The 144,179-nt window shown below is 38.0% G+C and overlaps 1 protein-coding gene across 1 annotated transcript; it reads left to right on the plus strand.

The window, feature by feature from the left end:
- Positions 1-9,281: 9,281 nt before the first annotated feature.
- LOC113437223 (heparan sulfate glucosamine 3-O-sulfotransferase 3A1) lies at positions 9,282-101,896 on the plus strand. Its single transcript, XM_026702135.2, has 2 exons — positions 9,282-10,682; positions 98,073-101,896. Exons 1-2 carry the CDS (start codon positions 10,285-10,287, stop codon positions 98,689-98,691), a joined length of 1,017 nt encoding a protein of 338 aa, XP_026557920.2. The 5' UTR covers positions 9,282-10,284; the 3' UTR covers positions 98,692-101,896.
- Positions 101,897-144,179: the final 42,283 nt, after the last annotated feature.

Genomic DNA, 144,179 nt, shown 5'->3' on the forward strand with positions numbered 1-144,179 from the left:
GTTTATCCTCTTTTGTCTTTGTCAGCAGCATTCCCACCTGCCTATCCATTTTAATCCTACCCTTAGATGTGTTTGTGTATTATGTAATGTGATGAGAGCAGTTAAGGATGTGGAGGCTGAAGATCAGTCAGAGGAAACGGGCTTGCAGAACCTAGGGAATCTAGATGATGTGATTGCAAGGGATAAGCAAACTGTAAGTGAAGCTGAAAAATCACAACTCTTTTTATCTTGCTATTCTTTGTCATCATTCATTACTTTCATAAAATCATAGAACTTTAGTTATAAGCAATGACAACCATCATCTAGTCTAGTCTAATCAGCCAGTCTATCTAGAGTCACTTTTTGGAGTGAGATGGACAGCATATAAATGTATCTGGTTTAAATTAAAACAATTTTCATCAACATTTCTAGTATATATAAATCAGTCCCTTTATCTTTTCCTTGTTATAACACAGTAAACTTATTTTGGATTCCTAAATTTGGACTCTGCAATAGTAGAAGTTAAGTAGCTGTGAAACAGGATTCTGATAATATTTCTCCATGTAACAACTGATCAGTCCTTTTAAATGCTTCCCTCCCTTCCATTGTTTTATTTTTCTACAGATAGTACAATCTGCCAATCGTACCAAATATTTTTTTCAAAAAGGAAACTCTAACATTGCTTGTCCAGCCTAGAACAAAACTCTCTTACCTGAGATTGGAGGAAGCATTATAAGAGCGATTTAATCTTTTCACAGAAGGAGAAATTTTAGCAAGGTCACCCTCACCATTTATTAATTAACAAATTGGCTACATTGTACAGTCAGTTTCCAAAGGTGTCTCTTCAAGTTTTGTTTCACCTCTAGAACCTTCTCACCTGTGCTAAAAATATCACCAGAGAACCTCTTGGGTATATTTGGTGATGAGCAGAGGTGGTATTCAGCAGGTTCTGACCAGTTCTGAAGAACCAGTAGCAGAAATTTTGAGTAGTTTGGAGAACTGGCAAATACCACTCCTGACTGGAGATTTTACAGTATCCTTACCCTGCCACGCCTACCAAGCCACATCCACAGAACCGGTAGTAAAAAAATTTAAAACCCAGCACTGGTGATGAGGTTTTGAACCTGATTGGTTTTTTTTAAAGAAAACTATCCATTGTAAACAGTGGGCATGAATCTTCACTGACTCCTTTGCTGTAGACTTTTGTGTACTTGTATGGTCACTGGATCTTCTCATTTGCTGCTGTTGTTCCCATTTAATTTGAACAGCAAAGGAGCTTTTGTTGCATAAACATTAATGGGTCAGACAGCCTCTTGCTGATCAATCTCCCTTCCCCCCCCCCCTCTGTAATTTCAGTCTCTTCCCCTTTTTACTGTCACATGAAAACAATACCATATTTTCTTCTGTTTTTGTTTTTTTTTTTCAAATTGAGGTGACTGCCTTTGGCTTTCGACCTTGTAATTGGTTGTAAGGAAGTGTTAGCCTAAATGCCCTCTCACCAAATTTCACTTTTAACCTTTCTAAGCAGTGTTTCTAAACCTTGGCAGCTAGAATCTATGGGGATTTCAGCCTTCAGAATTCCCAAGCTGGAAAATTCTGAGAGGTGAGAATTGAATTCCACCCAGATGTTAGGTACCCAGGTTGAAAAACACTGCTCTAGTTTCCTCTAAAGATCACTAACTCCAAGAATGCAGTCAGCAAGCCTTGCAGTTTCCAGAGGAATAGGTAAGCATCTAGAATAGGTAAGTATCTGTGCAAAAAGTATTTGCACAGTTTTTTGCCTAAAGGTCCTGATACTGTAGGGAAGAAATAAGGACCACGGTGCTTTACCGTTTCTGTAGCAAGGCTATCTTCTGAGCAAAATAATCAGTGCAATGAGTGCCATAAATTGAACATCTCATTTTTGCCTCTGTTTTGTGGCATCCAGGGATTTGGCTCTTCTAAATATTCCAAACTCATATGCAGAGCCTAAACTGGTGTCCTCTATTCGGGGGAAAAGCTGCCAAAATGATAAACTGCGTTTGGGTTAAACAGATTCAGTACATTGATTTTTAATAAAAGGGTCCCCAAGTACAAATAGTTTGGTTTAATAGAACTGCATACAGAGTTTAAAACAACTTGTAGCTGTGCAATCAATTGGGTTAATAGTAGGTCAGGCAGCGAAGTGTGCAAGAGCAAGCAATACAGAATTTTTGCATGGGAATGTCCCAAATTCTCAAAATAATTAGTGAATTCCATAACTAGAAGAATATGTTATACAAATATGGAAATATGAGTTTAAATTCACATGCAGCATTGCCTGTGTTAATCAGTGCTTGCCTTTCAATTAAAATTCATATTAATAAAAGGATGATCTTGCAGAGGTGAGTGACTACAGCCACAGGTGAATTTGCCCCATGATCTTTCTACTTGATAAAAAGTGCCAGAAATGATTTAAGAAGTCAAGAATAGTGGCAAATGTCTTCTTTGGAGAATACACTATAGCACTTTGGAGAATAACAATAGCACTTAGAGTTACATACCGCTTCACAGTGCTTTCCAGCCCTCTCTAAGAGGTTTACAAAATCAGCATACTGCCACCAACAATCTGGGTCTTCATTTTACCAACCTAAGAAGGAGAGAAGGCTGAGTCAGCTTTGAGCCTGGTGAGATTGAACTGCCAAATTGCAGGCAGCCGGCAATCAGCAGAAGTAGCCTGAGTTCTGCATTTTAACCACTGCTTGAATATTTTGAAGTTGAAGATTTTGACTCTTGGGGGCATTTTGACTCTTGGGGGCATTTTGTCTCCAAATTTTCCATGAAGCGTATGAATTATCTAGATTAGAAAACTGAGGACACAACCCAGCAGATTTTGCCCTCTGAGCAAGTCTTCAGGATCATCTTTAAACCAGGGATGGGATCTGACCGGTATAACTACCAGTTCTGTTGCTCTGTGTCATGCACGCATGCGTGGGCCATGTGAGTCGTGTGGGTACAATTTACATTCTGCTGAGCAGCGCTGCATGCGGGTGCTTAGCAGATGGAAAAGCCCTTTTTTTCCTGCTTTTTCAACAGCAGCTGTGCTGTGCAAAGCAGCTACGATTGAAAAAACAGAAAATAAAGATCAGGTAAGAGCCTGGGCAGGTGGGTGGGCCAAAACAGCAGCAGACACAGAACCGGTTCTGTGTCTACTGCTCTTCAGAGTTACCAGTTCTGTAGAGCTGGACAGAACCGGTAGAATCCCACCCCTGCCTTAAACTATAATTTTAAAACTACTAAATCCATATGAAGTTTTCATACTATTTATATTTATTTCATTTTCACTAAAAGTTGTCCTGACCATTCTCACTTTAGGAAATTTGGTAGTCTGTACAAATTACTAAAAAACCCACAAGTATAGTATTCACCATGAAATAAATTGTGTATTCTTAAACTAGATTAACTTCAATCTCAGTTTGATTTAAATTACGTTCTCGGATTGTTCTGCTACCGTTCAGCAATTCTCGATGCTACCAACTTTTGCATCTTTCTGGTCTCCTTTAGGTGAAATAGGAGTTCCAATCCATTACAGCAGGAAGAGGAATTCAGGAGTAAACCATTGAAAAAGTGAGAGAGTGAACATATTTTCACTCTACAAGCAGAAGCTGGACATCCATCTGCAGGGGATGCTTTCAAGACAATCCTGCACTGACTCAGGGGCCTAAATGGCAGATCTCTGTGAATCAGGCAAATCAGATTAAAATTGTTTCATTTTGGAACAGCAATTTTATTACATAAGTTAATAATTTCATCTGGGAAAGTGATTTGATTTAATTAAAACTTAATTCAAAACACTAATTTCTACATGTGTGCAGAATTAATTCAGACAAATCTGATTCAACTTGACAATTCAAATCAAGTTTCTAACCAACTGGAGATTTGGTCAGGTAACATTCAAAACTGCAACAAGTATTTGGCCTGATTCTTTTAAACTTATTAATTCAATGGTTGTATGACCATAATCAAAATCAGAAAAGAAAATGGAGAGAGATTTCTATTCCTTCTCTTAAATGTTGGCCTACAAACCGAAGTGGAGGTGCTATTTTGGTTCAGAAACAAGAAACAACTCTGGGCAAGCAATGCCAAGAGTACATATGTATATGTATGATGATTTTATTTGCTATATATATATGTTTTAATTTGTTTTAATTTGTCTTTTGTTTTTAATTGCTATGACCCACCCAGAGTCATTTACAGGAGATGGGTAGCCATTCAAATTGAATACAAACAGAAAGACATGGATGCTGTAGTTTTTAAGAGCACACCCTGTTTGCTAAATTGTCCTGATCTGGTCAACATAGTCATGTTTCTAGATTGGCCATCCCTCTACAAAATGTGTTCTAAATAATTCCAGATTCTGGAGGATGGCATAAGACCATTTCCTGACCTTGCAGCTTGTTTTCATCCAGATTGTCACCATGGTAGCTGCATAATTGAGTGACACCATCGACTCAGTACTGCCACTATGAAACCACTATTCCCACATGCAAGAACCTTGTCATGTCCTCCTGTGGCTTAGCCTGTACATGTGACAAAGAATGTGGATAAAACTCTTAAGGGAAGAAAGAAAGAAACAGATAGCATAGCTATAGGTCTGTGTAGGATATTTATAGATATTTATAGTTTATCGAAATAGTAGTTTGGGATTTATAGTTTGTAGTAGAAGTAGAGGTTTGGGATTTGGCTGATGTATTGTAAAGGATTGAAATCAAGAGTTATTACCTGTAACATATTATTTCCATTGACAAATTCTCATTTAAGTATCCTTGTGAGTGGTTTTCTTATCTTGGAAGTATTTTATTTTCCAAAAAGTATTTAAGTGGTTTATCCCTGAATCTTGCTAATTTTACACAATATTTTAATCCCCATATACTTCCTGCACAGATCAAATTAAGCTCTTTACTTTTCCAAAACGGTATTTTAATTCAAAAAGCATATAAGTGCTGCAGGCAAGAGTCTTGATCATCCAGACTATTATTTAGTTGGAAGGCTTGCTTCAGAGCTGAAATATCTCTTTTGTATTTGAAACATAATTTTATTGTTAAATTTGTATTGTTCCTTTGCGTCCAAGCAGAAATCCAATACAAAAGCAAATCATAAAACTGTATTTACTTTCTTACATTCTGAAGAGGGAAGGTCAGATTTTATAAAGCCATGGGGTGGTGGTGGAATGCTTTTCATGAAACATGGATCTTTGATTTCTCAATACCTGTGAAAGATTGCATGAACGGAAGAGTTTAAGTAGGGTGAGGCATAGCGCAAATGAAGAAAATCAAAACAATGTAAAATACTCTGAGATGCTGATAAGCATGTGATCCAAGCCACGAAACTCACTTTGGTTTCTTTTTTCACTGAAGCACAATTGGCTATTTGCTACAAATGGCAAGTTCAATAAATTGGTAGGCAGAATATTTCTAGACATGAAACAACAAAGAAAAATGCATGCAGATGCACAAAAGCCAATCATTCCATCCATTCCAATGGGAGAAGAACATAGATGCAACCCCAAATTTACTGAGTTTGGGTGATCTAAGTTTCCAACAAGAATTTCTTAGCTGCAGCATAGGAAAAAATAAGTCCCATAGAACATTAACAGAATAGCAAAACAACAGAGCTGGAAGGGACCTTTGAGGTCTTCTAGTCCAACTAGAGTTCTCAAGCAGGAAACCCTATATCATTTCAGACAAATGGGTGTCCAATCCCTTCTTAAAAAACCCCAGTGCTAGAGCACCCACAACTTCTGGAGCCAAGTTGTTCCATTGATTAATTGTTCTAACTGTCTGGAAATTTTTAGGTTAGTTCTCTCCTTGATTAGTTTCCACCCATTGCTTCTTGTCCTGCCTTCAGATGCTTTGGAAAATGCCCAAACACAATTTCAGCCACAGCTTGAGCAAAAGCTAAAAACTTGTTTGCATCTGTTTCTTTAGAACCTGAAAAACAAAATATGTTCTGGGGGAAAGAATTAATACATTAATTGTTTCATTACATACAGCAAGGTTTGCCCCTACTTCTGCCCCTTCTGATCCTGATATATTGCAGAGCTGAGAGTCACTTTGACAGAGAAAGGATGTTTAGCCTTTCCCTTCTGAGCAGTTAAAAGAAAGAAAGAAAGAAACCTCTCAAAAATTGCTCCCTGTGCAGCAATGAAGCATTCAAATAGCCTCTTTTGACAACAACTGAGGCTATTTTAAAGACTTGCAGGTCAGAAGAAAATTCTACTTTAATATCAGATGCTGCATAGAAATATGAATGTCCCTTCCTCTTTTGGGAGACAACAAGTTTGGCTAAGAAGTAAGAGTTGGGGCGTTCTCTTGGCTTTATAGGCTTGTGGGCAAAAGGTTCTTCAGGCTGACATGAGGATGTGTTCTGACCCAAACCTTGTTCCAAGGAAACAAACATGAAACAGAGGTAACAGAAAAACCTTTTAATGATTCTTTACGAATTCTGTTCCTTCACAGTTAAAAGGCTGTTTCAACTAATTGTCTCTGATAAGAATGAGCCTTGCCAAGGTTGCACAAGGCTACCAAGAACAATAGATAAAGTTACTAAGAAATATTTCAAACACAAAGAGTCTCCAAACATCAACCAGGAGAATCTGAACAATCCACAAGGCTTGAGTACAAAAACTTCTTTGCTTCCTGCAAAGAACTCCGATTTCTCAGCTGGCTTTTATCTCTTGAGGGAGGGGCCATTACCTTGCAGCCTTATTCCCAAGTCGCCCGTGCTGCTGCAGCTGCTCTTTCCTTCAAGCAGCTCTGCGTGCATGCGCACTGGGCACTGGCTCCTCAGGAACCGCTTCATCATTGCTGCCAGCCTCCACAATCTCCGAAGGCAGCATTCCACTCCCTGATGGTCCTAGCCCCATTCCTGCATCACACACAGGCCCCTCATCTGAGTCCTCACTCTCCGAGACCTCAGCCATCTGCACCTGCTGCCAGTGAACCACAACAGGATGTTCCGGAGAATTCTATCTTGTCCTACATGCTATTTAACAATTGTGTGAACCATACCGGCATTGGAGTAGAATGGAGAAGATTGTCAAAAGGTTTAGAGTATTGTATCACTTCCTTTTCTGGCCTGTTTCAAGGACACCATTTGGAAGCTGAGGTGGTATTTGAGGTGTGCAGTGGAGAAACATAAACCAAGATTGAGAAACTGAACTTGAAAGCAGAATTTTGGAGGGAGTAGTGCACTTCATTGGAGAAAAATATAATCAGGGGTTCCCTCTGGATCTTTGTATCTGGAACTGATAACAATGAAATGTTCTTCTAAGGAGATAGACCTCTGCAATCTTGACTGTAGGCACATGCTTAAGTCTCCCATTGACATCTGCTGGACTTTGACAAGGCCTCCTTTGGACTTGTTTATTAAGGAGTAGAAGATATGTCATCTGTTGATATTTTTTAAGCTGATAAAAAGCCTGCTTCATGGCTAAATTTAAATTGCAAGGAAACATGAGAGAAACTGAGTAAAAAGTTTCATAAACATAATTTGTCTAATATTCCAGAAATTATTAGAACCATTTCAAGTGACCTTCCTGTAGGCTTTGATACACTTAATACCAGAAGTCTGAATGTAAAATTCAGTTAAACATAATAGATCATTCAATCTCCAAGAAGAATAGTGGAATAATGAGAAAAATTAAAGATTGAGTGTATGAGTGTGCCTGTACCGGTATAGGAACTGCCTCATAGGTGCAATGATTTCTCTGTATTTTTTACACGTTTTTATAAATATAATCTTATAATTATTTTGGATGTGACCAATTTATGCAAAAGATTGTTGGAGAAAAGATTAAGAAAATGGAGTCAGCTCTAATAAATGCTACTCTGTTGCAGAGATTAAGAATGAAATCCTGATATGTGCAGGGAATCTTCAATGAACTGCTTGTAAAAATATCATGAATACATACATACAGACAGACAGACAGACAGGCAGACAGAGATAGAAATAGATATAGATATAGATATACAAACACACACATATATGTATGTATGTATACATATATACATGAAAAATGCTGAGGGAGCCAAGCGTGAAGTGTACACACACACACACACACAAACACACACACACACACACACACACACACACACACACACACACACGTATGTCATACATACATTTGCAGATTTTTATTTTCAGCCTGAAATACAACACCGCTTTGGGGGAAAATGTGTGAAATGTTTTGTGTCACTGTTTACACATAAGCATCTGCTTCCATCTGCAGTGCAAACTGTGTCGAAGTGCCCATTGCTATTTTGTCTTTCTGGATGGGCTGTTCTACGATAGGCCTTTAGCCAAGATGCAAAAAGCTTTCCCTGTTGACTTACCACCATCTGGTACCACACAAAATGTTAAAGAGACAGGACCCCTTGCCTGGAAGTTCTGTATAATCCTAACCTGGAAAAACAATTAAAAAAATCTTGTGGGCCCGGTTTTGATTCTAAATACTTGTGGTTACTTTGCTGTGGAACTGTGTTGTATACTTCCTTTAAATATTCCTGCTGGCTGTGATCATTTCTCACTGGTTTTATTTTTCTTTCTTTCAAGACAGTAGACTTTAATTTTTCTTGACTCTCCATATGTCCCCTCAAGTGGCCAACATTAAAGGAGGACCTTTATTAGATGTGTGTAGATCAGGGTAATTTTTAACAAGATTGCATTCCTGTCTGGCAAGCGGGGAGCAAAGAATGCTCTTCTCAGCAGCCACCAGAAGTAAAAACTTTTTTTCTCATCGCTGCATTTAGTCAACCTCAAAGAAGGTTCCAGCACACGAGTCTACTAGGCAGCAAAGCCACTCAGAGGCTTTGCTTGCCCCTCCGCCTCTTCTAAACAGTTTGACGGACCATCAGACTCAGAGCCAGCTTTATCCTAAGCCGGCACCCACACCGCTTCCCATCTCTGAAATGGGATTCACCCTCAAAGATGCGGGGCGCCCAGTGTTTCTATCCCAGCAAACATCTGTGCAAATTTTGTGTGTGTGTGTGTGTGTGTGTGTGTGTGTGTGTGAAAGAGAGAGAGAGAGAGAGAGAGAGAGACAGAGAGAGGCTGCACAAGAAGATCCAGAGAGCTTCACCGAAGCGACATTCAACCGTAACGAAACCTCCCTAATTCTGAACCGCAGACGCAGAAACTCCGGAACCTGGCGAAGGGGCTTGTCCTGATTAGTTCTGTCCCCGCCTCCATTCAGAATCCCCTCAGAAAGGCAGATCCGCCCCATTCTCTTTTCACAAACTCTTATTGGTTCCTGGGCACGTCGTTTTAACAGCCCGGAGGTGGCGGGGGGGGGGGAATGTTTGCCATTCGGAGAAGTTTGAGCTACAATCGAGAGCTCCACGTGTGGCAGCCGCCAGAGCAGGCGAGAAGAGAGAATCCCACCAGGAAGGTGACAGGCGAACGCTTGCGATAGACTTTCCGCCAGTCTGCCCAGCCGTTCGCGCCAGGTGAGGACTTCTTTCCACCGTACCACTCCACCTTTGCGGAGGAACCGCTTTGGGACAGCAGGGCAGCTTCTGCTGGCTTCCTTGGAACCGACCGCTGTTGAGTCTTTCCGTCGGGTTCTTCCTTCCGCCGAAATCCAGAAAGTTCCGCCAGCACTGGTCCTGGAGACAAGAGGACCAAACCTGTGCTCAATCCCATCCCACCCTGGACTGCCGTTCAAGAATGCAGAGATCACCCCGGCAGCCCAGATCTCCGCCTAGCTAGCTAGTCCGGAGGCGGGAGGAGATGTATCAGCTGGAGATCCTCGCCCGGGTAGCGAAGTGCGTTCCGCCGGCTTCTCCGGATCCAGCAGCTTCTTAACTTCCCGGGATCTCCTCCGCCTGGCTGCATTTTCAGGCAAGGCAGAAGGGCAGTTTGGAAGGCGGCCGCCCATTTTACCAGCGCTTAGATGCGTTGCTTTCTTGGCTAGCTTGGCTTAGTTTCCCGACGGCCAACTCGACCCTACCGAGACCCTCCCCAGTAGGCTGGGGCGGGATGCTGCCGTCGCTGCCGGGCCCTTGCTTCATCCCCGAACGGCAGCCTTTCTCCTTCCCTTCCCTCCCGTCCCTTACGCCTTTGGAGCAGAAGCCCCCGGCTTCCCGCTAGCGCGCTGGAATGAGGCGCCTGTGAACCCCACTCCCCGTTGGAGGAGGAGGAGGGGGAGCGCCTATAGCTCTCCTCGCCATCCTTTACGGTGACGGGTCCGGGTCCAGATCGCCCGTCCATGGGGCTGTCCGCTCCCCGCCGAGTGCAAAGCGGCTGAGAGGAGGGGGGCGATGGCCCCTGCGCGGGGGCCCGCCTAGCATGGCCCGGGGAGGGACGCCCCCCGCCTCCTCGTCTGGCCCCGAGCCCCTGCCCCGCCGCGCCTTGCGGAAGCTGCTGCTGGTTCTGGGCTCCGTGCTCATGTCTCTCTACGCCAGCTATTGCTTAGCGGGGGCAGCGCGCGTCCTCACCCGGGATCCGGCCCCGATTCCCCTGGCTCAGGGCGAAGAGACGGCCGGCACGCCCCGGGATCCCTTACTGCAAGCCCAGCCGGGGGGAGAAGGCAACAAGCGGCTGCCGCAAGCGGTGATCATCGGCGTGAAGAAGGGCGGCACCCGAGCGCTGCTCGAGTTTCTGCGGGTGCATCCGGATGTGAGGGCGGCGGGCGCCGAACCGCACTTCTTCGATCGCAACTACGGACGGGGACTCGCCTGGTACCGGTATGTACGTGGCTCCTCTGCTCTTGAATGGCGCCAGCAGGGCAGGGCAGCCTCCTTAGATGTGTCGGGCGCGGCCCTTCCTCTCCCTTCCCGAGTGGGTCGGAGAGCTTGGGAAAGTCACCGGGAAACCAGCGGGCTCCCTTTGACTTGCCTGAGTTTCCTAGCTCTAAATTTAGAGCTTCGTTGACAGCCTGCCTTGCGCATCCAGTTGAGAGAAGAAGAAGCCGGGATACCCGTCTGGGAGGAATTCTCTTCAACTCTCTCAAATTAATACCCAGACTAAACTTGTACACCCTGGTATTGTTGCCTTCTTGGTATGCCAAACCAAGCATGCCGAGGGAGCCAAGGGTGAAGTGTTGGGAGTGTGGTTGTTTCTGAGCATGTGCGAAGTATCCTTGGGCTCATTCAGAAATGTAGGTATGTGTTCCTGGATTGAAATATTCAGGGAGAAAAAGCCATCTGGATCTCTAGGTTTGTCTATGTGTCTTTGGGACTCTTATGGGATGTATTCTCAAGTAATCCAAACTGCCTCTTAAACCTGCCTCTTAAACCTGGCTCCCTCCTATTTTGCATATCCATCACCTCCTTTTTCCTTGTAGGGCTATTAAATCTGTAAGCCTTCTTTCCTGTAGTTCCAGGGCAGCCTCTGGATTGGGATGATCTCTTATCCATGTAGGATATCAAGGGAAGAAAAAAAAATCATCCCAATTATCAAGGTCCAGTTGAGGACCTTGATTTCTACCCCCCCCCCAAAAAAAAGTCCACATATAACACCATTCATAACATTCATTCCTTGAGTTCAACTCCCTCAAATTCTCTTTGTCCTCTTGTCTTCTGCCCCCTAAGCAGTAACTGCCCCCTACCACTGGTACTCGTTCTTAAACTCACCTTTGCCTTCCTAACTAGCCAGCACCTTTATAAAATATTAGAAGAGGAAATTCTTTGCAACATTTACCCCAAACCTCTCATTTCAAGCCTGCTATTCAGTTCATGATATTCTACAGGAAGAGAAAGGAAGACAATGTTTATTTTACTCTATTGAATGAATTAGATTCATTTATGTAGAATATATTTAGATCTTTCTTTCTCTAACCCTGAATACCAACCATATTCTTGTCTGTGAACTCTTCAACCAATGGCTCTTAGTTCATTGATGTGCCCATACTGGAGATTTGGGTTTTTGAGCCCCAGAACTAATAAAAATTCCTTGTGTGAAGTCATTGATTTGCTCTAAGTCCTGCACCAGCACTTTTTTCATTTTATTGTAACAGCTGCTTCTTTTTACGCATTTACACCTTTTGCATGTATTTGGAAATGAAACAAACTGTATAGATTCCAATATAAGTTTTACCAGTTGAAGTGGTCCAACTGGTTTCAGGTTGCCAACTTGGCTCTTTCACCTACTCTGATCCTTTTGTATAAATATTGCAGACAAATTAAATTGACCTGCAGACTTGTCCATTCCAGTAAATAAATCCTTAAGTAAACTACATTCCTTCCATGAATCTACTTTCCCTGCCATCAACCCTGTTCATATCTGACCTTTTTCAGCCTCAGCATTGGAAGTAAGCTTGCATGGCATGTGTCCTAAAGTGCCTTCAGCCTTATCTTCCTTCAGAAGTATAAAGAAAGAGGTGTATGAGCATGAACAACAAAAAGAATCAATCAAGGTCTCCACTGGGATGAAGAGGGAACAGACAGAAAAAGAGATAGGTACTAAACAAAATTTCAGTGCAGGAAGTTTTCACCAACAATACAATGAGTGCCTGTATGAAATGGCTTAGCACTCAGGGAGGAGATAGAAGAAAGATGCTTTAAATCTGTATGTGTATTCTAATCATATATGTTTACATTTTGAGAAGCAGGCAATATAGAAATCTGACTTTACAGCAACAGCGGCTATATACACATCCCACAAATTACCCACAGTTTGCTCAATTAGACCAATTTTCTGAATCATGCACTCAGCTAAAATGTGGATTTCATTTCATGAGATGTTTTGTGGAAATACAACCAGTGTCCTCTACAAGAAAAATATTGTTAGTGACTGACCCGTCTTTCCTTCTTTCTTTCCTTCTTTCCTTCCTTCCTTCCTTCCTTCCTTCCTTCCTTCCTTCCTTCCTTCCTTCCTTCCTTCCTTCCTTCCTTCCTTCCTTCCTTCCTTCCTTCCTATTAACAGAATAGCAAAGTTTTATATGGTATGACTTTTACTCCTAGACTTAAAAATTCAAGCTTAGGCTCACTGTTTTTTAAGGATTTTAAGTGTTTTTCCAAGTATATGTGCCTGATCTCCCCACCCCCCCCCAAGCTTTGGACAACATTTGGACAGATGGTAAGAAATTAGTGCAATTAAATGCCTTTCTTCTCCTGTAAATATTTCAGCTATTTTCTGTTTGCTGTCTTAAAGTAATTAGAGTGACAGGAAAACAGAGCTTTGCAGAAAATTTCTGCTACTTCCCAAGCTATCTTTCTAAAAATTAAAAGTAAAGCCCAGTTTAGAAAATTTCATTCAAATCAGTAAAATTTAAATTAATCATTTGTCTCAGTAAAAACAGAACACTGTTAACGTTCCTTGGTTTGGGACATATGGTTTTCAATCAATAATTGATAGTTGAGTCAGATGTTTGTTTTACGAAGAGCCAGATGTCTTAAGAGCCAAGGAAACTGTTTTATAAAAAGCCTTGTTGTTGGTTTAGTTAGTTCAGTTCTGGCTTCTTTACATTAAGTAAAAAGAGTTAAAATATCAGTTTTTCCCAGCCTTCTATAGAAATGACTGTCCCTCTCTCATACACTGGGTGTGCCTGAGATTGTGTGTGTGTGAGAGAGAGAGAGAGAGAGGAAGGGATGGAGGGAGACCTAGAACTTCATGTGTGTAAAGGAGTTGCTTTATCACTCTCCAATAGTTCTTCCTTATTTCAATTTATACTCACTCATGTCAATATTTCGTGTCTGAATTAAAGTATTATAATTGGGAATAGGCATTTGTAGGCTACAATTGCAGAAGTGATGCAATCCCACTGAAAGACAAAAAGATGGATAGCCTTGTCTCCATCTCTTATTTCTCATTAAGATTGTTCAGACAGAACTTCTCTCTGCACTCTGAGTCAGCAACTTACAAACACTCCATTCCACTTTACTCCACAGGTTGTCCTCCTAGACATCCACATTGTGCTCTGTGTTCCTGTGTCCCCACAGTGGTGTTAGTTTTCAGGAGCTTCCCTGCAGCTGAGCCGATCAATGTCTGACTCCAACTCCTGAGCTGCAAAGACAGTTTGTAGTGTCAATTCCTAGAGTGGCAGCAGGTGCTTTCTCATTGGTACATCCTCGCTCTGTAACTCTTCCTGCTCTGCAAAGGCAAGGCACTGTGCTGTTTGCTGTCATTCTAGCAGGGCTGGCTTTGTCTTCAAGAAAATATGATACAGGATAAGGCTGCATCCACTTTTTACACCGCCCTGTTAGTCACTGGCAAAAGCCGTGGTTGGATCATGGGAAGTATGATCATGGGATTATGGGGCTGGAAGGGACAACAAAGCCAGTCCAATCCTCTGCAATTTGCAGAAAAAGACCATCTTAATCCCATCTATGAAGGATGGCCTGCGTAGACAGTCCTAGGGTTGTATTACTGTTACAATGTCTTTTATTAAAATAAATCTGGATAACTATAACTTATGGCCATTATTTCTGTGCATTGTGTAGCGTAGACAATGACAAGGTAAAGTTTCATAGGGATGATCTGGTGGTTTAGGTATCCTAAACTTGTTATTGTGTTGTGTGTGTGTGTTGAAAAGATTCTTGTCCTAAATGTCAATCTGCCTTGTACTTTCTAGAAACTGCATGTTGGGAAATCTGGCATGTGCCAGGATGGTGAGACATAATGTGGTACAGAACAAGAAAGTTGTAGCCTTAACTTCTGGGAATTCTAGTTTCAATACACCTGGATGGTTCTAGGCTAGAGCAGACTGGTATAGTGTCTAGGTTACTGGACTTGCCCGGGAATGGACATACATATTTTCCATCCATATCTTGAAGACAAAGGATAATGTAAACTAGGCACCTGTTAATGCTGAGCCAAACGAGAATGCTTTGAATCAATATTTTGATAGCATTAGAAAATTTTTCTCCTCCCCCCCAGGGTTTTTTTTAAACAGGCACAAGTGATTTGAATACTACTTTAAAAAATTACTAACTGCATGAAAGCTTGATTAATTTGCCTTGTCCTCAGGAACATCACCATGCAACTTAAACATATTACCTGCAAATTATTAGACTGCTTTCCTGATCCCTGATAATTGAATCAAAGCACTGTGATTAAATGAAATCTTAGAGACACCAAGAACCCGTCAGAACTCTGACTTACTGTGACTAAGCAACTGGTTGGAGTTTGTCACTTGGGCTCCTCCTATAAGAAGGAGTGGCTAAACAAACTGTGGAAGTAAGGTACTTTCCATGATTTGTTTAACATCTTCTGGCTTGTTCTTTTCCTAACAAGCTTGTTAGGAAGTAACACTGCAGTCTTTCTGCTTTTGATGGCATGCTAAACAAACCACAGAATGAGCTTCTTTGGGGAAGCCAAGTGGAAACAATGGAGTTGTTCATAGCAGGTGGAAATGTTGGCTTGGTATCATATGTGAATGCAGCCAATACTGAATAATGCCAAGTAGCCTGGATGTATATTCACTCATTCTCCCATCACCTGCACAGAATTATCTTTTATAGTGTTTTATAGAATTGTATGAAAATCATAGCTCAAAATGTTTTCTTGATTTTGTTTTCATACATTTTGGGGAAAGATTTGGACAACTGCCTTCTTCTCCGACAGCTGATACTTTTGTTGTGCTATGACTGGGCTCACATACCATGATAAGTCATAAGATAGGTGATCTGATATTGGCTTAGCGTAGTGCATGAATGCAGCTAATAAAAATGTGTTCAGTTAACCATGGTTAAGCAATTCACAATTTATTTTGAAACAGCCACAGTGAGTAAACCCTAGTTTATCATTTAGCATGTAACATAAACTCAGACAATTATGTTTATTAATGCAGTAATTCTTTAAAGAAATCACTGTGTCATGGTGTAAGGCAGGGGTGTCAAACTCAAGGCCCGGGGGCCGGATCCAGCCCACAGGGTGCTTAGATCTGGCCCTGAGGGCCATCCTGGAAGCAGTGAAGGACCAGCCCGTGGTGCCTCTGCCAGTGAAAATGGAGCTCGGGAGAGAAAATTGAGTTCTAGAGCACATGTAGCCCTCTGTAGCTCCATTTTCGGTGGCAGAGGGTTGCAGGAGGTCGTCACAGCCAAAAATGGAGCTCGAGAGCTGTTTTCACTGGCAGAGCTCTCAGGCCATCACCGGCACCCCCAAACAAGTGACACTGAGTTAGCCATGCCCAGGCCCACCCCACCCCCCAAGCTTAAACACAACCCTGATGCAGCCCTCAATAAAATCAAGTTTGATACCCCTGGTGTAAATTCAGTGTAAACTCAGCAAATATGTTCATATATAGCCTATTTTGACAAAATACTTAAAACCAGTTTGATCCACAGGTTCACAATAGTGGGTTTAGCAGAGCAGATCAAGGATAACTTTAGAACTGAAGTCATAACGCTGGCTGCAGATTTCAATCCATGCTCTGCTTGAGATGGGAAGTGACGAATTCTAGGAAAAACGTATCATGTTTTTAGTGTTTCTGGAGATATTATTGACCATATTTCTACCTATCACTGTCGATATTGGAACTGCCAGAAAACTAATTACAGAATGTGCAATTGTGTATGTCCCAGTTTACTGCTTTGATTCCACTCTATACCAGGTACATGACCAACAACAACCTTAGTAGTCCCATTCCCAGAGTACAGAAGCATCTTTTCAAGCTATTCATACCTCTTGTTTTGTTTTTAGCAAAACATTAATACTGGATAGGCCAGCCCATATGTTTTGAGATCCATGTAGTTCAGGAGAAAGGATACCTATAGCCCATTGAGGAAAATGCTGTTTTGACAAGAAATCATGGTGGGATGGTGGGATGCAAAACTGTCATAAATGCCCCTGATAAAGACAATCCCTGGTGGTTCTCTGGACTCAGAATGGAAGTGTAGAAGTTTGAATCTACCCAGGAAGAATATCCCCATTTTCTATTTACAAATCACACTGGAGAGAAAAGAGAGACTGTTCCCAAATCTTCAGCACACCTTGCAAAATCCAAATAGCAGGACCCTAATTACTTCACCACATTAGCAGATGGGAAGCAGAAACATCCTAGGACTTTCATCTTTCCTCTTACAGCCATAGAAGCCAGGAACATAGCAAAAGAGCCTTAACTGGAAGAGAGAGCTTTATGTTTCATATGCATAAACCTGATTCTTTGACCTATGCTAGAAAAGCAGACAATACTCAACTTTCTGGGCATACAAAAGTATAAACATTCTCTCACTGATACTGAGCAATATCCAAGTAGAACAATGGGAACAATGCAGAAGCAGTAGCCATTGCTGTTTCAATTGCCTAATTTATTCTACGGTCCTGGGATTATCTGATGGTTTTGTTTGTTTTTTGAAATAAGCCGTGATCATCTAAATGCTTCCACCTTCTGCAATTTGTAGTAAGTAAGTAAACCCCCACTTAGGTCTACTTACATGGACCAAATGTACCCTGCCTAGCAGTGGATATGCCCATTCCAAGATCCATTTGGTGACACTGAAAACTGAAATATATGTATCTTGAATTTGTAGTAGGTCAACTGCATTCTTCCCGTGAACACTGGAAAAGAAAGCAACACAGTATGTTATTCTATTTCAGCCCTTTCTCCCCATCAGATTATCCCACCATAGTCATGAGATAGGCCTCCCTTCTGGCCTACATAGAAAATAGATGACATGGGGCCTAAGTCAGTGGAAGAACAGTCTGTGAATGGAACTGAAAACTAGGATAAAAGATCAGTAGGTAACAGCTAGTGCACACGTGGAATTGGTTATCATGGAGTGGAAGACCAAAAGAAATGGGCTAATGTTCAGGCCTCAATCCCCCATTACAAGACACTGAGAAAAAGCATGGCTGTTATGATATGTACAGAATAACCCTTGAGTAAACAAGGATATGCATATTGAAATGTTTAGGAGAGTAGTTATGAATAATTATTCAGCCAGACACAGATACACTAAATTGAGTTAAAGTTTACTTTAAGAAATAGCACAGTCCAATAAACGGTCCAGGTCATATACATTTAACAGTCCAAAAAATATCCAATTACAAAGTCTTCTTACCTGTTGCCTTTGTCACTTACAGTAAACAAAGATATCAAAGTATAAGCACAGCATAAATACAACAGAGAACCTTAGATAGCAACAGAATGTCAGAGAGAGACAGAATGTCAGAGAGAACAAGCTATGATCTCTAGCTCCCTTTTATGGTAATTTGTAATATAATCAACAAATCGGAATATAGCATAAATCAATACAGTGATTTTGTCTTAAAGCTACAAACATACATTGTTGGTTTATATATTGCCAACCCAACTAATTGGTGGACAGATTCCTAACATTGGCTACAGGACTAAAAAAGTTGGAAAATACTTCTTTTGGACAGGCCTTCCTCTAGTTGTACCTCAGAGATTTTCCAGCTTTTTTTTTTTTTAAATGAGTCCTTTCTCTATCATTCCACTGTCACAGTGAGCCTCTACTGACTCCTTAGTGCTTTTTCTGAATAGGACTGTTCCTTCCATTTTCTGCAGCTGGGATTCTAGCAAGTCTGTAGTTGTGACCAATTGAGTCATTGATTTATACAAACCACTTTCAGAATGGGAGAGTTTTTAAAAAATTAATAAGGCTTGGATATAGAAATTACCTGAAAAGATAGCTTTAATCAAGTCCAATCAAATATTGTTAATGGGCTCCATTTTTCATTCCCCAGGAAAGAAAAAAAGAAGCCACAATGAGGAAATAAACATGAAAGCCATAGGGCAATTGCCTTATTTGCAATTTGCAGATGCTTCTCTCACGTACTTCTGTCATTTGAAGTTAATAAAGTTGTGTCCTCTGGCAAGTTAATATGAAAATAGCTTGTTGACTCAGCAAGCAATTTGTCTTTGTTGCATGGTAAAAATTGTTTTGTTTCCCCATCAAACACACAGGAGTAAAACAAAAGGGCTCCTGAGCTGGGATCAGTGTACATTTAGTAATGAAAGGTCCATGTTATTATCAGAAATCTTTCACATTAGAAGGTCAGGACAGGAACGTTAAGGTTGTAGCTGTAGGGTTACTAGCTGTGGGAATCAAACTTGGTGGAATGTATGTCCAATGAAAACGAGCAACAATTTTTTCCCATAGAAATATATATAATTTGCATCTACTAAATAATAGGTCAGCCAAAAACATGTGCATGTGAAACTCAGAATTCTTCATGTTTCCTAAATATATAAAATAATGTGAATATTGAAAAAGGGTCCTTACTGAACTAGAGTAGTTATATTAAGATATGCACACAAACACATTTCATTAGATGGAAAACTCAGTGAAGTTAGGAAAAATGTGTGCAAAGATATATATGAATGTCCTTCTCTGATATCAATGTGAAAATGGACCCCAAACAGGCTTTTACAAATGGGGCAACATTTGGGGAAGAACAAGAGAATGATAGTGAGCATATTGGCAAATAATGAGTATTAGTTTTGCTTTTTTCACATTCAGTTTTCCCTAAACCTCTGTTATAGAATGTACAATGATGAAGGCAAGAATAAAGTAAATTATGGGGAGCACTATATCTTCTTTCTCTGAAGATAGCATTTTTGAGTCCAGTGGGACTTCACAATTGGACTATTAAATTCAATGTGATTGCAGATATTATCACCTAGCTAAAAGAAGGTTCTTTAAATGAAAAATAGGAGAATGTTGTCAATTTAAGTCCCTTTAATCTTACAGAGGTAAGATTAATGTGATAAATAGATGATTTTTAGAGAATAAAAACTTTTTATTCCTGAAACCTGAGCTTGTCTGTGGAATGGTTTTTCTTAACTGTGCAGTTATCCAATTTTACATGCTTTGAAAGAGGATCAAAAAGGAAACATTTAAAGTTCTGTGGCTTTTCACGTATATTTTAAGTACTTTTTTTCTAGACTTGGAAAATAAACACCTGATTCTGGAGACACTGCATGGACATAATTTCTGGCAGCTATTCAGTGAAATTGCTTATCTTGTGATCCTAAAGAAACATGGCATATATTTCATTACCTTCAATGCAATATCTTAGAGAAGAAATAACTTTTGCATTCAGCTGCAGAAATGTGCCAGCTGAAGAATGCAGAAGCAAATACACATTTAGTAAAAATATTTTTTGAAGTTTTTATGATTTTTTTAGACAGATGTATTGATCTTGAAAAGCATTTCAGTGTGTGGGCAGTTTCACTATATCCATTGTATAATAAAGGGAAACTCAGACAATAATCCTTCGTTAAGAGTACACCTCCATTCTTCTTTAGCATTGGCTATCAAACTTATTTTGAGAGAAGATGTGTAACAAAGTGGTATAATTTGTTACCAACAGTGCTACACATCAGGAATGTACATATTTCATATGGTTCCTTTTCAGGTTGTAGTATGAGAGGAACAAAATGTGAAGGCTGGCTTTTGGCTGCATCTGAAAGTGCATTGGGAAATGTATTTTTCAAGAGCATTGGTTTATTGGTTAAACATTCATTTATTCATCATTCAGGTTTCTTTTGGTCATGATCTTGTTGGTTGGTTGTTGGTACAAATACAGTAAGAACCAGTTAGGTCAAGGCACAGTCTATGAGTTCAAAGTTCCATGAAAGCCAGCTGGGTGACTATGGGTCAATCACTCTCTCTCAGCCCTAGGAAGAAGGCAGGGAAATCTCTTCTGTAAATCTTCCATGAAAACTGTAAGGACTCATTCATGAAGTCAGTAGAATCAAGAATGGCTCACAGAGAAAACAGCCTAAGGTAGGTTCTCTGATATTTGCAAAATTTGACTTGATTATTTTAATGTTGTAACCTGTCCTAGCTTAGCTTGTCTACACATTGGATATGGATCTCAGTGGCACAATATTTGTTATATGAATTTCTCAGAAACGTGTGCCTCTGTGGAATAACCACATATTGTGTTCGATGTGGTATGGATCACTTTGATGCCACTACCCTTCTAAAATGCTGTTCCTGAAACCTCAGTATGGGAACATCGATATGCTAATGCTTTAGCGATTAGATTCCTGGGAATTGGAGACTCAGCTATTTTTTTAAACAATTACTTTTTCAGGGACCTGGTGTTACAGAATAAGTATCTAGGTACCTCTCTTCAGGAACATGATAACTGGAATGAAAGAAATGTCTGAAAAAAAATTATGAAGAGATTCATTATTTGTCCTGTGTAGGAGCTTCTTACGGGGTTCATTCTGGCCACCTGGAGAACATAATCATTGATCTTTTATTTTATTTTATTTTGCTTATTAGCTAAAATATCAGCTTCAAACATGGATCACATCATCATCTATTATACTTATCAACCTACTTTTTAAGGACTTTTTTTCCTCCCAAAATACTTAAAAAAAAATGTGGACAATTGAGTTTCGGCATATTCTTGAGTTGTATTACAGTATATATGCATTCTATCCATTTAGAACCTTTTTTCCTTATAGATAGGCCTTTAATATACCATGACCTTATTTTTGACTTGGTCTGATGTTAAAAGAAGGTACCTGCAAGTAGATCATCCACATTTCCTCTCAGTTGTTGGCAGAAGACACCCCCACTATCGCCATAAATTTTTTTGGGGGGGCGGGGAATCTGGTTTAAAATGTATACCTATACAGCTGTAAGCAAATATGCAAGGTTTTTTAAAAACAGTTTTAAAGCAAGTATAGCTACAGATGTGTGTATTCATACTGAGCTTGCTTTTTTAATATAAAAATTTACCTGAAATGCAGCTTGATACTTAATTGCAAATGGAACTCTACACTTATGATTTGGGACAGTGGTGGGATTCAATTTTTTTTTTTACTACCGGTTCTGTGAGCATGGCAGGGGAAGGATCAGAGGTGATATTCAGCAGGTTCTGACCAGTTCTGGAGAACTGGTAGCGGAAATGTTGAGTAGTTCAGAGAACCAGCAAATACCCCCTCTGACTGGAGTTTTTACATTATCCTTCCCCTACCACACCCACCAAGCCATGTCCACAGAACCAACAGTAAAAAAATGTGAATCCCACCACTGGGAAGGATACTATAAAATCTCCAGTCAGAGGTGGTATTTGCCGATTCTCCGAACTACTCAACATTTCTGCTACCGGTTCTCCAGAACTGGTCAGAACCTGCTGAATACCACCTCTGATTTGGGACGTGTGTTCATTCAGGAATAGACATGACAGATTCTATTCCCCTACTGGGAAAAATATATGTACTGATATACTAACTTAACATATTAAAAAGCGGATACAGTGCAGTATTCATAAACATGCGGCCACTGCATAGCTCTTGTGAATGGAGAGAGGGAGGAAGCACAGAGGCTCTTCTAAACAAAGGGGTCCCTGAATAAATTCTCTCTCAGATTAGAAAGGCTTCTCCACTGAACCATCTGGATGTTTTTACTGCTTAACTGAAGATTGTTCCACTCCATTATCAACTCTGGGGTTATTTGAATTAATAATGATGTCAGGTTATGGCAACTATATTCCTTGGTTCAAACAAACCATTAATAGGTAGTTCTCAACATACTACCACAAATGAGCCCAAAATTTATGCTGCTGAGTGAGACATTTGTTAAGTGAATTTTGCCCCATTTTACATCCTTTCTTGCCACAGTTGTTAAGTGAATCAGTGCAGTTGTTAAGTTAGTGACATGGTTGTTAAGGGAATCTTGCTTCCCCATTGACTTTGCTTGTCATATGGTCGCAAAAGGTGATCACATGAACCAGGGATACTGCAACCGTCATAAATACAAGTCAATTGCCAAGTGTCTGAATTTTGATCACATGTCCATGGGGATGCTGGTAGTTTGTAAGTGTGAAAAATGGTCATAAGTTACTTTTTTCAGTGCCATTGTAACTTTGAACAGTCATTAAATGAACTGTTAACAACTGCCTGTATTTGCTTTCATCTGTTCCTGGACCTTGTATCTTTTGGTAGATAATTAGACTGTGTCTTCTAATTCCCCAATGTAGCCACTATAGTAACATCCAACTACAGTAGCAGCTACTGGGAAGAATATCTTCTTACAAGATTGCCTTCCACAACTCAGATAGGCTTTTAAATTCAAAGAAGAATAACAGCTTAGTGACTAGGAAGTGACTGGAAAGTTCAGTTTTATTGTTACATTCTTTAAACAGTACTCAATCTTATTGTTTATTTACTTATTGAATTTATATTGTCGCCTTTTCGCCCATGGCAACAAGACTTCCTTTGTATAACAGTCAAAGTTTTATCTTTGGTTTTTGCAAATCAGCATGCTCACAAATAAATGTATTGGAAATAAATGTATTTCTGTTGATCAGATGAAAGAAAAGAAAGTGAATACGGGGAGAACTTGGTTTTTTCTGAGTGTTGACTACATTTTGAGATTTACAAAATGACTGTAGATTAATTTCAAACTTCTTTGTCAGAGTTTTAGGGAGTGGAAACTCAGGTTGTCTAGAGGTAACCTAACATCAATATTTTTCAAGTCTCTTCTACAATACTTTTTGAAGACTGGAATTACAAATGTGTTTTTCTCCCTTCTTCAAAGTCTAAAGGCCATCATGTTTGAAGTAGTTAGATCTTTTTAACTGTACGAAGGAAAGGAAATTTCCAAATTATGACTTTCATAATAAAAGTTAGAGATGCTTCTTAAACAAAATGTTAAAAGTGGAGGAAATCAGCCCCATTTTCTTTGTTATATTGTCTAGAATGATGATGATTTAAATGTATTATGGCTGCTTCCTTCAATAGACCCTTGGCAGCAAATCCAATTTCATAGTTAAACAGTTAAAAACATAACAGAAAATGTGATAGTCCATCCTAAAAACAAGTCCAACAATAAAACATGATGGAAGCCTCACAAACATACTAATTGTGAACAGAGCCATCTTTTAAGGACCTTCTGGAACTCCAAGAAAGTAGGTATTTATGTAACTCAAGGTACAGAATGCTGTTCCAGAGGTTGGGGGGGGGGAGCAGCAATAGAGAACATCCATTTCCTCTGTCCTTCAAGATGACAATGTTTAATTGAGTGAACCTGAAGCACACCCACTCTGTCCAAATAGAATGACCTAAACCAGCCTAAACGTTTTGCTTATTGTGCTCGTATCTTTCCAAATGTTCTGATAGTCAGCACAAAAAGACCCGTTTGCAATGAGGCTCAACACAATTAAACTAGACTAATGCGGTCTATGCATATTTATGCTAAAATATATTAACAGAACTCAATGTTGGGAATGTGCAATTTAGAAGACAGCAGAGTCTTTTAACATCAGCCTCTAGTTCGCTTTTCCTTTTAATTAACAGAAGACAACAGTGACCCCTACAGTTTTAAGCAGATTATGAGCGATAGCTAAGTACAGTAAGGAAAGATAATGGTTTTTTTTTTAAGAAAAGGAAAAAGAAAAAGCCCAGAAAGATCTCCATGTTGCTTTTTCAGTGGAAGATTATAGTAACACTGGGGCAAAGACTGAGTAAATATGATTAAACTCTTTTCAGCAACAGCAACAACAGTAGTAAAATGTACTGTCATTCCAGAAAATCTGCCTGTTAGCCAATTAAAGCCTCTCTATTAAAAAGTGCAGCACATGTTGATTCGAGGGAAACAAAATCTCTGATCCCCCTTGAAATAAGGCAGACAGCTTACAAACTGTGAATCCCCAACTTGTGATTTAGAAGCTGCAACACCTATAAGGACAGTTCCATGTGGATTGAATATTAGAGGGAAATGTGAAGGCCTGCAGCAGTTTTTTTGGTTTTGTGGCTGCAAGTTCCCAGGTTCACAAGGGAGTTGATGAGAGGGAGAGGGGGAGGGCAGCAACTCACAATGGTCTCATTGATTTAAAAATTGAGGAAACCCTGAACAAGTCTATTGAGCAGACAGAGTTCAGTAGCAGGTGAAGTCTTCCCCAACCCTTTCTGAGCACGTAATGTGACTTTGTATAAAACCTGGAGGGAGGAGAGAATGAGAAAATCTTATTCAGGTTGTGTTAAAGTGCATGAGAACAACACAGTGCTCTGGTGGTGGCGGAGGGTAGAGAAATTGTCTCAATAAAGCATATTAGAGCAAAGGGCTCTTTCAAAAGGAACTGCTTTGTTCCTGTTCCTTTGTTGAACCAGCCATGGACTGGCTTGCTTACTAGAATTCCATGATCCTGTCAGTCAAACCATAATATCTATTTTGTATACAGGTATTTACATTTTGCCGTTGTTTTTTAAGGCTGCCACTATTTACTAAAGGAACAAATGCCTTCAGCTTAGAGGCAGTATAAACAGTTGAAAGATGGTTTCTGTGCACTGCTTTCATCTGAAACTCTGTGGGGGATGAATAATTGCATTTCTTGAAATGTTGGACCTGGGAATTTGCATTATAAGTACTAATTTGTCCATGAATAAAACTGGGATGGAATGAATATGAAGAACATATGAACAACGGTTGCAGGAATTGGGTATGTCTAGTCTAGTGAAAAGAATCACTATGGAAGACATGATAGCAGGGCTCCTACAAAGAAGAGAGGTCAACCTATTTTCCAAAGCACCAAAAGGCAAGGCAAGAAGCAATGGTAGGAAACTAACCAAGGAGAGAAGCAACCTAGAACTAAGGAGAAATTTCCTGACAGTGAGAACAATAAACCAGTGGAATAGCTTGCCCCTCAGAAGTTGTTGCTGCTCTATCACTGGAAGCTTTTAAAAAGAGACCAGACAGCCATTTGAAATGGTATAGGGTCTCTGTTTGAGCAGGGGATTGGAGGTCTCCAAACTTGGCAACTTTAAGACTTGTGGACTTCAACTTCCAGAATTCCTCAGCCACCTATGTTTGAGGACCCCTGGATTGGAAGATCTCCAAGGTCTCTTCCAACTCTGCTATTGTGTAATTTTGTTGTTCTGAATCTAAACCAAAGGGAAGTTCTTGGTTTCTTAAAAGGACTGGGAGGGAAGCCTATTCCAGCAGCTGGAGGCAGCTGTGGAATATTGCTTCCTGTGTGTGGCTCCCCATCCATGATAGTTCAAGCTCTTACTTAATGTGGAAAATTGAGATGGGACTTAAAATTTTGGACCTTGTTGTAGCTCACACATACTGCAGCTAACAGGACTTGGCAGTAGTCATATCCTGATGACCCCAATTATAGGCATTACTGCTTTGGATGAAACAATAAGCATGTAGATAGTACTTGACATACCACGGAAGGAAATGATAATATGCATTGCATTATTAAGAAAGGGATGTGGGTTGGTTCATTGGCCTATGGATTGCACTGAATGGAAAGGGGACTATGTTGTCCACATTTAATCTTAACACACAGGAGAAAGTCTGATGTTCTCACGGTGCTTTGCATCAATTCCCATTAATGTGGGATAGTAAGCTTTATGGCATAGGATTGTGGGAATTATCATTCAATCTGGTGAGAGCAGACTGGTGTGACTGCTTTTAAGGAATCTTTGAATGTTTACTGTCATTTAATTACTCTCCTCATCCCCTTAATAGAAATCCTACTTTCATGCTCCAGATTCAGTTGAAATTCTGCATTTAGTCAACTGTTGGATTTTCCACTCAGACTTTTTTTTTCAATCCACTTACTTGGATAGGTGAATTTTTTAGCCACTTGTTTTTTCCTCCTGGGAATATAATTGGCTTTCTTTAAATGCATCTGCTTAATATTTTAAATAGTTGGTTTAATCCAAGAAGTGATCTTATATTTTTCCTATTTGTATGATTTTTTTCTTTTTTCCCAGTTCTCTCTCTTTCTCTCTCTGTAAAATACAAATAAGAAAATCTCTGTACAAAGCTTCTTGTGCTTGATCTAAATATCTTTACATCCAGATATCCCTGCATAGAATTGGTTGGAAGCAGTTTCTGAATTCTCACAAATGGTATTAGAAATGCTGCTTTCTCACCACTGAGTTTATGCCAGTATCTTCCAGAAGAGGATCAGCCTATGCATGTAAGATATCTTCCTTCAGCCAGATGGTGAACTCTTCACCAATAGCCCTGATTTCAAACTACAGCATCCTATAAAAGCAGCTGTCAGCTCCTTGATGAGCTTTTGAACTGTGACCTGTGTTTGCAGGGGTCGGGCTTTTCACAGGCCCGCGGTTGAGATGGTAGCATCCTTCAAATCGGACTGTAACCAGGACTTGCTGCAGCTGCAAGGTAACTGTGAGGGAATGATTCTGAGACTGCTACATAATACATCTTTAGAAGTCACTTAATTAGTTTATGGCAGGAATGAAAGAGGGTCCCAGCCCAGATGAATGTGACATCTGGGAATAAAATGGAGAAGGTAACAGGAGGTCAGATTTCAGTACAAGACATTTATCTTCAGTATTTGGGGGTCTTTGAATATTTGAGTGTCTTATCATGTATTTACACATATGTTTTATTTATAATATAATAGTGGTTTTTGTTATAGTACAGAACAGGGTGAATCATTTTCTCTTATGATGTCAGAAATCTGGGTAATTGCTCCAAAATTCAGATGAAAGCAAAAATCAGCTTTTTGTAATAGGAAACCTCAAGATATTTTAAATTGACTCTCACATCACTGTTGGCTCTCAGTATATCAACTCTAATTTTAGACAAGAGTAGTGTAAAAGAAGATTGGGTTGAAATTTAAGGTGGTCCTCACTTAACAATCACTCATTGGCCATTCAAAGTTACGATGGTGCCAAACAAGGATACTTATGATCGGTTTTCAGATTTATGACCATTACAATATCCCTGCAGTCAGGTTCACCTTTTGTGACCTTGAATGCTAACATCCAACAAGCAAAGGGAAGCTGACAGGAAATTGTAAATGATGACCACATGATGTCCTTGCTTAATGACCATGGTGATTTGCTTACAAACATAACCAGGAGTGCCAGAACTGCTGTCATTAAGCAGCATGGTCATGTGTAGTTAGACTTTACTATTGCATTGCTTGAAATTCCAATCCCAATTACCAATGTTAAGTGAGGACTTCCTTTATTGCTAATTCCATATTGACTAACCATTTAGACAGTCAATATTGCACAAGCTACTGAGTCTTAACATATTGTTAGTGCACCCATCATTCACTTTTTTGTTCTATGTGGGAATAAACCTTCCTTGGACAATAAAGGGAAGTTTTCTAGTTTGTTGGTGGGTTTAGATATCTCGATAATCAAGATATGTGGCAACTCCTTCTTCATTTGACATTAGTTAACTCAGAATTATCACTGCTGACTCCTCTTCTCCTTTGCCTGTTTGTTTGTTTCCATTTCATTTTTGACTTATAAGAAAGGGTCCCCCGAGGCCATTAGTATCTATCCAACTTGAAAAACCATATATATTAACTTCTGCATTTGAGAGGTGGCTGCCTTGCAGACATGGATCTATGTTAAAAGCCAAGAGCTTGGCTGGAAAATCCTGTTGAAAGGGGCACTTATCATGTGAGAACAGAACTTGGATGAGTGGGACTTTAGTGACCCCCTGGAGCTGTCATCTCTGTTGTAATCCATACTCTGAAGTTAGATTTTGGTACTTGTCATTCTGCCAGGTGAAGTTGAGTGCCATCTAGTGCATATGCTTGGGGGAGGAGATAAAAACCAAAAATCCAGCACACTGTAAATCCTGCTAGAGCTTACAAGTCATCTGACATAAAAAGCAAAAACAAAACTTTTGAATAAATAATGCTGGTGCTCTTAAATTATGAAGGTGTTATTTAGAGATGCATGAACTTGGGGTAGTTTCTGCAGTTGTTTTATGTATTCAAAATCTGTCTGGAATTAACTCACTGAGCATTTCAATTTTTTGGGAACTGTGCAATTGTACGGGGTTGTGTTGTTCAGAATAAGGAAGTTTCAGTATTTCCTCCTCACTTGGTCTCCTATTCAGAAACCTACATGCCATAATATGGTATTCAGCTTTGTTCAGGTATTTTCCCACGTCATTATAGTTGTGCTTTTAAAGTTGTAGCAACGTTTCGGCAGAATCTCATCTGCCATCATCAGGCTTCTGTATTGTGTTTGTTTGTGAGTCAGGCTTTCACAGCCGTTTCAGTTTAAATTTGGGGCTAGCCTACTGCTTTGCCAGAAGTCTGATTCACAGACGAACACAATACAGAAGCCTGATGATGGCAGATGAGATTCTGCCAAAACGTTGCTACAACTTTAAAACCACAACTATAATGACGTGGGAAAATACCCGAACAAAGCTGAATATCATACATGTAAGTACTCTCGAAAACTTAAGAAAACATATATATATATATATATATATATATATATATATATATATATATATATATATATGTTTTCAACCTCAGAAAACACACACACACGCACGCACGCACACACACACACACATATAAATATACATATACATATATATATATATATATATAATGTTTTTGTAGATTTTCACGGGTACAGGTATGCAGGTCTTGGCGTGTTCGGGTCTTTTCCCATATAAGATTGAGAGCATCTTGGCAATGTTTCGATGAGGTCCCACTCACCATCTTCAGGCTGGTGCTTTCGGCTTCGTGCTTGTGCATGCAAAGCATATATATATGTATGATATTCAGCTTTGTTCAGGTATTTTCCCATGTCATTATAGTTGTGCTTTTAAAGTTGTAGCAACGTTTTGGCAGAATCTCATCTGCCATCATCAGGCTTCTGTATAGAGTCATACAGAAGCCTGATGATGGCAAATGAGATTCTGCCGAAACGTTGCTACAACTTTAAAAGCACAACTATAATGACGTGGGAAAATACCCAAACAAAGCTGAATACCATACATATAAATACCAGCGAAAACTTAAGAAAAGTTTGTGTGTGTGTGTGTGTGTGTGTTAACAGTCTTCTACTAATATATAACCAGTCTGAAAAATTCTGACTTGCATGAATTATTATTCTGTCCCTTTTTATTTACAATATAAACAAAAATACATATACACAAATATACAATATTGTATTTACAAAAAATAAAATAAAATGCACATTTGGGCCATTTAAATAAACATTGTACATGCAAACCATAGCTGGGGGGAAACACTTCATTAAAAAAAAAACCCTTTCTTTTTTGGCCTTACTGTAAATCAGTGAGATATACTACATATTTCATGTTTATTGCATTTAATGCTCAAAAATTCCATAGAAATAGCCACACTGGGAATCACAACATAGAAGAAGGGTGTGTGTGGGGGGGGGGGAATAGGACCGTACAAATTCACCCCATTGAATTCAGTCTTATCTACACTGTCAATGAGTTTCCAGTATTTCTGCCATGGGAAACATCCTAGCCTACCTGAAGATGCAAGGAATCTCATCTGGGACCTTCAATAGAGAAAGCATTTACAGGTAATCCTTGACTTACAATCATTTGTTTAATGACCATTCAAAGTTACAACGGCACTGAAAAAAGTGACTGATGACCATTGTTCACATGAGCTTTTCAGCATCTCTGTGGTCACCTGATCAAAATTCAGACCCTCGGCAACTGATCATATTTATGACACTTGCAGTGTCCCAGGGTCATATGATCATGCTTTGCGATCTTCTGACAAGCGAAGGAAGTCCGATTCATCTAAGAGTTGTGTTACTCACTTAACAACTGCAGTGATTTGCAGCTATAGCAAGAAAAATTATAAAATGGGGTAAAATTGACTTAGCAAATGTCTTGCTTAGCAATAGAAATGTTGGGCTCAAGTTGAGGACTACCTATACAGAGCCTCTCAGATACGAAGAGGATGTGGGCATAAGAAGATTTATCTGTTTGCAGAAGTATAGCTATCAGAGAACCATCAACCAATAAGTTCCTGCTCTTTCTGGCCAAAAGTTGAGCACCAAGAACACCGAGCTAATAATTTCTTCCCAGAGTTCTCTTCCTCATAAACATGAGAGGGAAAAAAGCTTCCGGGCCTGTATGCATCCTATACTTGCATACAAAGAGAAAGGAGTTGAACCTGCAGAGTTTGTAGAGTTTAACCACTCTAGTTGAATGACTATCCCCTAGCTTCTTCCCTAAATTATAGTCCATTAGTTCACAAATTGCAACAGCAGGTAGCAATGTTGAAAACTTGAGACCCATTAGAGTAATTGAAATACCCTTATCTCTTTGGCACACACTGTAAAAGCTCTGTTCTTAAGATTCATCCACTTTAATAACAGTTTTACAAAGTGGTATCATTCTCTTGTGAAATGCTCCTTCTGGAAGTCCCAGAGTCGGTTGACAATTGCCACATAATTGGGAAAAGGAAACTATGATCCCATGGATGGAGCGTGCCAGAGATCTTCCGGCAACCAAGAAGCTATTCCTTGCTTCTCCATTTTATATCGGAGAGGTTTATAACTGTGACTGTTACTATCAAAATTTATGCATACACCCACACCCTGGATCTTTCCCAAGTTTTTATATGCCTCTACACAGCTCCCCAAGGGTGATTTAAGGGAGTTGCTCTTTTAAATGGGACTACCTGTGTGTAAAGATCTGCAGCCCTCTCAAGGTCTGCCTTGTCAAAAGTAAAATAAAATAGCGCCTGCAGGCAACATTTGCAGCAGTTGTAAGGACTGGTGGGTTTGTTTTTTTTTTTTGGCTTGCATTCATCATCGCTGTGTCAGTATTTCCATTTTTGAAAATGAGCAGAGGAGGGGATGTCATTTTGACTTTACACTTCAGGCATGATATTGTTTAAGGCCAGAGCTGAGTCTTTCTACTCTGATAAATGTGCTCCTGGCCTTTAACTGCTCATTCAAACTGCAAGGAAAAGCCTACACAGAATCTGAAAAATTACCTCAAGCATGTTTTGGGAGAAAAAAAGGTAGAGGGAATAGCAATAGCACTTAGACTTATATACCACTTCACAGTGCTTTGCAGCCCTCTTGTAAGTGGTTTATAGAGTCAACATATTGCCCCCAACAATCTGGGTCCTCATTTTACCAATCTCGGAAGGATGGAAGGCTGAATCAATCTTGAACCTGTCAACATTGAATTGCTGAACAGACAACCAGCAGTCAGCAGAATTTAGGCTGCAGTACTGCACTCAAATCACTGTGCCAGCACGACTCAACCAGCTCAACCATTGTGACTTTGCACACATTGTTGGCATTATTTATAGGGCTACCACATCTGGATTCCTCTACAGTCTGAAAACTCTTAACTCTTTGCTGATATCTAATGGTCATCTGGATGTTTCCAGCCTAGATTCTTCTTTTATCCTTCTGAATTTCTGATCACGAATGTGACAATTTAAGGGAATGTTTCTTCTATTTTGTATTGCTGGGGAAAATGCTATAGATTTAAGGGTGAGGCCGTACCTTTGCAGGCAGAATCCCCAGCATCACTAGGAAGAGCTATGCTTGTCCCAAACATAATCTGCACTGAAAATCTCCAGGTGTTTCAAAAATCAATCATGCTGTCTTGTCCAGTAGTCTAGCTCAACATATGGGAGTTTATACCTATGCATGCAACTGTTTGTGAATGATTTAGGTTGCAGTCTAAATCCATACTTGAATAAACAATTAGCTAGATATTTGGAATTGTCTGGGACTGCTCAGATAGTATAAGAATGATAAAGAAACAAAATATTAGGATGGGAACTACATATGTAAGCTCTATCTCCTAACTACTCCCCCATTTCTTTATCATGCTGTGTTATAAGATCCAAAAGGAACTCTCACCATGTATACAATTGGGCAGTAGTGAAAGCTTCATGCATCCAGAAACCTCACTTGTTCTCTGGTTTCCAATAGGTTTCTGAGTGCAATTCACTTTGATGGTTTAAAACCCTACATAACATAGGGCCACATTACTTGTAGGACTGCCTCTACTTAATTACTTCATGCCCATCCCATCAGATTGGGTATGTTCCAGGTCCCATTAGTGAAGCAGCATTGCTTGGTGGATCCTTGGAAATGCACCTCTCAACCCTGAGATATGGACGAGCCTAATCCTGCTAGCTTTCCAGAAAGTCATGGAGATCTGGTTATTTACTTATACTGTGGTGCTAATGGAGCTCAGATGGAAATCCAGGTGTATTTTGTTAGTGCAATTTCTTGCATTAGGATCCTACATTTGTAACTTGTTATGCTATGGATTATGATTTAGGTTCTTTTAAATCTTTTTTGCCACCAAGAGTGGCTTTTAGAGAGTAATGGCCATAATAAATAAATGCATTTAAGTTAATGCAGACAAATGTCTTCTGCAGGATGATAATATGTATTATGTAAATCTCTGGGAAAAACATTCTAAAGTGTGTGTGTGTGAGAGAGAGAGAGAGAGAGAGAGAAAGAGAAATGCAAAGGTAATAGGAATAGGAGTCAGAGCATATAGTTCAAATATTTTTAGCATCTGAGGAATTTATGCTCCATCTTCCTATGAGGACTCAGTTTGGAAACTTTAGGAGAATCCTCGATTAATTGAGCAAAATCAATAACCCCATAGGTATTGATTTTGGAAGGACACTATGGGTGAGCAGCTGGAGATTTAGTAGTGGGAGAGAGAGAAAGACAAAAGGAAAGGAAAGAGATACAATCCCAGTGTTTTGGTTACATCCTAGCTAAGATAAGCCCTATCCTTTCCCATGAAACTAACACTGTGATTTCCACAAGCATTCTCTTTTGCTCTCCCCTTCTTTGTTTACAGTATTCCCTTGTTCTAAGAGCTGCAAAAGGGCAGTTGGGATCTAGCCCAGGGGTAGACGAATTTCAGTCCTTACCTTCTGAACTAGGAAAATTATGAACAGAGGGGCATGGGAGAGAGTACCAAAGCAGGTGGAATAACAGAATCACAGAGTTGGAAGGGACCTTGGAAGTCTTCTAATCTAACCCCCTCCTCAGGCAGGAAACCCCATACCATTTCAGACAAATGGCTTTCCAATCTCTACTTTAACACTTTTAGTGTTGAAGCATTCACAACCTCTGGAGGCAAGTTGTTCCACTGATTAATTGCCCTAACTGTCAGGAAATTTCTTCTTAATTCTTAGCTCCTTAGAATCATCTTCTTCATGCTGGGAGCAAGGAGCACTGGCCTGAGGAATGTTTGATGAGCGTCAGGATGCCATCAGTGACCATTTGAGAGAGTTGAAGGCTCATGGTCTTTGGTGAACCTGCCTGTGATGCCAGGAAACTTGAACAGCTAAAGTTCTTGCAACTGAAACTGTATGCACAGAAACTGTAGTTCTTTCTTTACAAAAGGACTGCATGATGCGCGGATGAAGCACATCATCAGAGGGATGTGATTTGTTGGTGTGGTTTGCTTCTCCCACTCTCTATGGGGAGATTGATTTGATTGGCCCCAGGGATGAGCTGAACTCTCCCTTACCAGGGAACTCTTCATTAATTTGAACTGAATTTTGAAGAAGTAATATTTGTTTATGTTTTTTTAAATAAATTTTATTTTTTTTGTCCTGCTGATCTCTTTCTGTGTCTGGTTTTAGGGATTGAGGTGGAGTTCATAATAGATTTGGATTGATCAGAAATACTGATTTGAATTTTTTGTAACAGAAATGTGCGCACAAGCTTTAGACATTCGATATAACTAACTGGCTGTAAGGATGTTTGTTTAGCTAGGGCTGGTACTTAATTGTGAGGGCTCAGAATGTAGAAGAAGTTTACTAGAGAGATATAAGCTTAGAAAAGAAAAACAAACATCACCAAAGAAAAACCCACTTCTGTAGGGACAACATAACTGAGATATTAATAGCTCATACCATTGGATACTCATAAACATTGCAGTAATCCAGATTCTTTTCTGAGCACTAGGAGAACATGTTTGGTCAAAAGAGTCATGTAGTCTTCCCTTTGCCATGGCCCAAAGGAGCAGATGTGTCTGGAGTCAGAGGCTGCTTGACAAAATATAGTAATGTTGAGCATTGTTCACTTTCCTGTGAGATCAATTACATATCAGTGGCAAGGTGCAAGAGCACCATCCTGCTTCCATTTCCACTGCCATCTTAGATGGATGTTTGAAAACCTCCAGCACAGAGGATTGGCATACCCAGATCACTATTGCCATTACTGCTTGCCAGCACTGATCAAACTGGAGCACCATCATTGCTGCAGCCCCCAGCAACATCAAAGACAGACAGGTCTGCTCATCCCAAAGCTGCTTTCCTAAACTCTCATTGCATCTTCTCTGGCTAAAAGTTAAGGTGTTAGCTCATACATGGAATCAATTATTAACCAATCCATTATCCTCCATTTAGAGACAAACAACCTACTCTCTAATAAACAATTTGGTTTCAGAAAAAGACTATCCTATAATCTGCAACTCTTACACTGCAAAAACATATGGACTACACAATTCGATCAGGGCAAAACAATAGACGCAATCTATATAGACTTCTGTAAAGCCTTTGATTCAGTGGTACACGACAAGCTACTCTTAAAACTAAAATCTTATGATATCTCTGAACAATTGCATAACTGGATAGAAGCATTCCTGTCAAACAGACAACAAATGGTCAAAATTGGGAGTGTCCTATCAAATTCTGTACCTGTCAATAGTGGTGTCCCCCAAGGCAGTGTTCTAGGACCAACTCTCTTCATACTCTACATAAATGACCTCTGTGATCACATTAAGAGCAACTGTGTTCTCTTTGCTGATGATGTAAAGCTGTTCAATACCACAGACAATACTGCTACCCTTCAAAAAGATCTTGACTATGTATCAGAATGGTCAAACAAATGGCAACTTCAAATCTCAACAAATAAATGCTCTGTCTTACATATTGGCAAAAAAAATAAATCAGAAAATAAAATACAAGCTGAATAGTCAAGACCTTGTTGATGATCCAAGCTCTGTAAAGGACCTTGGAATACTCATCTCTAACGATCTAAGTGCTAGAGCCCACTGTAACTACATAGCCATAGGCATTAAGAGTTGTTAACCTAATCTTAACGTAGCTTTTTCTCTAGTAATATCACACTACTAACTAGAACATACAAAACATTTGCTAGACCAATACTCAAATATAGCTTATCAGTCTGGAACCCACATTACGTATCTGATATTAGCACAGTTGAGAAAGTCCAGAAATATTTCAAAAGAATTCTCCACTCCTCTACTCGATGCAGAATACCTTATGCCACCAGACTTGAAATTCTAGACCTAGAAAACCTTGAATTATGCTGTCTTCGGTCTGATTTAAGTATGGTATATAAAATCATACATTGCAATGACTTACCTGTCAATGAAAACTTCAGCTTCAACCATAACTACACAAGAGCACACAATAGATACAAACTCAAGGTTAATCGCACCAAACTTGATTGCAGGAAATATGACTTCAGCAACAGAGTGGTCAATGTCTGGAATACTCTACCTGACTCTGTGGTTTCTTCTCCAAACCCCCAAAACTTTAACCTTAAGACTGTCTACTATTGACCTCACCCCTTTCCTAAGAGGTCTGTAGGGGGCGTGCATAAGCGCACCAACGTGCCTACTGTCCCTGTCCTATTGTTTCTTTTATTTTTCTTATATGTATCGATGTATTCATAACTACAGTATGTTTTTACTTATACCTATTATCTTGTAAGCAATTGACAAATCAAAATAAATAAATACAAAATAAAAAAATAATACACAAAGTTTACAAGATGCAGCCTCCATGCATTCCTCCGTGTACTCCTTTTCCTCCTCCTAATTAACATATCATCTGACATTAGTTGGGTCAGTAAAACCAGAGAAGCTGTCTCAGATAATGCTGAGAAACAAAATGTAGCCAGTGAGCACCTAAAGTACCACCATGACCATGTAGAATACTGTGCTTTACATAGTGCTGTCATTTGAACTCTTCTCTTCCTTTGCTGATATTTGCCTTCACAGATAATCACTGCTTTCAGGGCTTGTGCTATAAAGCTGATTGCTCAGCCTATTTTTCTGCAAACATCATGACCTTCCCTTCAGTCTGCCCAGTGTGTTAGTTCCTGACTTTTGGGAAGAGGATGACAGAGTAATTTGGGACTATGGAGAGTGGCAATGTGCCCCTTAGTGACCTGCATCTCCAGAGATGTTTGTCATTAGGTGCCTCCCTGGCTCTCCTGAGCACTTGAGTAATGGCCCATTATCCCCTTTAATCCTTACAATAACAGAGTCAAAATGTCAATGGGGTCTCTCTTACACAGACCATTGAGCAGGGGGAGGTAGCAAACAACAATCCATATGACTTTAGTGTTTGAAAAGCCTAAGAAAAGTGAGAGCTACCAGCTGTCCTGGGACAAGTATATCAGGCAGATCAAGTAGGTATATTGTAACCTAGATGTAGATTTAAGGAAATCAGTGCAGCAGTGAAGTTGCTGGTTTGGATTTGAATGGCTCCATGAGCTTAAATCAACCTTTTCTAAACTGGTGCACTTCAGATAGGGTGGGCCCACAGATGACATAATTTTAGTATCAACACATCTGGAAGCCTTCATATTAGGGAAGGCTGAGTTTCAGATGCCGTCCTTTGTATGAGGTACTAAAGCCATAGATATTTTTCCACTGACCCAAATTCTCTCTAGACTTAGTCTAGTTTCATTATTGGCCCTACCATTTCCTCTTCTGGTCTGGTGGTGGAAAAAAATTTTTTTTCACATCTGAAAAATGAACAGATGCAATTACACCTTTCTAGCACAATTTATCAGAATTATTCCTTACTGAAAAGTAAATCACTAGTAGAATAGAAATTTTGAGCATGCCACTACAATGGAGATTGCCTTCTGTCAAGAATGAGTTCAGACATTAAATTAATTTAGTTCCAATATGATATTTACTTTGTGGAACCAAATTTGAATTCAGTTAGTTTTGAAGTTTGGGAAATCAAACAATGAAAAGGGCTCAGAAATATTGCCCTCTGCTCCAGGATTAAAAAATAAATAGCAAGTAATGGATGAATGGCTGAAATCTTTTAGTTACCCTTATGGTGCAGTTTCTTATACCCCACTTCAATTAGTTCCAAAATTTAGTTATATGATCTAAGTCAGGGTTCTCATACTCGAATTCATTGAGGGTTGCACCAGGGTTCTGTTTGATCTTGAGGTCCAGGGTGGGTGTGACTGGGGTGGGCAAGGCCAGCTTGATGTCACTTATGTTGTGGGGGCTGTGGTGGTTCTGCCACCACAGAGCATTCTGCCAGGGAAAATGGATCCTAAGCTCCGTTTTCAGCTGCAATGGCCTCCTGCAATTCTCTGCCAGCAAAAACAGAGCTCAGGAGAGCTGCACATGGCCCTTGCAAGCTCCATTTTCATTGGCAGAGACACCGCAGGCCAGCCCTTCCCTGTTTCCAGGGCAGCCCCACAGACTGGATCTGGCCCCTGGGCCTTGAGTTTGACACCCCTGATCTAAGTGATTGTGCTCCCTATTTGTCTGCAAAAGCTTCCTGTACAGAAGTTGATGACATATGTGGGATGGCCCCAAATCACTATTTTTGCAATCTTTTGGTTTTAAAAAAAATAGAACTATGGTTCTGAAGTGGAAAAAAACAAAGGATGCAATTTTAGACCCCACTCTCCCCCAAATACCAACAACACAGACAAATCCATGCCATGTCCACATGTGTGATATAGCCTTCATCAAAATCTATGAACTTGAACTTCTTTGTTTATTATAGATGGTTCATCTTATATTTATCTTTGTAGCATCTTAACAAGCCCTAAATATCTATTGGAACCTGGGCCAAAAGGAAGAGGATGTAGTTTTACAGCAGAACGGCCCAGCAACTTTTTGAAGATACAGTATGGCTGAGTTCACAAAATATTCTGAGCCTTAAACCCGAATTTATATCTAAGTTCTCCCAATATTTGTTGCCCCAACAAAATAATGTAATAGCTTGATTATACAACATACTAAGACAATGGTTGGTCCATAAAACCAAGAGGATCTCTTAGCTCGGACTATTGCAGAGTTCTCAGTTTTTGTACCACAACCCCCTAAAATGATACATGAATTTGTGCAATAATCACTTAGGATTAGTGCATTAGGATTAGAGTGGGCAAGAAATACAAGTGTCATTACTTAATAATTACAATTGAATGTGTGTTACATGTTAAAATGAATTCTTAAATGTATACACACTTTTAATCTGCGTATTACAGTGGCACTCACGTTTGCAATATCACAGTCAATCACTATAGATTTGCAAGACAAAATGGGAAGCAAATCACAGATGGAACTTTGATGGACCATTTGCTTGCAAAGCGAGAGTGCTGTCAAAACTCAGTCTTGTTTTTTTGCTGTGTAAACCTGCAGCCCAGCCTGCATAGAGTGGAGAGCAAAGTCTGAAGTGAGTTTTGCCAGTGCTCCTTTTTTAATCTATGGAATCAATTGTGATTAAACCAAAAAAAAAATGATTTTCCTCTAAGTTGACAGAGTTTGAGAACTCTGGCTAATTGTTATGTATAGATTTACCACTATGCTATCTATAATTTTGATCAGCAAAATAGGAACATTGTGCTGTACACACCTCATTTGTGTGGCCCAATTTTGAAAGATACCCTATAGGGCAGGAGCGTGACCCAGTAACATTCCAAGTGTTCCTGAACTACAACTTTTAGCTTCCCCATCCAATAGCGCTCTGTTGGGGGACTGCTGAGAGTTGTAGTTTGGCAATATGAAGAGGGGAAAAGGATCTTTTTCTCTGACAGTATTAGAGCTTGAGATGACAACAATCTTGCAAAGCTTCAATCTGAAGATTTGATAGTGCATAATATGACATGGATGAGTTGCAAAAGGCTGGTTGACAATATATGTGTGCATGTGGCGGATCTATGTAAAACATAGAAGTCTCCTTTGAACAATTGTCATGAATACAGCTCTCCAATCAAAAAAGATTACTGGCTTGCTTTTTAAATATGGATAATGGCTTTCTTTTACCAATCTAGTGATGTTTCATGTACTCTGTCCTCTCATTAGTAACTTTGAAGCCATTGTGCAGTTGAAAGGAGTGCAAGAGGGAAGGAAGGAGTTATCCTGCTATTCAGAATTTGTTAGCATAACTTCAATCTGACAAGTCTGGCAAACCTCATGTCACATGTGCTTTGGTACTCAGAACCAAAATATTAAATGAAAAACTTCTCAGAGAACCCAAGGTGGGAATGCCAACTCTGATTTGAACTGCCAAATTGTAGCCAGCCAGCCAGCCAGCCAGCCAGCCGAAGTAACCTGCAATACTGCATCCGAAACCACTGCACCACTACGCTTCCTAAACAAAAACATCCATTGTCTTTTTCTACTTTTCAGCTCTGTGAGAGAGATGAGCAGTTGTTAATTTTGATAAACAATCCAATACGTAAATCTGGTCAATTATGAAAAAGGAAGCCCACAGCTTTGCTTATCCAATCTATCCATCTACCTAAGGTCAAATAGTCCTATATCTCTGTCTATTATAGGTAGACAGGCCAGGATAAAACTGAGAAATGGCTTGTGTTGACTTGTCAAAAATTCTCCAGAGTGGCTCAGGCATGCCTTGATGTGGCAGCAAGATCACTAGCAGATTATTTCCTGATGATGTTGAAAGTGAAAGCTTTGGGGCTTAATTAGAATAGGTTCACATTAAACACTGAGTATAGACTGCAGTTATATTCTCATTTGCCCCCAGAAGTCCTCCATTCATAGAAATTAGTAGATGAAATAGCATGCCTATCTTACCTGTAGATATAATTATTTATCTGAGCTGAATACAGGTAGATTTAGGAATAAGCTGATGTGCTTAGGAGAAAAAAAAATGACTTATCAAGGGTCACAGTTATTCCCCATTATAGACTTTTTAGAAGAGTATCAAATCCTTATGAAGAACATAAGTTTATAATTATGATAAATTTGAAAAATACTTTCAAAAAATGGCTGCTAAAGACCTGAGAACCTATAATGAAATTTGAATAAGTTAATTATTTGTTGGTATTCTGTGATAAGTTAATTATGATGATAATTTTAAAAGCTTTACAACCCTGTGAAATTCAGGAAAAAAAATGCATTACATTTTGGGCAAAAATCTGAGGAAAAATATGCAATGATTTAGAAGGGAGGGCCATTGACAGAAGATGAAATTCTTTAATAATGCACTGTTGCCCACTTACTGTTTGTGTGATTTCTCAATCTAGCACTCCTGTGATGAGAATACATTATGAGAATTGTGTACTGTTATAAATATGCACAGCTTGGCCTAAGTATAGAATATATAGAATAGTTGTAAAGAATTTTAGCAAGAGCTGAAAGAGAACAGGAATTGGCCAATAGAAGGCTATGAGCAGTTCTTGTAAATTATGAATTTGATTTCTTCTTGAATCAGTGTAAGCATGGACTGAAAGCAACATGTATAGTAAATTCCAAAGAGGGTGTTAACACCTTGGACCCAAGTCTTTCTGGTGTTTGGAATCATTTGCTTTTGTAAAAGCTAGTCATGCATCTCCCATGGTGCTCAATCCCTCAGTCTGGGTAGCTACTAACATAGTTCAGTGATCACCAACCTTTCTGGCTTTGTGGACTGGTGAGGAGGAGAAGGGAGAAGGAATGGTTACACATGAGCAGTGAGTAAATGCACACACAGCTCCCACAAATGGAGCTGAGTGCATGTACATGGGTTCACCCACTGCTTCTGCAGTCTGGTTCCGAACAGGCCAAGGCCTGGTAGTGGGCAGCAGCCCAGGGGTTGGGGACCCCTGTACTAGGCTATTCTTCTGGGTTTCCTTTTTTCCCCTAATTGGCTTGGCTAGGCTTCATTATTTGCTGTCTCTCAATTTGGACCAATGCACATAGATACGAGTTTCTGACAAAAAGCTGAGAAAAGCAAAGCCAAGGTGAGGGATCGAAGGCATAATCATGCATAACAGCTCAATTAACCATATGTTTGGTCAGCTGGACATGGTACATTAGGGATTACTACCCACCTGCCCCCATCCGTGAATTGTTAATGGAACTTAATAGCTAATTTACATTGTCCTCTGAACATGGCATATTCTTATTTTCAGCCGTATTAGAAAGCTGTGGGGAAAATGGTTTGAATCAACATCGCAGGAACACAATAATCATGCAATTTCTGTTTATTGCATTGGAAATGTACACTCATCACACTGGTTTGGTCATGTAAATTGCCCCAGAACACTTGAATAGACTACTATTTTCTGTGTGATTCTGGCATTGACCCATAAACTGCATCAAATTTAAATGGAGGATGCATAAAAAGATTATGTCATCTAATGAAATTTATTTTCCATAACTTTGATTGCCAATGGACACCTTATTATTCTTATTCCCATTTCAATTTTATTCTTATTGTTTTTGGTTTTTTTTCCATTTTTTACTATTTCTGTTGCAATATTTGTCCCTTTTAAAAAGAAATAGTAGCAGTAGGAGAATTGGAGCTGGTGTCTTAAGTGTACAATATCTTTTTTTTCCTTCTGTGTTTGGCTCCTTTTTTTTCCTTAGTATTTTTCCATCAGTGCAAAAGATTTGAACTTCTGTCTCATAAATTTTAAGATCTTGCCCACGGGGAGTTATGGGAGGATGAAGTGAAGAGGAAGTAGAAGTCAAAGAAAGTTTTGAGTATCTTAAGGCCTCACATCAGGATTGGGTTTCTTTTGAGTCTGCCTTTCACACTGGACATTTTTATAGAGCCATTCAATCCCAGGATGAAAAAAAAAGATGACAAGAGGCAGGGCAGGGCTATAATGTCAGGAATTGGATCAAATTCCTCTTTTTCCCCCTCCTCCTGGGTCCTTTTGCACAGCCATGCTTGGTGACAGGATACCCTGTGTCTAACTGAATACATTCAGTTGCCCTTAATGGGCAAAACTGTTTTGAGTCCTGCTGTGTTTCTGAAGAACATTTCCTGCACCCTCTAAGGAGAGAGGAATGGATGTTCACTTTGGTTGGGCTGTGGCTAATTGTCTTCTGGTTAGGTCATGCTCACTTGGAATAGGATACTTCATTCCATCATTCTCTTCATTTAACTGTTTTCAGAGCCATTCCTGGCTATCGCTGTATCCTTCTTCTTCAGCGGGTTTGCCATCAGTGGCAGCTAGATCAGATTCCAGAAGAAGGCCGTGTTCCAGTCCTTTTTAACTAGAGCTGGGCTTCTCCTAAAAAAGAAATATGTGTCTGTGATTATGATTACCACTATGTTTATGGTAAGACAGCTCCTAAAAGGAAGAAATAATTTATCTTGATACATGAAACTTTGCTCTTCCTCTCCCTTGAGTATCTGTGTAGCTTAACCTTCTAATTACAACCATTTGAACTGAAAAATGAGTCAAACGATGCATTTAAAGTTATTGAAAATTGATTACATTTGTTATTGTGATATTATGATGTATGTGGTGCTTCCGGCCTCAAACATGGAATTTTACAGAGGCTTTCAATGATGTCATTCTCTCTTTGTTCCTCCTGTCCTCCCCCCTCCCTCACAACCCACAATTCTTTTAATTGGTAGCACCAGGCACAATATAGCACTCACACAATGTGGTGTAAGCATCGGTTTAGCCACAAATAGCTAAAATATAACATCATGTTTGAAATGGTTTTGGAAAGCATGGTTACCTTTTGCATTTCTAGGTGACTAATCATGGTTAAGTCTGTTTTCTCAGAGGTGGGTTAATAAAAATTGTGTTCACTGATAAATTTTGTATAGACAGCTAAATGAAATGCAGAGGTCAACTATAATTGGCAGAGATCTGGAAGATTAGTTAGGAGCTTGTGATTGACAGAGGGATCCCTGATAAGCCTGGATGAGGTTCCACATTGGCTCCAGGGACATATCAATGGCACTAAACCAAAGAGCTGCTCCAAGGTATCAGCAGCTTGACTTTAATGAGCATTTTTGTATGACTACATCTGGATCATATTTTTGTTAATATTTCCCCCACCTTATAACCAAATCTGGTTGGCCCTGAAATTATGTCATCAGCCCTTTTATTACACAGCTGTCAGTTAGATGGATTGTTAAAATCTTTTTTAAAAAAGGTACAAAGTCACAATTGCAGGGAATTGTACACAGGCACAGAAACACAAATGGTAGAAAATGGGGAAGCAGTCATCTTTCACAGTTCTCAATTGAATGGACACATAAGCATTGAAACCGAGGGAGAAAACTAGACATTATGCTGGTGGAAATGCTTAGTAACGTGAACAAAGCAGTTGTAGGCTTAATTCATTAAAACTTAATTGTCATACTTGGACAGGAAAAGGGATTCAACATCATCGTATTCTCGATCTTCAAACAATAAAGCTCCAGTCACAGAAAATGAAGCCAGCTGCTCAGACATTATGAACCAGAATGCTACCGATAGGGTTTTTTTTCCCCCTTCAAAGCTGCCTTTAACAACAACAACAAAAAAAAATAATTAAAAACTATGCAATCTAGGTGGAAGGCAAATTGCTGTAGAATGTCAATTGGTACCAAAAGGAAACAAAACTCTAATCTTGAAAGGGCAGACACTTTTTGAAAGAAACCTAAGGAAATGATGGGAGCCTTAATTTGTTATTTAAGGATACTCCTTGCTTGTTTGTGAGCTTCTTGATCTTTTGTGCGTTATGAAAAATGGAAGCTATAGTAGCCACAGACCCAATAAATTGACTACATGGTTACTTTAAGCCTATCAACAATTCAAGGAATCTTCTACAGAAACTCTCTGACATCTACTGTAAGTGGCTAAGTAGCCCTGCCTCCTGTGACATTGTGACAAATCCTAATTTCTCTTCCCTGAGACTGTACGGCTAAACCAAAAGTATGCACAGAAGGAAATTTAGCTGAATCTCCATTCTAGGCTAATTTTCATATAGTTTAACACCATTCCAAACAAATAAGGTAGGAAACACCAGGAAAATGCTTAATTAGCTCATTTAAGCTGTTAACGGACAGTCTGATATTATCTTCTTTAAATTTGCTCCTATCCTTTCTAAAAATCAAATTTTAGTGAATTTAACTTTGCCTTTAAGCCACTGAAGATGAGTAAAGGCTGCTGTGCAATCCTTAGGAATCTCTTTGTAAATATCATCAAAATTTAAGACTTCTGGTTAGATTTAGTCATCAAAATCTTTATTCCTGTCTTATTTGAAATTGCTCCTACCTCTTATTTATGAGTCTTTTATACTGGATTCTTTAATACTAAATTAGACTTATTTTTCCTAGCCAGAGATTGGTTTCACCAATGTGCTGTATATACACTCTTAGATCAGAGTATTCAGCAGGTTCTGACCAGTTCTGGAGAACCAGTAGCGGAAATTATGAGTAGTTCAGAGAACCAGCAAATACCATCTCTGACTGGAGATTTTACAGTATCCTTCCCCTGCCCCACCCACCAAGCCACTCCCACAGAACCAGTAGTAAAAACAAAAAATGAATCCGACCACTGCCTTAGACAGAATATCAGAAGAATGGAAAGCTTGAGAAAAAGGACCTGGCCTTCCCTTTAAATGCAACTGTTCACTGTTCACAGCTCTTCACTGAGATGCAGTCATTTCGGTATATGGCATAAGCAGTGGCCACATGTCTGCCTCTGAAATGTTCATCAAGTGAAGTCTGGCAGCCTCTTCTCTTTGTACAATCAGAGATGTGGATGCTACTGGGACTGTCACATCTACCTTACAGGATTGTTTTAAGGATTGCTGAGTTCAGGCAAGACTTATGTGTACAATGCGAAACATTAATTCCTCCCTTGCAGTGGTGAGGCAATGGCTGGGCTCCAGGGTTGTACCAAAATTTTAATACTTAATTTTATATTTAATTTAAATATCAAAACTGGTAATAGATATGAAAAATTCAGGATGGGGTAGGCTGAATAGGCATGGGGTATGAATAAACAAAGGGAACATGGCCCACCGAGAAAGGAAAAACTAGAGAGGTTTACAGGAAAGCACAGAGAGAACAGGAAATTCTTTGTGAAAGGATTAGCTATGTTTTGTTTTGTTTAAATGTGGTCCTTAAAGCCAGGTGGAAGAGAGAAACATGAAGGATCTAGTTGAGAGACATGGTGTCCAAAGGTAAAAAAAGGGTGAAGAGACAATGGGCAGGTGGTAAAGAAATAAAGAGTCAAGGAGCCAGTTGGCTGGTGACACACAATTCACACTTTGTACAACAGTCAGTCCTCAGCCAGTTTTACAGACTGTCATTAGGAGGAGGATATATATTTACCTGGCTTGTACTGTATGCTAGATTTACCTGAGATGTTCTCTTTTGACTGTGCTGTGTTGTCTGGCAGAAATAATTACTGGAGTAAACAATAGCTACTTTTATTCCCCAATAGCTTTATGTCAATGAAAATGCCTCCTTGTGTTTTCTAAGTCAGGAAGTACCTGACTTTTATTTTTCAATACCTTTTGTGCTTCTAACATTGGAACACTATGTTCCCAGAGTCTTAGTCACCAAGACTTTGGCTTTCAACAAGACTTGTAGTTGAATATACATTAAGATAACCTTTTTCACGTTTAGCATTAAATGCTTCTTGCCTCTGTTCGAAGGCAGAATGCTTGTGTAGCCATGCAGATTTGACATGCTGGTTTCATGGCTATTTCTGGGTTGCCCAGGCAATCCACCTATTATACAGAAAGCTGATTCACATTGAGCTGGTAACGTATGTACGCTCAGAACTTTTTTCATTTAAATATATTGCAGAGATATCAGCAGGAGCCAGAGGCCCGCTGCTATCAAATGCCAAACTTCCTAGGATTCTGTCTTTCCCAACTTGTAAATTCTTCACTCCTGCAGTGCAGGCTTTAATTTCTCATTATTATTGCTTTAAAAATACTGATATTTACTGTACATTGCTCATATGCTACTAAAACTGGAAGCATTAGAGCAGCAACTGCCAATTACCTCCCAGGCAGGGCAGCACACAAATCCATCCATTAGCTTCTCGGAAGCCAAGGTTCAGAGCAAAGCTCTAAATGGGCTGTAATCGAAGAATGCAGCAGGGGTGGGTAGCTATTCACAGTCTCCAGGTTGATGGCTGCTGTCTGAAGCCTGGGAATTAAAGTTGTCATACTCAAAGCTTGGGTCCCAGTGGTTGTGTCATGACAGAAATGGACAACTGCCTCACTTTAGGAATGACTGCTGGCTGCCAGCAGTTTGGCAGTTTGATTCTTACAAGTTCAAGGTTGTCTCAGCCTTCCATCCTTCTGAGATGGGTAAAAAGAGGACCCAGATTATTGGGGGAGATACGTTGATTATGTAAACTGCATAGAGAAGGCTGCCACACTGTGAAGCAGTATACAAGTCTAAGTGCTATTACTATTCAGTATATTTTAGCTATTTCCCCTAATGTGCTGAGAAGTAAGAAAGATAGCAAGCATTAAATATTGTTACAGATAGTCCTCAACTTATAACCATAATGGAGCCTGCCCATTATGATTGTAAGTCGAGGTGGTTGAAAGTGGCTCATCATGTGACTGGATCCAATTTTACAACATTTTCTTTGCAGCAGTTGTTAAGTGAATGCCCCAGTGCTTCAGTGAACCATTGTTTGCTATAGGTGCTTTTGCCAAAGCCCAGTAATAAGTGCCAGTTTTCAGCAAAAGTGTAAATATCATGGTCATGTGACTTTGAGATGCTGCAAATGGCCATAATCGCAGATTGATTGCCAAGTGCCTGATTCCAAAATCCTAATCATTGGAATTGCCAATGCCACCTCCCTCCACCACATGACTGTAAGTGAGGTGGCCTTCAGAACTGGTCATAACTACCTTTGGGAGGGGTCCATTATAACTTTGAATGGCCACTAAATGACTGGTCAGAAGTCAAGAACTACCTATAGTCCAGTTGGGAGTTGGTATTTTTTTTCTCTAAAAGGCCAGAATCTATTGGCTGGTAGATCTGCAGGCTGAGAGCATACCACCGTCCAAAAGGTCCTACCCCACTCACTCCTTCACCCAACCCCTTAGGTGTAGTATATGTTGACCTCCTTTAATTAATTTGTATGAATAATAAAGGCAGAATATAAATAAATAAATAAATAAATAAATAAATAAACAAACAAACAAACAAACAAACAACTAAATAAATAAAGAGGAATCTGGAATCTGACTGTCTTTTTATAAAGGTCTTTTGTAGTTTGTTTAAATATGTTTATGGTATAAACTACAGTTAGCTACATTGTCACACTTTCAGCTATAAATCATGGTTTACAGTTGCCCAGTGAGTTGATTCATTGGACATAGTCATTCAAAGCTAGGTCAGCCATGTAAAGTGTCCCTTCTCCAGACCTGATAGGAGGCAGAGCAATTATTCCAATAGTAAAGGAACAGTATGCTGTAGTTAGGCATTTCTATAGCCTCCCACACTACCATGGTACTGAAAACAGTAGTGGATGTGGGATAAATACATGACGTTAGTTGCCTCCCAGGGCTGTGCTAGGGCTTCGTGTCTCTGTCTAGCATTATCACCGCAGAGTGCCTAATTGTTCATTAGATTGGCCTATTGAAGTAGAGCACACCTGCTGGGGATGAGTAAATCCAGCTCTATTTGTAGACACAGTACCCTAAATAAGCTAGCGAAGCTTAGGTAAATAGATGCCAAGATGGTAAATAAGCCTCTTAACTCCAGTGGCTGTTTGCTGGTGGAACAAAAACACAGGGTAATTCGAAAAATAAAGTCTGTGCCTCAAGCTCTCCTGGGGAAAAGAGCAGCGGGCCTGATAGCATCTCTGGATTGATGCTCTGGTAGAAAAGAGAGAGGCTGACTCAGAGAAGCAGATGGCTGGGATGAAGAAGAGCCAGGAAGGATTCGGTGTGCAGAATGGCAAGAAAACTCTCCTGCCTGTATCGCACGTAACATTGAGCCATGTGGTCGTTTGTTTGTCTTTGTCTTGGCATTGTGTACAAATTCATCCACATTGTTAATAATGGGCTGTCTGTGAAATTATGTAGTCTGGGTTTACTTATTTCTCTCACTTCATTTTGAGAGAAAGAATATCCAACAAATATCCCCATGGCCAGCAGCACTTCCATCAATAGGCATTTTGGCTTCAAGCGGGGGTGGGGGGGGAGAGGGGTTGCGGCCCATCCCTCAATTCCCATGCTTTGAGCCACAGAGATTGCCAGTGGAAGGAGGATGTTCAAGGTAGATACTAACATAAAACTTGGTCCTGGGAATCATTACAGAGCTAAACGCGAAGTATTTAGACCTGATATATAGACCCCAATTTCTCCAGTAGAGGACACAAACTCTTTGCAGCTATTAAAAATCAACTTCAGGCTTTCCTTGTTCTCACAATATCAACTGCGTACTGGAACTGATTCAGTTTATTGCTGGTTTTACTTCAAGTCCTCCTGCCAGAATCAAAAGATTGGACCCAAAAGTTTAGAGCCTACCCTTTTCTGGAAGGTGAGTGCAGCTTTAGGTGTTGGGTTGCCTGCTGCAGTCTTTGAAGACACAAATGTGCTAATGCTGCTTCCAAATTTTTGCAGAGGGTAGACTGAGTTCCCCACTGCTTGAGGCATGGTTACCAGACGTTTTCAAATGTTCCTGAGATAACATTGCAGATGTTCCTGAGATAACACGAGGTGCTTTGAACAAACAAAGGTGATAAGTTAAGATGCCAAGTGAATTCGCACAATTACACTCAGTCATCTTGCAACTTCTGTGGAAGATGAATCTGGGGAGCTATCATCAAAACATCTTCAACTCTCCTTTTAGACTTATGTTGAACATGTGGTTTTAGCTCATCTGATGTAATACAACTTTGATGAAACATGGAGTGGTTCCTTTGCACAATGTTTCCAGTGGCAATTATCGTACTTACATTCTTTGATTTTTGCTGGGTAGATGAATGAGAATGAATCCTCCACCCCACCTTATTAAAATGTTTATTGTTCCGGAGTATTCTGCTTGGTGAGCTGGTCTAACCTTGTATCAGAGAAAATATCTGGAGGTTATTGGATTTGGATCCTCTTGAATAGCAGTGATGTATTCCTTAGATGAGAAAATAGTCATGTGAAAAGGATTGACTTCTGTGCAAAAGTAGTTTGAGAGTAGAGCATGTTTTGCTTCTGTCTGAGAAACAAGCTGCACTCCTTGACTGGACATCAGGAAGCAATAGGCAGAGTTGACTTACAAGTCATGCATGGAGAACATGAAGGTGCTAAGGGGCCTCTTTTTTGTGAGAAATTGGTGAGCCTTCCCACAATGGCCTGGTGCTTTCATTCATTATGCACATCTCTTTCCCCTGGCCTTCATTACTCACCTGCTATCTTATGTCATTAAGATATCAAGTTCATTTAGGTACATCCACATTGGCAGTTTAATTATGTCTGAGCATCGGTCCGTATTTTATTCATGGGCTAACCCATGGTGGTTGTCAGACATCAGGCTCAGGAGATAAAGGCAGAGTGGCTGCAGAATGCTAATGCCCTGCTAGGTCCTGTCTGCCAAGTCACGTCCTGGTTATTATTGCCCACCTGATTATTTCATTCATTAACACCACATACATCAGCTCTCTTTGTCCTGGATTATTGTGTACATTCGTCTTTCGATAAACAATTACATGACAAGGTTGAGACAGGAGGGGCAGGGGAAAAGAATGGCCTGATGGGATTTGCCTCCTTTGGGTCAGAAACAATGTGCTGAGCACAAAATACCCTGACACAATTGGTTCATTAATCAAATGAGGGACTGTGCAGCATCATATGCACCATGGGTTCCTAAACAATGCTGGGCCAGGTTTTATTGTGTTGGGCTGGTGGCTTAGTTGAGATGGAAGGGAGGATATTTGCAATTTGTTGACACTTGGAACAAGGGAGGAGATCCCAGCAGCAAACCCTTGTAAAATATTCCCTATTGGGGAGGGGGCGGAGGACACAATTTCCTGCATTTCTATCCCCTTTCCCCCACTATAATTGGAAAGAGAATTCTTTAAGAAAAGAGCTGATTTACTTCACATCAACCAAATTGTTTTGATTTTTGGTTAAAAATATAGGTTTTAAGGAAGCCATATATCTAGGTTTTAAGGAATCTGTGTCTGTCTGTGTATCATCTACCATCTATCTATCTATCACCTACCTACCATCTATTTCTCATCTATTTCTGTATCTATCTATCTATCTATCTATCTATCTATCTATCTATCTATCTATCTATCTATCACCTATCTACCATCTATTTCTCATCTATTTCTCTCTCTCTCTCTCTCTCTTACCTATCTACCATCTATTTCTCATCTATTTCTCTATCTATCTATCTATCTATCTATCTATCTATCTATCACCTATCTACCATCTATTTCTCTTCTATTTCTCTATCTATCTGTCTGTCTGTCTATCTATCTATCTATCTATCTATCTATCTATCTATCTATCTATCTATCTATCTATCTATCTATCTATCTATTTATCTATCACCTATCTACCATCTATTTCTCATCTATCTATCTATCTATCTATCTATCTATCTATCTATCTATCTATCTATCTATCTATCTATCTATCTATCTATCACCTATCTACCATCTATTTCTCTTCTATTTCTCTATCTATCTGTCTGTCTGTCTATCTATCTATCTATCTATCTATCTATCTATCTATCTATCTATCTATCTATCTATCTATCTATCTATTTATCTATCACCTATCTACCATCTATTTCTCATCTATTTCTCTATCTATCTATCTATCTATCTATCTATCTATCCATCCATCCATCCATCCAACTATCTATCTATCTATGTACCTTATGATTCTTAATGAATGTATCTTTTCTTTTCTTTTTATGTATACTGAGAGCATATGCACCAAGACAAATTCCTTGTGTGTCTAATCACACCTGGCCAATAATTCATCCATCTATCTATCTATCTATCTATCTATCTATCTATCTATCTATCTATCTATCTATCTATCTATCTATCTATGTATCTATCTATCTAATCTCTTAATGGAGGAAAAGATATTTAGCTTTTCCTTGTCATCCTTGATTTGGGATGAATGAATCTATCAATTTCAATTCATTCATGCTCTCATTTTATCAGGTTCTGCTTAGTCTAGTTACCATGCCAGTTTAGATCTTTCCAAACATTCATATGCATTTTCGTGAATGCTAGTAACATATGCACTCAGCACCCATGCTTCCTAACATTTCAGCAAGGAGTACCCCCAGGGCATTTTTGTATACATGCTAACTCTTAATGTATGCATTTTTATTTAAACATTTCTGCAATACATGTGCAGTTGAAAAATGCAGGGATGCCATTTGTGTGGCATTGTACTGCAGCATTCTGAAAGCACAAGATTCCACAAGTCTGTATATTCTAGTCCTTGTTTTCATTCAGTACTACATGTGTGTTTGTTTCAAAGCCTTTGGTTTAAGGTGTCCCTTTTCATTCCAATAAACAAACAAACAAACAAATAAATAAATAGACACAAACATGGACACACAAAGGTGAAATAAGAGGAACACAGGTATGAAAAATGACTTCAGGAATATGAATGGGCCCGCTATTTGTAGCACTAAGTCAGAGGCTGTAATACAAAGAAAGATTTTTGTTTTCGCCTTACAATAGTAGAATATACAGTATACAACAGTCTATAAAGAAGTCATATTTGGGAATAATGGTGTTCTCTTAGGGGGTCTCCTGCATTGTAAATATGTCCTTTTTGATGAGACTGAAGGAACAAAAGGCTATAAAACAGTGAGGTTAAAATTATATTGTGGAGGACGAGGAAGAAGAAGAAGAAGACTTTATTTTGGGTGGTCTAAACAGGCTGAGGATCCGCAAAGCAAGCTCTCTGAATCATGTTTACAAAATAAAAATAGATGAAAGATGACTATTAATAATCTGTGGCTTCCATGCCATCTTCATAGAACTGTAGAGCAAACCCAAGCCCACCCAGAACCTCTTGACATAGTACATAAGAGAAATATAGCAGGATCACAACACACTTTTGAAATGTTTATTTCATTCACCGAGAAAACATGACATTTGGCTCCCCCCCACTTTTTTTTTTTAAATGTGGATTTGAGTACATTGATATAGATTCAGATTAATTTTGCATCTGGTAGTAGTCTCTGTCTCAGCCCTGCGAAAAAGAAATAAAGTTATTCAAACTTCATCAGCATGTTGGGTGGAATGATACAAGCCCTACTATCATTGTTGGTTTTGTTATTGTTATTATTAGATTGAGTTCTGGGCTCTTTCCTTTACAATATTGCATTCTTTAAAGAATCTTATTTAAAACTCCCCAAAGCCTGGTTAGAAATCATCATTTGGATCTTTTCAGGATAGATTGAAGAATTCTTTGTGAGCTCCTTGGCGCTTGAGATCTGTGTTACATTTTCCTCTGCGGAAGAAATCTCCAAGTTCCAGGAAGGCCCCAGTTGTCTTTAGCACCCGGAGGAAAAAATCGAAGGAAAAGCTTCAATTACTTGCATGAAAAATGAGTTGCCTAAGAGGAGGCCTCTCCACCAGCCAGCAGGGCTTATTTTTAAAACTGAATTATAGAGGCAATTCTGTCCCCTCAGATTCCCCCAACCCATCCCACCCCGTTCCTTTACAGAGACAAATGCATTAATTTTTCTCAAAATAGACAAGGGGGAAACAGAGGGAAAATAAGATAATAAGAGTTTCGGAAGTGATTTATATGCCTTGGTGAAAAATAATGTAGACTAGAATTGCCAACATTTCAATACCTTTTTGTACACCATAGCGGGTAAAGACAGGGAAGCATGGAAAACCTGCAGCTGCCTAACTAACATTGTTGTTCTGAATATAGGTTTCACTTTGTAATCCCCTTCCCACATACTCTTTTGAGTAAATACACTTATTGCAAGCATCCAATAGACAGGTGTGTGTTTTCATTCATTAGCATACTTTGCTTTGCAGCCATTTACTGTTTTCATACTAATAATAGCTGGAGTTTGGGCATAATTTTTGGATGAACAAGGAACAGTTCAACACATTAAACAGAAGGTAAAAGAAGACAGTCAACAATCACTGCATATTCATTATGAGATAAGATTCCTTGGACATGAAAGGTGGTTAATAGTAAAGGATAAAATAACAATCGATAGGAAAAATTGGTACCTCCAGACCACCATAACGTATCTAGATATGGCTTCCCATCAGCTCAGATCAAATGCCCATTGAAAAAGGAGAGGAAACTAGCAGCCCTGATTTCTGGGGATTGTTTTTTTCACAGGATTTAACAGAGTTGGAAGGGACCTTGGAGATCTTCTAGTCCAAACCACTGCTGAGGCAGGAAATCCTATACCATTTCAGACAAATCTCTTCTTAAAAACTTCCAGTGTTGGAGCATTTATAACTTCTGGATAATGTCACGGCAAACTCTGTTATGTCTTGCAGTCAAGGGAACTTAAACAAGCTCTTTCTTGTTGCACGTATGGAGTACAGAGTCGTTTCAGGTAAGGTAGTCCCTAATCGGATCTGTGCTCCATCATATAGAACTTTATAAATAATAAGCAGTACTTGGAATTCAACCTGGAATTGCAGTAGCAACCAGTGTAGCCGTAAGAGTTAGCTCTCTTTACATGTAATGAAAAACAACAGAATAGCAAATTGGACTGTTTTAAAAACAAAGCGCAGATGGACACTTTCCTTCCCATACGAAAAAGATAATCTATTATGTAACCCTAACCATAACCATACTCAGAGAAGAGTAGAGTCACCATAAATACTGCCTACAAACCACAGCTTCTCACTACTGCCTCTTTGAAACCCCACCTTCAAGAGGGATTGACTACCTTTGTAATCTACCTACATGCCCACTCCTTGTTTCTAATCACCTGAAAAAGGGCATCAGCCTGCAGGCATTCCATTAGTCTGATTCTTTTCCCAAAGGGGATCACAAACCAAGCTTGCAGGGAATCTGTGGACCCGAGCACATTTGTGAACCTGGGCTTTGTCATATTTACTATGAGGCGTTGACTACCATTCCCCTAGGCATAATTTCCATCACTTTACTCTTCATTGAATACTTGGGAATCATCCAGGATCAGCAAATGAAAGAAGTTTCAGAGAAACACTCATTTCTAGCCTTTAGGAAGTGGTGCAGTGAATGCAGTATTAGAGGCTAACTCTGCCTACTGCCAGAAGTTCAATCCTGTCTGGTTCAAGGTTGACTCATCCTTCCAGCCTTCCAAGGTCAATAAAATGAGGACAGATTGTTGGTGGCAATATTTCCACCTGTAGGGTTATTGTTTTGTTTTTGTTTTGAAGAAGCGGGGTCTTTGCCAGAGATATATTTCAGTTTACAGATGTTGCACCTACATGGATTGCCCAAAATCATAACAATAACCTCCCAAATTAGAACTTGTTGAGTTTGTTTTTCCCTCTATTCATTTAATTTTAATTATTGAAAAATTAATGTAGCACATTCAATGTGAGAATTGCTAATTAGTTTAGGTAATAAATGTTTTTAAATAGTTATGCTCAGATAATCGCATTGTTTTAATGAATAAATAAAAGGGGATTTTAAGTTACTACAAATGGGAATAAAAAAAATCTCCTTGAAAATTTGGCACACAGATTAGTGTGGTGGGAAGAACCTGAGAGCGACTGAATGGAAGTTGAACATGGAGGGCTCTGAATTTAGACAGTGGAGGAAAGTGGGGAGAAGAGAAATGATGGACATTCTGGACTGTGGTTAGGATGATGGTGATTTCACAGGAATGTAGTTAGGGGTATTTTCCTTCCATAAATCAGGGCTTGTCCTATTCAGGTTGTCTTTGATTTATGACCACAATTGATCCCAAGATTTCTTTCTGTATATATATATATATATATATATATATATATATATATTTGTTTTCTGAGGTTCTCGCGGGTATTTGTATGTGGATCTATGGTTGTTCGGGTTTTCTCCTGCGTAAGATTCGAAGTATCTAGGCAAGACCCCACATACAAACCCCTAAAGACAGACCCCACCACCTACCTAGAAAAAACTACCAAATCCAAAATAAAAGCCTCCCCCATCAGTGAAGAAATCCAGCAAAGAATCATACCCAGAGAGAAATCATCCAGATGCCCTAAGCTTTATGGTCTCCCCAAGATACACAAAGAAGGAACCCCACTCAGACCAATAGTCAGGTCCATAGGCTCACCTCTACAAAACCTGGCCAAATTTCTCGCCAAACAACTACAACCCTATGCAGAATCCATCAACTCACACGTAAGAAACTCATTCCAGTTCACCGAGATCATAAAGAAACAAAACTTACAACCCAGCGACCTACTAGTAAGCTTCGATGTCATATCCCTCTTCACCCAAGTGCCAATAAAAGAAGCCTTGACAGCCATCCAAAACAAATACAACCCCCCCAAGCACATCCTAGATCTGACCAACCACTGCCTATCCAATACATACTTCACCTACAATGGACAAAAATACAGACAAATAGAAGGAGCACCCATGGGATCACCCCTCTCACCTGTCATCGCAAACCTCTACATGGAACACTTTGAAACACAAGCTCTAGAAAAATACGACCACAAACCCAAACTCTGGCTCAGATACGTAGATGACACCTTCATAATCTGGCCACACGGGAAAGAAAAACTGAACAACTTCCTCACACACCTCAACAGCCTACACCCCAAAATACAATTCACCATGGAAACAGAAGCCAACAATCAACTTCCCTTCCTAGATGTCTTGGTATACAAAAGATCCAATGGCTCCCTAGGACACACCATCTACCAGAAGAAAACACATACAAACCGCTATCTACATGCACTCTCACACCACCACCCAGCACAGATCAATTCCGTAGCCAAGACACTCATCTCCAGAACAAAATGCTTAGCCGATGAACAACACCAAAAAACTGAACTACACACTCTCACCAATGTACTTACAGCCAATGGATTCCAAAGAAAGAAGATTACCCACCTAATCCAAAAAGAAACCCCAACCAAAATCCAAGACAGAGAACAAGAAAACGGCAAAGCCCTCCTCCCATATATAAAAGGCACTACAGACAAAATCAGCAAGATCCTCCAAAAACACAACATTAAAACAGCATTCTGCACAAACAGAAAAATATCCACCATCCTAAGAAACCCCAAAGACAAAATCGAATTAGAAAACCAAGGAGTATACGAAATCCCCTGCACTGCCTGCCCTACCACATACATTGGACAAACTAACAGAAGAATAAGTGCACGCATTGAAGAACATAAGAACTCAATCAAAAAGAAGAAACGACCTCTTCCCTGGTCCAACACCTCAAAGCCACAGGACATGAAATTGACTTTAAAAATACCAGAACTATCGCCAAAACCGAACACTTCAACAGCAGAATAATCAGAGAAGCCATAGAGATAGAAAACGCCCACACAGCATGAACAAACGAGATGACACCTCCCGCCTTCCAGCCATTTGGAAACCCGCCCTCATGAACAGACGAGTACCTAACATGAAGAATGACACCAGACCCACACCCATGAGAGCCACACAAGATGCCACCACCACACTTTCATGTAGAAAAAAGACTCACACCCACTCAGAAGATGAGACACGACCATGGACCAGAAGCTGCACTGCAGCTGCATCACTACCCACTTCAAACCCCTCCGAGCCATACATGAAGCAAACCGACACCCACTATGAAGATGCAGCACGACCACGAACTCAAGCCAAACAGCAAGATCACAGCTCACCAACTCAAATCCCCAGCAACTAAGACTAACCTGAGCACAACCAAGCCCCCACCTGAACAGAACACGCCTCCTACCAATCAGAACATGGACAACCCCCAACCAATCAGAACACAGCCAAACCCCTACCAATGAGAACACACCCCACCCAATCAGAACACAGCCAAGCCCCCACCCAATCAAGTCCCACCCCCACTAGCAGTTAAAAGGAAGAAGCAGCTGCAATCTCACATCACTCTGAGAAGCAAGAGCCGAAGACAGAAGCCTGAAGATGATGAATGAGACTTCATCGAAACGTTGCCTGGATACTTCGAATCTTACGCGGGAGAAAACCCGAACAACCATAGATCCATATATATATATAAGTTTTTTTTATTTTTTAGACAAATATAAACAAAACATAAAACATAAAACCATCTTTCAATTGTATAGTATGTCGGTTGTTACAAATCTCTTGTGCACAATCTCTGCAATCATTCCCTTCTAATTTAAATTAATCTTCATATTATAAATCATACATATACATACATACATACATACATACATACATACATACATACATATTCATTATTAATTCCTTATTAGACTGTTACTAACATTCCATTATTTTATGCGAGCAAATCACCATTTTTACTTGGCCTACTTTATAACTTTCATTTCAACATCGCCAATCTGTTCAATAATAATATATCCTTACATTACTTTATCACTACCATTCTATTATACTATAGAGTATTAAAAATATTTCATTTCCTTGTTTTTTTTATCTAACCATTGATAAATTATATCCCAAGATTTGAGCCCAAGATTTCTGATCTTAAGCAAGACAACTATTAAATGAGTTTTGCTCCATTTTACATCCTTTCTTGCCACAGTTGTCAAGTGAATCCTGTAGATCTTAAGTGAGTAACATGGTTGTTGAGCGAATCTGGCTGCCCCATTAACCTTGCTTGTCTGAAGGTTGCAAAAGCTGATCACGTGACCTTGGGACACTGCCACCATCCTAATACGAACCTGGTCCTTGGAATTTGGATCGTGTGACCATGGGGCAGCTGCAAGGATGTAAGTGTGAAAAACTGTCCTAAGTCACATTTTTCATTGATGTTTCTTTGAACGGTCACCAAACAAATAGTTTTAAGTCAAGGACCATCTGTACATAATTCCACCGAGCACACTTTTTGCAACCTTCTAACAAAGTCAACGGAAAAGCCAGATTCACTTAACAACCATGTTACTAACTTAACAGCTGCATGATTTATTTAACAGCTGTGGCAGGAAAGACTGTAAAAGGGGGCAAAACTCACTTAACAACTGTCTCACTTAGCAACAGAAATTTGGGATTCAACTGTGGCTGTAAATTGAGGACTACCTGTAGATGACTTTTATTCCATGTCATTTTTATTTGCTCATCGTCTCCTCTCTTCTCCTCTCTCCTCCTCTCCTTCCTCTTCTCTCCCCTCCTCTGCCCTCCCCTCCCCTCCGCCCACTCCCTTCTACAGCATTTGCAGCAAAACAGAAAACAAAAATATGTTTGGTGACATCATATAAAGCCAGCATTTTGTCTTTTTGTCTGGGAGTCTTACCTAAAAATGTAAGTTGTGGCATTTGGGTAATCAAGCCATCATGCCTATGGCATCCTTTGCCTCGCTTTCTCCTCCATAGATGCCCATCTGTCCTCTCCTTTCCACTCCCAATTTTGTATGGCGAATGCTACTGACACATCCAATCACAGAAATGGTTACTCAACTGCTGATTCATAAAGCTTGTGGAATAGGAAAGTGTCTGATTGAACAGACCAACTTCCTGAATGGACATAATTAAAACCTAAGGAGATTTTTCTCCCACAGATTCATGGGTTTTCAGAAGCTAAAATTTGCATATTAATAAGAGCCTGTTCAAACTGATTGGCTTAATGTGTTTGGAGTAAGTATAATTAAATGTCATGGGAGATATATTATAAAGTAATGAAGCTGGAAGTAATTTATCAGAAATGGAGCCAAGACAAAGGCATTTCACATAAAAAAACAGTTTTTTAACCTTTTTTTAAAAAAATAATAATTTGCTTAATCTGTTCTTGGACATGCATTTTTTATTACATTGCCAAATAAACAATGACAACGATGATGTTATATTCATCATCTCCAGGATAGGTATTTTTTTAAAAAAAGTATTATTTTCTCAAGGATAAAAGTTTCAATCCATCAACCTTAGCATGAAAAGGGCACCAATCATATTTGATACCACAGCATATCATGCCCTTATTGCTCTCTCCTTGTGCACTTTAAAAGCAGTTAATTCCCCAAATGTTACTGAGGTTTAATAAAAACTTCCATATTGAGATTTGTTGCTATTGTTGACCATTCTTTCCCATGTAATACTTGTCAGGTAGTTCACTCTGTTCTTCCTTTGTCTTGTTCTGTTTTAACCTTTTAAAAAACTAATACAAGGATGTAGAGAAATATTCTGACATTCTATATTATTATTTATTAGAAGTACTTTATGCTATCATTTCAGCAAGTTGGAACCAGCTTTTATTTTGCCAGCAGTGCCACAGAAGTAATCTTTGCCAGTTCCTTCTACCTTTATAATCTCCAGGACCTTTTCTCCTATGCTGGAAGGACCTACAACATCGTACTGAGGTTTCCTGAAAGAGAAAGAGGATTGTACAAGAATGAGCACATGGGTGCACACATACAGAGAGAGAGAAAGAGAAAAGGAGAGAGAGAGAGACAGAGACAGGCAGGGGAGAGAGAGAGACTGACTTTTCATTTTGGTAGGATTCCTCTGCTGGATCAGAACCTCATAGGGCAAAGTAAAATTTTCTATTTGTAGGAAGCTTTGTGTAACCAACAAAATCTTCATAAAATAGTTTATAGGTAAAACCCAATTAAAACATCTTAAGAACTAAACGCCACGCTTCTTTTTAAGCTTCTTTTTAAGCTACCCCAAACTGTTTTCTCACCAATTTTCTAGCAGAAACCAAAAGCTAATATTGACAGTTCATAATTTCAAAAAATCTGTTTCACTTTCTTTATATAACGTATCATATACATTTATCCTCATATTTCTTTCCAAATAAACTGTGAATTCAACTTGGAATCCATCCATGAGTATTAGCTGGCTCAATAATTGGATCTAATCCATTGTTTTATTTTCTATTTCTGCTCTGTTTTACGTATCACATGATCATCTTATTCTTAGAAAGAGGTGAGAAACATTGCAAAATATTTGTTGGTCTAGGCGTTGCACTGATACCAGAACAGGTGCATCTGTTCACCCAAAGAAACAGATGGAGTGATATTCTACATTGTACAAGAGGGCGTTTGCTTGCATAATTGGATTTGTACTTCCTTCCCCTACAAATTCCTAAAATCCTCTCCAAAGGGGGTTTATCTAGAACATATTTGGACAGCACAGGCGAGGACAAGAAAAAGCACCGAGAATCTCTTCCCAACCCATCTACTCATGAGAATATTTCTGCCAATGGAAATATATTGCTGAACTTCCTCTTTTCTTTTATATGCAGGCTCACCAACAGGCTGATCAAATAAAGTGAATTTATGTGAGGAAGTGGGAAGCACTATATCTGTGCCAATTGCCTCTAAAGTTTCAAAAAAGTATACACAGTTAACATTTACAAAAATCCTCATAATTAAACTTCTCCCAAGTATGGAAAGCACATCAAACAAGTAAACATGGGCATGGTGAAGAAACAAGAATAAATTAGGAAGTTAATTAGCCTTAAAATTTCCCCCAGCAAAAACATGCAAAGAAAACTCTAAACAGCTTCTTTAAAACCAAAATATCAAGCTTGTCCAACTGCCTTGTTTCAATGAGTCTCTAAAAGTGCCAGGGAAAAATGCCCAGGGTTAAGACAAACTCATGAAAGCATCTATATTGTTATCATTTTTGTTAATATTATTGATATAGTGACGTAAAATAAAAAAGGTGTTACAGGAAAATAACATTCAAGTAGCCTCATCTCTTTTTATTCCTTGCCTTTTTTTCTTTTCTTTTTTTCCCCTCCAACCAGTAACTATTACTTAAACGTTTTTATATTTTGCTTTAAACTTCTTTAATTATTGCTCATTTCTATTTCAGCAATTTTCATTGTAAACAGTGCCTCTTTTTCTTCAAAATCCAAATTCTAAATGTCTTAGCTTGTCTGTGTTTCCTTTATGTTGAGTTTGTATCCAGAAAAGCAACTGAAACCCTTGATTACTTTAATTAACTGATATACGGGTTTGTGGTGCATAATTGTTAGTACTACATTGTCTGTATAACATTTCAATTGGCGTCCCTCTCTTTGAATGTTGATCCCAATTACCTGTTTGGTTTGTGGTTGTTGTTTTGGACCTTAAAGAGGAGAGTAGGCACCTTGTCTTTTCCCTTTGCTAATCGAATTGCAGAGAGTATTCCATTCACTGCCTTCTTTGCTGTTTGATGTTGATATCTACTCTCACCCAGGTTTTTAATTTTTCTCTAGGATTAATTTTGTTTAGGACTGGTTGTAAGAAAAGCCCATTCCAAATTATCAAAAGCTTTTTTCACATCTAGGAAGATATTCACCTAATTTCCATTTTTTAATAATGAGGATTTGTATGGGTTTATAATAAATCTATGGAATATCACCTGTTCATGTGTGTAATTTAGGGCACAAACCTCATTTCTTCATATATTTATAGTTGTGAATCTCTTCAGTAAAGGAATTGGTCTAATATGACTGTGTTTCTTCAGCTCATTCCCTTCTTTGTATATTGTCATTGTAAGTGACTCATCTCAAATCTTTGGTAATTGTTTTCATCGTAATTTCTAAGAATGAATTATGATGATATTTCTTTGCAATAATTATGCATGTTTTGCTTGCAATTTTGCCTATCTTTGGAGACATATCCTTTGAGATGAGTATCTTGAGGCCCATTTTTTGCTAGTGATTGCTGCTTATCCAGTTTTAGGATGAAGGGCTCCTTTTGAATCCCTGTTTGGGCAGAGGACAGTTGTTTAAGTCCATAATCTGTCCACAAGGATGGTTCTGTGCTTTCTCTGCTGTCCTGCTTCTGAGTGGCATTTCTCTTGTACTTAGACCGTCACTACCGTATTAAGATTCGAGAAAGACATTAAAACTTGGCATTTCCAAGTCTTTGGCAGGCCGATATGACTGAGTTTCCTCCTTCAGTAAGACTGTTGGTTAACATTGGCTTGGGTTACTGTTGTTGGGAGGATAAGCTGCTTAGAGTTAGTCAAGACTGAAGCAGCATATGAGCATAAATAAAAAAATTAATTATCAAAATATATGAAAAAGTCAGTGCAAACTTTTTTTAAAAAAAATCTTAAATTCAGTGAACTGCTTCTTACAGTTCTAGACAAATAAGAAGCCCTACAATCCCTGACCCACCCTGTGAAAGAAACATGATCAGATGTATTTGTTAGCTACTCCCTTGCATCTCCTTTTTATCCCCTTCTTCTCCCCCTCCCACACAAACACACAAAGAACATGCAACCACAATGTTGTAAGGTCAGGCAATTTGCTAGCCTGAAACCAGAGCTCATTAAAGTTGTAAGACAAACAATGAGGTAGAACTTTTCTCCAGTTTTATTTTCTGGTTGTGTTTCCTGAGCACAGGAATGAAGAGAAGACAGCAGGGAAAAAAAAACCTGCCTAGCACAGGAGCTAATACTTCTGGCAGCAGGAAGCTCTTTCTTTGCAATCCAGTCCTGACTGAAGCAAACAGAGCGGACAGTCCCTAGAGATGTTTCCAAATGAAAGGTTGTTGTGTGTCAATTTTCATTAAGAAGAGTCAGAGTTGAGGGGAGAGGAGCCCAACTTAGATTAATTTAAGTAGGGCTCACCTGGGAATTGAGAAATCTCTTCTAATTTGGGAGCTGCAATGTCAGCATTAAGTAAGCATTCTGTGATGGCCATTGCTTTATCAACAAGAACTTTCCATCGCCACCAGGGATGAGCAAGGTAATCTTGAGTACCTATCAGACTATGGTATCTTAAGCACTGAAGTTAGTTTAAGCAGATTTTTAGTGAACGTTTAGGATTAATCTAGGCTGGAGAATTCCATTTAACTTGCTTATGACTCCAAGTGAATCTGAGGGGCTGATAGCCTACCTTCCCCCTTCCCCAATTACAGGACAGTTCAAAAATCAAAACCTACAAAACAGATAAGAAAAAAACAACAGAATAACAAATAAGCAAGCGACACTAAATGCCAACCACTCTGCTCAAACTGTCCCATTATATTTCTACCAATTTTGCTACCTTATCTGCCTTCTTGTTCTTGAATGAAGCATATAATGACCTACACCAATTATGACTATTGGCAAAGTTTGTTTCATATATGAAATTTTCTCAAAAGGTCCATTGATGGCGATGTCACCGATTCAAAGCCTATCTTCCTTCCCTTTGAGTATAAAGATCTGAAACCACCGTCAAGGGAAACTTTTCTCACTCAATGTGAAAGCATGTTGGTATATCAGAAACTTGACTTGATTCAGGTAATTTACAGCCCAGAGTGATGTCTTCTTGGTTTCTTTCATCTTCACTGATGGAATATTGGAAGAGAGATCCAAGTTAGTATTCAGGAGAAATTTCCTGAAATGAGAAAAATTAATCAGTGGAACCGGTTGCCATCAGAAGTTGTGGATGCTCCTTCACTGGAAGTTTTCAAGCAAAGGTTAGGCAATCATTTGCCCAGAATGTTATAACGTTTCCTGTTTGAGAAGGAGGTTGAACTAGAAGACCTCCAAGATTCCTTCCAACTCTGTTATTCTACATTCTGTCACCAGGATATTTGAGATAATATGGTGAAGTTCTTCATTGAAGCCAGATACACGAGTAGTATTTCAAACCATTTGGAGATAGGATCCAAAAGCAGCAGCTGTTTTAAAGTAGCTACAGTCCCCCTTTTAGGCAACATACCTCAAATGCATTAGAAATAAAGAACCAATATCTGTTTGGGCCTTACAGGACTATACAGTGAAATGAAGTTCCTAAGCTGCTAATGTCTATGCAAAGTTATTTTGCACCTTTTATATAAAATGGAATACTGTACTAACCACAACTAAGAGTTGTATGGCTCAGAGGCAGCCCAACTCCTCTCTGCTTTTGAATACGTACAAGGCCAGTATAAAGTTATTGCAGCAACTGTTGTGCTTGTGTTAATATTTATCCTATTAGGGATCAGTTTGGAATTCAAAATCGTTCAGGAGAAAGGTGGGTGTTCTGCCAGCTAAGTGCACAAAACTGACTGCAGAAATAGAAATTGGAAAGAGTTAAAGACTTCAGTATTCAGGTTGTATAAACTGTAATGATTTCCTTGTTAAAACAAAGAAAATCAATGAGGTGCACAGCTAATGGCATCAAAGGGATCCTTCTTGTCAATAACACTTAAGGAACTGACAGCCTCCAGGAGAGTTGCAGATGTGCTTTTTGGAATCTCTTCCATCTGGAATGTTCATAGGTAGGACAGTCTATAGAAAGATTTTGCAGCTCTGCTTCTTCCCTACCCAGAGTTAATTCTCTAATTGCACCCCTCCCCCCACAAGAAAAGATTAGATAAGGCCTTCTGATATAGGCCTACTTATGCCTGGAGCTCTCACCTTGCATGGTACCCTAAAAAGAAATATCTTCTCGCATCAATAATTTATCAGGACAATTAGGAGAAGGCTTGCACTTTGCAATTAGCTGTGATCTGTGTTGATTTCACCCTGTGCCCTGCAGTCCAGCTGGTCCTTTTGACTCAACACCTCTGAAGGCCAACTGGCAGCAATTCAGAAGCTAAAAACATCACATCTATTAAGCAGGAAATAGCGCAAGCAAGGCAAATTTCTTCTGCTGCTCTATTCATATCATAATGTATCAGTTGCCTTCAGCTTATATAGACAGATGGCATAATTTTGTGCAAAGAAAAGATAGAAAGAATTCTGATTTGGCCAGAAATATATTGCAATTGATGCCAGGCGCAGTTGGTTTAATAGGCAAGGGAAAGCAGATAGACGAACCTAACATCATTTCTGATACACTTATACACAATATTTTTAGTGATTGTAGAACAGCAAGCTTGCATTTGAACAGGGTATATTTCTGAAGTTGTAATGATTTCAAACACAGCATGAATTTGTTCAGCTGATATTATTTGGTTGTGTTACAAAATGGAGCATCATTTTCCCCCCAAAGTGACATTCTTGTTTAGAAAGTAAAGCAGTAACCTGTATATGCTCAGTCAATGACCAAACTGATCAAGCTATTTTGTAGAAGCACATATCAAAAAGACAAACTTCATCTTCACCCCTTATTTCAGTGTCTGATAACATATTACAGTTACACTCAAATTGAACACAATAGGGAACAAATAGGTTCCATAAAAAACAATCCTACATACCATGTTTCTCTGAAAATATGACTTACTCAGAAAGTAAGTCCTAGATTGATTTTTACATGTGTGTCCAATGTCAGCCCTACCCCACAAAATAAGCCCTAATTAAGACCCCACCCACTCTAGGATGCATAGGTAAAAATTAAGCTAGGGTGGAAATAGGGGTGTGTGGAGCTGCCCAACTACTTACTTTCAGATAGTTGCAACCAGGCCTTACACACCTTGGCCAATTTCTTTTGCTGGCAAGCTCTGTTATCAGCTGAAGAAGCCTTTCCTAAAGGACTTTCATGATAGCTTCTCTAGCCGATAACAGAGCTCCGGATCGATCCAGAGCTCTGTTATTGGCTGCAGAGGCCTTCAGGAAAGCCTTGCGGGCCTTGCCAGATGAAGAAGTTCTTGAAGGCCTCTGATAGTGAAAAAGAGGCTGGGAGTGACACATGCAAGTGAGGTGAGTCAGTGGATGACATCCCCCCAAATTAAGACCTGGTGCCTTTTTTGGTGGCAAAAAATATAAGACAGGGTCTTATTTTCAGAGAAACATGGTATATACCTAAAGATCAAGATCAATAGAAACATGTTATTTTTAGAAGAAGACAACAACCAAGAGCAAAGCCTCTACTATCTATCCTAGCCCACGCCAATGAAATCCTTCTGGAATTGAACAATTGCTTTCATAGCCTGCCACTGGAAGAAAATAGGCAGACACCCACAAAAGAGCATTCATCAATAGCTTCTAAAAAAAGAGGCACAATATAGCATTCCTGGGACAGGAAGAAAAGTATTCCAGACTTCCCTAACAAAAAAAGATGAATATTGATGATAGAATAATAAATTCTTAGGGGAACAGAAACTAATCTGCAGAACAGGCAGTTAATCTAGGAAGGTATATTGTCTCCGTGGAGCAAAAACCAAAGATGTAACTGAGTACCTTATTAAAATAATCAACCCCATGTATTACTACCCCTTTTTTCTTCTACACATGGGGACTAATGATACAAAAATGAATCTGAAAACAATAACGAGATTACGAACAGGTAGGGAAGAAAGTTAAATAATTAGGAACACAATTGGTGCTTTCATCTATACTTCCAACAAAAGGCCAACGTTCAATGAAGGAGCAAAGGATTTTAGAAATGAACCACTGGCTTAAAAACTGGTGTTGTCAGCAGAACTTTGGCTTCTTAAATCATCATCTACATTACTTATTATGAAGGGCTACTGGCCTAACAGTAATAACTGGGAAGATACTAGAATAGATAATTAAAAAAAAAGTTCTACGAACATCTACAAACAAATAAAATTATAACTAAAAGTCAGCATGTGTTTGTTAAAAATAGATCATGCCAAACCAGTCTTATTTCAATCTTTGACAAAGTGACTAAATTAGTAGTCCAGTGAAATGCTGTGGCCATAGTATATTTAGACTTCAACAAGGCATGTGACAAAGTAGACCATAACCTATTTCTTGGTAAACTAAAAAAAAATGTGGGGTAGTCAGCATCACCAGATGGATTTGTAATTGGCTGACAAATTGTATTCAACAAATAATCCTTAGTGGTACTACATTTACATGGAGGGAAGTAAACTGGGGGAAGCACAAGGTTCTGTCTCAGGCCCAATACTGTTCAGTATTTTCATAACTGACTTACATGAGGGAATAGAAGGGGAAACTCATCAAATTTGCAGATAACACTAAGCTGACAGAAATAGCCAATATCCCAGAAAACAAGCTCAGGATCCAAAAAGATCTTGACAGATTTGAACAACATGAAATGTAATGTCCAACCACATGAAATTTAATGTGGAGAAAAGCAAGGTTTTAACCTAGGCAGGAAAAGCCAAAGGTACAAGTACAGATTAGGTGAAATCTGGCTCAAAAACAGTAACTGTGAAAGCTAATACAATCCTGGGTTGTATAAACAGAGGCATAGAATCAAAATCACATGAAGTATTAGTATCACTTTATAAAGCCTTAGTAAGACCACACTTGGAACACTGCATCCAGTTTAGTCATCACATTACAAAAAAAGATGTTGAGACTTTGGAAAAAGTGCAAAGAAGAGCAACTAAGATAATTAAGGGTCTGGAGACAAAAACATATAAAGAACAATTTCTGGAATTGTGCATGGCCAGTTTAGAGAAAAGTAGGACAACTAGGAGTGACATGATAGCAGTATTCTAGTATTTGAGGGGCTGCCACAAAGAAGAGGTGGTCAACATATTTTCCAAAGTACCAGAAGGCAAGACAAAAAATGATGGAAATTACTCAAGGAGAGAAGCAACCTGGAATTTAGGAGAAACTTCCTAACAGTGTGGACAGTTAGCCAGTGGAACAGCTTGCCTTCAGAACTTGTAGGTGCTTCGTTGCTGGAGGTTTTTAAGAAAAGACCGAACAGCCACCTGTCTGAAATGTTATAGGGTATCTTGCTTGAGCATGGAGGTGAACTAGAAGACCCTCAAGGTCCCTTCCAGAACTATTCTGATTGATATTCAGACATCCAATCCCCCGCCCCACCCCAAAAAACCTCCATGCTTAAGTTAACAAAATCTTACTTACTGCCTCATAGGAGAATGTCAAAAAGTTGTTTTGCATGAAAACTGCAAAATTGTTTTGCATGACAATTTTGATGTAATCCTTTGAAATCATGACCCCCATGTAAGAACACTAAAATCAGATGAATGTAGGTCATCTTGTAAAATTTGATATATGATGACACTTTTTCAGTCATTTAATGTTGGAATTCTGTGCATGTCGTCTACTAGAGAGTCTAACCATATTGATGTCATTATCATGCATTCTTCTCAAGGACATGCTTCTTAGTTACCATGAATTGTGTGTTCAATTTTCTCAACCAAGCAGCTTTTTGTCTGATGAGCATGTTTTTCTTTAAAAAAAATATTGGTTTTTAAAAACAAACAAACAAACAAAACATAAAAACATCAAGCTATCTTCCATATGTGTGCACACAGTGTGCCGGTTGGTTTACAAATTGTTTTGTGCTTCCATTTCATAGGTGTGCTTCCATTTCAATTACAATTACATTGCATATAATGTCATATTTTCAATCAAAAATTAAATACCTTAGTATCATTATTAATCAATCATTTGACTATACTTTTATTCATTCATGTTTTACAAGATAATCATAATTTACTTAGTTTATTTTATAACAGTTCATATTATCATCCCAAATCTATCCTAAAATCATTTTGTAGATATAATAAGAAAGAAGTACATCTTTATATATTTATTATTTTCTAAGTCTACATATTTCATTACTGTATTTTATTGTCAAACCATTGATAGAAAAGATCCCAAATTTTATAAAATTGTTTATCCTCTTGTTCTCTAATTTCAAATGTCAATCTACTCATTTCAGCACATTCCAATATTTTCTTAATGATTTCCTCCTGTGATGATACTTTCTCATTTTTCCAGTTTTTAGCAAATATAATCCTAGCTGCTGTTAATACATTTGCAATCAGGTATTTCAAGTCTTTACTATATATTTCAGGTAAAATTCCCAATAAAAATATCTCTGGTTTCAAGTCTATATGTTTTTTTTGTCATTTTTTCCAACCACATATGGATTTTAGTCCGGTATTTTTTTAGCATCCGCACAAGTCCACCACATATGGTAATATGAGCCAGGTGTCTAATGACATTTCCAACATTTTTCAGATTTATTCTTGAACATTCTTGCCACCTTTCCATATGTCTCTATCTTTTCTATCAATTTTTATGCTGTTTCTAGAGGGTCTTCTAAGATGAAAACCAGATCATCTGCAAATGCTTGCAACTTAAATTCTTCCTTTTTGATTTTCATTCCTTTTATATTCTTTTCATCTCTAATATTTTTGTTTAGCACTTCCAAAGTTAACACAAACAACAACGGTGATAGTGGGCACCCTTGTCTTGTTTCTTTTCTTATATTAATAGAATCTGTCAGTTCTCCCTCTATCATTACCTTTGCCGTTTGCTTATAGTATATAGCTTCTATTGCTTGAATAAATTTTCTAGCAAAACCCATCTGTTCCAACAGTAATAACATGAATCGCCAATTCACATTATCAAATGCCTTCTGTGCATCTAGAAATATCAGAGCCATTTGTTTTTCAGGATGTGCCTCGTAGTATTCCAAGGTGTCCAAGATTACTCTCATGTTGTCTTTAATTTGTCTCTTTGGCAGAAATCCATTTTGATCAGGATGAATAAAATTATTTAAATATTTTTAAGTCTTTCTGCCAATATTGAAGCAAAGATTTTATAATCTGCGTTTAGTAGAGAAATAGGTCTATAGTTCTTAATTTGTAATGGATCGGCCTCCTCTTTAGGAATAAGTGTAATATAGGCTTCTGACCATGATTTAGGTATCTTCTTCTTTAACATAACTTCATTCATAACTTCTAGCAATGGAAGATTCAACGATTCTTGTTTTGTAAAATTCTGCCGGAAGTCCATCTGGGCCTGGTGCCTTTCCATTATTTTGCTTCTTGAGTGCTTCAGTTAACTCCATCATCATTATATTGCTTTCTAACATTGTTTCAGTCTCTTTAGGTATCTGAGGTAAATTAGCATTCTGTAAGTACTGTTTAACTCTTTCCTCCTCAATATTCTCTTGCATATATAATTTCCCATAGAAGTCTCAAATGATTTCCTTCTTCTCTTTACTACCATAGCAAACTTGGCCTTGGTCATCTATTAATTGCAATATTTTCCTTGATTCTTTCTCCTTTCTCAATTTTTATGCTAACCATCTGCCTGGTTTGTTTGCGTCTTCAAAGTAGTTCTGTTTAGCACCTCTAATTTTCTGTGCTAATTCTTCTTTTTCTATTTGACCCATTTTATGTTTAACTATATCCATTTTTAGCTTGATGTCCTTTTTCTGTGGCATTTTCTGTAGCTCCTTTTCAAGTCTTTTATACTCATCCTCTAAGGCCTTAGAGGCTTATCTTTTCATAGTATTCCTTTTCCTTGTATAGTCTATTATCAAGCCTCTAACATATGCCTTCATTGTATCCCATACATTCTGAATTGATGTATCTTCTTTTTTGTTTTCTCTAAAGAAAAAAGGCAGTTCTTTCTCCATCCACTGCATGAAGTCTTTTTCCTTTAAAATAGTATTATTTAACATCCATCTAGATCTTCTTTTTTGTCCTTTCCTTTAATTGTCATTGGATTGTCATCTGCCCAAGTACTTGTTTCAATATTTATTTCTTGAATATTAGCTATTAATTCTGTTGACATCCATATCATATCTATTCTGGACCATGATAAATGTCTATTTGAATAGAAGGTGTATTGTTTAGTTTTAGCATTTCTTTCTCTCCATGTATCTTTTAAGTTTATTTCATCTACCATTTTAAAAAAAGATTTAGGGAGAGCCTTTCTGTTTTGCTTTATTGTTTTCTATGCTGTATAGTCCAATTTATTGTCTACAATTCCATTAAAATCTCCCATCATAACTATATTAGCATAGTCCAGTTCAATTATTTTCATATGTAATTTTATGTAGAATTCTTCTTGTTTGTCATTTGGAGCATAGATTGCAATCAGGAGTGTTTTCGTATTATTGTCCATTATTTCCACCATTAGTATTCTTCCATCATCATCGGTATAAATCAATTTTGCTGGGGTGGTCTCTTTAATATATAAAACCACTCCGCTTTTCTTACATTGTGTCAAGGAAGTAAATATTTTCCCTAATTTTGGCTGTATCAACAATTGTTCATATTGTTTTTTAATATGTATTTCTTGTAGACAAATTATATCAAATTTTAATTTCTCTAATTTATGAAAGGTTTTCCTTCTTTTAACGGCTGAGTTAAGTCCATTTATATTAATTGTAATCAGTTTTTTCTCTTCCATGGTTTTATTTTGTAGTTAAGTTTAGCAGCTCTTGTAGATCTTAGTTCATGTTGTTCTTTGGCTTCCACCTTTCTACCTACTGCACTTTCTTCTTTTTCAATCGCCATTTGGCAGTCCTCTTGGAATTCAATTAGTGAGATTTCTTTTTCTGCCTCCTCCTCTTTCCTTCCAAAAAATTCTGTATAAAATAATTCCGCTTTCTCAATTGAGTCAATTCTATGTCTCTGTTCTTGCCACATTAAACCTTCTGGAATCAGCCATCTATAATTCACCTCGTTTTTAAGTAGCATTTTAGTCAGGATTCATTTAATCGGTATTCTCTTCTCATCTCTCTCACTCTTCTGGGTATTTGTTTCAAGACCACAATCTCCTTGTCTTTATATTTCAATGTTTTCTCTTTTGCCACTTGCAATATTTGCGTTTTAATGGCTTTCTTTGTAAATCTAATGTGAACTTCTCTTGGTAAGCTATTTCTCATTGCATATCTTTTGAAAACTTGATAAACCTCATCTATTCCATCCATCATCTTCTCTTCAGTTATTTCCAAAGCTTCAGCCAGTATTTCTATCATTATCTCAGCTAAATTTTGTCCTTTTTCTTCCTCTACATTTTGGAATCTAAGATAAAACTCTGATCTATCCATTTCCCATCTCAACATACCACTTTTATCTTGTTCAACCACCGTTAATCTATTATCAATATCTCCAATCTTCTTGTCTCTTTGTTTATCTTCTTCTTCAATTTTTTGAAATCTCTCATCATACTTCAACATCATTTGTTGGATGTTCTCCACTTTTTCATCAGTTTTCCCTGTTCTTTGTTCAATGTTCTCTGTTTTTTGTTCAATGTTCTCTGTTCTTTGTTCAATGTTCTCTATTCTCTTTTCAATATTCTCTGATCTTGCTTGAATATTTTGGATACCTTGCATAATCATCTGCAGAGTCACTTTTTCTTGTTCTTTTTCTTGCTTTAACATTGTCTCTATTGAATGTTATCCTCCAGATGGTGGAGAGGAAGAAGTAGAAGTTGAAGAACCAGGAGCTGTAGATTTCCTACTCATTTTAAGCAATTCAAAATCTTCAGGTTCTTCTAAACCTTAATCCAATTGTAAATTAACCAATTATAGTTCAAAATAAAAATAGTAGAAAAAAGAAGCCCAATAATAATGATTAAAAAAAAGGAAAAAAGGGAGGGCAAAATTTCTTCAGGTTCTTGTATACCTTAATCCAATCAGTAGTTAGATGAAGAAAAAGGCTTGAAAAAAAAGGAAAAGGAAAAAATTCTTCAGGTTCTTCAACACCTTAATCCAATTGAAAGGTCTCAAATAGAAAAGAGTGCACAAGAATAAACCAGAAAGGTAGATGAAAAAACAAAAATACCAGGAAAGGAGAAAAAAAAGGCTATTCCCTTTAAAAAAACATTAATACTAAAGCTTTCCCTTTAAAATAAAAAGCAAACGTAGAGATTGGACTTCCAAAGAAAAAAAAGAAAAACAAAGACAAGCTCCAACAAAGCCAAAAACCCAAATAGTTATTACAAGAAAATAAAAGATAAGATGAAATACAATAAAGCTGGTGAGGAGGGATAGCACAATGTAGAAAAAGTAAAAAGAGCGCACTGCACTTTGTTTAATTATCCAAGGCTCTTATTATAGCTCTCTTTTCCAAAAACTTATCACCTTTTTTTCCCCTAGGTTTCAACACCAGACTTCAGCTGTTGATAGAAACCCAGAAGAGCATCTGCAATAATACTCTCCCATGCTCTTCCTTCTATCTTATCAAATAGCAATCTCCTTGAAAAAGAGTCTCAGTTCTCTCTTTCTCAGCTTTGTCTGGTCACAGGGAAATAGAATATTTTCAAGCCTCTAGTTGGCACTGTTACAAAGTTTCTTTGCTCTCACTTTCCCTCTCCTTTTCCAAGCAAGATATAACAAGAATTAATAAAAAAAGAAAAAGATATTAAAAAAAGAAATAACTAAAAGGGAGCCTCTAGCCTAAAATATTACAAAATCAAAAAGGAGAAAAAAAAATAGATGGAAAAGAAAAAACCAGTCCAGTTTCAAAATATAAGATTGTATATAGAAAATCCAGCAATGAGAAAAAAACATTACTTTGACATTCCTGTTTAAGATCGCCGCTTAATCACTTCTGTTGAAACTTTTACAGATTCTTCCTTTTCCTTAGGGTGTCCTTTCAGATCTTAGAATAAAGAAAAAGTTCTCACCAAACTGGCACACTCTCTCTTTTCTGTTCTCTTTCATTTTGGAGCTGTCCCAACTTCAGCAGCTTTAATGGCTACCTCTTTGCCACTGGCAAGAAGAGCTTCTCCTAGATCTACCAGGGACTTTGTGGTATCCCTGGGATCGACAGGATGCACTTTTCACTTTCACCATCTCTTCGGGATGGTTTAGATCCGATAGGACCGTCCAGGAGCAAAGATATCGGCAGTGATCTCAGACCTCCAAGATCACATGCCGTCTTATTGCGATGCCAGCTCTGCCCTCCGAGCATGTTTTTCTCTAGTTCTCTCAGCTGTCTTATAAATGCTTACCTGTAATTGTCATCCTCACCTTCCATCTGTATCTTCTTTCTTGTATTTGCTTTTACAGAGGTAAGGCAGGAATTTCAAAACATCTCCACTGTGACTGCTGCTATAAACAGTTCCAGGATGGTTTATAATAGCAAGCATTTACCAACATTAAAAACTGGGAGCAAAACCTGGGAAACCAATGTGATCCCTCCTTATCAAATATCATTAACCTGAAGGCAGTTATTATTCAGCATAGTGTGGCTGGGGACATTCCCATGGAAAGAGCTAGATGCATGTGCTATGCCTAATCCAATTCATTGGCCCTGTGATTTAGTTATGTGTGCTGTTATTGATCTTATATGCAGAATTGGAACATAGACAGTGAAGATCGCACTGAGCAAGCCAGAAATATATTTGATTGATTGCTTTTTAACTAGTTCTTTAGAATATATTCTACATACATTCTCATTCACACAAATACAATATACCTCCAAAAAGGGAAAGGTAAGAGAGAGAAAAAGGAAAGCAGAGAAAAAGAAAAAGCATCTTACACTGATCCAGGCCAAGGAGATGAAAGAAAGTTGGAAATTTCTAAAGAAGATTTCAACATTTGAACACCATATTTATACATAATATCTGTGCTGATTCTCACAACAAGGCTTAGATTTTTATGCTTTGTTCTGACCTTGTATCTTTTCATCTTGTTTTGATATGTAAGTTGCTCAGTGGGGGGTGGGAGCTTGTGTTCTGGTCTTGACAGAAATCATGATTTTCAGCCAGTTTATGGATTCTAAGAAGTGTCGCCTGTTGCTTGTAATCCACATTCCTCACTCTTTTAAAGTCTCCCCTTTGAGCCATTTTGTGTAGCCAAAATAGAAGAATGCATATATAGAAGCCACATGGAATAAAAGGATATTATACACCAGAAGAATGTGTCCTGAGAAAGTAAGATATAGCTATTGTATAAAATATATATACAAGCCTATGTTTTATATTAATGCTAGGTTTTGTTATTCAGTTATAAAAGAGATGTAACAGTGGCATATGAGTTTACATAGCTAAGAAGAGCAGTAATGCTAGGAAAAGGACTGTGTCATAGCCATTTGTTAAAGACATTTTCAAGATTGAAGTATTTGTAGGATATTCATAAAGCTATCAGCTCCAAAATTTGCGATAGCAAGTATCACAAAGTATATTCCACTTTCTCTAATGTAGCAATCTTAATGTCCTGTCAAAAAGTTCTGTATATAATTTCCCTTGATGATTTCCTTCCTCTGCAGTTTTTTTTTGCAATTAATTGTAGATAAATTTCTGCACAATTCATTTACTAAATCATGTACTTTTTTCAAATGAAATTTGCTTTGATATATTGTGAAAGTATTATGATTTATGTATAGTGCCAATCCTTTCCAGTGGTTGTGTAGGCTGCATCTGCTTAAAGGATGGGTAATGTGAGCAACTAACTTCTTTGAGGAGATGAGCTTTAAAGTATGCAAAGACTAATAGTATTTCCAGCAGAAGACAGGCTAATGAAATCTGTAACATTTCTCCAGTAGCAGAGGAACATTCCCCTTTTACTGGGGAACTGTTCAAATCTGTAAACCACCTAAATTAAATGCTAAACTATATCTAATTGTGATGAAAAATTGGTCTGATGATGAATAAAATAGTGGTTGCTTGGTAATAGTGACATAAATATTATCCCAGTTTCCTCCACCTTTCCCAGGGCAAAAATCTAAAGTTTTCAGCTGCTGGAAGAAATTAGCTTGTCCTTCCCATCCTTTCATATCCGGTAAAAGTCAGTTCATAAAAAACATGATTGCTAAGACATTATCATTGTGTTACACTGAAGCCAACAAACCACCCTGAACTTCACTGGAATCAAGATGTATTTATCATCTATCAAAATTTGAAGCCACCCATCTCCCTCACAGGTGGATTCTGGGTCATACAAAATAAAATAGGAAAAACATAAAAACAGTATGTAAACTTTCAAAGAGGTAAGCAATTTTTTAAAAAAAATTAGTTAAAAGGTGGTGCGGAGAGAGGACTTTCGAGGCAGTAGCCAGTGCTCGCCATTGCACTTGAAACAAGGCAACTGAGCCATATTTTTATACCTTTCCAGAAGCCCAGGAAAGTGAGGGTCTGCTTCTTATCTGGGGGAAAGGAATGTTCCATGTGGTAGGGGAAATGGTAGAGAAGGCTCTCTTCCTACACCCCATCAGTCAGAATTCTTTGGCTGACATATGTTCTGTGCCTGATCAGGTGGGATGGGCCAATGTAAAAGTATAAAGAGGATTCTATAAGTAACCTGTCCCCGTGTCATGTATGGCCTTAAAGGTCATAACCAACACCTGGAAGCGGACTTGGACCCAGTGCAGCAGAAGTGTCCCACGCACCATTCTTTTGGCCACGTGGCCTCATGCTGTACCAGCTGAAGCTTCCAGATACTTTTCAAGATTATCCCCATGTAGAAACTCCATGTAGATTTATTTTTAGATACCTGGTAATTGAGAAATATATCTATCTTTCCAGCTCTTTATTTAGGGTAGGGATTGGGTCTTTAATCAGTTGTTATTCATATTGATAAGCTAATAATAATAAGGAGCAACAGAGATCCTTTCTTCTGTATACTAATCCATACCTCCATTTTAAGAGAAACTCATGGCTTGATTGGTTTTGCAAACCACTACAATTAATAAAGTTGAGTGTTCTGTTTACTTACTCATCAGATTTGTATAACTACCATATTTATACATTTTACCTGTGGAAATCATAGTGCTAGACAAATAATTTCAAGTCTTCTTGAAACATTGATGGAGTCATAGTGTTATATCTATCTATCTTTTCTGTATGTACATAAAACTTTAGTTGGCACAATCCAGCTTATGTTGGTTAGCTCATACAATCATCAAACATCATTGCAAAGTTGTAAGGATGACTTTGGAATGATGGACTGAGAGGAACTGGTAATAGGAAATTTGAGGAGTGGGCTTTGTTGAGGTAATTCCCCATTAGGAGAATGAGCGCACACAGGGAGACATAGTGAGAGTGGTGAAGAATAACACACAACCAGCACACAGATATGCTGTATAGTAAAATGTAGGTTTTTACTTCCAGTAAATAGTTAAGCAAAGTCCAACAAGCAGTCCAAGTCTACACGGTTAAAGCAGTCAGTTTTCAGTCCAGGGGTAATCCAATAACAAAGTTCAGTATCAAAAACAGTTCAGTAACAGACTTACATCAAATCCAAGAAGAACTATGATCAGCAACAGTCAATAGGGAAATGTAGGAACAGCAACACTCTCAGCAACAACAGAACAACCCAAGTTTCTGGCTCCATCTTATGGCCATTTGAGGAACCACACCCAATTACAATTTTAGCATTCCTTTAAAGAGACAGTATTAAAATGTCTATCCTGGTTTATATATTTTCCAACCCAACTGTTAGGTGACTTACATTCCTAACAGGCTTTGCAATTTATTGGCTTTCCCTCAGATTCTTCTCTGCAATTTTCATTCAATACTAAAGTTCAAAACTGAGAGTGAAAGACTGTTTCCCCCCAATAAACTAGCTGCAGGAGAGTCAATAAGATTTCTTAAAGGGTCACGAGTCAGAAGGTAATGGTTACAAAGAAGGCCATTGTGAATGACCTGCAAATAACATTGTAGGAGCATAATCAGTCATTTATAATCACCAGTGCCAAGATGGGTGGGTGGGGAATCACTTTACTGATGGCATAACTACAACTTAATTTGGAAAGTTTGTTAGAAAAAAGGATGTTGACTAGAGCAAGAAGCTAAACAGTCTGTTATTAACAGACCAAAGCAATTGAGCTTCTGATTCTGCCCTTGAGCAATGACTCTCTTACAGCCTTGTCAATTTTCCTCTAAATAAAGTTTTCCTGTGATAGAATTACAGGAAATGCATAGGCACGGGAGCTATCCTCTATATTGCATGGAATATAATCACATCTGCTGGTGGGAAGGGGAAAAAATCTGGAGAGGGAATGTGGATACAATGAACTTCTGGCTCTCAGAAAAGAAACTAGTTTTGTGGACATCATGGTAGTTGATCTGGAGGGGGTGAGCCAGAAAGAAGGGTATTTAGATGAGTCTATGAAGAGCAATCCCACTCTTGGACTGACAGTCACTTTGTTATTTTGAGGAAGGAAGGAAACATTTTAAGGAAGAGGAAAATATATCAGTTTTTTTTTTTAAATGACACATATCTTGGTAGAATTCTTTTGTGATGTTAGTATTCTTCCTAGAGCAGGGAAGGATAGAAAGTGATTCATTAGGCATATAGAAAAGTTGATTTGTAATAGGCACTCGAGCGATTTATTTGCTTGTGGGAAAGATTGCAAATAATAAATAGACTGATAGATTGTGCATTGGGATTGTGTCATCCTGAATCTAAAATCTAAAATGAAGGTTTCAGGATAAAATGCTAAACATCCAGGGATACCTAAGGTGGAATTCTTTTAAATGCTTTCTTGTTCCATATGTCAAAGTTGGGTAGAGGGGTAGAGGAGAGGTTCCATGGGTAGGTTAGTGGCATCAGAAAATAGGGATGTCAAACTCATGTTGTCATGGCAGCATCACATGACATATCAGGATTTTTCCCTCCTTCGCTAAACCGGATGTGGGAATGGCCAGCACGTGATGCATCCGGCCTATGGGCCGGGAGTTTGACAGCCCTGGGCAAGATGAACAAGAGGAATAATCTTTGCTTGAGCCTGAATGTGACTTGAGTGCTAGTGCTTAAAATTCTTTAGAACATACAACAATAGTTCAAATAACTTGTAAGGAAAAAACTGAGTGAAGTTGGACAGCATCTGATTTAGCTCAACCCAACTCTAAGGGATGAGGCTATAAATATTCTGACACAACAAAAAAAAGTGTATAGTACAATAATATTGCTTAGTCTGGTACCTAGCACTACTGCATAAGGGTTCCTATACAGTGCTGGAGGCATCTTGGCTAGATTAAAGAAACTGAAATGCCCCATAGAGAGTGCAAGTTATGATGGACAAAATATAAGTAATATCTGAGAGAAATGTATTGTAAAAGGTTTAAACAAAATAAATCATTCTTGTAACTTGAGACGAAAAGACTGAGTGTGAGCTTTAAATGAATAAAACCATCAGGAAGGCATTAATAGGAAATTTTAAAATGTAGTGGTCCTGGTTATGCTTACATATATTTGGTCAATGTTACAGTATATGGCTCATACCTGTTTACAAAATGCTAACATCCTAACCTTGGAAGGGAAGCTATTCCCAAAGTCTGGAGCAGCCATTCGAGTCTTCTTCCTAATCTTCACCCACCTAGTCTCCAGAGGAAAATGGATCAGAAACATGTCCCTCCTGATTAAATGCTCAGGAATGAGCAGACTCTGCTCAGAGAAGACAGTTCCAAAGCTAAAGTCACAAAATCCTCAGCCCTTTGAATTGTACAAGGAAGCCTACTAAGAGCCAATGTAGCCCCTATAAACAGCTGTAATTCTGCTGCAGTTCCCTTCAGCAGCCACACAGCTGCATTTGCACCTCCTGCAACTTTCAAATGGTCTCCAGAAGTATCCCCAAGTAGAGCTCTTTACAGTAAACCAAAAGGGATGGGATAAGAACATGAGCAACCAACCCCAAAGCATCCTATGCCACAAAATGTTTCATCCAGGGGACCAGTAAAAATTGGAGAAAGTTTATCATGGGCCATAGGCTTAACTTATAACTCAGTCAGGACACCCTGTCTCTTTCTTCTTCTTTTTTATGATTTTAATCCCTGATGTATTTAGGTAAACACTTGAACGAGTCTGTGGAACTTCTGTTTTTTATCTGCTGATTTTTTTTTAAAGAAAAATACTGTATATACTGCTCTTTATTAGGATAGATTTATGGCATTTTCACATGAAAATAATCAGCACTTGGAGCGTCTCAGCTTTCAATTGACCCAGTGAATTTTTGTTTTTGTTTTTTCTGCTTAGAAAGTAAAGGCCAAGCTGATGGATTCTATAATGCTAGATATGGAGAAGCCCAGGAATTTGTTTGCCGCTCAAAATTGTTTATTTGCTGTGAACATCCTGATTGTGATGCATTTCTTCACCCGAAAGGTCACCTTTGGAATGACAGCAGCTGGTTGGATTTCAAAGCTGCACTACTAAGCTACAGCACAGTATTGCTGCTTTATTAAAGTTAATGGGGGAAAAAATCACCATATGCTTGGCTTTCAGATTTCACCCTCTCAATAAAAGTGTGGCAATGCCTTTGACCTAAAGAGAAACTAGCAGGGCACTTACTATTCTTGGGAGCTGACACTGCCTTGTCTTCAAAACAGTATTTCAAAAGCTTTATCACCCTTTACATGTTTTCATAATGTTTTTCATAATAAAGCATGAAGGGAGCCACTGGTGCAGCAGCTGTCTCCTGATGTTAAAACCCAGTAGGTGGAGTCTCAGGAATGCAGTGGCAGGAACAGGACCAACCAGCTCAATTCTACTGTCCTCCTCATATTCCAGAGATCCATTTGCAAAGTGGGACTTATGAGCATATGCATGTCAAGTCTGCTCAAGGGTGAGTAAGGAGAGGTGGTTTTGGTTACATGCTATTCCACCCTAAAAGAAGTGCCAGAAAAAAGAGTCACCTTGATATGCTAGAAGACTGGGTTCTGTTTCTATCTTTGATCATGACTTTTATACATTCTCTAGTTACTTTCTCAACAGAGAGGGATTATTTGCCCCATTCTCGAGATTGAGGGGACAGATGCAGATAACTGAGAGTAACATTTACAGATAAATAATTTTGAGAGCCTGTGTCTTGTGATAGCCCCACTCCATCCTTCTGAATTGTCTTTATGAAGGAAAGGTGCACCAGGATGGCTTTTCATTCCACTTCACTACAGGTGACATTCTAGAATTGCAGAGATCATGTGTTCTAAAGATTGATTTCTTTCTGCATGTCTACTACACTTGTTAAGAATTTCTGTGGTTCCAGGCGATAGGATAGGAATAGGACACGATAAGATAATAAGATTTATTGTCATTTTTTACTGTAAGCATGTTGGCCCACATTAAAAATTAAATTATGTTACCTGCTCTCAAAAGAAAGTATGTATCTACCAGTAGTGGGATTAAAATTTTTTTTACTACTGGTTCTGTGGGCTTGGCTTGGCTTGGCTTGGTGGGTGAGGCAAGGGAAGGATACTGCAAAATCTCCATTCCCTCCCCACCCCACTAACCTGCTTTCCAGCTCTGTTGTCCTATGCAGGGAAACAAAAGAAGACCCAGCCAATCAGCTGGGACTCGGGAGGCAGAGAATAGATGGGGGGGGGGGGGCTAGTCAGAGGTGATATTTGCTGATTCTCTACTCAAAATTTCCACTACCAGTTCTCCAGAACTGGCCAGAACCTGCTGAACCTCTGGTTCAGCAGAGGTTCTGACCATACCCATACCCATACTCATACCCATACCCATACATAACACACATATACAAGGTTGATGCTATATGGAGCAAAGCTATGACTGAATCCGGATGTTCTGCTTGGATACAACAAAGCCATTTTCCATATACGCTGTCCATACATTCTGGTATTATGCAACAGGTTTGCCTCTGTTACACTGAGCATGCTGATCAGAGATCCCTAGCAGGTCATAGCACTCTTTCTTCTTCCTTTTCCAGCTTGCCTGCTTAGCTTTGTCTCTATTTTACTTTGTAATTTTAAAAGGGCTCAGAATAAGCATCAGGTTACTTATCAGTGAGGTAAAAGGAAAAGCAAGATCGCTGAGCAGAAAACGGGGAGCACTTCTGTGATAAGATGCAGCTTGACAGACAGCACATAGAAACAGATGCCACAAGCTGCAGATGTAATGAGATATATAAATACTGAGACCTGCAGGAATAAACGGAGGCATCCTCTCCCATAAAAATGTCTGCTAAAGCCTCAGCCACATCAGTGGATTTTCAGCATCGGTGGTTAGATCTGTTTGATTTTAGAATCAGAAAAAGATGTTTTACTTAGGAATTTTAATCAGTCAAGTTTTATTTTCCAGCAGACACTGTGACTTTTCAGTTTTTAACAAGTATTTTAGGTACTCCTTCAAGTCTGTGTGACTGAACAGAGACATCACTTGTTGAAGCTATACATGCAGTCTACCCTATGCCCCCTCAAATGTCTCCCTAGGGCAAGGGTGTCAAACTTGATTTCATTGAGGGCCACATCAGGGTTGTGTTTGACCTCGGGGGGCTGAGGTGGGCGTGGCCAGGGTGGTCATGTCACTTGTGTTGGGGGAGCATCTGTGGTGGCCCGAATGTTGTGCCAATTAAAACGGGCTCCTGAGCTGTGTTTTCAGCTGCAACGGCCTCCTGCAACCCTCTGCAAGTGAAATCAGAGCTTTGAGTGGCCACTCACAAGCTCCATTTTTGCTGGCAGAGGCACTGTAGGACAGTCCTTTGCTATTTCCAAGGTGGTCCCACAAGCCAGATCTATGCACCCCATGGGCCAGATTCAGCTCTTGGGCCTTGAGTTTGACACCCCTGCTCTAGGGAAACAAAAATATTTTCCTTTCTCTGTTACATGTTTATCAAAAGAATGTTAACCACTTGGTTCCAGGAGCTGTGGGCATCAAGGTTGGAAAATTACACCTCCAAATGTCTTATTTCTCACTTTCTTCAGATTGCCTACCAAAGAACTGGGTAATGTAAACAGGATCTGAACTGGAATTCAGCTAGCTGTCCACAGGAGAGAAGGCTAGAGTCACACTTCTTATATATCTTAGTTTTGTTAGAATATTTGACTGCTGTTTGTTCAAATAAGATTTTCATGTGTTAATAAGCATAGTCATGTTTCTGCAAGTCTTGGAATATTGGACAAGTTGCAAAAAAAAGGCAGATTCCCATTGAATATTGAGACTTCCATTCAGGGCTTCATTGCTATTTTCTGAATCAGGGGATGTGGCATACATAATGTCTTCCTTGGGCATTTAGAGATAGGCTGATCCATTTGCCTTTCAACACCAGATTTCTATGGAGAATAAAATTTCCTTTTAAGGTGACCATTCAAAAATTTGATGCCATCCTATAATTCCATTCTCGGAGATTAAATTTAAGAAAATCTTATTCTTTTTACTTAAAGTAGAATTTGTCTAAAGACCACAAGAAGATACTTTAATATAATGAAGGGGTGAGCTCAGAACTAAAAATTAACACAGCATTGAAAAGCAATGAGGTTTCCTAAGGTAACACTACTCATGTTTACCACATTTATTTTATTTATTTAAAGCATTTATATAGCCACCTACATTCTAATCAACTCAGGGTGGCTTTATCAATATTTTAAATAAATGAAATAAGTTAATTAATTAGGAGCAAGTTCTATTGAATTAGGCCACTGGTGTCAAACTCAAGGGCTGTGGGCCAAATCCAGCCCATGGGATACTTAAATCTAGCCTGTGGGGCAAACCCTGGAAATATTCCTTTGCTGTCTCTGGCAGCCAAAGTGCCCCCCCCCAATGCCCCATTTTGGCTGACAGGGTGCTGCAGGAGGCCATCCAGGCTGAAAACATGGTGTGGGGGAGACATGTAAGGCCCCCACACCCATTTTTTGCTGGCAGGGTACTTCAGAAGGCTGTCCAGACTGAAAACTGGGTGTGTGGAGCTGTGTGAGGCTCCTGTGCCCCATTTTGGCTGGCAGGGTGCTGTAGGAGGCCATCCAAGCTGAAAATGGAGTGTGGGGGATATGTGAGACCCCCATGCTTCGTTTTGGCCAGCAGGGTGCTGCAGGAGGCATCCATACTGTTTCCTCCCCTGGCTGGCCCATGGAGGAGAATTACAATGCTGATCCAGCCCTCAAAGAAATCCAGTTTGACACTCCTGAATTAGGCAATGCATATCTCTGAGTATAGAAATATATGGATTATTACTGTTAGAATATAGCTCAGTTTAGCTATCATTTCTTCTTGTTGCCTGTGTTTTTTTCTTTTTGGAAAAACATTAAGGAGTCAGTTCATGTAAACCCCTCCACTTTTAAATAATAGCAACAATGTTATTTTTCTGACAAGTATAGTTGATGTGATGTAAGGACTTGATTCTGATTCAACTAAGCATGTATGCTGAAGACCTTGAACACAAAGATGTTTTCATTAGAAAAGAGGGGAAAGCATTACTCACTGGTGTGTCAAGAATAAGTTGGGTACTTCACTGCAATTCCATTTTTCATTCAGTGAAACCACTTAAATTGCTTTCTTCTGAACATTTTGCACTATTCTTAAACTCACTCTATGCCCTCAAAAAGATGTTTTATTGTCAAAATAGAGATGGGAGAAAAAGCTGAATTTGATTATCGCTCTTTCTTCTCATTTAAGCTAACAAGCTACCATGATCACTCATCAAACTCTCCCAAGAAGTCTAAAACCAACCCAGAAGCATCCTCACTTTTGCCAAACTCAGATTACTGAAAACATGCCAAGGTCATCATGAACCAATCAATGTTCCTTTCAGCTGACAAATTGGAGCTACAAGGAATGGCATTCAATCAGCGCCCTGTCCCCTGAGCCATCAGAGGTCTCAGCATGGCAAACTCATTGTCTCGCTTCTATTCCACACAAAATAGAAAGAAAATAAATTGCTAAGACACAAACTCATCCCCAAACCTCTTCATGTTGTGGACATTTGTCTGGTTGTTTTCCAATAACAAGCCACCAAACCACAGAAACTAAAACTGAGCAGCTTCTCAAAGCGAAAGCCCTGAAACTGTAAAGTCGCATTTGCTCTGTTGCATTTATCTGTCCCTGTGAATAGTGATTGCACCAGGTGTTGGCATGTGTTTGCAATTTGTCACTTTTCTCAATAGCTGCAAGCAGGGCTGCATGTTGTAACATTGGGAGGTGCTTAGGAGGAAGGAGAGATACCTTCCCCACAAATAGGACACTGAAGCTCAGAAGGCAGATTGACTTCAGTTTAGGAGGTGGAGTGAAGAAAACACTCTCATTAGTTGGAAAACAGATTGACCTCAAGTTCCACAGAACTGCAGTATTGGCATTGCTCAAATAAATCTAAGTGGAAGAAGAAAACTAGCAGGCTTTGTGTGATCAAGGCAGCTTTAGAGCCAGTTTCAGACTTCAAGCACAGATTCTTTACACTGCATAGTTTTATTGTTGATAATAAATAAAAGATTGAGCTAAAGACTTGCTGACAATAGGTAAATCTTACAGGATGCTTTGCACAAAAGAGACAAGTACATAAGGTGGAAGTTTATTCATTTATTTTTTAAAAAATTAGCCCAAGAAACAAATATGTCTATAAAACCTGCACATGCTAATTTGAAAACAAAAATTATAATTTAAAAGGAAAAGTATCTTGCCATAACGGCAAAACTATGGTAAAAATATGTAATCTGCATCGCCGGTGAAGATAAGCATATTCAAGACTTGCACTTCCTTTTTTATGGTTCTTTAAGTTTAAGTAGGACTTCCAATTTGAGTTCCTTTGCTGACAGACCGAAATCACAATCGTGCATGGTTTCGATCCGTGCTCACCGCCGGAGCACCCCAAGCTGGTTGGTTTTGGGGCTAAGCCACCCCGTAGAGGTGGTGAAGAGGGGGGAGACTGCCAGCAGGGTTGAGGAGAGCCGCATCTCTCCTCCTCAGCTGGCCATTACTCCCTTTCCTGAATGTGGTTGCAGCGGTGGTCAGAAATGGCCACCTCAAAGAAGAACTTGAACAGAAAAGAATGTGCAGGAGGAAGATAAGAAGAGAAAGTTTTGGTTGACAGGTTAAACTTCAAAAGCAACAATGTAAGGTACCCTGGAATTTAAACTATAAAAAAAATAACATTGTTCCCAAAGAAGATTTTGAAGCAGTGAAGGAAAGAGAAAAGGGAAAGGATTTGGCTTTCTTTTTTTTTTTTTGTCTTCCCTTCCCTATACTGACAGCTAAGAGACTTAAGCAAGAAATTGAAAAAAAAAATCCACTTTGACATCAATAGGCATTTAAGCTGAAAATAAAATGTCAAAGGGATAATAAAGATTTCTGGATACTTAAAAGCTTTTAAAAGCAGGAAAGGAGAGAAAAAGAATAAAAGGGCAGGATCTGGAAAAATGGAGGAGACTGCCTGGAATTAAAAGGAATTTACAGTGAAACCTCAACAAGATTCATAAAAGATACATTTTAACTGAAACTTGGCAACAAAATAATAGAACCCAGGAAGAGAAAATGGAAAAAAGAAGCAAGAAGAAAATAGCTTTAGATTATTTGGATTATTTGGTGATCTTTGGATTTTTGGTTATTGCATTTAAATGACTAAAATCAATTGGGTGGTTGTTTAAAAGTGTTTAAAATGGCACCACTTTTAGAAGAACTGAAAATGGAACTTAAAAAGTACAAAGAAGATGCACAAGAAGGGAGAGGTTCTTTTGGCTTCGTATTTCAACTCTTAAAAATGGAGATCTGGAACTATGAGAAACAACAAGAAACGCTTGCAGAACAAGAAGACTGGGACAAGGAAGGAGCCATCTTTAATGATCAAGTAATTTTATGTGGGGGGAAAAAAGGAAAGGGGGAAAAGAGAATGAAAAATTTAAGATTTGAAAAAACAATTAAAAAGAATAGTTTGAAAAATAAGCATAATATTAGAAAACAACAGAAGAGGGGATTACAGAAGAGAGAATTAGAAGGGGGACAAGGGGGTAAAAAGGGGAGGGAGAAGAAGAGGGGGAAGAAGGAAAGGAAAATAAGTTATAAAGGACAGAAAGGATACAGAGAAACAGGGGAAAGGTATAAGAATTAAAAGTATATAAGCCTGTTTAGAGATAATGGGTGAAAACTTAATTGTAAAAGGGATTCTGCAAAGGTACACAAGATAGTATTGTTATATTACAAATAGAAATAATTTTAGAAAATATGATTAAAATGATAGATAAAATATTTATCATAATCTAGTGGAATGTTTGTTAATAAATAAATGAAGTGAAGTGAATCAGAGAATTAAATTAGGAAAGGGTGGGAACATTTTAATTATTAATGATTTATAAAATATAAGTGAAGAGAAATATGGGGAGAAAAAGAATTAATTATGGAAAGTTTATAAGTGTTCCCAAGGAAGTATTATATTTAATTGAAAAGAAATGTTAAAGATGTTAAGATTTTAATGAATATTAATGATAGAATTGAATTGGAATGGAATGAGTGCTTTATTTACATATATATATAATCTTTTTTTAAGAATATAGTGTGTATCTTAAGAATGTACCAAGCAGAATTTGACTGGAAGTTATGTATTATATTGAATGTTATAATCTTAAAGGTATACATTGAAGCTTAAATAAGAGTTGAATGGATAAAATTAAAAGATATAAAGTTGTTATACTCCAACTAGTAACTACAGGGAAAAATTTGTTTAATGAGAAAAGATAATATGAAATTGAAACAGGACAGACAAAAGTATAAATATAATGATTTGAATTGAGATGAGATAATCAAAATAAAGCTGGGAAAATTAAAAGAGGGGAAAAACTATGTAGAAAATGTAAAACAGTAATAAGATATGGAATAAAACACAAAAATGAGCATGAAATTGAGTTTGTGACTGTTTGAAGAAGTGATAACCCAGGACCATGGTATTTTCAAAAAAAGATGTTTTATTTGTATTATGTTTTTTTTTTTGTGAAAACACAAATAAAATTTTCAAAAAAAAAGTTTAAGTCAGATTTGAATAGGACAGGTAGGATTTCTTGGAGGTGTGGGGGAATGTTCTAGAGCAGCCTTTCAAATAACATCTTCCTGAAGCTTATGACAGATAGAGCAATAGCACTTAGACTTTTTTGCTGCTTCATGGTGTTTTACAGCCCTCTCTAAGCAGTTTACAGAGTCAGAATATTGCCCCCAACAGTCCTCATTTTACTGACCTTGGAAGGATGAAAGGTTGAGTCAACCTTGAGCCAGTGAGGATCAAACTCTTGGTAGTTGGCTGAGTTAACCCATAATACTGCATTCTAACTACTGTGCTACCATGGCTCTTGCCATAATCTGTTTCACTTTACCCAATTTCTTCTATGTGCGATTTCTTGGTATCATTCATTATTTTATGAAGTTGGTATAAGATGAGGCAAGTATCCTGGTGACTTCCAAAAGTTTTAGATCAAGCTCACCCTTTCCTAAGGAGATTGGAATCTCTGTCCCATAATAAAGATTATTGGGGATGGTGGATAATCAAACAGAATGTTGCAAAATCTTTCCCAACCAGCACACATTTCAAATACAGACCAACTCCCCATTTTTCTGCAATAGACATATTGGCTAGGAAATTTTAGAAGTTGAAATCCATACACTGTAGCCATAGTTCATTTTGCACTTCTAGCAGATATGCTGAACTGGGTCAAATCAATCCTTTACTCTGATATTTGACCAACCACTTTGAATAATCTGAGTCCCTCCACACACCTTTACCCCAGCCTCTGTTTTTGTTATTCAGTGCCTACCTGAAGAATTCTAATAGAATACCAAATGAGATTGTGCCAGTTACTGGAACTAACACAGGGACCAGTTTGCAAATGCAAATGTAAGTTCAAATCCCTGTTTGCATTTTACTCTGACCTGAGGAAAAAAAATGTTGTTAAAGAACTACTGTTGAATAGTACCCAGCAAGTGAGAGATCTAAATGGACTGCAAAGTCATTCAGCATGTGAAACCTCCCTGACTAAAAACCACAGGCATTTTGTGGAGTTGCGAGGAAGCTAAAGAAATAGGCAGAATTCATGTCCATAAACTTCTTCCAGGGGATGGAAAAACACTGCAGTGACTGCTTGTTTGCTGGATGCTCCAGCAAAGAAATCCATATTGATCTTAACAAAGGATGTGATGTATGAGCAAAGAGGTCAGAGGGAGCCATTTCTGCCATTTTCTTTCAGGGTAAACATGGGGCAACTCCAGACATAAATGTTTTCTTTTTACAGCTATGTTGCAAAATTGGATGTGACTTTTGAAATCAATGCTCCACAAAGAAGAGATGTGGTTTTCCAAAGAAGCAGTGAGATTTAATTTTACTTGTTCAGCATGCGACAGTTGACTGCATTGAACCAATTTCTAAACAGTTCATTCACTACCCACCAGAGAGATTTATTGGAACCACCAACGCCTGTTTTTAAAGGTTGGTTTCCATACTGCTTGAAATGTTGAATAGATTAAGATTGGGCACTAATTTCCCTCAAATCATCACTTTAAAGCAGTGTTTTAAAGTGATCTTCAAATCTTCAAATGTTCCCATGCACACACTTCCATTATATTTCTTCAGGAGCTTTCAGCAAAGTGTGTTTAGAATGCCACAGTGGATTGTGGCCATAACCAACAGATGTGGTCAGTTCTACCAGGGTGGCAAACTGACTTTAGTGAAACTTAAAAGCAAACTGTGTTGTCATAAGAAACCTTCTCCTGGAGACAATTTCCTGATTTAGGTCTTATTACTTTAAGGTCTTCGGGCCAGAGCCTTGCTGTGCATCTTGGGATTCATCATAACAAATGCCACATTTGCCCCAGCCTAGCCAAAAATTGTCATATCAAGTTCTGTTTCTTTTACCAAATAGAATGACGGTTGTCTTAATGCACAGTAGACTGTTTGTGTGAAATTTTCAAACAGGAAGACACGGTGTCATTAAATAACAGAGGTGAAAAGGCTACAAAATTTATTACACAGAAATGGACTTTCCCTCCAATTAATCCCAATTCTTATGGAACCAAAACATTTTATTCTTTCATAAATTGTTTGAGTGGAAATACAGATTTGGTTCAGGTTGATTCTGGAAAGCAAATGATGCCTTTCCAAAAGAGAATAATTAGCTGGTTTTCTAGGCTTCATTTAAATCAGAGTACTTCCCCTTTTCCTTCTCTTTTTTAATTGTGAATATTTTTATTTTGCTTTTACTGTCAATCAACTTGCCAGCTGTCAGTGTTGGAAAAAGCTTTATGAATACTAGTAATTAACAACAAATTAATTGTAATAATACTAAATATGATGAATAGAGCACATATGCAGTAAGTAACAGATTATAGTTGTGATGTTTCCTAATATTAGTTGGCATACTCAGGAAACTCTGGATCAGGGCTATAATTGTTAATTGAATCACTTGAATTCAGACATTTCTCTGTGGAGGGAAACTGCCTTTTTAAAACAAATCTTTAAAATAATGATTTGGGATTTATCTGAAAAGGATTCTATTTGCTAATAAGATCAAAGCTAGGATACCATTGCCTTCCCGATTTTTTTCCCCAATTAGTTTTATTAAATGTTACAGTTGTATAAATCGAATGTAATACAGACTACAACAAATAAAAAATAGGAAAAAATCAAAAGTGCAGAATGGAAAAAAGGAAGAAAAAGAGCAATGTGAATGAAAGAATAGAAAATATTACAATATAACAAAAAAGAAATATTCCACCTTCATCTCTAAAGGAATTCTCAGATCCTTAAGTCCACATCACTCAGTCCAGGATGATAAAGAAAATGTCCATTTAGTGATTCTAGAATAACATCAACTATTTTAACCCTGATCAAATAAATCCACTTTATATTCTTTCCCTTTGCTTTTTACAATTTTGATCTTTAATCTCTTCAAACAATGCCCTAAATCTTTATATCTATTCTTTTCATCAAATTTTAACAGGTTTCCTTTGTATATCCAATATAGGAAAATTATCCAAGTCACTCTCCCTTTTAAGTATTAAAATATCAGCCAGTTTAAATTTCCATTTATTTTTTTTAAATCAAAACACAGTCATTTTCTCCTGGGAAGGATCTATTCTATTAATTTGAAAATCCTATTTCAAATCAACCTACACCCTTAGTATATTTATAACTTTTCAGAAATAATACTCTAATCACTCTTTTGCCATTTATTCCCCAACATTTCTAAATCCTTTAAGTTGCACTAATTTTTATTTTGTTAAGGATTGAAGGAGACTCACCCAATGAATGTCATCAACCTTGTCATTCCAAATGTTTTTAATGTTTAAAAAGCAATAAAAAAGTAATTGAAAAGGTGATTAAGAAATGAGGCATAGCCGTGCTTTATGTCCACATAAGCCACATTACAATTCTGAATATAAATGAAATCCCTCAACCCCAGCCACTCAATTTACCAGCCAACCTAAACTTTTCAGTTCTTGCAGTCTGCTCATGAGAGCTTTTTGGAATACATGTGGGCAATCACACAGTCTTTTCTTTGTCTGGACAGATTTTGTCATCCAGAACCTGTCCTCTGGTCAGTGTTCTCCCCTATAATACTGTCCCTGTTCCTTTACGGGTATTTAGTTCACTATATGCTTACAGGTAGTCTGAGAGCATTTTCTTTTTTCTTAGTGCTGTCATAAGTCACCATAATAACTGTAGGTTGACTCAGTACAGATTTCTTAGTTTCAAAAGTTTTCCATCAAAATGTCTGTGGAGTCCAATAAAAATCAAGATGGAGACTGCAATGATTTAATAGAAACTTCAGTAGTTTTTTTTTATGTGTGTGGCACACATAAAACTTCATTTCACCAATGCACTTGTGAACTTGACTTTCTTTTTTTAATCATACACTATAAACACTCCTGCTTCCCTGAAAGCTCAAATCTCATTTCATTTGCCTTGTTACAGTCAGCTCAATGAATATATAAGGCATGCAGGACTATCCCGGTTGCATGATTTACCTTCTGATTTTCCTGGCTTTTCTTCAATGATGTTGTTCTACTATTAGCCCCTTCCAAAAGGGGAGGCAATAGGAACACAAAATAAAGAGTTTACTTAGGTAGAAATAATTTGTAAAGATGGAGGGGGGGCTCAGTGAAGTGGAGATCAATGAGAAGATCCACACCCCGTACCTTGGCTGTGCAGAGCCCCAATCTGATTAGTTCTTCGAAAGACTTTTTTTATCTTATCTGCAAAGTTGAAATGGGAATACAGCTTCAAATGAGATCACTGAATGAAATAATGTGACATCTGTGACATTTGTTTATGTTTAAACAAGGATAGAACTGCACTGTAATTATATATGTCTGTGGTTTTGTGTGGTTTTGTCTATGCAAATACACGCACACACTCACACACACACATTCTCTCTCTCTCTCTCTCTCACACACATACTGTACCTATGCACAGAGAAACATGGAATTTTCTAATGCTTAGTTTATATGCGACCAGCCATCATAATATGTGGGAGTCATCTTCAGATATTTGCCCGGACGGTCATCTATCTATTTAGAAACTGAAAAATCTTTTGATTTCATCTCCTAAATAGACACTATAATCTTGGCATTTGTGAGTGTTACTTGCAATATACATTATGCACAAATGAACAAATTCTGAAAGCAGCGAAGCCTCTGGGGTAATAGCAAAGGCACCAGGAAGCATGATCCATGGTGAATTGAGGCTTTCATCAGATCTGCCTACCTCCACCCCTTTTTCTTCCTTTTTAGAGTGTTGTTGACTCACAGTGTTGGTGGGAACATGTTTTCATTTTATTTCCTCCTGCCCACATATGCAAAAAATAACAAACCCGCAACCCTGATAACTCTGCATTAACAAACAGCTTTCATATTTAACACACTGTCATCTGAGCAGCAAAGCATCTGCTGAAAAACCACACCTAACTAACTACATCATGTCTGGCTAGGTTGCTTTCTGGAGAGTTCTGCTGTGTACACTTTCCTGGCAGAAAATGGGAGCTAGAAGAATCAAAATGAAGTTTTTAGTCAAAGAGTAATTAGCAATAATGTCATGCATGTCATAACTCGGTCTAATAACCATACCACTCAGTCATTTCTTGACTCTATAGTATAAAGCTGTAGCTGACTGATCTATATGTTATGAAATAACAGGCTGGGGGAAAACCTTGTTTCATTGTCCTCCATTGAGATGTACACTCAGGAAATGAACTCACTCTGCACTGTTGCCCTCTGTTCTTTGCATTCCATAGGGCAACCAAATGTTTGACCAGCCATACTAGCCCCAAAATCCCTGGAACCTTTTGGGATGGACCACTCCATTCTTGCAGAAAACAATAGTCACTACAAGCCTAAATCTCAGTGAAATAGTATACCAAGAAAACAGATATAAACTTTCCCACTTTTGGAACATCTTCTTCCTGTCCAATTGACAAAACCAAATCCAGAGCATGACTTACCATATAAAAGAAAATAAAAGAAAACCTTATTCTGTGGCTGATTTGATCTTTTCTCTAGAGGATGGTTGTAAGTAATACAAAAAGTCACAGTTGTCTTCTGCAAGAAGTTTAGTGTTAAGATGTGAAGAGCCATGACAGCCCCAGTATGCCAGGGATTACCTGTATGGTGATATGAAGGTATACCTGTCCTTGATTAAATTCTAAAATTGGACAAATGAATTTGCTTAATTTCCTTTAACAATCAGACTTTTTTTTGAAATAAATTAATAAATGCATTCTAAAAATCTCACATATTTTTATAAGAGCTAAGCTAAGCCAAGGACATTTGCAAGAGCTTAGGATTTTGCATTTTTCTTTGGTTCCTTGGAATACCCAGAAATAATTATTATGATGAATGTTTCCAAACATATGGAGGTAAATATTTCTAATTGTCTACCAGGTTAATATAAATATGAAAAGGTAGTTAAAATGTTCATGCAACTTTGGGAAAGAAGCTGGAAAGGACAAAAGTTATTAAAATAAGACTCATTCAAAGACTGCTACATATTTTGAATAAAGCATTGAATTCAAATTTCAAAACAACCAAACCATTTTATAAATAAATGGACATCAGTCCTCCAGAGATGAAATTTTAGGGTTTTTTTCATCTTGCCTTTCCATATTAACAGATATTTGGTCCTACAGCACAGATTTATTGAGGTAATGTTCTTACTAATCTGGGAACTAATCCATGCTATGTCAGCTCTACTACCAACAGTCATCATTCTTGGATTTGTAAATGGCCCCACATTTTTTGTACACAGTTCTTGCTTGTGTTATTTCTACCTATGCATTCATGTCATCAAAGAGAATAATTTCCCCTGGATTGCATACTTTCAGTATGTTGCACAATTTTCCGCCAAACTTATTTGGGTTCATCTATTATTTATTTATATTTCATATTTCTAAACTGCTCATCTCCTTCATTACCATCATTTACTGTAGCTTAATGTGTAACTATCACCCACCTATGGATTTGTACTTTTAAATGCACCTACAGCAACCTTGTGGACATCAATTCATTCTTTCTAACATGTTTTCTAGCTCTTTCATTGATAAGGAAACCAACAGTTTAATTTTCCCAAATGCATTCCTCTATCCTTCATGGCCACACCATTTGCATTCAGTTCTATTGTCCCATTCCCTCTTATTTAGTTCCACAGGTACATTATTTTTCTTTCATTAATTTCTTGACTTTTTAACTTATTCTTATTATAATCCAAGTCACAATCTTCATTATGAGATGGCTGATAGCAGATGCACCCATTGATACAGACTTCCAGGGAAATGTGAAAAACTGAAGGATGAGTGTGTTCCAGATCATGTGTGAATGAGGATGCTTCTTGAAATTGAATCGATACCTTTCCCTGCTCCTATTTCTAATCTGAATGTGTGTCACCATAGAACATTTTTGGATAGATAGTGAGAGGACATCTGTAGATACTCCATAAGTACCATCTTTTTAATTAGCAAAACTGCAGAAATTAATATCTGAAAGTATGGTGTGGTTTATACATGTTGTTTATTTTGTTTCTACAAATGAGACCTCATCTGTTGGAACTTGGCAAACTTGAACAGAGAACTGAGTGTTATTATGTAGGCTGCAATTTCTGCCAGAACACTCACTCTCTCTCTCTCTCTCTCTCTCTCTCTCTCTCTCTCTCTCTCTCTCTGTGTGTGTGTGTGTCTGTCTGTCTGTCTGTCTGTCTGTCTGTCCCTGTGTGTCTCTGTCTCTGTCTCTCTCTGTCTGTGTCTCTGCCTCTCTCTCTCTCTCTCCCTCCCTCTCTCTCTGTGTGTATGTCTGTCTCTCTGTCCCTGTCTCTCTCTCTCTCTCTCTCTCTGTCTGTCTGTCTCTCTCTCTCTGTGTGTGTGTGTGTGTATGTGTGTGTGTGTGTCTGTCTCTCTGTCCCTGTGTGTGTGTATCTCTGTCTGTCTGTCTGTCTATGTGTGTCTCTGTCTCTCTCTGTCTGTGTCTCTGCCTCTCTCTTTCCCCCCCTCTCCCCCCCCCCTCTCTCTGTGCATGTGATGGAATTACTCTGGCACATGCTTAATGGCAAAAACCCAACTTCTGAGAATTATGGCTAGGTTAAGGATAAGGCAACTAAAGATCAGAATAAACAACTACTATATGTCTATTTGTGAGTGCATTCAGAAATGGGTCTGCTGCACCAGTAAGTGGTGATATGTCACTCTTTGTTCAATGTGCCCAAGGGAATTCACATGGAAGCTAAATCTGTGCTGTTTACAAGCTTGCCTGCTGCTGCTCTTTTCTTCATCAGCTGAAAAGTCTATAGACAATTTTCCATTCAGTAAATCACCATCAGCCCCTGCAAAGCAACAAACAAATAAAAACTCCCCAGCATGGTGAAGAGAAATGAAAGGTGTAAGGTTAAGAGAAGTTATCTATTGTATGCAGCTGTGTGTATATACTATAGCTATCTTGTTAAATGCATGGTTTTGGGTATTAATGGGTAATACCCATTCCAGAACTAAACTACACATACTGTATGCCCTGGATAACAAATCCATAATCCATTGGGAAGATACATAAATTTGCTATTTCCATGAAGTTTGTCCTTGTGGAATGAAGATGGTCAGGTCGGTCATCAATATCTTTTCATGCCAAGTTAGTAAACTTCATTGGATGTGACTGATGGACCAACTCAAAGCTTTGACTGATTTTCTTTCAGCCATAGAAGGTTGTTCAGATCAGGGAATAGATTTTACAAGAAAACTAGTACTATACTTTATTGTGAAAGGCTACGGTAACAAAATTTTGCAAGTGATTATATTTTCTCTTCCTTTCCTCTTATGCCCTAGGGCCTAGGGCCTCAGGAGGATAGCTAGCCTGAGTCTCTTTCTAATATTTTTCTCTGGGCTTTGGACCCAGAGCATGCCTATGCACCTGTTTAATGGATTCTATATAGTTTTTTCCAAGGTCATTTCCATAGCTTCCCACACTCTCACATAGAAGCTTCAGATACCTGCTGGCCTCACATCTAACTAGTGCTTAACACACAATCAACAGTTTATACACAGTTATATTATATAGTGAAAGCTCTATATAATGTAATTTTGTATAAGTCACTACATTGCTTGTGACTGTATGACAGACTTTTTTCAAATAGGAGATGATCCTCAGTATGAGAATCATTGGCCCAGTTTTCAGTCACAAGGTTCAATATTCTAAGTTGACTTTTGAAATAGGCAAGTGAACATGGATTTCAACATTGAATGCTAAATTAATAGATGCAGCCAAAAATGCTCCTCTTTAGAGGAGTTATCTTCCTTAAATAAGTGATTAAGCTGACACATCCTCCACTGGCCTACAAACATTAAAATAACAAACGCCCATTTGTTTGGGCAGACAGCATTTCAAAATTGCTCTTGCTGAAATATTTCTGTAGCCCTGATAATTTTTAGTGGCATTTTTGTTTTCAATTAAATCCAGGTGCCACTAGTCTTATGTCTATGGAAGATGCCTAAGTAATTAGACAATCTCTCCGGGGTTGTGGCACAACACTCCTAGTGGCTCCCAACAATATAGTTGGGGTTTTTAGTCTGCCAACAAACTGAATTAATTTCTTCAGAGTATGAAACAGATCATTGTGCAGCCAAAATGCAGCTAGAAGGTTCAATTCTTCATGTAAATCCACTTGTAAACGTAACCATTCTTTGCTATTTACTCGGTAAATGGTTCTTATTCATAAGAGTACATAAAGTTCAACCTGCCTATATCTGACCTTATGGTCAATTTTCAGAGGAAATCTGATTTGGAGGAGCTCAATTATGGTGGACAGTTGGGGAATTTTGCGGGGAGAGGTGAGCTTTATTTTTAACAGGTGCAGATCTTTCTCTTAAACAAATGGTCCTACCAATGCTTAGCCTCATGAGCTTAGGAAACCAAAGCTAGATAGTATGACAAGATAAAGGCATTGCCTGTATAATCTTATATTAGAATGAAGTAATTTTGAAATGTGATGGGACCTTTTGATATAGTACTGTATAACTGAATAGTAAAAAGAGGAAAAAAATAGCTCACAAGACTTGCTGTAGAATAATTTTCATATGTACTTTTTTCCAGAGATCATTTAAATATTTTAAAACTTTGAAAAAGTCCTTCCTCCTATTCTCCCAAATTTGTAAGCTAATGAATATGATGTGGAAGTGACCAGAGTGCTGCATTTGGATATAATTCTCAAATGCCCATTCAATTAGAGAAGCCATTCAATTTTCATGACTCTGGCCTAATCTACATAGACACCAATTGGTCTGCCATTTACCAATATTTCCATGTTACAGGACAAATGGGGATTCCTATAAATGAGGTTTCCATGAATTATCTTGTCTGATACAATATTTGTTGATAAGATATTGTATCACTCACTAACTGTTGTTGATCTTAAAAAGCTAAGTGGAATCTGACCTGAGAGACCATTAGAATGTACCAGATTTTAAGAGTTGATCTTAACTCAAAAGACACCTTATTCATTTAAAAAAAACCCTTGTGCTCAAATGTTCCAAATTTTCCCCCATAGCTGACATCCCATATAGGAGTTCCATTATTTTCTATGATTGAGTTGAAGATAGGCATATATAAATATGATGTTCCCCATAGCTGACATCCCATATATGAGTTCCATTATTTTCTATGATTGAATTGAAGATACACGTATATAAATATGAAGCTCTACAAATTATCTCATCTGTTTTTCATTAGGGAACTGATGCCAAGGACTCTTGATGGCCAGATCACCATGGAGAAGACGCCTAGCTACTTTGTCACTAAGGAAGCACCAGCTCGCATCTCCTCTATGTCGAAGGACACCAAGCTCATTGTGGTAGTGAGAGACCCGGTCACCCGAGCCATTTCTGACTACACACAAACCCTTTCCAAGAAGCCAGACATCCCGTCCTTTGAGAGCCTGACCTTCAAAAATAGGACTACGGGCCTGATTGATACCTCCTGGAGTGCTATCCAGATTGGCATTTATGCCAAGCATCTAGAGAATTGGCTCCTGTACTTCCCGCTTGGGCAAATCCTTTTTGTCAGCGGGGAGAGACTGATCAGTGATCCAGCAGGTGAGTTGGGCCGCGTCCAGGACTTTCTGGGCCTCAAGAGGATCATCACAGATAAACATTTCTACTTCAACAAAACCAAGGGGTTCCCATGCCTGAAAAAGGCTGAAGGCAGCAGCAAGCCCCACTGCCTGGGCAAGACAAAAGGACGGACCCACCCCGACATTGACCAGAAAGTAATACAAAGGTTGCGAGAATTCTATCGGCCATTCAACATGAAGTTCTACCAGATGACTGGCCATGACTTTGGCTGGGATTAAGGCTGGAAAAATAGTAATTTAATCATATTAAAAGGAAAAAAATATATTTTTGTACATATCAATAGAGATGGAAATCTAATATTTGTGCTAAAGTCTAGTGATTCCAATTAATATTTTTGTTTTAATGCAAACATATATTTACTTGCTTTGTTATTCAAGATTTATGATATCCAATTCCACAAATCCAGAAGACTGCCACTTAACTTATGGATAGGACTGTTGACTATGAGACCTCACAGAGACGGAGACGCTTATTTTCAATATGTTATTTTTGAAGTTTTTATATAATAATTTGTGCCTCAGTCTGTGGATTCTAGTATCAGTGCCCAGATTTATTTTTTTTTAAAGCAGCTTTAGTTGGTCATGTTGGTAACCAAATAATCAGGATTGAAAGACATTTTTCCAATTTGAGCTATTCTACTTGGTCAATTCATATGAGTTAGATTTAGACTTCTGCATTGCTGAAGTGGCTGAAAAGAGGTTTTCAATGAGTTTCAGGGTAAAAAAAAATGGTCACTAAACATTTCAATTCTTTGTACACATTACAAAATTATTTATGCACTTGATCCTCATGTGACTTAATAAGAACATTAGGGCAGCAGCCTCTGTCTGACATGAAACCAGATTTTATTCAAAGCTGTGAGGAACAGAAGATAACATTTTGGCTCTGTTGAAACATTCTAATTTCTTACTAAGTAAGGATGCTTTTCTGTTTGTATTACTAAAGCTAATATATACCCTTGAGATCAGGTCATTAGGCATTTACTGAAGAGTGATGTGAGGCCTTGTCCAAACATGTGACACCCCCCCAAATCTAGATGTTTTCTCAAAGAAGATCCAATAACCAAACTAATTAAGATAAAGTATCTTCATTATAGTTTGAAAGGCATTTCAAAGCTTTACTCATCTACCCACCCCCGCTGTCCCGACTCACCCACCTGTTGTCTCCATAAAGCCTTACATTGGCTCAGATTTCCTTGCCCACAATCCAGTGATAGATGGGCTGAGTTGATGAGTCAACAGTAGGAAAAAAGAAAGCCAAGTCATTTTCCCTGTCAACTCTCCCACTTAAACTCAAAAGGTCATTAGGTCATCAGTCACTACCTCCAACCAACCATGATAGCTTTCCCTCTCAGCTCAGAATGTCCAACTCTCATCTTTTTCTGAAATTGTGCCATAAAATATTTGAGTAAGTATTTTATAGCTACCCCAACAAAGAAGGAAAATATTTTGTTGTACTATATCTCCAGCTTTTATGTCTTAGATATTTCTGAGTCCATGATTCATCTAAGTACAGTTATCACCTACTGGAACAGCTGTTGTGCCTGTGACTCTGAAAGACAAACACTCTAGCAGCAGCAATATGGGCACAACATTTATTATGTTGGATTTTGGGGGCTCAACTTCCAGGTTCCCTAAAATGTATGCCACACTGCAACCTTCTAAGCACTAGGAATCTATGGTTCCCCTCTAACAGTTCCCTTCTCCCCCCCCTCACCCCACCCAAAAAACCCCATGGAGCAATGAAATTATTCCCAATTAAAATTTACACCATAAAAGTTATAGCATGATTTTTCAATTGGTCTAGCACATCTATACCAAATCCTAGACAATTGTTTGCTGACATGACAATCTACAGTAATTACAGATCTAGAATGATTAATTGTCTCATTGTCTCTATGAATATTTGTACCATTGTACTTTTCCACATAGAATGATCCATCTTTTGATATTTCTGTCAGCTTCATAGTTGCACTTGTAAGGCCAAACTAGAAGCGACAGTGGCTGATACATGTCTTATTACATTTCTATTACTTTACTGCTAAAGTAAATGCTGAAGAAACACTCTAAATATTCCTGTCTCCAACCCCTTATTTCTCACCAGTCTATTGCTCCAGACTGTTTTCTTTCACCTCATAGTTGGAACTGAAAAGGCTTAAAAGTTGATGGAAATAACTGGCAGCAAAGTAAAGTGTGGATAAAACTATTTGTTTACTTGATCATTAAAATTAATAGGTACCACATTCTGAAAGCAAATGACCGACAGACACTCCACTTCATCTAGCTTAGCCTTACTTTGTCTTTTTCAAGCATCTCTCACTTTTGTTAAAAACTCAAAGTGACATGTATCAAGTGAGCATGTGTCTCTCATGCTTGCATAGCATATCCCAGCAAAACAATTTATGTCATGATGAAACACTTATGAGTGAGAAATTATATCTTACAGCAAATGAATGCCTGTTGTCCTTTCAGAGTCTGGGGCAGAGCAGTTTTGTAATATCTGAATAAATCTTGTGAGTTTATTTCTCTGATTTCCTGGAATTTGGGTGAAGATTTCCAGATGAAAACATGTTTTTCTTGTTTTTTTCTTGGAGCGGTGTTTGCATCTCTGTAGATGACATCGAACTGAAATGTTCTAACATGGAAGATATATTTTATAAAGTTGCGATGTTCAGCTCTTTGAACGGTAAAAGAATCAGAAAATATTCTCAAAGGTTATACTTCACTCACCAACATTTATGCCTGAAAGGTCATCTTTATCTAAAACAATATCATCAGACAACTTAAAGATAAATACTGATTTGTATTGTTGTTGTTTTTCTGTAATGGTTAAATCAGTGTTCCACCACTGGAGATTACAATGTCTGTTTTTTTTCTGAATGTAAACCTACAACAACTTTCTTACTGAAAAGCTAAAGGATGCAGCTTTTGAACATTATTCTGAAATTATTACTTTTTACCATACAAGGATATACAATATACTCACAAGTTGGTTACTAAATAAAATTTCAAGTCAGCTTGTCAACTGGTGAACAAATTCCACACTCTTCTGAACAATTGATACAATAAATGCTAACAGATGCAGTATCATTTTATGTTTTGTGAATTTTGCAGCTCCTTTTCAAGAACATATCATATGCAGTTTATTTATTTTAGATAGTTATTGCTTTATTTTTCTTTTCTTTCCTGCATTATAGGGTAAACTATCTAAAGCCTGCCAAGAGAGAGACCCATACCTTTTTTTAATTGATGGGGCAGGGGAAATTTCTTTCCTATGTATGTGCTATTTTATGTTACTTCTTTGCATTGTAATTCTCTCATTTCCTCACTTTGATGCTATTTCTGTAAGAGTCAAAATACTTTTTAAATTTAATTTAAGGCTGAAGAAGCACATATTTTAATAAAGTTTACGGGTACAAAGAAATGTTGCTGTATTTGTGACATAGGAAAAATGGGTAGGAAAAAACCTGGTGCACATCAGAGCTGTTTCACATAAATAATCATTTAAATCAACTTTCCTGCCTCTGTTTTTAATATATGATTGTTAAAAAGGAGCATGGACCAGACTATGAGCACCAATGGGTTTGGAACAATGATCTTATGGCCAATTCACTCTACACCCAATATTTTAATATTTTAAGATTATTGTAATTTGCAAAAAGAGATAAATGGGAAGCTATCATGATACAGTACCAAAAGCAGTTTGAATCATCATCTTAAATTCAAAAATTGCCCCTATAAAGACCCCATAGGAATATTGGAAATAAGAAATTGAATATTTTGTTAAACATGACTAGCTTTTTTGATGATAGACTCTCCCATTTTCATTCAGGAACTGTGGAAAAAGTATGATAAACTTTTTGAACTCCATAGTTAATCATGCATCATACTTCTTGACAAATCAAGCAAAGCGACATAGTAACATCCCCCCCCCCGCATCGTTTGATACATACATTTTTTTTAGTTAGAAACTGCAAAAAATGTTCTGTTACAGTCTTGTCTAAATGTGCCATAAAGATGAAATAAATGACAAGTCCTAGGCTCATGTACCAAGATGTCAAGTGGTGTCTAGGATGCAGGGTGAGTATATCTAGGAATAAGTAGATATATGAGCCATGGTGGTGCAGTGGTTAGAGTGCAGTTCTGCAGGCTACTTCTGCTGACTGCCAGCTGCCTGCAGTTTGGCAGTTCAAATCTCACCAGGCTCAAGTTGACTCAACCATCCATCCTTCTGAGGTGGGTAAAATGGGAACCCAGATTGTTGTGGGCAATATGCTGACTCTGTAAACCTCTTAGGGCTGTAAAGTACTTTGAAGTAGTATATAAGTCTAAGTGCTATTGCTATTGCCAAGTAACAGATCTACAAATCTAGTGAAACCCAGGAAGCTGCCCTATTGTGTCAGAACATCTAGCCAGGTTATTTTACCCTAATATTATCAATTGTGACTAGCAGCAGCTCTCTGGGGGATCTTATATAAAACTTTCTGCTTGCCAAGCACATCTTCCATGAATCACAGTCCTAGTTGCCCCAGGAAAGCAGATGATCATCCTTCAAAAATGTTCCAATAACAACCCCACTGAGTGACTTGGCAGCAGGATGTCCAGTTGTCTTGTGCAGTCAAATAAAATGAAATGTCTATTTATTTGTATGCATTTACACAGGGATTAACTTCTATAAAAATACATTCCCAAACCTCCAAGTAAGGTGTTAAAATCATATCATTTAACTAGATTTTTTAAATATTTATTCCTAGATTGAACAGGTTTTTTTTAAAGTTACCTGGAGTTAATTATGCAAGCACTGCATCCCTCTTAGATAATATGGGACCAGATTCTAACTAAAAGATTTTACACTATATTCCATACATACACAATGCATTTTAAATTGACTGGCATTCAAAAAAAAACTTTAAACATAACTGAATGAAATTTGCAGGATATTTCTCAGGCTATGGAGTCTGGCGAAGAAATGGAGAAAACGTTTGGGACATGGAAGAATTTTAAAATAATAATTGGATATTTCTTTCTGCAGATAGCATATATATTCTATCAATGCTGGGAGTACATGTTTCCTGATTAATTTTTTTCCAAAAAGAGGTAAACACTTACAATAGAGGAAGAAACATGACTACACATTTTGCTTTCCATTTCAGTTTCTTAAAAAAAACTAGATAATATTTTTTTAAAATTGAAATGCTTGGACTATGGACACTATAGACTCCCTGAGGAGAGGAGAGAACTAACACTTTGTGGGTGTCTAAAAAAGTTGAATGAAATGGAATAAATGTTATACACAAAAAGGAAAAAGAAAAATAAAGGCAGCAGCTACAGTACATCTATCTGAGTTATTTCAGTTATCACATGATTCTCTGTTTCTTACTCTTTATCCATAAAATATATTAAGCCATTTACAATGCAACCCTTCTACCCACGTCTTCCCTTCTTTTCTATAGTACTGATACAAAGAGAGTTTCCTAAATCTCTTTGCTACCTTCTCATGGTCATCTGGATTTTTGTAGTCCAGATTTAATAGCTGTAAGAATGATTGAAGTGAAATCACCCTCCACATTTCTTGATTTACCAGAATGAATCATCTGAAGGGTCTATTTTTCTTACTTTCTTGGTTAAGCTTCCTTCCTTCCTTCCTTCCTTCCTTCCTTCCTTCCTTCCTTCCTTCCTTCCTTCCATCCTCCCTCCCTCCCTCCCTCCCTTCCATCCATCCATCCTCCCTTCTTTCCTTTCTTCCATTGCAGAAAGCATATTTGCTACATTTACCATTATAATCCATATCAAAGGAATATATTTAAAATCCAGATCTTCATTCAAGCATACTTTGTTTTCAATGACATGCAGATCTAATGTATATTCAAATACATATCCTCATATGGAAAAGGAATGCACATTTGCTTATGCATCTAAAGACAGAAGCCACGCAAAGCAGCAAACCTTACCTGTTACAGGGTCATCTACAGAATAAGTCAAGATGGTGACTGCAACTATACAAATATACCTTTTTCTTTATATGGTGATGCCCCATGTATGTAGCTGACAGTTTTTGAAAGAGACAAAGTGAGTTCTAAGCTAGCAGAGGATTTTCTTTTTATGTTCTGACTGGAGCAAAACTTTCTTTCTTTAGTTTATATGTCATTTTGCATCAAAATATCTGGGACTTCTCGAACTAGTAGAAAGAAGAAAAAACAATCATTTAGAAAAAGAAGACTGAAACCCTTAAGTCAAGCTCAACTTTGGATTTTTGCAGACAGCCATCTAATTTTCTCAACAACACTGGAACTAGTTTATAACTACCATCTTGTAGAATATTTTTCAATTTCCCCAAGGAGTATAAAATCCTGGAATGTCCTAATTTTTTCCCACCTATGTACTAACCAGACCCAATCCTAACTAGCTTCCAAACTCAAAGGACAGTTGCCACTTGCTAAGTTACTATACAAGCTCTTATAGAAGCTGGAAGCCATACTTTTCCATGTGGCCATACAGGGAGGAAGAGGTAGTGATGCCAGAAATTCCACAAGAAGCTAGGAGCTTCAAGCAGCTAACATAGAGTGGCAACCATTCTCAGCCTGTTGCTCCTATCCTCCAGTCTACATTCTGTGGCATAAAGCTAGAATCTGACTTACTATGGAAATGAAAGAATTATAAATGATATTATTGGTGCTGGAAATATGACCACCTTTTGCATTTTCAGCCTCCTAAGGAGACTAACAGTTTGATCATTGGAAATCTGTTACAATCTAATGAATGATACCAATAGGTGTCCCAATGTGTAGAATAGCAATAGCAGTTAGACTTATATACGACATCATAGTGATTTACAGCACTCTCTAAGCAGTCTATAAAGTCAGCATGTTGCCCCCAACAATCTGGGTTCTCATTTTACTGACCTTGGAAGGATGGAAGGTTGACTCAACTTGACCCAGTCAGGATTGAACTCCTTGCAGTGAGCAGAGTCAGCGTGTACTGTGCCACCAGAAGTGTTATATTGGTCTTGATCAAAGCCAGACTGCTTGGTCTCATGGTTGAGGCTCCAAAGTAGAAAGTGGAAGGCCATGACATCTATCCTGCACAAAGCTGGTCTAAGTGACCTTTGACCTCTCCCTGCCTCTCTCCCTCTGCCTTAGCAAAGGTAAACTACTCCAAAAAAAAACTTGCCAAGAAAACTGGAAGGACTAGTCCAGGTAGATATAAAGAGTAAAAAACTTAGGAAGGAAGGAAGGAAGGAGGCTCTAAGGCAGTGGTGTCAAATTCACAGCCCACAGGCTGGATGTGTCACACTGGCCACACCCACACCTGTTTAATGAAGGGGAAAAAAGTAGTGATACATCACATGATGACGCCGTGATGATGCGAGTTTAACACTCCTGCTCTAAGGGATTTTTTTTTTAACAAAAAGACTGTTAGAGACTTCATGTTTTTCAACATTGGTAGTGTAGCAGTTTAATGAAATGGAACAATTCCCCTGCCTTTTTATTATTTTTAAAGGGGGGGGGAAGCTGTACAACAATCCCAGTTTTACAAAAATTCTGAGCTTTATAATCCCAGAATTACCCTTCTACCTTTCTATTTCTTTGCAATTTGCTATCAGGGAGCGCCATCTGTTTCTCTTGGCAGTTCCTTTGCACCATAAAAGTACAGAGTTGTGGTGCTTGTAGCTTCTGGCTTGAAAGCCAGGCTCTTAAAGGAGAATAAAAATGGGAGCACAGTAAAGATTGTTTTGGAGAAAGAGTATGGACACAATGTTTGATGAGGTCCATAAAAATAGTTGGAGAAATTGCCAAGCACATGGAGTTGCTATCTATGGACAAAGTGTTCTGTGACACTTTTAAGGTTTGTTGTTTGATGCATATGCAAGCTAGAGGGCTTCAAAGAAGACTACTGGGCCAAGTAATTTTTCAGTGACTTTTGCATCATAAAATTTGTGACAGAGTTCTGTGTGCAAAACTCTTTGTATTGGGTAGTCCATAAAATACAGTGCAGTTTGCACAACTGGGAAAAAGAGAATTAACTGCACAGGTTTCTCCCCTTTCCATTTTTCTTTTTTCTTTCTTTTTCAGTGCATTAGATTTACATATTGCTTTCCTCCAGGAGTTTGAAACATTAAAAATAGCACTCCATTTTTCCTAGAATATGGGCTGAGGAAAAGTTAGTGGTCCAGAATCATCCAGTCTGCTTTCACATTTAATGGGCTACCTGAACTTAGATATCTTCTGCCTTTGTTCATAACAATTCACCAGTTTTTCTTTCCTTTTTTTTCCTCACCTCTCTATTTGACAAAACCCTGGAAGTAAGATATGGGCAGGTTGTTTCTATCTAGGTCGTAAACCCTGAAAGTAAGAAAGTGCTAGCAGGTCAAAGAAAAATCTGTGACAAACAAGCCAATCAAACTATCAACCAAACAAATAAAAGCAATGTGCCAGTTGGTATCATATCTCCCTTAGGGCAGGTTTCCTTCCTCATCTGATTTTTTAAAATTTCCTCACATAATCTTTTCAAATAAAGTAACAATATGATGTTTGCCTGCCACCAAATAAAGTGCCAGCTTCCCACATTATCTTTCTTTCCAAACTGAGCCATGTAGGCATTCTTAATGAATAAAAATGGTGGTATCTTGCCTTGGAACTTGGAACTATTTGCTTGGGGGAGGAAGACAAAATCAAGCTGGGTGATGTAAAGCATCCTGTGAAGCCAAAGGCATCTGAAGAAATATGGGTCTGAATAAAGTAGAAAATATGTTTTGCTTTGTATTAACTCTGAGCAAACACATCATATTCCAAAAGCTCTGCCAAACCATTCTGGATGGCATGGTTTGGAAGAAACAAATCCTGGAATTTTTTTCCCTCCAGGTTTGGGCCAAAACTCAGACAAAGGGGATACTAGAATAATTTTATGATGTGAGTGAAGCAAAGATGATCCATATTACTCTTCTCTGCCTTCAATCCAGCCCCCTGCTTCCTTCTACCACAACATATCCTACCATCTTGCCTACTCTTTTAATCTTCTCCATTCCTTCCCTCTTTTCAGCAACAACCAATATCTTTAGCTCTGTTGTGGTTTGCTGGCAGCATGAGGAGACAGCAGCAGAATGCAGACAGTGGGAAGAATATGGGCTAGTCCAGGAGTCTGGGGAAGACTCGAACGAGGGTCCTGTGTCCAATATAGAGATGGGGCCAGGGCCATCTGGGAGTTACTGTATGTGCTGACTCCGGAGCCTCCAGAATCTGACAACAGCGAGGCAGAGGAACAAGAGGAGCCTGTTCCCAGTGTACGTGTGCGCAGAGCTGCCAGAAGGCAAGAGCAGTTAAGACAAAAGGGGCAACTCGGGAGTAAGGCTTGGAGGTGATTGCACCTCCCATAAGATATAAAGGAAGGACAGAAACCTTTGCAAGAAGCAGCACTGTTTGCTCTGGTCGGTTTTTAAAGACTAATTGGTACTTTAGTCGTTAGCAGCACTTCAAGTGAGATAAAGGAGTGTTCTTATCAGACTTCTTCCGAAGAACTTTGGCAGACTTCCATGGGACTATTTATAACTGGTTGAGACCAGGGGTGGGATTCAATTTTTTTAACAACTGGTTCTGTGGGCGTGGCTTAATTGGTGGGCGTGGCTTGGTGGTCATGTGACTGGGTGGACGTGGCTTGGTGGTCATGTTATTGGCTGGGCATGGCCAACTCAATATCATTCACATCGAGTCACCAGCTCCTTGCCTGGCCTCTCATGACTGTGGGGATGCTGCAACAGTCGTAAGTGTGAAAAATGGTCATATGTCACTTTTTTCAGTGCCATTGTAATTTTGAATGGTCACTCCACACAAGCAAAATACTAGCAAAGGAGGGAAAAAAACTCCAGAGAAGTTCCAGAGACAGGAACTCTAGTCCTGCCAAGAATGTAATAAGGGTTAACGAAGAGGCAGTTTCTGTAAACAACACCAGCATGTTTCCTTCCTGCCTTTCTTACAGGATTAGGCCAGTAATTTCTTTTAACAACCAGTTCTCCAAACTGCTTAGAATGTTAACAACCAGTTCTTGTGAATAGGTGCAAGCTGGTAGAATCCCACCCCTGGTTGAGACTCATTATGGGCCATGAATGATGATAATTCACAGCCATTGAACTAAAATAAAAGGGTTTGGGATTTAACGTGTGTTTGTTGGTGTCTCAGGAAGCCTTGGTCAGAACAAGCTCCCTCCTCCCCATTCTTTCTCCTCTGACTCTTCGGCCTTATGAAAGATACTTGTCATGCTTAGACAAACTCCCAATTCTTTTGTATATAGAAGATTTCATGGATGGATAGTTTGGCTCAACCAAGACCAACATTATCAGTTTGAGTCAAAATGAATACGTAGCTTGCTTTTATGTGCTGTTCCCATCATGGTCTCTACTTTTTGAAAACATCAATGGCAAGTTATAAATCAGAGGTATGCCAAAATTTGAATACAAAGCATTTTGAGCAGAGAATGTCTTTTGGAGTTCCAAATGGGTTGTTTCAACCTAATCAGAAGAATTCTGATCAGAGGTGGTATTCAGCAGGTTCTGAACAGTCCTGGAGAACCGATAGCAGAAATTTTGAGTAGTTTGGAAAACCAGAAAATACTACCTCTGACTGGCCCTGCCCCTATCTATTTTCTGCCTTCTGAGTCCCAGCTGATCGGCTAGGTCTTCTTTTATTTTTAATTTTTTAATTTTTATTAGTCAATTGCTTACAAGATAATAGGTATAAGTAAAAACATAGTTATGAATACATGGATACATATAAGAAAAAATAAAAGAAATAAAAGAAACAATAGGACAGGGATGGTAGGCACATTGGTGTGCTTATGCACGCCCCCTACAGACCTCTTAGGAAAGGGGTGAGGTCAATAGTAGACAGTCTAAGGTTAAAGTTTTGGGGGTTTGGGGAAAAAACCCACAGTCAGGTAGAGTATTCCAGACATTTACCAATCTGTTGCTGAAGTCATATTTCCTGCAATCAAGTTTGGTGTGATTAACCTTGAGTTTGTATCTATTGTTTGCTCTTGTGTTGTTATGGTTGAAGCTGAAGTATTCATTAACTGGTAGGACATTGCGATGTATGATTTTATATACTATACTTAGATCAGACCAAAGGTGGCATAGTTATAGGTTTTCTAGGTCTAGAATTTTGAGTCTGGTGGCATAAGGTATTCTGCAATGAGTAGAGGAGTGGAGAACATTTCTCGTGAAATATTTCTGGACTTTTTCAACTGTGTTAATATCAGATACGTAATGTGGGTTCCAGACTGATGAGCTGTATTTGAGTATTGGTCTAGCAAATGTTTTCTATGCTCTAGTTATTAGTGTAATATTACCAGAGAAAAAGCTACATAAGATTAGGTTAACAACTCTTAATGCCTTTTTGGCTATGTAGTTACAGTGGGCTCTGGCACTTAGGTCATTTAAGATGAGTACTCCAAGATCCTTGACAGAGTTTGGATCATCAACAAGGTCTTGACTATTCAGCTTGTATTTTATTTTCTGACTTTTTTGCCAATATGTAGGATAGAGCATTTATTTGTTGAGATTTGAAGTTGCCATTTGTTTGACCATTCTGATACATAGTCAAGATCTTTTTGAAGGGTAGCAGTATTGGCTGTGGTGTTGAATAGTTTTACATTATCAGCGAAGAGAATGCAGTTGCTCTTGATATGATCACAGAGGTCATTTATGTAGAGTATTAAAAGAGTTGGTCCTAGAACAGTGCCTTGGGGGACACCACTGTTGACATGTATGGAATTTGATAGGATGCTCCCAATTTTGACCATTTGTTATCTGTTTGACAGGAATGCTTCTATCCAGTTTTGCAGTTGTCCAGAGATACCATAAGATTTTAGTTTTAGGAGTAGTTTATTGTGTACCACTGAATCAAAGGCTTTACAGAAGTTGATGTAGATTTGTGGAATTATTTGAAGGGATAGTAATTGTTTGTGGCTGTGGTTTGGTGGTTATTTTTGGTTGTAGTTGTTATTGTAGTTGAGGTAGTGGTTGTTGTGGGATTTGATTTTGAGCTGATAGGTACTCACTTATCTGTGCTTTATTTTTTTTCAAGAGAAATAAGGCTTGCTTGTATAGTTGTTTCAAAATATGTTGCTAAGCATTCTTCTATTGGGTGAATGAGTGATTCTATGCTTTCAACTCTGTCAGGTAGGGTACTCAGTTTGTTTAGCTTAGGAGAACATGATGGACATAGATAAAAGAATGTACCTGAATTTTTAACCATATCAGCTAGGCTTTTGTTTGCATTTAAGCAGACAGGGTGGGCTAGATAGGCAGCATTTGATGTAAATTTCGCTTTCATAGATGGTTTCAAGACATTTGAAATATGTGCAGGAGTTTGGGAGGTCATTGGTAGAGATATTTTTCTTTTGTTTTGGTTTGGAGTTTTTGGCTGGCATGGTCAATGGTAATCAATTACAATAGCTAGTTAATGTGATAGGTAGACAGTTACTTAATGAATGTTGGGAAATAATAAATGTTAATTGATATGTTAGAGAACAAATCAAAAGTAAGGTTGCTTATTACTAAAAATCAATCAATCAATCAATCAACTGGTTATTCAAATCACTCTAATCAATTAATTTTTCTAAGCAACAAACAGCCTAATTTATTACAGTAATTGCTAAACACACTGGTCAATTAAATTCACTAAATCACTGATTTTACTAATCAGATATTCAGTAATTACACTATATGCACTAAACAATCATACTAAGCAATAAAAGCAATAAATCAATTGATCATTTGATAAAAATAATTATTTTAAAGAAATTGATTTTTTTTTAGATATCATAATGAAGTAGTATGAAGTAGTATTGAGAGTTGTTAAGTAATGGGTTCTTGCTTTGCTTTGTTTTGCTTAGCTATTGCTGATATCTGAGAATAGGTTTATAACCCTTGATAAACTGGCAGGAGGTCTCTTTTCCTGGGCTGTTTGAAAACAATTAATGAGCAAGGGGTTTATACTCTCTTTCTTGTTTTGTAGATTGAGTTTTTGAGATAGTAAAGATGCAAAGATGTTGAAGGGGAATCTCTGGCCCCTTCTTCAGCAGAGATAAACAGAACAATTCACTGGGAGGCAATAGGAAACTTTTTGTTTTGTTTTCCCTTGATGAATGGAATTTCTGGCCCCCTCCTTGTTAATTTAAATACACTTTTAAAGTTTGTTGCTTTTAAGAGAAAGAGAAAGAAAGATACTCTTGCACTGGCAATTTGAACAGTTTATATTTTTACTATGTAGACTCAGATTTGTATTGAGCATTCGCTCCTGGCTTCAATATACTTCTGCTTCTATCACAGGAAATAAAATTGCTTCCAATCTTCACAGGAGTTCAGTTATAACAATACTTCCCTACTTATTGAAAGTCCAAAGTTACTGTCTTTTTAAAGAGGAAGTCTGGATTAGCAATTTAGTGAAGAGGGAAGGAGGGATGGCAGGGGGGAAGCAGTCTGTTTCACACCCTGGCTGCAAATATCTGAAGACCAACTCACAGCTCCTCTGCTCACCGCCCTGAAAGGATGGGAGGAATCTCACCGTCTCACCACCATGCAAGGATTATTGTTGAGACCCCTGGTACTGGCGAGCCCAACCACCTTACCTTCTAGCAAGGATGGGGTTTTTTTTTTGTGTTGTAGTTGCCCTGCACAGGAGAATGGAGCTGGAAAGCAGGTTAGTGGAGTGGGGAGGGAATGGAGATTTTACAGTATCCTTCCTCTGCCATGCCCACCAAGCCACACCACGTCCACCAAGCCATGCCATGCCCACCAAGCCATGCCCACAGAACTGATAGTAAAAAAAACTGAGTCCCACCACTGATTCTGATCATTCTGGGAATATTTTGAGCTCCTTGTTTCAGGTCAGATGTAGGTGCTGAATTGAAATGGAATACTTCCAAAATGGCCTGAACAGAGCATTTCAAACTCCAAATGGAGTATCTTAAGCAGAAAAAATTTCAGTTTCAAAACACTTTGTGCATCACCATTGTCAACATGCTGTATGTGTCCACTGGCCTTAAACTAAGCTTAATCATTAATGTTTTCTAAGATGCAATTGCTGAGCAAGGGTTTGAACAGCGGAAAAGAAAGGTTAATCCATCATACACATTGTAAGCTTGTTTCAAGGCTTTGACTTTTATGAGATGGAGATAAAATGAAGAACTAAGGAAGGGAAACAGCTAAAGGAGAATTGGGAGGAAGAGGAAAATATTAAACCAGAAAAATAGGCAAGAGGCGAAAGAGAAAAGATGGTAGGAAAAGAAGGAAAGATGAAGATGAAGCATGAATAGGGGAAAATCAAATGTTCATTTTCTTTGCAGCACCCATTCTTTGAAATATTGTTCCTCAAGAAATAAAACATACATTACCTTTGCTGCTATCAGGCACATATTGAAAATTGCATTTAAAAGCTCATGAATATGTGCTTAACCTCTCCATTGGTTTATTTATATTACTTTATTATTACTTTGTTTTCCTTGCTTCAAGATATATTGTTTGATAGGCACTATATGCACATTTTAAAGTATATGCTTGCTGTGTTTTGCTGTATAAATGTTGTGTACCTATATAAAAGAGAAAGAAAAAAACAGGGATAGAGAATTGAAGTGAGAGAAAACAAGGTAAAAGAAAAGAGGAGGTTATAAATAAAGAGATGGGGACGACAAGAAAAAAAGATGAAATTGATATATTTGTTACTCTTTTTTTTTTTTTTGCTTCAGTCTCAGCAACTTCAGCAGCTTACATTCTCTAATTTAGTCCTGAAATTGTATTTACTCCAAAGATCATGAAAGCCTAAAGTTTGGAAAAAGGAAGAACAGCGTGTGGCCCACCAACCAAATTTGGTGGAGCATGCCAGATTGAACCTCACACTTAAGACATGTCAACCCATGAACTTTTTTCTAAATAATTAATCAAATAATAAATTCTAAATTCTAGATGTTCATTATCTACTGTCAAAAGTTTCCTCTCGCACTGATCCCAGATACACATTCTGAAGAAGGCAACGTATTTTTACACTAACATTAACCATTCAGTCACCTTTCTTTAAACTGCAATTGTGAGTCAAACCGGGATAGAGAGGAGGTGTTTCAAGGAACTGAATGAGGAAAAAAAGAAATGATAGAACAGTATGTCCTCAAGCCAAAATATGATTTGGAGAGAATAATAGCTAGGATGGGACATACTTTTTATTCCTAAAGAAAGGCTACTTGGAATAAATTGGAAACCAGAGCAGAATGTAAATTCAGCAAAACAGAAAGACAGCATAAGATGGTGTAATGCTTTTTGTTGTTGTTATTTGTTTGTTATACTGTGTTTACTTTTCCATTGCAGTTTACCACTATGTTAACTGTGTATCTAGGGTATATTCTTGTGGTTTGGTTACCTGCAGTTTACCAAATGAGTCTAAACATCATCTGTTCAGACTTAAGGAGAATATTCAAGGAGGCCTTAGCAAGAGCAGCTGCATAAGCCTGGTAGAGTTGTGCTGAGATTACTCTCCAATTCCAGTGTTAGCTCACTTGACCACCATTGTAATTGAATATGAAAATTTAATACAGAATATACCCACAAATATACAAAATTGGAACAATGCAGGATTATTAAATAATATACTGGAATTAGAAGAATACTTTGTCTGAGACGAATGAGACTCAGTTTGAAATACAAACATATATCTGCCATTTTGTGACATCAAACACAGAGATGTTGTGTTCAAATATGTATTGTGTCAGCTTAAAGTTGGTAATGAATTATCATCCTTTGAATAATCAAAATTATGCAGTTGAGACTGAGGGTCAATTCTGAACCTCCATGAAACACCCTGGATTGAAGTGTTGAAGAGAACTGATTCCTTCTCCTATTTTTTATTTGATTATATGGCTTACTCTACTCTATTTAATGATAGATTACAGTTTCAAGCCACTAGCTGGGCAAAGTGTTGAGGAAAATAAATCAGAGCTAAACTCATGTGGGAAATGTTCACCACTTCAAACCCTCCATGACAAACAAATTTCCAGTGAATGATCTTCAATGTAATGCAAACAAGATATTGTGGTGACTGGGAAGTTGGGTTTGTTACAGAGCTGAGGTCTGCATACTCACACAGAACACACACCATTTTTGTGGAAGGAATATAAAGGCCTCCATTGTCCCTTTCAAGCCAGTTGGATACCCAATCATTCCAACTCCCTTGGAAAAATGGAGGCATGGTGTTTGCCACTCCCCAACTCATTCCAATGACAGCAAAACATTCTCCAGGCTTGCTGTTTTCTGTGTTTAGACTCACTTCACCCTGACATGTGCTGACACAAAACAGCAGTGTCAGAAGGCCATGAAGAAAAGCTTTCATCAGCTGTCACTTCTCATTACAGTGGGCATGACATGGAAATGCACTTGCAGTGGCCTTGATGGCTTGGGAGTTCGGTCAGGGCCCTGAAAAGAGACGCTCTCATTGCTTACAAGGAAACAAAGTAATTGGCTTTCAACCCCCATCTCCTTTCTTGCTCCATTGATCATTTCCCATTTAATTCATCCTGTTGGCTCCTGGGGAGGTCAAGATTTCTGGCATAAGTTTACCTGACTTCTGTTCTGCTGTGTAGACACTTTTGCCACTTTTGGCACTTTGGGTATGTGTGCACCTCAAGCTGATGTCTGGGACAGCTCCATCAATGTTGATTCCCATGGGCTCAAGGATGAACTTGCTTCCAAATTAAACATTATGTAGTTCTATTTTCCATAGAACATGCTATAGTTGAAGTCCAGTCTGCTTAACATAAGGAAAAATATATGCTGGTACTGTTAGAACATTAATTGACCTCTTATCCCCAGAGCACTTGGCCTTATATATTTTATGTAATGTAGGTAGTCACCTGAATGAACAGCTAGCTTCTGTCTCCTTATGGAGCAACTCTGTAGAAATAGAAAATATAAATAATATTTAGAGTACCTGGTTAGCTATTTTCCCATCTGCATTAAAATAGCATGGTTTTTACTACTAACTGCTTCCTCATATACATAAAAAAATAGTCAGAGAAAACACAAAGAATAATTTAGTTTCACATGAACAATTTATTGCCAAAAAAAATAGGTCAGGGTAAGGATGAAGAACTGCTTGCATAATCCATATACACCCACATAAGTACACAAATAGATACAAACCACAAAATCTACAAGGTAGATCAAAGGTAGGTACATCAAAGTTCAAGACACAATTCCTGAAAATTAATGGGTTTTGGTTATTGGTTATTGGACAAGAAGCAGATGACAACTTCAAATTTTAAACAGGCTTGATAAAGTTTTTCTTTAAAAAAATTAAGACCAGTAAAAAATGCAGTATCCTCCTATATACCCAAAACATTTCATGCCTACCCCTGCTATAGATAATCAGAGAACATATTGTAGAGACTTAAAAAGCATATTTTACCATTCAGCATCTAAATCTTCACATAAACATCAGAAATAGACATTTCCATGTAAATATTATCACTGCATCAAAAATTGACTTTGTTGATTCACATTTATTTAATTGTATTTTCCCATTCTGGTCATAGCATCTACTTCAATGGCACCAAAACCCTAGCCATTATAGAAAACCCCAGCTACAGAATTTTCAGAGAAGCCATAGAGATTGAAAAAAGACCAGAAATCATGAATAGAAGAGATGATTCCACCAGACTGTCAATCATTTGGAAGCCTGCACTCTCAAGCAAAAAAATATCCACACCACAAGCCAGGCAAACACCTGGGCACAAACAGACCCCCTTGATATCTCCAGCTCAAACACACCCCAACCAGGCACCCAGATGAAACCTAGCTTCCTAATAAAAGATAGCCGTCCATTTACTCAGAGCCAAGCCGCACTAAAAGCCTCCAATACAGGAACACAATGTTGCCAGCCAACCAAGACAAAAAAAAGCCACAAAACAGACAGAAGATATTAGAAACACCAATCAAGCAGGACACAGCAAACTCCAAGACCAATAAACACAGACCAAGACTCCCAACCAATCAGGATGAAGAAAAAACCATTCTGGCACAGCAGTAGGCTAGCCCCAAATTTAAAACTGAAACAACTGTAAAAGTCTGACTCATAGACGAACACAATACAGAAGAAGCCTGATGATGGTAGATGAGAATCTGCCGAAACGTTGCTACAACTTTAAAAGCACAACTATGACGATGTGGGAAAATACCCAAACAAAGCTGAATACCATACATATATACATACATACATACATACATACATACATACATACATACATAATCTCCAATTTATGTATATGTTGAAACTCAGTTTTATTCACTTCTGCATTTGACATCTCATAACAATAGAATTCTGGTACTTCTTGTTTTGCCTTTAAGACAGTCATACAATCTTCTTGGCAACATTTATGTGAAATAGTTTATCATTGCATTCTTCCTAGGACTGAGATAAAATCTGGCCCAAAGTCATCCATGTGACTTCATTAATTTGACATGCACACTTGTGTGTATATGTTTGTTTTTGTCTGTGTGTCTGTGGGGACCACTGTAATCATAGCATGGCAAGTGATTCTGTAGCCCAAACAGGAAACACAGACATGAGCTACTTTCACTTTCTGATAATTTTATATTAAGAGAATCTTGCAAGTCTGAACATACAGTATATTTCTCCCCGTGTCCCCTTTTCAAGCTAAGAAACTAGGAAAGGCCTTTCTGAACCACTTGATGTCAAGTTCCAAGTAATACATCCCATTCAATAAGAACTCAGAGCCAAGCAAATTCCTCAAAGAACATTTTATTAGGACATATCAAATTGGCACATTCCTGGTGGAAAACTGGCTCTAAGTTGTCATTAGTTTTACAACCAATTAAAAATAAAACTTTGTCACTTCCTGCCCCCCCAGAATCTCATGGTCCAATCAGCATACAGCCCAGTTGCTAGGTGACCTCGGTCTCCACCTTTCAAATAACTGCATCGGGGCCCTTGATTCCCAAGTGAAAGAATTTTATTTAGGCTACAACACCCCATCTATCTCTACACACCACTCCCTGGCCCCTTTGCTCCAGGCTGTGTCAATCTTGAAGCAGTGAGAAGAGAAACCTCCCTAGAGAAAACTGCAAAAAAGAAAATGGCCAACTTCAGTTCAGCCAATTTCAGGGTTGACACTTGACTTGCCCACATTCCTGCTGGAGGCTAAGTTGCCTAAGTTGCCTCTCATGTGACCAGTCCTTTGGCTGTGTCTCTTTGCCCTGTTTCCTCAAGGACATTCCCACATATCATTCTATATATATCAGATATATTCCACCTATCAGTCTGCACATGTTCCTCCTGGTTGATTGGATATTGGCCGGCAAAGTCTCTAGATCAAAGATCCTAACTTGCAAAGAATATGAAGCATGCACTGGAGTAAAACTGTGGTTTGGTGCACTTATAGCATATTGCTTAAAATGTCCCATATGAATCAGTTAGGTTCCCATGTGAATCAGTTATGTTCTTTTGTTCCTATGTTTGTTACCAAGGAATGCTGCATGTGGTATAAATACAGCTAAGGCTTACTGAATTTTTCTACATAATCTCTATCTTGCTAAAAAAAAAAATCCTGTGAATGCATCAGTTGTCAATAGCTATGATGAGTGGCAGAAATCAGTATTTAAGAGCCCACCTAATGACAACCAAGGCATATTAGGAATATCATGATTTGGAATGTAAAGGGAGTTAATGGTAAAGAGCATGAAATAACAAAGTAAAATGAAAGAAAAAATATAGATGCCAAGTGTCTGACAAATTAAGAGAAATGGAAAGAATTTAATCCATCTGAATGAAGGGATCTGATCATATGGAGTGGAATTCAAGAATTCATGCAAGGAAGTGAAGATTTGGATTTAATTATGAATGAAATAGCTAAGTATATATCAGAACATATGATTTGGTGTCAACTACAAGGTTAACAAAAGGTTGTTAGTCCTCAATACAATTTCCCTAGTAATAGTATTATTTCAATTAGAGCTAAAGCAAATCACTTAATATTATAATGATCAAAATCTATGCAGTAGCCACAAACACAAATTGATCCAAAGTTGACAAATTCTATGAGAAGTTGAAGTATCTTGCCAATATAGTACCAAAACACTTGCTCTCTGGACATTGTACTCTCTGAGATTAAAATGATCCCAATTCTGCTGGTATTTTGAAAAATTCTGAAAGCTGAAAGGCCAAGGCCATGGGTGCTGGGCAGGTAGATGGTTCATGGGATGTTATTCTTACCATTGAATATTTATTGGTTTTGCGGGTTTTTATACATCTGCTGATACTGGTTTTTTACAAAATAGTTTTAATGTGTTAGTTGCCAGAATCCCCTCTGGTTTTTGGAATTATTTGTACCAATGATGAGTTGAAATGTGGTTGCTGAATGCAATAAGAGTGATATATATTGGACTTAAAGGATGTGGAAAGAAAAAATAGTAATCTTAACAACTGGTTCAAAACTGAGGAGGCAGAAAAACAAAGCCAGGCACTGCCTTTTGGCTGTTTTAACACAAGATTTAAACACTGAAATACTGTAATCCTCTAAAATGGTAAATGAATTTATTCAGCTGCCATGATCAGTAAAACTAAATAATCAATAAAACTGCTGTGATTGGCAAATGCTTTTGAAGTTTTGATGGCAGTTACCGCCACTGGTTTAGCCATCTATCAAAACTATGTTCCAGGATTTGTTCCCCATGTTATCTATGCAAGTCTACTGTGAGCTTTCCCAGACAAATTGGAAATAAGCTTTGCCAGTGCTTATATTTTTCTATGCAACCTTTTCCAATTTTAAGAAGATTCTTAGTTTCTTATGACCCATCTTGGAGGGCTTAGCATCCATTGTGAGAAATTCTAGTTTAATGTATTTAGAAATAAATGTGTAGGGAATGTTTGTGATAACACGAAAGAGATTGTAGCTGGAGATGTGAATGTGTGTATTTGCAGTGAATGTTTCATTGTTGATTGAGAAGCTCAGTGATTTGCAGAGAATGGCAAATACAGGAATCATGCCAATGGCAGAATGTATCAGTAACATGATACAGAAAGGACCTGGAATTTTATATTAATGGTGAAAAAGTAGAGAAAGTTGATACATTTGTATACCTTAGTAGAATATTGATTAAAGATGAGGAAAAGGGTGAAGAAATGTAAGTCATGCAAATATTTGTAGAAAAATAGCGGATAGCATGTTGCTAGGATGTGCTTGAAGGAAACAAAACTGCTATGCATAAAAGCCTGCTTCTGCCCACTTTGTTAGTAAGAAGAGGAAACAGTGTCTATTAGGAGACACATAAAAGTTAGTTGTATGCAGTGAGAATGGGGTACTTTAGGGTTTATTACAAAAGAACAAGAGCTGGAGTCAAGAATGAATGGTTCTGAGTGAATATGGATTGAATACAAAAGAGAGTAATCAGTATGAAAGAAGATGTGAGTTTGATTATAGAGAGAGAACAAATGAGGATCATATTGCAAACTCATCACGCTATTTCTTGTAGGAGTAAGCAATGCTTTGCAAAGCACAGAAAGGTAGTAAAAAATAGCAGGCCAAAGGAATTAAAGATGAGAGATATGAAAGGAGATAGTGTATAGTTAAATCTAGTTTACATTAACATTTACTATAATCATCTATACTTATCCAATCTTGAAAAACACCTTTGCTTCCATCATGTATTGTCCTTTATTCTTTACATTTTTCCCTTTCTTGAGGATGTCATCAACTCCATCCATTGTAGATTTTCTCCTTCCTCTTAGTCCATTCATTCTTCTTTTATTGTCCTCCTTCATCACAACCAAACCTTACTGCAGGGCATTTCTTTCCTATTGGCTGCCACCCTACTGCCACCAGTACGCTTCAAAAAGGACAAAATGATGGAAGGGGCATAACATCATGAAACCCTGTCTTTTTCTAGAAGCATTACAATATCTATTTGCCTTTTATTTCCTCTCCAAAGATGCTGGCTTTTTTCGGCATCTGACCTTTTTTCATCAATCTGCAAATTCAGCAGTGATATATTTTTGATCCCACTTCTCATTTTAGCAACCCCACAGCTTAAATATCCCATCTGCATCACATTCAACTTACTTGAGTGTTTATTTTATATTATTTTATATTTTTATTACTTTTATATTTCATTTCCATATACTGAAATATACTGAAGTTATGCAGATTTGTTTCAAAGTTCATTCTTCACAACATACTACAGGCTATTTACTACTTTTCCTGTTTTAAATTTAAAGTATTTCCATCTAGATTTCTAAGATGGCACATCAGGCAAAAATTGTTGCAGATGGATTTCATTCACAGTGGGACTTCAGAATCTTCTACCTTATCCTAGATGAGTAAAAAGCTCTCCTGAATTACTCAAATTGTATTAGATGTCTTCGATTTAGACCTTGCACTAGTTTAGACCTAAGGAGCAGCACAATGGCAGCTAGAACTCTGGCAAGTGTATGAACATACATTGTCTGTGCCTGTGAAACAAGTTGTTTCCAAATAAGGAGTTGACAAGGCATCAAAGTGTGGCTGCTCCCTTTTCTGTCTTGCTCCATGAATAAAAGATTTATTTATTTTTTTGCTTTACTTGTGCCGTTCCGACAATAACTAGCAAACAGTAACACCTGCAAGAACATCAATTGAGAGCTTCTCTCACTACAGCTGCTGCATATCTCAGCAGAACCTTTAATAGATATACACCTTGCTAATGCAAGGAGGGAAGGGGGGGCAGGAGGAAAGGAATTAAAAATGTGTTTAAGCATTCAGCTCTTTCAGGAACTTCTTTTGGGGAATCCAAATGCTTCTGGCAAGAGCTGCTGCCCAGAATATTTGTGATAGGCTATGGATGCTTTGATCCCATGTTAAATATCAGAGGGTGAGCTCTACTTTGAACAAATGTCTGTGTTTATAATATCAGCTTAGGCAACTGCATTTATCAAAGGAAAACATATCCCTTCTTGTTCTTGTGCTTATTTTGCTTTTTCTTCACTATTGTCAAGCATCTGTATGTTTTCTTTATAGCAAAAGCTGCTGGGCTGGAGATGCATACAGTTGGGGAAATAACCAAGGAGAGTATGCACAAAAGAAAACGCAATAGAGTACAGCAAAAAGAGAACCGATATTTATAAATTTGTTCAATCCTGGAAGGGGTACTGATACGTCTCTATGCTTTGTACAGCTGTTGTACACTGCTCTTACTGTGTGTGAGAAAGTAATCTATTCAAAGAATGTTCTAGACCAGCAAGGATTCTTATTGTGCTGGTGGGGGTGGGGTGGGCTTGCAAGACATCTCCCTCCCTTTGTTAGGCAGCTTTGATGAACAAGAATGGCACTTCTTGATTTGGGGAGATCTAATGGCCGCATTGGGTGGGGCAGCAGTGCAAAGTGAGGCTTGATAATTCCTCCTTCCTTGGCATTTTTCAGGATTTTTTTTAAAGTATGGAAGATTATTTTAAGGGATGATGACTTTCCCACCTCAGAATGGGTCATTAGGTTTTGCAAATTCTAAACAAGCGTGTCCTTGAGGGTGAAGAAAAGGAATTTGAGTCACATGCTGCTGTCAGAGCTCATGTTGCTATTCATATTATAGTTGTCCAGCCCATTATACCAAAGGGTAAATAATACCACATAAACTTGCAAGCTCTCACACAGCTGGCTAAGTTATGACATTTAGTTAATGGAATAATTTATTAAACATGTATGCTGCCCAATTCTCAATAAACATGGAAGGCTCACAACCGTCAAAGAAATTGCAACCAAATCAATAAAACATAAACATTAAAGTTGACACACATGATGAAAGAAGAGGCTTTTCAATCTTCATGGTTCTTCTAAACAACAGCAGAATGGATGCCAGATTGTGAAGGGAATCTCATTCAAGAGGGCAGAGAAGAAATACTTTTGGGGTCCTGAGAGATTATGGTGTTTCTTTTTTTCATTGGCTCCCCCCCCAACATATATTAAATCTGATCATATTCTGTTTTGTTTCAGAGAGATGTTCTGCTGACAAATGGATGCGCAGTCAAAATCCCAATTCGCTTTACATATTTTCTTTCAAACCTTCCATTAAATTGGAAAGATTAAAAATGGCCTGATTGAATCTGGTCCATTGGCCACCAAAAACCTTCATCTACTTAATTTGTGTGCCTTATATTCACACAGAACTTTCCAGAAATCAGGTTTTGTGTCCTTCTCCCACAAATTATTTAGACAGAGAGCCACACAAGTTGCCTTGCATAGTCATCAGCCTATAAACCAGAATATAGATGCTATAGAATGATTTTTTGAAGACCTTCTGTTTCATAGAATGCTATTTAAAGGAATAGATGAGAAACTTGCATTTTTCTGTTAATCTGACCAAAGATCAAAGGCTAGAACTATACACACAGATCCCAAGATGATCTCAGTCACTTATTCAAGTTGCAAAAGATTTAGTCCTCCACATTATATTAGTAAGTTTAGAATGAGCCAGGTCCACATCTACTATCTATATACCATAGCAGCTGCTTTTTGTAGCTTCTCTTTTGTTCTTAGGAATAAAACCTCAAATATGCAAACCTAGGTTTGTGCAGATGGTATCAAAGATATGGAAATGCTCTTGTCCTCATTTTGTTGCATGTGGAGGCCAAACACACCTCCCCCAGCCAACCCAATTTCTGGCAAAAAAGATTAGACTTCCAAAGGTTTTATGGAGCTTTTTAATATCTAAAAAAATTCATCAGAAGAATATGGATGTGGATTAGATAGGAAAAAATATGCACATTTACATATTTATGCAATTTATAGGCAAATACTTGCTTGCATTCAGTACAGATAAGATGTGACAATTCTATTTCCCTGTGTAATTATAGAAATTTTAACTTTAAAACAGAGTGCTTACTCACTTTGATATTCTGGCTGTCCATTTCTATCTGTGCTTCTAGAATCTGATGTGGATCTGCTAAGAGGATCTTCTGACTGGCCACAATGCATTTTAGCAGATTTCATCTTACAAGTCATACTTTTAACAACTTTGTAAGTAAATCTGCCAATTTCATATACAGACAAATGCCTTCATGTACTGAAATCTATGTCTGAAAAGATAGCCTGATGTTAAAGTGCTGGATTAGAACCAAGAAGGTTCAAATCCACCGATAAACCTGGAGACTCACTAGGTGATTTTGGACCAGCCGTTTTCATTTTGGCTGAGGGAATGCTGTATACACCATCTCAAACTCCTGAGGAAAACTGGATATAAATCAAGTAAATATTTAATAAATGCCAAGAGGCAATTCTGAGACAACAATTTATCATAAACATCATTAAAAAAAAATAAAATCTCAGTGAGATGGGTGACACAGAAGTTTAATGATAAATAAATAATAAACTGCTCTGTAGTTTATTGAGAGTAAGATTGGCCTAGTGATCAAAATGCCAGCCTAGAAACTAGGAGATCATGAATTGTAGTCCCGCCGTAGCCAGCTGGGTGACTTTGGGCCAGTCACTCTTTCAGCCCTAGATAGCAGGCAATGGCAAACTACTTCTGAAATCTTGTCAAGAATGAATAATAGCTGTTGCCAGGAGTCAACACTGACTCAAAAGGCCTTCTCTGCATCAAAAAAAAATTTATTAACCAAGTGAGCATTTTGTACATTTTTGAAAAGAAGGTCGCAGCTGAGGCTTTGGTTATTTTTCTTGGCTATGCTAGTAATCAGGCTAGACTGGAGAAACAATTAAATATATTTACAGTTCTCTGAAATGGAAGAAGCATTTTTACTGTTTTGTGCTCTGATAAACAAGTTGAGAAGCAAGGCTTGCTCCTTAAAGCCAAATTGGAAGCACCACAGAGAGAGGCTTCCCAGATTGATTATTCTAGTTCAATGAGCTAGAACCAAGCCATCACAACCCTGGACTTTCCACACTTGACAGGTACCACAAAGTTTTCCAAATTAGTTTGTAAAGGAATGACAGCTGCCAGCTGAATTACATATTGCTGGCAGGAGACATGTGGGAAGGTGTGAAAAAAGAAAAGAATCCAGTTTGGTTCTTAGTAGATCAGCAAAGACATTTCTGAATTAAATATTTTGACTCTATCTTCTCACAGAGTTTTCCTAAGTGATGATAATGATGCAAGCTTTGTCACTAAGTTTGTATAATGAGACAGGCAACATATAAATTAAATAAATATATTGCCTAGTATTCCATTCAAAAATAACCCCTCAAAAAACCAACAACAACCCAATAGCCTGGAGAAATTCATATTGATTCCTACTACTATTACAGTTGTAGTAATAGTAGTTGACTCATAGCATTTTTATCTTTAGGAAGACCAGAAGTCAGTTCATAGGATGCAATACACTTGTAGACAGTTTATTAGAATGCTACAGATATGCAGTTGCTACTCATTTGTTTCATGGAATATAGCTAACTCATTTCTTGCTGAGATCAAGACATCCTGAGGCAAATGCTTCTGCTTCAGAGCTACCATTTATCAAACCACAATCTATCATTTCTGGGAAACTGGGATTTATTTCTCTCTGATTTAGTGTATTATCTGTAATTGTGTAAGTACCTGTGTCAGATCTAATAATAAAATGAAACATCTATGCTCTCCATTCCATATTATGTTCTTTACAGAGGAGCACACAGAGACCCTTGTTGGATACAGAAGTGATTGTAAATTGGGGTTTTTATAGCTCATTGAATTGGAACAATCCAATATTAAAATGGCATATTCCAATCTGATGGGAAGTGTCTTGAGACTTTTCAACTTCCAGTAAATTCTTTCTGATGTCAAAACACTTCCAGTAAGGTCAGTGGCATCTGCAAGAGTTGTGGTGCCAAAATGACAGCACCCATGTAATGATATAATAATTCGGGGATGTTTAGGATGTTTGCCTTAGGTCATCATGTCTTTATTACTCTGGGTTCCTGTGGGATGAATAAGTAACTTTTACTGTATAAGTAAAAGTTGTTGTGCTAACTCAGGGATAAAACACAGCAAGCAAGTTTTTAAGACTTCAAGAGCTCTTCATTACCCAACATAGGTTTAAAAAATTAGAAAAGGGGGACAGGAGGAGAGAGAGAGAAACAGACAGATAGAGGGATGACTTCAAGTTATGGCTGCCACATTCTTTTTCAAGGTCCTTAATCATTTCTTCTACCATGATTGTTATTGATTGTGCAGAATTTTTTGTTATATTTTACATGTTTTACGTGGGCCTATTTCTTAATCATTTTATTCACAGCTTTTCAAAATTCTTCTTAGCTATTTTGAAACAGTCTAATAATCAGACTGGGATACCAATGGAGAAAGCATGTAGACCTCACTTTAAAAAACAACAACAATAATATACTGTACATTATTTTCCCTCTGTTCCTCTGGAAGGATCTAATTCTACCCCTGTTGTTTATTTAGCTATTTCCTGACCTTGTTGCAATTCTAAGCCACATATAAGAGAAACATAGGGACCCACCAATTCTCTCCTTTTGAGTTTGCCTACAGGCTCGACCCCTTTTTCTGCTGGGATCTTTCATTTCACCAGCTTCCTTCCTGATCCTGTTTGGCTGGAAGGATCAGTCAAAACAGGCAGAGCTTTGATGCAGTTGTTTATACTGACAACCTGTTATTTCAGTTTTCTTTCTAGCTGGAAGCTTGCCTTTATTGACCTAGCAAGATGTTGCTATGCATTTTTCACAGGGCTTCCCCTCTCTGATGTCTTTTTCTCCATCTACACACAGTCAAAATGATACTATCAGAAAAGGGGGTGTGTGGTATTGTCTTGAAGTTTTATCAGCAGATAAAAGGCATTTGTGAAGAAAAGATCATACAAAGTCATTGATGGTGCTCAAAGGAGGCCCAGCCAATTGACCCTATTTCAAATAGATTCTCTTCAGAGTGTTCTTTCTATTTGAAATCACTATGTAGTGCAGGCAGATTTTCTAAAGTAAAACAAACAAAACTATTTTCCAATAAATGGAGAAAATTTAGAGATGTGCCAGGAAGAAGAGAAACAATCCAGAATATTTCTAAAAGGATTAAAGAACAAAAGCCACCTTTTATTTCAAAGGCTTTTCATTGGAAGAAAGTTAATGGAGCCTCTTAAACATGTATGGACCTGCTAGGCTTCTATAGACAAAATGGACATGAGGGAGATACAGCAATTGTACTAAACAAATATATGACAATGCTTTATGTTAAACTGGAAGGAAGAGTTGAATAGAATAACCACAGGAGCCAATTCCGTTCAACATGTACTTTTAAATGACTTGGAGGAGGGATTAAAAAATATAATTATCCATTTTTCGGGCTACGCAAAGATAGCAATTCAGAATAGATTGTCTTTTTTCTCTTTTTTTATTTTATTTTATGAAGTACAATCAAAAGTATTGCAGTGCTAATAAAAACAGAAAAAAAATAATGCAATAAATGACTGATATTTGTAGGAACTGAAAATATTAATATGGAATTAGCTTATTCCTTTAACATATTAAATCTAACCATATTGCACTATCTTGTCAGGTTTGATACATTATGTTATTTTGTTGCAATGCTATTTATATAATATGCTTAGATTCTTAATATTTTATTATGTAAGTAGTATTGTAGTATTAAATGCAGATTTAAAAAGTAGAAAACAAAAAAATGGACATTCTTTCAATATCAGTATCAGTTTTATTGTTAATGCTACAAGCCTTAGAAGAGATTCTCAAGTTTCAGGAGAACTGGGATAATCTGCTTCAATAGGCAGAAACTAGCAGAAGAATCAAGAAGTTAAAAAATCAAGTAGGCTTCCAGAGCCAACACTTAAAGCAGCCCAACTCTGATTGGTCTTTTGCCTGCTGCATCACACTGCTTGCATATTCAACCAGTGGTCCAATTACACTCTTGAATTCTTCTCACATGCTTCGTGAGAATGCATGAGAATGCACCACAAACCATGATGGTGCATTGGTTAGAATGTAATATTGCAGGCTAATTTTGCTGACTGCCAGGAGTTTGAGCCTCACTGGCTCAAGATTGACTCAATCTTTCATCCTTCTAAAGTTGGTAAAATGAGGACCCAGATTGTTGGAGGCAACATGCTGACTCTGTAAACGGTTTAGACAGGGCTGTAAAGCACCATGAAGTGGTATATAATTCTAAGTGCTATTGCTATTGCTGCCAGGTAAGTCCATTCCATTTGCTTTGTCCTGTCCAGACTGCTGACCGTCATTCCTTTGAATCTGAACAATATTCAGGCCTCTCAAGAAGCCGATTGACAATTCTATCTTCCAAGGCATTAGCAAATCCTGTAGCTAGATGTCATCTGTACATTTGATTAGAATCCCTTCTAATCCTTCACATAGGACATTAATAAAAATGTTGAATAGTAATAGCCAGCAGATAGACGCTGGTGGGGTCCTAATTGATACCTTCCCTGTAGAACCATTTAAGAGAATGTTTTGGACATACCTATTTACTAAGCCACCCTCTATTCAACAGCCATTAGATTGTCCGAAAGATTATAATGGGATATCTTGTCAAATACTTAACTGAACTCAAGGTATATGCTATCTACACCAGTCATTTGCTCACTAAAGTAGTCCCCCCACACAAGGGGATGTGACTTATTTTGGCAAAGCCATGATTGTTCGGATAATGGCAGGATTTTTTTCCTAAGTGCTTGCTGACATGCTGCTTGGCAATTTCTCCTTACCTGATGCAGATGTTAAGCCAATGGCTCTGTAATTTTTTAGGGTCTTCTCATCCCATTTTTCAAACTTTTATATTTGCTTTTTTTCCAGGCTTTGGTACTTTACTCCAGGAGCTTCCGGAGATTATAGTAAATTCTGAAAGATCTTTCAGTATCCTGTAGATATAATTTGCCTGGCCTTGGAGACCTGAATTTGTTTAAAATGATAAAGTGGGCTCTTAGGATCAATCTCCATTCCTTTTTTTAATTATGTTAAAAAGTGTTCTTTCCTACTGTGAAAAGATAAATGCAAAGAAAGTGTTAGCAATCCTACCTTCTTTGCTTTTGAAATTGTTTTAATCATTTTCTTCATTATTTCCACTATCTTATAATTTCACATTTTTGTTTCTTAACAAGAGATTAGCTCATAATCTGTTAATCAGTTTTCTGGAAAAAAAAAGACAAATACTTGTAGAGGTAAAATTATATCCTATGTGTTGTTATATTTTCTCTTTAGGCCTTTCTTTTTTAATTCTTCTATTTTCTCTATAGCAAAATTCTAGGGCCAATACAAAGATTAACACAGATGAATGTGTCTATCTGATGCCTTTTGTTTATTCAAATGGCACTGGCAATATTCTATTTGCACATATTTTTGCTTTCAGATTTAAATAGTTTGTAGACATTTCTTAAAAGATAAGCCATACGTGAAAGCCAATAAGCTACAAATAAAAACAAATATTTACTGCTGAATGATTTCTCATCTTCACTGCTTACTTTAAATCCAGAAATTATGTTCTATACTGTTCTAATTAACTCTTTCATTCTAATTGCTCTATAATCGTGTGGGTTATTTATTTATTGTTTTTTTGATGTCTAGACAAGTCCCTGCAGGTTTCATTGCAAGAATTTAGAAGTTATTTGCCATTACCTGCTTTGTAAGACTGAGGGAGAGTGACTAAACCATGGTTACCTAGCTGGCTTTCATGCCTAAAGTGGGACTAGAACTTATAGGTTCTAGCCTGGTGCTTTAACCATTATACCAAACTAATTCTCATTTGCCTTTTGTAGAAATGAATAACCCACAAGAAGAAATACAAAGATGGTTACATAGACATCAACTTTGCCCTGAAAGTCAGAAAGTAGTGGAAAACAAATTCAAGATTATCCCATCTTGGTTCTCTTTAGTGTAAAAATGAGAGGAAAAACCCTGCCAGAGTTTCAATACCTTATTATTATACCCAAAAATAAAATAGAATTCCAGTAGTTTCCTACTGGAATAAAACATAACTTTTGTCTTTATAAATAAGAAATAAGAGTAAGACATCATCTAAACATTCTTACCCCAGAAGCTGATGAATGTGATGAATTAGGATAGCCAATGTTGGTGGCTGGAGAAACAGTTGCCACTATAAAAAGGATTGGTACTGGTATGAGGGATGTAATATGGTGGATGATTAGGAGATAACCATTCCTGGCTTTCCACTTACAAATTGTACCTTCTGGAGATGATCAGCCAACGTTTATACCACCAGAGCCTTTCCCTTCTCCCAGAAGGGAACTATTGCATAGTTTATACAAATTTTAACTTCTTGTATGAACAGATTTATGGTAGGTATACAATAGATTTTTATTTTTATTTTTATAATCCTGTAATTTCTTGCTTCAGGGTGGGGTTGGGGCAACTGAATAGAACTGAGTATTTATTTGCCAGATACACTTCTTCACCCCTTTGTGGAGTTTGCAGCAAATATTTTCTCTTTGTGCCCTGATAGAGAAACATCTGTCGCTGCCTGTGATTGAATTCTCAACCTCCAAACAGGCCAGAATCTTTACTACTAGGCCACCGTACTGCTCATATGTATACAATAGATTAATATGGCAAAATTAACATATTTTGTTCAATTTAAAGGAAAAAGAATCCATCAGCCAAAGTTCTGGAAAATTAATCATGTGTATTGAATTTTACAAAATTAGTAAATTGCTTCCCAGGAATTATGAGCACTTCAACAGACTTACACACATACACACACAATACACGCGCAGTGTCAAATTTTCTGACATCAGGAATGATCTAAAGAAAGCACAGTAACAGCTATGGTATGTTGGAAAATTTATTTATTTCTGAGATTTCTATCTTGCCTTTTTTTCTAGAAGTTCAAGGCAGCTAATATGGAGATCTCTCTTCATTTTATTCCCTGGCTGGGTAGAATGAGAGAGTGTCCCATGCTGAGTTTTTATGATTAACAGCATAATGAACCCTGAGCTCCCCGTCTATAGAACATTGCTTTAACCACTACATTACAATGGCTTTCAGAATGGATGTGGTAGTCCTGGGTTTACAAGCATTCCTGCTCTAGGATAATATGTACCAGACCAAGAACTGGCATAAAATAATATGGAATCACTTTTTTTAAAAAAAGGTTATTTTATGTGAGCAGTGCAGGGTAGAAAGAAAACAATGTAGGCTGTACGTTCTTCATTTATCTGCTAACAGTAATATAGGAAGGCACTAAATACTATACCATGCAATCTAAGTATGACTTTTAGAACCAAAATGATAAATGCATTTAATGTATGTCTACTGACTAGGAATAGAACTTTAAAGTTGTTGAAATCAAGTTAATAGCTCATTTCCCTAAAATTGTAATGAAAACCATTCCTCAATTATGCTAGGAGCCTCAGGAAAAAAAAAACCCTTCCATTCTCTGTCTACTTCCTGGTCTTACTGTTTGGGGGAGACTTCTGGGATAGCAATCCAGGTATATTAAAATATTGAAAAGTTGATCTTGGCTTATACGATGAGAGCATTTCCACAAGGCATATAATATGGATCCACAAAAAACTAATGTTTTAACTTAACTGGCACAATGAATTATAATAAGCATTCCTAATGTCACCTTTCCTCAAAATTGGTTGGAATAAGTGGTGAAGAGATCCATGGCATCAGCACCTCATCAAATCTTTCATTCACTTGCCACAATTACAATTTCATATGACTGATTAGTTTTTCTTTTTCTTTTCTTCTTTCAGTAGACTGGGAAACTACAAGTTTTATAAAGGAAGCAGGGAGCTAATTAATAGGTTACAGAAACAATGTGATAAACCATTATGCAAAACCATGTGAGAGATGTTCCTTTCATAGCTTAAAGAGTGTTTAATATAACATCCTTTACAATTTCCTCACAGGACACTTCTTTCATTGCTACTGAGGTCTAAGTTAGAAGTCTGTGTGTGTGTGTGTGTGTGTGTGTGTGTTATAGGACTACAGCTAAACTGAATCTTTGATTTGCACACGACTATCATAATTTGTCTACTATTTGCTTGAATATGATGGACCACAGACTAGGCCTTTTTGTCACTGTGGTTTTACTTAATTTGCATGGTAAAATTCAATATATATGCCCTAATGTATTTCAGAGATGAGCAGTCATGTATGAATGATGTTCATTCAGATTTATTGAGTTTTCAGCCATGGAAAATCTTCATTCATAAACAATGTCTTTTGTCAATAAGACAGAGAACTAGAAAGCTAGAAGGCAATTCAACATATCACATAATCAAGTAGACTAGACTAGACAATTTCACTAATTTATGAATTACTTCATGTAACATTTTATGTGCGTATTATTCAAGCTTACACATAATCTTTGTGGAGTTTTTAATTTTTTAAAATTTTCTTCCAATGGGCTTTCTTCTCTTTACTATTCTGATTACTGGATGAAATTTTCCATGTAATTTTTAATTTCCACAAAACATTTGTGCATATATGTATGTGTGAAGAGTGCTGTGAATAAAATGTCAGTAGGAAACACATTTGAAAAGTTCATATAAAGTTAAAAATGATGAGGTATTCAGCTTACAATGAACCACCAAACTATTTTTCCCACCTAAGCCTCTTCAAATACATTGGGTTTCCTTAATAAGTTCTAGTCAAGAATATCAAGAGGTGGTTAGGTTGGAGCAGAGCTCATCAAGAAATCTACTCAGTTCATGATCCAGTATTAAAATAAATGCCAAGTTATTTTAGAATGTGACATTACCAGAGGTGGCCAAAGAGGGATAGAGAGTTGAAAAATATCAAGATGGCAACCAAGTCTTATGTTATCAAAGGGTTACCCTCTTTTATTAAATATGTGTCATATGCAACACACAGACAAAAGGAGGCAGACCTTCATGCAGTTGAAGCTGCTTTCTTAATGTTTTTGGAAGTTGCCCCTAAATGTACAGAGGTGTCAAACTCACATCATCATGGCAGCATCACATGATATATTGGGACCGGTGTGAGATGCATCCGGCCCGTGGGCCATGAGTTTGACATCCCTGCTATAGTAGATCTAACCTGTTTTATATAGTAAAACTAAGCTATGATGTACCAGGTCATTCTGTAATTAGGCCTGCTTGCCTGCCTACCTGCCTGCCTTAGATTTGTATGCTGTACCTAATTGAAATTAAATTAACTCTCCCATCCACTACTAGGTGGAAATTAATGGTTAATTTCTCTGATGTAACATTGGAAGAATGTATGTGGCATGACTTCAGAGATAATGCAACAAAAACAAAGTTAAAAGCCTTCTCCTACAGGGCCTCTTAAGTTTCAAAGACAAGTTTAAAAGTTTTTACTTTAAAAAAGAGGAAAGGGAAGGGAAGGGAAAAGGAAAAGGAAAAGGAAAGGAAAGGAAAGGAAAGGAGAAGAGAAGAGAAGAGAAGAGAAGAGAAGAGAAGAGAAGAGAAGAGAAGAAAAGAAAAGAAAAGAAAAGAAAAGAAAAGAAAAGAAAAGAAAAGAAAAGAAAAGAAAAGAAAAGAAAAGAACTCTTACTGTCTCCCAGATTAAGGAAAGGAGTCATTATCATGGTCTCAGATTCCATCCAGGTGACCTTGTTTAAGGTAGGGCACAGTTTATGATTAGATGCTGCTGCTACCTCTGTGGTGTCATCTAATTTGTGAAACTGCTTTGCAATTTCATTGCTATGGGACATTACCACAGTATAATGGATTAAAAAGTATGCTTCAGACTGCCGGCTGTGATGACTTATAGTAGGGGGAAATGACACTGATGTTCTAGATAACTCTGGGCCATACAGTGAAAGGACATTGTAAAGAAGGAATGTTAGAACAGTATTATTTTCCTTTTGCAATGTCTACCATAAACAATGCTAGCAAGAGAGACTGTATTGCAAAACCAGTGATTCTGAACCAGTGGAAGCTTTTCTAGCTATTTTTATATTCTTCTGCTGCCTGTTGGGTTATATAATAAGCTCTAAATGATGTATAGTGGTGTTTTTTTTAAAATATAACTTTAAAACCAAACACAGTTGTTGGTGAAAAGGAATCAGTTCATCTACCATTCCCCTAGAAATTTGGTCTTTCCATTGGGCTGCTACCAAGTCCTGGAGACAGTAGATAGATGAGTCATATAAATGCCTAAAGTTAGTTATGGAACCTGATATGTTTATTAAATGACAACTCAACTACTCCTCTAATTTATATTATCAACCTCCATGTCAGAATCCACAAATGCCCTTGAGTTGAAATCAAACTCTTTCTCATCAGCCACAGAATTTCCCTTGGGCTCTTCAATGTCTTCTTTAAATCTTTCTAACTGATGGTAATTTTGACCTGTAAGAGAACGGGAAATGCCCTCCAAATTCCTTTCTGGCCCTTGTACAATCTATTAAGGTGCTTAAGCATCTCCTTTCCTCATAAAACATTTTTTTTCACTCAAATGCAAACTTTGGATCTGGAAAAAAAAATACCTCAACATGATTAATTATCCTGAAATAGACCATTTATAGCCTGAACTCCGTATAATGGAATGCATGATTTAAAGCACTCTCTGAAAATGTCCTATTTTTTCATTCCTTTGCAATCAGAATCTAAATCTTTGTCATTTTCTCTCATGAACAAAATTGAAATGTTTTAATATTTTTCCCTTGCTTTAAATTACACACATTACAGATATAATAGGCCACAGTCCATTTTGTTGCCAAAGCCTGCTCAGTTAGATCATCTATTAAAGTGTATTTATTTTTATGACAAACAAGAAAAATGACAAAATAGCTACTGAGTTTTTGTTAATGAAGGCCAAATGTGTCCCTGGGCACCGGTTTCATTCTACTCATTTACACAGTAGCTAAGTTAACTTTCACCCTTTCACAAAAAGACAGGCACCTACAATGAGGTCCTAAAGAGCTGGGGCTTATTATGATGAACACAACAAGCTGACTATTAGTGAGTTGAATCTTTGATCCACACAACCAACGTAATCATTATGGATGAGAGAGACCAATGTTACAGTTCTATTTAAGCCCCTTTCAATCAGAATGGACATCTTTTTGCTCCCCACCACCCCCTCATAATAATTAAACTTAGACCTTTCTTTCCCATGTCTTTGTTGGAGAAATTGCTAAAATGCTAGGCAATTTTACCCATTCGCAAAATCATTGTTGATAAATATCTGCTGTTGATAAACATCTACGAGGCCAACTGCAAAGCCATGATAAACATCTGCCATGAGGCCAACTGGCTTTACCTCTGAGCTGATATAGCTGCCTACAACTGGGAACATCTGTGGCTTTCAGAAATCACTCAAAATTTGGAGAGCCAAACTGTATGAGAACAGTGACTGATGAAAAAGATTTGTTTTGAATATCTATTTGAAACAGCAGAAATTTATATGTCAGCATGGTATAAATATAGATTACAGATTAAGAGAGCTGAAGGGACCTTGTAGGTCATCTAGTCCAACCCATCCACCTTTCTGACAGTGAGAACAATCAACCAATGGAACAGCTTACCATTAGGAAGTTGTGGGAGCGTCATCACTTGAGACTTTCAAGAAGAGATTGGACTGCCATTTGTCAGAAATGGTGTAGGGTCTCCCGCTTGGGTGGGGGGTTGGATTATCTGTCTGTTATCAGGAAACCCTACAGCATTTCTGACAAATGGCAATCTAATCTCTTCTTGAAAGCCTCCAGTGATGAAACTCCCACAACTTCCAAAGGCAAGTTGTTCCATTGGTTGATTGGTCTCACGGTCAGAAAACTTCTCCTTATTTTTAGGTTAAATCTCTCCTTGATCAGTTTCCATCCACTATCCCTTATCTGGCTTTCAGGTGCTTTGGAAAATAGCTTGACACCCCCCCTCCGCCTCCTCTCTGCGGCAGCCCCTCAAATATTGGAACACTGCTATCATGTCTCCCCTGGTCATTTTCTTCACTAGATTAGTCATCATGATCAGTTCCTGTAACTGTTCTTCATATGTTTTAGTCTCTAGTCCCCTAATCATCCTGGTTGCTCTTCTCTGTACTTCTTCTAGAGCCTCAACAGCATAATTGATATGTTTATGATGAAAGATTGAGCAAATACAGGAAGTTCTTGCTCAGTGACCACAATTGGGACTAGCAGTTTGGTCGTTAAGCAAAAATAGTTGCTTAGTGAAACTCTGACTGTGCTTATGATCTTACTTTAGCATTATAGATCTGCAAATGTAATAAATGTGAGAATTGGTCACAAAGTTATGACTTTTCATCACTGTCATAACTTTGAACAGTCACTAATCAAGGCAGCTGCTAAAGGAGGAGTACTTGTAGTGAAAAATATAGAGGTAATGAGTGTAGAGGTATCTGCAATGGGAAGCATTAGAAGGGGTTGAGACATAGATTGAAGCCTCACCTCTTAGAGACATAACTTAGATAAGGCATGGGCATTTTACAGTCTGTAGCCCATGCGGGGAGGTTCCAAACTAGCCCATGGCATCAGCACAGGACAGTGGCAGCTAGGGTGGGGGGGTGGGCACAGAGATGGCCCTCCGCAATCGCGGCAGTTTCTCATGTAGCTTCTTGGGGAAATTAATTGCCCACCCCTGACATAGATGCATGCTGAAAGAAAAAAGACTTCAATATACAGCACCTCAACACTCTTCCATTACAGATGCCTGAAATTAAAGAGTTTCCTGGGTTAATACAACTTGCTTGAGTAGAGAAAGATCAACAACCTTATTAGCAATAACTGGAGACCCTTTTCAGACATTTTGCTAAAAAACCCTTTTCTAAAAAAGGACTTGTGATTTATGAGTTTGAAGATTAGAAAGCGTAGCTTATGTAAAAAAAGGAAATTATGATGAAACCTTAAAGAGAGAAAGTGCTTGTACAGTATAACTGCTGTCAAAAATATTGGAAGCCATTTCCTTATAAATTTCTCCTCCTCTTCCATTTTTTATTTTTCTATTTTCTTTCTTATTCCCTATTTATTTTCTTTGTTTTTTTTCTAATATTTGTATTGTTTTTATCTTGTTAAAATATATTCAATTAAAATTGTATTAAAATAAAAAAGATTGATTAACCTGCCAAGACAAAGATCCAAAAGTGGAATCATAAGGAAAAAGGAAATGTAAAAGGGATATGTAAGCTGTCTAGGACACAATGAAAACTTATTAAATTACAGACTGTTACAGAAGTATATGGAGTTATGCTAATGAACTCTATGAAGATTTTTGGTTCAATTGTGAATTGTAAAAATCTGTGGATAAAGAGAAATGCATATAAGATAATAATTTCTCTAAAAGATATTTAGATACAGGATAAGGTGTGGCGAAAAAACAAATTGCAAAGAATGTAGTTAACGAGAAGGAGCAGTTAACAGCAAAAGAGGCAGAGAAAAATTTGAACACAGAATGATTTTGATGGAAATAAAATGCTTTGGAAGAGGGAGAAAGGAAGGAAGAGTAAATGAAGAGTAAATGAAATTAAAGGTAATAGTAATTGGGATGACACTGAGTTGAGGGAATGCTGGAAGGAACATTTTAAAGATTTATATGCGGCTGAGTAGAGTTGAAATGAATGTTATAAATGTAACTGCCCATTTAATTTCTTTATTTTTTAAAAAAGAACTAGTCATAAATGTTGTGAGTATGTTGAAAAATAGTGAGGCTGAAAGTGTCAACTAACGAACAGGAGAACTAGCAAAATATAGGTGTAGTTTGTACTGAGTGGCTGTATGACTTTTAAGAAGTATGAACACAGTAAAAGTAATAGGGAGAATGCTGGTTTGGGGTTATTATTTTTTTTCCTGTACAAAAGGAAAAGTATAGAGAATCAATGTAAGCATTACAGGGTTAAAGATGCTGAATTTCTCTGCCAGAAAACTGATAGGCCCAGGTTTGAGACCCAAGTGTTGTGTAACCAGGTGAGCTCCTGTTACTTGCCCCAGCTCCTGCAACCTTAGCAGTTCAAAAGCATGCAAATGTGAGTACATAAATAGGTACCACTTTGATGGGAAGGGAACAGCATCCCATGTGTCTTTGGCATATAGCCATGCTGGCCACATGACCACGGAAATGTCTTTGGACGATATTGGCACCCTTAGCTAAGAAACGGAGATGAGCACCAACCCATAGGATGGAACATAACTAGACAGGGGAAACATTTACCATTACCTTTATTGTAGGGTGATTAATGCCTAGGAAAGCATTTCACTGTTTCTGATCAAAATGATGTGAGACACAACAATTAGCAAAATTCAGTGCAATTTTGTGCCAGGCAAAGGTTACAAAGTCAACATGGGTGGGTTTTTTTTTTCAATCTCAGCAACTTTAGGATGCATAATCTTCAACTTGCAGAATTCCCCCAGTGAGCATGCTCATTATGGGGATTCTGGGAGCTGAAGTCCAAATGTCTTGAAGTTGCTGAGACTGATTGTTGCCTTGATTGTTGCTCTTCATCAGAATCTTGGGAAATGCATGAGTTAGAAGGTTTATTGGAAGGGTGTTGATTTTGGGAACACACCAGGGGTGGGATTCTACCTGGTCGGTCCGGTTCTATAGAACCAGATGTTATGATTCTGCCCAATTCAGAGAACCAGTGAATCACACCATTGGATGGCCCCTCCCCACCCCTCTCCAGCCTGCCCACTCACTCCTTTACCTGTCATGCGCACCATCCAACTTGCCTGCGTTGGCCTAATTTTTGATAAGTTGCTATTTTTCCTTTTATTTTTCTGACCATCAGCTGTTCCTACTATCATCTGTGCTGGGAGATTTTTATTAGCTAGAAAGCAGAAAATCATTGGATTTCTTGCTTTCTAGCTAATCTAAAAGCAGAACTGAACCTTCCTTAGGACTGAAGCTTCTATTTTTCATTGCAGACTCCGATAGCAGATTGCAGAAAGGTAGAACTCTAAGTGAATCTGTGATTCTGTGAGCAACTCAATCTGCCTGCCTCCTTTGCCTGATTTTGGGTAAAAGTTGCTCTTTTTTATTAAAAAAAACAATATTTACATTATGGTATGTTGTGAGTTAATTTTATAAGTTTGCTTGCAAGCAAATTTTATGAGACAAACTCAGGTAGCAGATTGCAGAATGGTAGATTTCTAAGTGAATCTGTGATTCTGGGAGCAACTCAATCTGCCTGCCTGCTTTCCCTGATTTTGGGTAAAAGTTGCTCTTTTTTAATAAAAAAAAATCAATATTTACAATATTTACATACAAGCCACACCCACCCAGTCATGTGACCACCCAGCCAAGCCCAATCAGCAAGCCATGCCCACCCAGTCACATGACCACCAAGCCACACCCACAAATTAGGCCATACCCATAGAACTGGTTGTTAAGAAATTTGAATCCCATCTCTGGAACACACATGATAAAGTGAATAGGCTTGAATTATGCAATGCTTTCCATAAATAAGGAAGGTGAAGGGCAGTTACTGAATGTGATTAAAAATTTCAGTATATTGTACGAAGGAAGTAAAGCATATGTGAAAATAAATGGAATGCTTAGTAAATGACTGAACACTGAACAAAAAGTGAAACAATGATTGGTGATTTCAGTGTCATCCATGGCTGAAAGGAGACAGAGTCAGCATGATGTAAGCAAGTAAAGCAACATTGCAAAACTACATCTGCCTCTTTTATACCTGGACATGCAAACCACAATATTGTTTTTATTGTTTTAATAAAAGTATGGAGATTCTGGGTATGCTGCTGCTTTGGTTGTTTAAAGAATCTAAACAATTGTGTAAGAAACGTTTCTGACAATGTCACAGGTGTATTGGTTAGGAAAACAAAGGATGTGTATTTTTGTTTGCAGTTGATGCCATGTAGTTGGCTGAGAATGCTAAGGATTTACAATAAATGTTAGATAAATTGTATGCTATACATAGAGAAGTGAACATTAAAAAATCAAGGTATTTGACAGGGAAATTGAGTAAAGAATTGCAAGTTTTATATAAATGGCAAAAAAATCCTACATGTAGATAAATTTGTGCGCCATGATTTAATGTTTACTAATCATGGGGAAGTGGGAAAGAGATTTGAAGATGACCAATGATGGCAGAAAGGTACTAAGTACTGCATATTTGCTGAGAAAAATGAATGTTTGTTGGCAGAACAAAAACATTTCTGTTTAAGTGTGTTATAGAACCATTAGGTATATGGAAACGAAAATTGGGCATATTAATAGAAACAAAAGTAGATTGAATAGGGAATTTTAAATATAAAAGTAATAAAATAGAAGATAGGGCAAAAATCAATGCTGAATAAATGTGGATTGAATGCAAAAAAAAGTATGGGTAAGAAAGAGTGTTGAGATGGTTTGGTCCTAAGAAAAGGAGAATCAAAATGTAAAGCAAATTCACAAAGGAAAGGGAGGAAGTTGAAAGAGAGGGGGTTGACTGAGAAAGTTGAAAGAATTACTCAGATAAAGTTGAAGAGTTTATCAACTCCGATTTTCTTTGCTTACACATTCAAATTGTTCAACTCTCAATTGCCCTCCATTGCATTTAAAAGGAAATGTAAACTTTATAGAAAGTTCTTATTTTTTAAGACATTAAATGAATGAAATTTTCTCCAATCCTTTTTTTTTTAATCAGAGGTGTTAGAGCCTAAATATAGAGGAGAGAATAATGTTGTTAGCATTTGCATATAAACTTTCCAAATTCACAAACTGCAAAACCACAATTGCTTTTCATCATGCCTTTTCCAGTTAACAAACTCCTAGAAATCAATGCTCATACAGAGGCAATTTGTCACAAAGTTTAGTTATTAGGCAGTATGCAAATGATGGTCTTGATTAGGTCATGCATGCTAAGTGATCTTAGCTAATATATCTTTAAGATTCTCCAGAACAATTACATCTATATTAGTCCAAGACTATTATTATGCTCAGGAGATCCTGGACACAGTACAAATAACATTTTTAAAAGTCTTTCTAATCTAAAACCACTAATTGTTGCTCCTGTACTAAATGACCCAAGATGAACATCAATAACTACAAACTTTTGAATAACAATCAAACAAGTTAGGGAAAGTATGCAGAATATGGTTTCTGGGATTTTTTCAAGCCCTTAAAAATAGCTTTTGACTAAATCATATGACTGGAAAAGTGGGGGCAGGGCTTAAAATAAAGGAGTTATCAAGCTGTCTCTCTCATAGAGAAGCACCAGGGGAAAAGGAATATGGGGCGGGGGTGTTCTACACCTACCAGCTAAAATTGGCTCTTTTTCAAGTTGGGTCTTTCTGTTGTTGGCTTCTTATTCCAATGGTCCTGTTCTACTGACACACACAGATTCCAACCCTCCTCTGCACAATTTCTTTCAAACATTCTACTGTGCTATTTTTTTAATGGAATTGGAGAGTGAAATAGAATAAAACTCAGTTCTTAGATTTTTATTTGATTCTGGAAAAAGACAAGAGTGGCTTGTCAGCACCCTAACCACAGAAGCTAAAAAATGCAAAATCAGTTAGCCAAGGATGTTCTACACTGCAGCATTAGTATATCTTAATCCCACTTGTATGGCCTATTCTCTGTATTCTCCAAGGGCTAAAAGTGTGAACTTAAAGCTTTTATTCAAGATTGGTATAATCAGAAGATGAAGGTTTAAACATAGATACTTTATTTATTAGTTATCCCTGAGCTTTCTATAAATCTTTTCTCCCTAAACTGGTTTAAATCAGAATTTTCCCACTATGCTTTTAACCAGAGCCTTCACAGCCTAGACAATTCTTGCTCTGTGGAATGCCTGCATCCTAGAAACCAGCTGGCAAATTTTTCCCTTTCTATGATTTTGCAAAGAATACTTATTTGTTAAGCAAACCGTAGGGATGGAACAGAGGTACTGTAGAAACAAAACTTTTCAAACAGCTTGTGACTTTCTCATCAGCTTTATGCAAAAGAGTTGTGGCTAATGTAGCTGCAAGGAAGTGCTTTTATTGTTACTGTTGCTCATTTCTTTGCATAACTGCTTGATCAGATTTCAAGGTTGGAAACACAGTCTGTCACAAGATTCCAAGACCTATCCTTCAATATTTTCAAAATTACAAGGCAGTGAATTAAAGACCCTTTACTGAAATGCTCTTTTGCAATTTCATCTTGACTAAATGTCACCCTTTCTTAACTTTGGTTGGAGGATGCCTGGTTGACAAAAAAAATTACCACAGCAGATGGGAGACTAGAGGAGATGCAAATGTGAATTGGCCAGTTTGAAGATGCCCCAATTTGTGAATAAGGAATCAGACTGTGGAAAGCGGGCTTTAGAAGAAAAAGGAAGGGCAAAATATCATGTTTTTTTTTATTGCTGTGGAGAAATGCAATTACTAAATTGACACATAAACCAGACATTGACCACAATTCAGCATGATGTCACTATGTGACACTATGTGTCACTGTGTGAATGGGCCACAATGCTATTTAATGTGCTTGTTGTCATATTGTTTTCCTAAATGGGATTACTATTGACACCATTAATGCAGCATAATTTCTAAAACATTTATCCACTTGTTATCAGCCCAGTGTACATGTTATTTTCAATGTATTATTTAGGTGACGGGGGGGGGGGTATTAAATCTTGCCATGGATCCACCAAAGACCCCAAGAGATGAAAACACATACACACGGGGTGGGGATTCAAATTTTTAACAACCGGTTCTGTGGGCATGATTTAGGTGGTGGGCGTGGCTTGGTGGTTATGCAACTGGATGGACATGGCTTGGTGGTCATGTTATTGGCTGTGTGTGACCAACTCAATATCACTCACATCGAGGCACGCATTTCCTCGCCTGGCCTCTCATGACTGTGGGGATGCTGCAACAGTCGTAAGTGTGAAAAATGGTCATAAGTCACTTTTTTCAGTGCCATTGCAACTTTGAATGGTCACTCCACACAAGCAAAGTACCAGCAAAGGAGGGAAAAATAACTCCAGAGAAGTTCCTGAGACAGGAAGTCTAGTCCTGCCAAAAATGTAATAAGGGTTAACAGAGAGGCAGTTTGTGTAATCAACACCAGAATGTTTACTTCCTGCCTTCCTTACAGGATTAGGCCAGTAATTTCTTCTAACAACCGGTTCTCTGAACTGCTTAGAATGTTAACAACCGGTTCTACTGAATAGGTGCGAACTGGTAGAATCCCACCCCTGCATACACACACACATGGACTCATATATTATTAAGAGACAGTATTATCACAGGAACAAATAATTTCTTTCTGATGATTTAGGTGATTTCCCCTCCCCCCAACTTTCAAATGTGCTTGGAATTTATTTGGATTAGTGAAATAATGTGCTCTCAGAGCTGCTTAGTACATTTCTGGCCAATGCCAGCAAAAAGAATACTGGAGAATATTTGTAGCTTGAGGTTGAAATGAAGGATTCTTGGTGCTCTCTGTGCTTAGTTGTTTTCTTGCAGATGTTTCATTATCCAAAGTAGGTAACATTCTTCGTTTGGGTAATGAAACATTTGCAACAAAACAACCAAGCTCACCCAAGACCCCTCATAATTACAACCGTCAGGAAGAAAATATGAAAGGAACTTGGGAAAGGCCAGCCTGTCTCCATCAAAGCTTCTTTCTGCATAAATTTAATTGTGAAGCAAACTTGTAGACCAATAAAGGAAAATATTTGTAGTTCAGGGTTAAAATGAGTGGTCCTTGATGTCACCAAACTAGGTGACATCATCAGTGCTAATCCTGAACCTTTCAAATGAAGCTCAGACCTGAACCTGTGCTAGAACCTGAACATTTTAAATGAAGCTGGGAATCCCCCTATATTTGTATGTAAATCTAGACATATAGAAACAAAAAAAATAAATAAATAAAAGGCGGGCTTTCTTTATCTGTTAATTCTGGGTAGCAAAGCTTTCAGTGGCATTAATTTTTGAAGCAGGTTGACTATCAACCCTAAGGTAGACTTAACCAGGACATTTTGTATTATGATTGAATTCAGATGGATTGTTTCAGGGTGAGTCATATGATTCATAGTGGTAATTTAATGAGACATTTAATCAACAGAATAATTTAATAACAGAATTGGAAGGAATCTTGGAGGTCTTTTAGGTCAACCTTCTGCTTAAGCAGGAGACCCTATACCATTTCAGACCAGTGAATGTTCAGTCTCTTAGAAGCACTCAAAACTTCTGAAGGCAAGCCATTCCACTGATCAATTGTTCTAACTTTCAGAAAATTTCTCCTGAGTTCTAAGTTGGTTCTCTCCTTTTTTAGTTTCCATCCATTGCTTCTTGTCCTGCTTTCTGGGGGAATTAATTAATTAATTCATCAATCAACATGTCATCAATGAGTTTCATTATGTGTCCTTTTTTCTATTTAATTTTCTTCTGTAATTGATTCTCTGAATCGGTAGTTATGCTATAACACCTGGCTCTCGGAGTTGTAAAACCAGTACAATGGATTTCTGCAGCACCATTCTTTCACTGTCCACTCTCCCAGTGTTGGTAAATGTGTACAGGTTTTCTGCACACCTTGGCAAGTATGTTTAAACTCAATTTTTTATGCTTGAATTATGAAATTTCAAACTAGGATCCAAAATTTTGACATTAGCATTACTTTGTACAATTTGTTTTCCTCTCACAAGACCTCACCGTTCTTATTATCTAAAAAAATATATCTCGCAAATAAGATTTTGTACTATTTCTGGAATACTAAGTATCAGGATTTGGTCGAAGATATTAAAGAATGGCAGAGTTTTGAATTTGATTTTTCTTTTTGCCAAAGAGAAGTGTTGCTGATTTTTAGTATATAAACCAATGG

This window comes from Pseudonaja textilis, chromosome 2 (genome assembly GCF_049901715.1).
Source record: "Pseudonaja textilis isolate UNSWEBS1 chromosome 2, rPseTex1.2, whole genome shotgun sequence".
Taxonomy (NCBI): Eukaryota; Metazoa; Chordata; class Lepidosauria; order Squamata; family Elapidae; genus Pseudonaja; species Pseudonaja textilis.

Coding starts and splice junctions, on each gene's coding strand:
- LOC113437223 (XM_026702135.2), top strand. CDS start 10,285: ATGGCCCGGGGAGGGACGCCCCCCGCCTCCTCGTCTGGCCCCGAGCCC. Junction 10,683..98,072: donor CGGGGACTCGCCTGGTACCG/GTATGTACGTGG, acceptor GTTTTTCATTAG/GGAACTGATGCCAAGGACTC.